The sequence below is a fragment of the Magnolia sinica genome, chromosome 6 (genome assembly GCF_029962835.1).
Source record: "Magnolia sinica isolate HGM2019 chromosome 6, MsV1, whole genome shotgun sequence".
Lineage (NCBI taxonomy): Eukaryota > Viridiplantae > Streptophyta > Magnoliopsida > Magnoliales > Magnoliaceae > Magnolia > Magnolia sinica.
This window is the reverse complement of record NC_080578.1, coordinates 27,257,581-27,396,877: the sequence shown is the minus strand read 5'-3', so window position 1 is coordinate 27,396,877 and position 139,297 is coordinate 27,257,581. Positions and strand designations below refer to the sequence as shown.

The 139,297-nt window shown below is 43.1% G+C and overlaps 2 protein-coding genes across 8 annotated transcripts; both read left to right on the top strand.

Annotated features, from left to right (window-relative positions):
* The first annotated feature begins 29,648 nt into the window (after positions 1 to 29,648).
* On the top strand, positions 29,649 to 32,044 carry LOC131248599 (EIN3-binding F-box protein 2-like). Its single transcript, XM_058248951.1, has 2 exons — positions 29,649 to 29,881; positions 29,973 to 32,044. The coding sequence occupies exons 1-2, from the start codon at positions 29,857 to 29,859 to the stop codon at positions 31,763 to 31,765; spliced, it is 1,818 nt and encodes a 605-aa protein (XP_058104934.1). The 5' UTR covers positions 29,649 to 29,856; the 3' UTR covers positions 31,766 to 32,044.
* A 3,408-nt stretch (positions 32,045 to 35,452) lies between these two features.
* On the top strand, positions 35,453 to 87,613 carry LOC131248598 (nucleolin 1-like). Of its 7 annotated transcripts, none has more exons than XM_058248946.1 (6): positions 35,453 to 35,615; positions 36,165 to 36,265; positions 50,862 to 50,910; positions 50,997 to 51,088; positions 51,213 to 51,330; positions 86,769 to 87,613. In XM_058248946.1, exons 2-6 carry the CDS (start codon positions 36,204 to 36,206, stop codon positions 86,841 to 86,843), a joined length of 396 nt encoding a protein of 131 aa, XP_058104929.1. In that variant the 5' UTR covers positions 35,453 to 35,615; positions 36,165 to 36,203; the 3' UTR covers positions 86,844 to 87,613. The 7 variants fall into 7 exon arrangements, with proteins under 7 accessions (XP_058104929.1, XP_058104927.1, XP_058104931.1 ...); XM_058248944.1 differs by lacking the exon at positions 36,165 to 36,265 and adding an exon at positions 49,754 to 49,845 and having other exon boundaries at positions 86,769 to 87,605; XM_058248948.1 differs by lacking the exons at positions 36,165 to 36,265; positions 86,769 to 87,613 and adding exons at positions 49,754 to 49,845; positions 51,522 to 51,630.
* Positions 87,614 to 139,297: the final 51,684 nt, after the last annotated feature.

The following is a 139,297-nucleotide window of genomic DNA, read 5'->3' as shown; positions in this document are numbered from 1 at the left end:
ATTATTATATTAATATTTCATTCATATCAACGTCCAGAGCTGGACGTCCGTTGACGGACGGTCTGGATTTCAACATATGCATGCAAGGTAGGCCCCACGGATGTGTGGCCACATGTGCCGTCAAGGTGGTCCCACGTTCCTCATCAAGCCGATATTTGTATTTTCCTTCATCCAGATCTGTCCCGGGCGGACAGACAGTGGCCTATCCACCGGACGCCAGCAAGGTGGGCCCCACGGATGGGACGACGTGGATCATACATCACGGTAGGGTCCACAACATATGGGGAAGAGAGAGAAGGAGGGAGAGAGATCGGTGAGAAGGGGAGGGACCCCGCCGCTATGGGCCCTCCCTATACAATGCATACATCAAGATGGGTCCTACCATATGTGGGCCCTTAAATCACCAAAAGGTAAAATAAAGATCACCCACCTTTGATCTTCTTCGACTTCTTCTCATCTTAGCCCCAATGAGACGTGATTCAACTGTTGAGATTGACTTTGGATGGTGGAGATGATAGGTAGGAAGGTGGGCCGCACAAGCTCTATCCATGGAGCTTGGAGGTTGGGCATGAGTTGCTTGAAAATGGAGAAATGAGAGAGAAAAGATGATAGGATGTAAAGAGAGAGAGAGAGGATGTAAAGAGAGAGAGAGGGATGGGTGATGAAGTGATGGGTGATGGAGTGAGTGATGTGTACTTGACATGTAAGGGTGTGTAAGAGAGAGAGTTGACTTTGGGGATGGTGTTGTGCTTGATATGATGTGGTAATTGATGAGACATGCTATAGAGATTCTCTTGAAATTGTAAATGCGCGGCGTTTTTCTCAAACTGAATGCGGGCCCACATATCCTGGCCTGGGTATCTCCTTGGCACGGGAAACGCGGCATCGGAACCGCGGCGACGGCGCGGTCGCTAGGGTATAAATTTCGAGTCGAGTCGACTCTGATATATGGGACATGATTCAGGATCGCGCACAAATGCCGATTACAGATTGCGAGTTGTCGGAATTTGACCGGAAGGACTGCGAAAGCCTACGGAATAGTACGGGCTAGGATATGGGCTTCACAGCATGCATGATACCTTTGGCTCCCACTAGCGAAAATGTAGAAACAACGGGACACAAGTCATAGTGATTGAAATTTCCTATTATTATCTATCCATGATTAAATCAATGATTTGGACTGGTTGGATTATCCAACAACCATGATATGTATACAGATTGATAAGTGCATGTGTGCATACCAATACACAAATTCACTTCCCTCATTATTTATTGTGGCTAAAAAACTTACATCATGGTGGGCCCCACAGAGCCCTGCTCGAATGGATTACCGTTCAGGCGGGGGTAGGACGCAATCCGCATCCGGTATAAGGCCCGTATCCAAGCCCATACCGTTCCATAGGCTTCCGCGGTCCTCCCGGTCGAAGTCCGGCGACCTGCATTCTGTTATCGGGGTTTGCACGCAACCCTGAGTCATATCCCGTTATTTAGAGTCAGCTTGACCGGAGACTTGTACCCGTGCGACCGCGCCATCGCCGTGGTTCCGATGCTACGTCTTGCACGCCGAGGCGATACCTAGACAAGGAGATGTGGGCCCACATTCAGTTTGAAAAAAATACTGCACGTTGCAATTACAAGAGAATCTATCAAATCCATCACATCAATCCATCAATCAATTAAAGTACAACCCATCACTCCATCCCATCCCCAAGTACAACTACCCTCTCCAAAAGTCAACAAGCACCTTAACTCTTATGTCACTCCACCGTCCCTCTCTCCCATCATCTCTCTCTCTCTCTCTCTCTCTCTCTCTCTCTCTCATTCTCCATGAAAAAAAAACGGTCCAAGCAAGAGAGCCTCCCATGGAGAGAAATCATGTGTGGCCCACCTTCCTACCTCCCATCTCCACCATCAAAGCCTCATCTCAACCATTGGATCACATTCTTTGGAGCTATAGAACGCGTTGATGGAAGACATGATGAAGAGATCTTGAGGTGGTTGTTTATCCGTCAATTTTTAAGTTTGATGGCCCACTTATGATGGGACCCATCTTGATGTATGCATTATAATGAGGGGCCCATAGTGGCGGGGTCCCTCCACCATCCGATCTCTCTCTCTCTTGATGTGTGGCCCACCAATGATGCATGTGTTTCACCCATGTTGTGGGGCCAACTGTGATGTTTCTGTTGATCCACACCATCCATTGGTAGGGACGGTGGGTCCCGCGCTAGCAGCACCTGGCTGTAAAGATGCCAGCAAGTTCTATGCCCACCACGATGTATGTGGAATTACATCCACACTGTCCGCCTAGTGGATAGGCCTCCTGGACGTAGGCCTGATGGGCCAGGTGCACTAGACCTGCTGTCCAGCAGCAGGCGCTGGTGGAAGGGAAGACACAGATACCAGCTTGCTCCTTAGCTGGCGGGCCACACTCACTTGGCATCTTGATTTTTGTGCTTTAAATCTGCACCATCCATCCAGTTTTTTTTTTTGGTCATTTTTGGGCTGGATAGCCCCAATGGCCAGCAACCCTCTATGCTGCATTGTTTTACCCACCCTGTCCAGCCGTTTTAGGTGGAAAGAAGGGATTGGCCCACCTCCTAGGTGGCCCATATCTATAGGACCCACCAAACCGTCCAGCGTCTGGATGTGGCACCCAACTGATGCATGTACTGCATTCATACCGTCCAGCCATTTTGGGATGGCAGGTGGGACCCACGTGATGTACGTGTGGAGCCCCTCCTGATGCAAGCGTGGCCTCCACCATCCAGAGGCAGGGACGGTGGGACCTTACATGTATATGGGTTTTATCCCCACCATCCAGCAGGTTGGGACGGTGAGACCCACTTACTGACGTCCTGCAGCCCAGCACATGGGAGCCACCATGATGCACGTGTCTCATCCCTGCCATCCACGTGGACATGGGGCCCATGTAATGTATATCCAAACCGTCTATCTGTGGGCCCCACCACCTACTTAGCTGTTGTCTAACGTCAGCAGTTCTGTGGTTCCACATGGGGTAGGTGTTATACATACACCATACATTGGTGCTGGACGCACCTGTTATATGCGTGCCATCCACCACCATCCAGTAAGGGATGGTGGGGCCCTGATTGGATGAATGTGCCTTGTCCACGCATCCAGCATCTGGACGGTGGACCACCTTGATATTTGTGTTATCATCCACATCGTCAATCCATCATAAAGGACCCCACCATGATGCACGTTGCTGTGCTCTTAAATGGGTATGCATATTATTATAATAATAATATAATATATGTGTATTATATATGTGGTGGGTCCCATGTGTGGGACCCACGTTGTTGTGTATATATATATATATACACACATGTATAGTGTAAATATGTGGTGGGCCCCATGTGGGACCCACGTTGATGTATTTTTATCTGCAACGTCCGTCTGGACGGTGCTTGTGAAACCCAACATGGTGTACGTAACATCCAAGCTGTTCGTCCATTCTCCTGGACTGGTGGGCCACACGTGTGGACCCACCTTTAATGTATGTGTATCATCTCTGCCATCCATCTGAACGGCAGGTCCCACGCAGTCGTCCAGCTACTGTATCAGCGGCAGTAAGTTCTGTAGGCCCTACCTTGATATATGTGTTTTGTAACCATACCGTCCAGATCTGGACGATGCGATGTGAGATGGCCGTAATGTTTGGCTCTAATCCACACGGTTCAGCACTTTGGACGGTAGGGCCCACCTCACGTATGTAACGTATATCCAATCCATTTATTTTAGCTAGACATGGGACTCCCACCACATGGCGTATGTGTTTCCTGCCATGCCATCCATCTGATTTCTGAATGGGTGGGGGCCCACCTAGATGTATTCACACTGTCCATTCACGTGGCCCCCACATGATGTACGTGTTTTATCTAAGTTGACCATTGATGGGCCCATTTGAAATGAGCAGGGCCCAGCCCATTAAGATGTATTTAGGGCCATTTGGAAGGGGCCGATGTGATGTATACGAGGCCCTTGCATAAGGCCCAATATGATGTGTTTGCGGCCCATTCGTTAAGACCCAATTTGATGTATTTTGTGGCCCATTAGTGCGGCCCATTGATGCAGCCCATATGATGTGTATGATGCTTAAGTGTAGGGCCCACCTATGATGTATATTAGGCCCATGTGTAGGGCCCACCTATTGAGTTTTTGAAGCCCATGGGTTGTGGCCCATTGTGATGTATTCGAGGCCCATGTGCAAGGCCATAGTAATGTGTTTATGGCCCATATGATAAGGCCCATCGAGATGTATTTCCAGCCCATATATTGTGGCCCAACTGACATATATGGGGCCCATGTATTGTGGCCTAATGTGGTGTATTTAAGGCCATGAGCCCATTATGTGTTTAAGCCTATGTGGGCTACTCCTTGGGAGCAATGTTGGTTGAATGTCCACATTGATGGGCGATGATTGTTAGATGTCCACATTGTGACCTTCCCTTAGGCATTTTTAGGCCCATTCTCATCGATTGTTGTGACCGATTTACCGATTCTGATTATCGATTGATTCCGATTGTCAATTTCGATTGACATGACCGATTTGCTGATTCTGATTATCAATTGATTCTAATTATCGTGACTGATTTTACCGATTCTGATTATCGATTGATTCCGATTGTCATGACCGATTGCCGATTCCGATCGATGTGACTGATTTACCGATTCTGATTATCGATTGATTCCAATTGTCGATTTCGATTGACGTGACTGATTTACCGATTCTGATTATCGATTGATTTTGATTGTCGTGACCGATTTTGCCGATTCTGATTATCGATTGATTCCGATTGTCATGACCGATTGCCGATTCCGATCGACGTGATCGATTTACCGATTCTGATTATCGATTGATTTTGATTGTCGATTTCGATTGACGTGACCGATTTGCTGATTCTGATTATTGATTGATTCTAATTGTTGTGACCAATTTTGCCGATGCTGATTATCGATTGATTCCGATTGTCGATTTCGATTGACGTGACCGATTTACCGATTTTGATTATCGATTGATTCTGATTGTCGTGACCGATTTGTCGATTCTGATTACGATTGATTCCGATTGTCATGACTGATTGCCGATTCCGATCGACGTGACCGATTTACCGATTCTGATTATCGATTGATTCCGATTATCGTGACCGATTGTCAATTTCAATTGACGTGACCGATTTGCCGATTCTAATTATCGATTGATTCTGATTGTCGTGACCGATTGACTATTCCGATCGACGTGACCGATTTATCGATTTTGATTATTGATTGATTCCGATTGTCGTGACCGATTGACGATTTCGATTGACGTGACCGATTTGTCGATTCTGATTTGTCGAGGCCGATTGTATACGCCGATTCTGATTTGTTGAGACCAATTGTATACGCTGATTCCGATTTGTCGAGGCTGAGTATCGAGGTCGATTCTGATTTGCCGAGGTCGATTATCGAGGCCTGCCATTGTGATGCATTTGTGGGCCAGGCGATGGAGCCCATTGTGATGTATGTTAGGCCCATTGTGATGTATATTAAGCTCTTGAGTGAGGCCCATGGTGTTGTATATCAGGCCCTTTGTGAGGCCATGGGTCTACTATATGTTAGGCTCTATGTGGGTCACTCTTGGGGGTAATGTTGGTTAAATGTCCACATTGTCGAGGCCGATTGTCAATGCCGATTGTCGGTACCAGTTATTGATACCGATTATGAGTGTGTGATAGCATAGCATCACAATACATGCCCATACGCATCATCTGCATGTTTGTTATGAGGTGTGGTTGACCATTGCATATGACATTAGACATGTTGTTATGAGACTCCCTGATAAGCAGAGATTGTCTCACATAAGTACATGGTATGCGTAGGATTGATGCATGACTGGATTATATGACTCATGCATCTGCATTGTGTGTTGTGATTACTGTACACCCTAGCGACATCAGGGTCGTAGCCTCCACAGGTATTTCGTGGATGGCCAAATGGGACACCGAAAATCTATTCTACATGGGGTGTTATAGATATCCCTGGGTGAAAGTCCCTAAACCCTCTTGGTTCCAGAGGTTGCTCCAACGTTTAGACCGAGTGGATGCATGAGCGCATGATGACCGTATACCGTTAGCCACGTCTCACACTGTGTCGTGGTCAGTTGGAAGGGGGTACGGCCTTACCCGCCCGAGAGGAGGGGGCAATGCTAGGCTGAGTCTGACCAGCTTGAGGAATGTGTCCGCTATCGACGAGTCGGGCCCGATATTGGCAGGCGGATAGCGAGGTCTCTTTCACTCACCTTATTGCGCGCGATGGGGCGGCAACCTGGTTTGGAGTGTAATAGACCCCAGTGATTTTTCAGAGAGTAACCGTACTGATATGTAGACTTATTGAGCAAGAATTGCATATTCATTCATTCACTATCCACTCGAGCTGGTGGTGCGTAACCATTTGTTATATGTACCTTCGCATGGCGAGGATTTCGGTTGGGCGCGCGACTAACTTGAGATCAGGAGTTTACCACATTGAGTTTGACTATCTAAATTTAGGTATGGGACTAGTTTGGATAGAAGTCCTTGGTGGTGGACTCCATAGCCTGCGATACTACGTACTATTATCCTGACTTCACACTCCAGCATGGTCATTTCATTTGCACCGCATACCACATTGCATACGCAGTACTTAGCATTTTAGGTTGCTATGTTTCTGCATTATACGGCCTAGATACGACTGACGGTATTCGTGGACTGATCAGGATTTGTATATTGCATTGCATCGGAGGCATCTGATATTTGACTTGTTGTCTCCGCATTGCATAGTTGATCTACATTGCTTCATCAGTATATGATATTGTTTCTATTATATTTCTGCGTCGCATAGCCTGGATAAGACTGATGGTATTTATGGGTCTATCAGTATGTTTTCATATTATTCTGATTTCGTATGATTTATGATCTTGCCAGTGTTTCTGATATTGTATGATTATGCGTTTATCAGTATTTCCGATTACTCTGATTACTCTGATATTGCTTACTTGGCACTTACCTCATGCACACACTTTCACCACCCACTAAGCTTTTTATAAGCTTATGCACGATAGATGTGTGCAGGTGATGTTAGGTTGCAGCAGCATTGAGCCTGGAGCGTGCAGCGGTCTTCTTGAGCTTTGATTTATTTTTTTTTTTTTTATATATATATATATATATATATATATATATATATATATATATATATATATATATATATTTCCCTTTTAGTATTGTACTCAAACGATTATATTAGTGGATATGTGATTATGATGTTGCCTTTGTGATTTGGGTAATCTTGTGGTTATGCTCATTACGAGATAAATGTACATTGGAAAATCCTCCTTGTAGGATCCCAGGATCGGAATCTGGCGTATATACGCTGGGAGCCGAGAATGGAGTACTACGGAGGCTGTCAGCATCGGATTTGGCGATCGAAAATTTTGTGAGCTCGATTTCCAAGTTTAGGGCGTGACATCCGGTGTTGGTAATTGCCTTATGGATTGTGTCCGGCTCTTGCCCGGAATGGGAAGATTTGCATGGGGCCTTCCGATAGTGGGTGTTATTATCCCCGCTATTTTCTTTTGGTGTGACCCAAATATGCTTCAATTTTGGCCTAATGCCTTAAAATGACCTAGTAAAACACATGTATGGCATGAATAAGCCACAACATCATGGACACTACCTATCTCATGTGTTTGCAGGCTGTGGCGTTATGAAATTAAACCATCTGGAATGGGGGAAGAAAGGGAGGGTAACACTATCATTTGGCAAAGGTAAAATCATGAAAAGGATCGGACGATAATTCATGCGGTCAACATGGGTGAGAGCACTTTTCTGTGGTTAACTGCTCCATCCATTGAGATTCTGCCAGTGGAGACAGGCCGTAGGACGTATTTCAAATAGGTAGGTGGTGATGGTAAACAGTTTAAAAGCTATAGATTTTCGGTCCATATCCAAAAAAAGCAGGCGGCCATACGGAGAAATCCCTTTAAAATATCATATCCGTGAGTTTGTTTACTATTCACCCATCCCAGGGGAGAACCATCGTACAAACGTTTTTATCATTAAAAAAGGTTCGAATCCAACGTCCACACTCCTCACATAATTTATTATAACTCATTAAACATTATGAAGGCAGCTTAGGGCGTGTTTGGCCGGACCGATCCCATGGGATTAGGTGGGATGGGAACAATTTTAAGGTAATGACGATGGTGTCAGTGGATTGCCTCATGATCCATGGCATTGCTTATATCCCTCGGAAGTTCACTGGGTCTGTTTGGCACGCCCTGCTTATCCTGTGATTTTACCTTCCAATCCATTCAACCAAGGGATAGGATCACTGTTAAGGTAATGATGGTGATGTCAGTGGATTGTTAAGATCCATGGGATTGCGCGTATCCCTGGTCAAGGGCACTGGATCTGTTTGGCTGGCCATGCCTATCCCAGGATATTGCCAATCCCATCCCTCTTAATCCCATCTAATACCACGTCCAGCACCGGCCAAACACACCCTTAATGTTAACCATGAAATTTAAAAAAAAAAATGATAATCTAAAATTCAGGTGGGCCACATCACTGGAATGTGTACGGTTACTTTTATGTAAGTTCGACCATAAATCATACCACTCTAAACAGATAATTTACGGATAACCTTCACGGGTAGAGCTCGTCCGAACGTCGAATCAAGACAAGCATGGAAGGAACCCAGGTGGCACGCAACACCGGCCCTGACAGCTTTTCTGGGGAGCCTGAGACAAGATAGATATGGTAAGTGTTTTGACTGTTGACATTCATGAAATTCGCTGGCAGAACCATCTAGTTGGCTGTGACTCTTAACAGCGCACATTCATTGAATCGAAAAGTCTGCGACAAGATAGATTATGTGCCATGGAAATCGTGCCTAGTCGGCCAGTGCCGTGACATGTGTCAGCACCATCAGATTATCTGACCGTCCATCTGCGGCGCCACCATTTTTGAGCCACATGCATGAAAAACTAGCGTCATGAAACGTTTGTACGGAACTTAGATTCGGTAGGGACAGCCCTAGTACCGACTTTCCGTACCAACGTCGGCGCGGGAAAAGCATTTCGGAGAAGCATGATGCATTTGCTTCGTCTGCCGCGTTCATTTAATTTTAGATATCATTTTGATGCATGATCCAAAAATGAGGTATATTCAAATAGCAGGTGGACCACACCACAGAAAACAATGAAGATTAAACGCCACGGTTACAAGCTTCCTGATGGCCATGGAAGTAGTGTATATATTTGTGTTTTCTGTTCATACAACTTGTGTGGCCTAATTAATTGGTTGGACGGCAATTAGAGTGGGTCCTGGGAAATTTTTAATGGTGAGAGAGTTCAATCACCTATGTTTTTTTATGGTGTGGTACACCTGAGATTTGGTTATTCTTAAGTTTTGAGCTCATGCCTGAAGTGAGCTAGTAAAATGGATGGAGGGTGTGGATAAAATACACACATCATGGTGGGGCCAACAGAGCACCAACTGGTACCGAGGCTGCTACTAGAGGGATGGTTTAGCTAGGATATCCACAGTGATCCAATAAGATAGGATTTCAATGTTATAGAGATGAAGTCATACAAAGTCATACTTTCAATTGGGGAGTTCCCAGCTGCTTCTCTTTAAAATTAAAAAAAAAAAAAAAAACAACCAATTAAATGTTACGGATCAGATGATTAAGATCATCCATGGGTCTGTCAATAGTATAGTTCTCAGCTCAGCCAACCTCATTTATCTTTGGCCTAGCTGTTAACGGGTCCACAAATTAAAGCCTAGGGTCGAGCCCTGACCTCAATAGTAATGCATAGCCCGAACCTGCCACCCACTTTAGTGCAACATATGGGTTGTTCATTAAGCCACTTTTGGATATACAGCTGAAAGTGCCGATAATTACTTTTGGATACAGCCATGTAGCCTTTAAAAAAAACAAAAGGAGAAAGAAAAAGAAAATTGCTTTTACACCTTTTCTTTCTCACGAATTTCTCTCTCATATGGGAGCTGCTAAACTAGTAATTATGTTATTTATGAAACGTGCTTATGTATTGAATAAGTAGAAGTCAATTTCAACTATTAGAGGTATAATTAGCTAAAGGTAGATACTTGTTGATGTAAATATCCGGTTCGTCCTCTTTGACCTTCATATACCTGCACAGAGAGAGAGGACAAAGGAGACCCTGGCTTGAGCAGGGGACCCTCCGATGCCAAAGTCAGGCCTGAATTCTGGGTCTAAGTATATTGATGAGTTTTTAGAGAGAATTCTTTTCGTACCTCTCAAGGTGACAGGGGTCCCTCTTTTATAGCTGCGGGGGCATTTAATCGTACGAGGATTCTCTTCCTGATATTGTGCGCGGGATCTTCTCCTGGGATCACGGAGATAGGATCGTGCCCCTCTCGGGCCTTCATCCGATCCCGTGAGCTTCGGGGTCGGAAACCTTATCCCAAGATATCCGGGACGAGGCTTGATCTTGCGATGGTCGATCTGGTAAGGAGGTCCGCCCGACGCATGCCCGGAATGCTGATGAGTCGTCCGAACCGACTTAACCTTTGTCTCGGTTCGACGCATGCCCGGAATGCTGATGAGTCGTCCGATCCGACTCAACCTTTGTCTCGGTTTAGCGAATCATGCCTCGGATTTGGCGCATCCTTTGATGATCCGAGGCATTAAGTCCGAGTCTACGGACTTGTACTTTTTATCCCCAACAGTAAGCCCCCCCTACTCCGTGTGTTTCATATGACACTTAGGAGTAATGAGTTTTGAGTCGGTCCATAACCCAGTCCGAGACAGTAGGTAGTCGTTTAATGCGTTCCGTGTCGCCTTTGACGGGAGGCGGTTCGGTTCCTGACATCGCACGCGCCGTCAGCCGTCAAATCGCACATCCCGCCAATGAGGGTTGGACACGTAGCAAGGGCATTATTGTTGTCAGTCGACGAGCGCCACGTGTCGAGCGGGGGAATCGATGCAGGCGTCGAATCATTTCCCCATTAATTACTTCCGCCGTATGGCCATCTTATAAATTAGTGGGGGTCCCGCATTTTGAACTTCTATTGCCATTCCTGCTTTTCATTCCCTTAGGAGCCTTCTCAGTCTTTCATCTTCTTCCTTTCCTTTCTCTTAACCGTCAGCGCTTCCTTCCGCCATTTCCGTTCTCCTTTCTCCCTCAGGTGAGTTTCTCCTTCCTCTTTATTAGATAATAATGGCGGATAGGGTTCTCGAAGTCCCCAGGGGAGCTTTCGGAGACGAAGGCGAAGCGCAACGTTTTGGGCTTTGCGGAATCGCCTTCCCTTCGAGCGGAGATAGCGGTGGATGCCAACGCCGCTTTCTATCTCGAGAGAGTCACCGAAGCTCGTGGAGCGCCCCTTCCGTAGCTCCTTCTCGTGGTGGGTCGTCTTTATTAACCCGCCGGAAGGCCTAACTTTCCAAGGGGCATGGAGGAAGATGAGGAGGAAGAAGATGAAATGTTGATTGCCGAGGGACCCGATCCAGTTCCTGTGGATGAATCGGCGCATGCCGAGTCTGAAGGAGAAGGATCGATGAACAGAAGGGGTCGGTTCCCTCGGTTTTAACCGAGGCGGACTTAGACAGAATCCGAATCGGGTATCACATCCCGAGTCGGTCATCACCTACCTCCCCGTCCGAATGACTTGCCGGATCACCTTCTTGGGCGGTCGCGATTTACCAAGTGTCAATGCAATGCGGCTTGCGTCGGCCCCTTCAGCCATCGTCCAGGGAGTTTTGTCTCGCATTCATGCCCCGGGGCAGATAGTCCCGAATGGGTGGAGGAACTTATTCGGGTGTGCGGTGTTGTGGGCCGAGATGGAACAGCCACCGCTTACAGTCGACGAATTTCTCCACCTGTACCAAGTGCGAGTGAATCCGAACTACCCTGGCTTCTACGTCTTCGCTGCTTGGCGAGGCGGAGGCGGTTCCCTGATAACTGACCCTCCCACTTCCAACAAACATTGGAGAGAGCGTTGGTTTTGGGCATGTGGTCGCTGGGAGACGGATGAGTCCGGGTCTTGCGAGGCTCGTGTTCCTCGGACATTTCAGAGAGCAGGTGACTTGGGTCTTCTCTCTCTCGCCCTTTTTCATTTTTTGTAATATTCTGAGTCTGACGGGCTTGTGTCTGGCAGACATTCCGAAGAAGCGGCCGAAGCTCGGCTCCAGTGCCTCGGCTCGGATCAAAGAGTTGAGGACGTTGGATCCGGCGGATAGGTCTTGGAAGGTGCTTTTACAGCCGGAACGCCTTCACCTTGCAGGTCTAGACTCGGAAGTCACAGGTAATTGAAAATGTATCTTCTGAATTTTTCGAATTTTCCCTGACTTACTTCGTTTTTTTTTTTTTTATAGATCTGCCCGAGGCCCGTCCCAATCTCAGGATTGTTCACGAACCGGCTCCCTCAGAAATGACTGGAGCTCGTCCTCCCCTTAGGGCAGTCACGAAGTTGAAGGCTCCGCCGCTGTCAGTTCTTCTGTCGGAGCCTCGGCCGCCGAAGAGGCAAAGGGTCGTGCGGAAGGAGAAAGAGCCAGCGAGTTCTTCTGCCCCTTCCGTCGTCGTAATTCTCGACCCGGAAGAAAGGGCGGAGGAGACGGCGGCCGCTGCCTCGGAACCTCAGGCGGCACCCGACTCGATACACATTGAGACGGATGTTCCGAGACAGGAGGAAGAGGCCAGGGCCGCGTCTTCCAGAGGGGAAGGTGAGACGAGGACCGCATCCTCCAGAGGGGAGGAGACGAACCAGGAAGGGCCGTCTGTCCTGCAGCAGGTGGTATCGGGGATGGTTCCCTGGGCCTTAGCCCACGGGGGCGAAAGAGAGTTCGTGAGGCTCTACAACGCTCCGTCATCGCAAACCGTCAGCCATGCAGCAAGGGTGCTTTTTGAACTCGCTCCCTGCTTGATTAAGGCCAGCAAGGAGCTATCCTCGACTCATCGGCTGTAGACTCTTCTGTCGAAAGCCGAAGGGCGACGCGAGGAGGCCGAAATCCAGGTTGGCGTCCTGACAGGCGAGGCGTCCCTTGCCCGGAAGGCTGCCGAAGATGGGAGAGCAGAGGCGGCTTCCTCCAGAAGAGCCTTGGATGAAGAGCAAGCAGAGGTTGCTCGGGTAGTGGCTCTTCTCTCCGAAGCTGAAGAAGAGAACCGGCGAGTTCTCGCAGTTCATGCTTCGTGCGCAGATGACTTAGCTTGGGCTAAGCTTGAGGCGGCGGAGTATATTCAGCAGGCCGACGAGAAGACTCGGGAGGCTGAGAAGGCCAGGGACCAAGCCGTCCAAGCTTTCCTTGAGTCGGCGGAGTTCGAGGACGAGAGGGACCGCTTGTTCCAAAGCGGATATCTGGAATGCGTCAAGGATATGAAGAAATCTTTTCCTGACCTTGACCTTTCAGAAATCGAGGGCGGAGCAGCCTCGGAATCCGAGAATCCGGACGCCGCTGCTGAAGACACTGCTGCTGGGGACGAGGCCGGTGCATGAGGACAGTTACTAGGGCCCTTCGATTTTTTTTTTTTTTGCTTTGATGTATTCACACGTTGTATTTGTATGTGTTTTGACAAATGAAAAAAAATGCTTAGCTTTATTCATTTGACTTGGCTTTAATCCTTCTTAGTTCAGAATCTTTAAACATTGAGTACCGAACTAAGGATAGTAGACCTTGAGGTGTTCAGCATTCCAAGGGTGAGGCAATGGTTGTCCGTTTAGGTCTTCTAGCCGATATGTTCCTGGTCGGATGGTGCCCGAGACGATATAGGGTCCTTCCCAATTGGGTCCCAGCGTACCCAACCCAAATTCCTTGGTGTTGGAAAATACTTTCCGGAGAACCATATCTCCCATTCGAAACCTTCTAATCTTAATTCGGGTATTGTAGAATCGAGCCACTTGTCGTTGCCGCGCCTCCGTGCGCAGCCGCGCCACTTCCCTTTGTTCGTCCAGAAGGTCGAGTCCGAGTGCAAGGAGTTCTTCATTCTCTTCTGCATTGAATGAGGTGATTCGAGTCGAAGGTAATCCGATTTCAACGGGAGTGACGGCTTCCGAGCCATAAGCTAATGAAAACGGAGTCTCTCCTGTGGCTGTTCGAGCTGTAGTTCGGTAAGCCCAAAGAATTTTCGGGAGCTCTTCGGCCCATGCTCCTTTGGCTCGGCCAAGCTTGGTCTGAAGATTTTGCTTGATAACCTTGTTAACCGCCTCAACTTGTCCGTTGGTTTGAGGATGATGAGGTGAAGAATAAACGTTTCTGATTCCGAGGTTGTCGCACATCTCGCGAAAGCTCCTATTATCAAATTGCCTTCCATTGTCTGTAACAATGGTACGGGGTACTCCAAATCGGCAGATAATGTTTTTCCATACAAACTCGGTGATCTTCTGCTTGGTTATTTTAGCTAATGGTTCTGCCTCGGCCCACTTCGTGAAATAGTCCACTGCTACCACAGCAAACTTGGTCTGACCTTTTCCCATAGGGAGCGGTCCTATAATGTCGACGCCCCACTGTGCAAAAGGCCAGGGACCAGTCATCGGTGTCAGTGCCTCGGGTGCTTGCCTCGGAATTGCCGCGAACCGTTGACATTTGTCGCATTTTTGAACGAGCTTGCGAGCGTCATGTTGGATAGTAGGCCAGTAGTATCCCTGTCGTAGGACCTTATGGGCGAGAGATCGCCCTCCAGAGTGGTTTTCACAGATTCCTTCATGGATTTCCCGTAATACATAGTTTGCCTCGCTGGGTTTGAGGCACCGCAGCAACGGGGCGTAGTAACCTTTCTTATAGAGGGTTCTGTCGTGTATGGTGTAACGGGAGGCTCGGATCTTAATTCGTCGAGCCTCGGCGCGATCCTCAGGCAACTTTCCTTCGTCAAGGTATTGGCGGATTGGATCGATCCAGGATGGTCCCGAGTCGATTGTGTTGACGGCCTCGCCAATTGGTTCATTTACACTCGGCTTGTCAACGTATTCGATAGGGACGGACCTGGGTATATCATCTTCATCGGCGGAGGCGAGCTTTGCTAATAAGTCGGCTTTGCTGTTTTCTGTACGAGGGATCCGAGTGACACGACAGAGCTGAAATCCATTGACAAGTTCTTTCGCTTTCTCCATGTATGCTCTTAATTGGTCTTTCCGTGTTTGGTATACACCGGTAACTTGATTAACAACCAACTGAGAGTCGCTGAAAACGCTTAGGTGGGTAACTCCCATACTAGCGGCGAGTCGGAGGCCGAGTAACAATGCTTCGTATTCTGCCGTATTGTTCGACGCCTGGAATCCGAGTCGTAAGGCATACTGTATATAGGTATTATCGGGAGTTTCCAGCACAACCCCCGCCCCACTGGCCTTCGCGTTGGAAGAACCGTCGACATACAGTTTCCATGGAATAGGGCAAGGGGGAGCGGTTGATGTCGGAACTGCACCGTCCTTCGGCGTATCATTTGCTGAGAGTTCGGTTGGAAGCGTCCCCTCGGCGATAAAATCAGCTACGGCTTGCCCTTTGATTGCTGCCTTTGGTCTGTATTGAATATCAAACTCACTCAGCTCGATAGCCCATTTAGTGAGTCGGCCGGAAGCCTCTGGCTTCTGCAATACCTGGCGAAGCGGAAGATCGGTCATCACGATGATGGTATGGGCATGGAAATACGGCCTGAGTCGGCGAGAGGAAGTTATTAAAGCCAAGGCGACTTTTTCCAAGCTTGGGTATCTCGTTTCTGCAGGCAGTAACGCTTTGCTGACGTAATAGACCGGCAGTTGCTTTCCTTCGGATTCTCGTATCAAAGCCGAGCTAACCGCTGCCTCGGATACTGCTAGGTAAAGGAGCAGGGACTCCCCTGATTCGGGTTTTGATAAGAGAGGCGGAGAACCGAGATATGACTTTAATTGTTGGAATGCCGCTTCACATTCTTCCGTCCAACCCGTCGTTTGCCTTCCTTTCAATTGTTTGAAGAAAGGGAGACATTTATCCGTAGCTCTGGACAGGAACCGATTAAGTGCTGCGACTCGCCCGGTCAACCTTTGGATGTCCTTAATAGTTTTGGGGGATTCCATATCAATCAAAGCTTTTATCTTCTCAGGGTTTGCCTCTATTCCTCGCTGACTGACCAAGAAACCGATGAATTTTTCGGAGCCTACTCCAAAAGCACATTTACTCGGATTTAGCTTCATCCGGAACTTCCGTAGGATTAGAAACATTTCTTCCAAATCATTCACATGATCTGCCGCGTGTATGCTTTTGACAAGCATGTCGTCGATGTATACTTCCATGGTTTGGCCTATAAGCCGGGCAAAGATTTTATTAACTAACCTTTGATAAGTTGCGCCGGCATTCTTCAAACCAAATGGCATCACTCGGTAACAATAAAGGCCTTTGTCGGTGACAAAGGTAGTTTTTGATTTATCTGTTTGATGCATTACAATTTGATTATACCCTGAATATGCATCCATGAAGCTAAGGAGCTCATGTCCGGCGGTACTGTCTACTAGCTGGTCTATCCTCGGAAGCGGAAAGCTATCCTTGGGGCAGGCTTTATTTAAGTCGGTATAGTCAATATAGACTCGCCACTTCCCGTTGGATTTCTTTACAAGCACAACATTCGCGACCCACTCTGGATAGTATATTTCTTCTATGAAATTGGCCTGGAGGAGTTTGTTGACTTCTTTTTCGATGATGGCGTATCGTTCAGGGCCCAGCGGTCGTCGCTTCTGTCGGATCGGTCGATACGACGGATCGACGTTGAGTCGGTGAGTCACCACAGAGGGGTCGATCCCGGGCATATCTTCATGACTCCAGGCAAATACGTCGGCATACCTACGGAGTAGGGCTATCAGCTTTTCTTTCAAAGGGGAACGTAGAGACGAGCCAATTCGTACCGTCTTGGATCCATCCGTCTCGACCAAGGGGACTGAGACAAGATCTTCGACCGGCTGTCCTCGCTCATAATTCTCGACCCGAGGGTCCAATGATTCGATCGTTAATATGTTGGTCGGACTTTTATCGGCGGCTCCCTTTACAGCTATCATGTAGCATCGCCTCGCATCTTGCTGGTCTCCTTTGACAATTCCGACTCCCGACTCTGTCGGGAATTTCATTGAAAGGTGGTATGTGGATACCACGGCCTGGAGGAGACTCAATGAAGGTCGGCCGAGTATTGCGTTGTATACTGAGGGTTGATCGACGACCAGGAAGTCAACCATCATCGTCGTCTGATGCGGGGCACTACCAGCAGTAAGTGGTAATGAGACAATCCCTTCGGGCAGCACTTGTCCTCCGGAAAAACCGATCAACGGGGTCCGAACTGGGCGTAGCATGGACCGTTCGATCCCCATTTTGTTGAACGCCTGAGTAAACAACACGTCTGCAGATGACCCCGTATCGACGAGTATCCGGAATACTTTTCGGTTAGCGATCGCCAGGGTGACGATCAACGCATCATCGTGGGGGTGATGGATACCTCGGGCGTCTTCCTCAGTGAACGATATGCAATATCTTTCCCTTTTCTTCTCTTTTGGTGGCCGATCTATAATTATGAGCTCGGACTGAGGCTGACTAAGTTTTCTTGCATGATTCCTTCGTGCATTGTTTGAGTCGCCCCCACCTTGTGGACCGCCGATAATCGTTCGGATTTCTTCCATAGGCTGATTCTCGGTCGGGCGTGCCTCAGCTGCCTCAGCTTTAACCATATGTTCTCTGAGTCGGCCGTCTTTAATGAGTCGTTCGATCTCTTCTTTTAGGTGACTGCAATTACTTGTGCTATGCCCGTGATCACGGTGATAATGGCAGTATTTATCCTTGTCCCGCCGATTAGGATTACTCCTGAGCTTACTGGGCCAGTTAACAAAGCCTTCATTTTTTATTTCCATCAATACCTCTTCCCGAGTCTTGTTCAGGGAAGTATATGTGGAAAATCTTCGATCCGGCTGTTTCCCTGACCTTCGCTCATCACGCGCTTGATCATCCTTGCGTTTCCTTCCTCCGGCCGAGTCGGCTTCCTTTTTGGCCGACTCTTTGGCCAAAGTTTTAGTTTCACGCAGGATTCGCGCTTCCTCAGCATTCGCATACTTGTCAGACCGTGCCATAAATTCTGCCAGAGTATCGGGGGGAGTTTTGTCTAGAGATGCCAAGAATGGTTTATCTCTAACTCCTTGCATGAGCGCATTGAGGGCCGTTTCTTCTGAATGTTTTCGAACCTGAAGGGATTCGAAATTAAAACACTTGATATAATCTTTCAGTAGCTCTCCCTGCTTTTGAACTACGTTGTTCAGATGTGCAGGGGGCTTCAATTTCTTCTTTCCGCCGATGAAGTTGGTGAGGAAGGCGTCGCTCAGCTCAGCGAATGAACTGATGGACTTTGGTTTCAACTGTTTGAACCACAGTCGAGCTACATCGGTCAATGTAAGAGAAAAGGCCCGACGCATTACTGCATCCAAGGCATCGTGGAGCTCCATATAGGTTCTAAAGCATTCAATATGCTCAGTCGGGTCGGTCTTGCCGGTGAAAGGAGTGATTTGAGGTAATCGAAACCTCTCGGACAACCGGGCCTTCAATACCGAGTCCACAAAGGGGGACGCCTTCGCTTCGGACCCGGTTGAATATCCATTCCGGTCGTGCTTCATGTCCGCCATCTCTTTCGCCATCTCTTCCCGCACTTCTCTTTTAAAATTTTGAATATCGGCTTCCAAGGTTCACTGCTCTCTGCCGTGCCTTCGATGGATGGGCGATTACGCCTTCTTCGCTCTATCTCGTGCCGAAGATCAGTCGGGGGTAGGGAAGCGTTGGCTGACTGCTCTGGAGATGGTTCTGATCCGCCTTGGGGTTGACTTGGCCGGAGAGACTGTGGCGCGGAAGGTTGAGGATCAACCGCCGTAGTTGGTACGTGCGCCTGGGGTTGTGTTGTCTCCCCTTAAGGATGCGGGAGCGGCTGCATTTGTTGCTGATACATTCGTTCCAGCATCTGCTTCATCACATTCATATCAGACCGGATTTCTTGAACCTCCTTATCCAACCGTCCGTCGTCGCGACCCTGCTGATTGTTGCTTGTCCTGGTCGCTCCTCGTTGGCGGTTGTTAGGTGGGTTCTGGGCTGCGGGGACCGCGACTGGACCCACCGGCCCTCCAATCTCATTCAAATCTTCCTCTGGGACCGTCCTTCTAGTCATTACCATTGAAATCAATATAGAGATATGAGATGGCTTTGTGTACGGTTCCCACAGACGGCGCCAAGCTGTTGATGTAAATATCCGGTTCGTCCTCTTTGACCTTCGTATACCTGCACAGAGAGAGAGGACAAAGGAGACCCTGGCTTGAGCAGGGGACCCTCCGATGCCAAAGTCAGGCCTGGATTCTGGGTCTAAGTATATTGATGAGTTTTTAGAGAGAATTCTTTTCGTACCTCTCAAGGTGACAGGGGTCCCTCTTTTATAGCTGCGGGGGCATTTAATCGTACGAGGATTCTCTTCCTGATATTGTGCGCGGGATCTTCTCCTGGGATCACGGAGATAGGATCGTGCCCCTCTCGGGCCTTCATCCGATCCCGTGAGCTTCGGGGTCGGAAACCTTATCCCAAGATATCCGGGACGAGGCTTGATCTTGCGATGGTCGATCTGGTAAGGAGGTCCGCCCGACGCATGCCCGGAATGCTGATGAGTCGTCCGATCCGACTCAACCTTTGTCTCGGTTTAGCGAATCATGCCTCGGATTTGGCGCATCCTTTGATGATCCGAGGCATTAAGTCCGAGTCTGCGGACTTGTACTTTTTGTCCCCAACAATACTTATATTATTTACTAAACATACTTAATTATATTTATGAGTAAGTAGAAATCAATATTAGCTACAAGGCATAATTAACTACTGAAGCAAAATGGGTTACAATCCAAATGCACTCTAAGTGTGCCCCATTGTCTGTGATATATGAAAAAAATTTTCTTGAAATGCTAAATGGGATGAAGGAACTTAATTGAATTCAGAGCTTGGTCCTGTTATTAAATAGGCTTAAATTTTACACATAGGCACCCTCAGGCCTAATAATCCTGCCCAAGCCCAACTCTAGTGGGCCAGCCCGACAAGCCAACCCAGTCCACTGACAACTCTAAAGAGCCCTGCCATCACCACCATTGGATTGCCAGACAAGGTGAGAATACCATACATGCATGCATAAGAAATCAATCCACATAAGGAGGGAAATATATCAGATAGCCTGCGTAACTCGATGAGCATGACCTGACTTTGGGCTGGGCTGGGCTTGTGATGTAAGATGACGATCAAGCATGTTCCTAACGCACATGAACCTAATGCACATAGATAGTAAGAAGCCAAAGGAGAAATCAATTAAAAAAAATAGCTTAGTTTGATCGATTAACTTTTGTGGTCAACATGTCAAAATTCCACCCAGAAATTTTAGATTACTTGCTGGATAATTTCTACCAGTTTAGATAGGTCAAAATACTATTTGACAGGTCGAAATACCATTCCAAATTGCTGACTGATTGATTTCTACTAATTTAAATAGGTGAACAAATATTATCGACAGGTCGAAATCCAGTTCGATGGGTCGACAGGTTGAAAATCACATAATTTTTGGTTTAAGTCTCTAGATACTTTTTGTACGTTTTTTGGAATTTGGTTCCTTATTTGGTTAGAATTCTTTGATTATATTTTTAGAGTTTGTTTAGGATTATTTAAAGGGTGTTAAACTTATTTTTATTATTAATTCAATCTATCAATTAAAACTTCTTAAAATTTTTATTTTTCTCATGGATTCGAGATTTTCTCTTATGGATTCAAGAGCACCTTGTGGATTTAAGGTATTTATCGATCGAGGACGACGGTGATCGACATCATCCCGTCTTCCCTTGCGTCAATTGGTATCAGAGTGACGCTTTTCCTTATATCGATGACTTATAATGACGGGTCGGGCATGATCCCGTGGACAGTGTTCCAAGGAGTTATTCTTTAACAATGATGACTTTCGAGGCGGCGTAGCGAGAGTATCAGCAAATCATGCAAGGGCTGCAGGTGTTGTCGATCACATGAAGAAGGCCCTAAGACAACTCCGTGTTCTTGAGGATGATCCACCCCTGATAGGCGTTGAAATTCGTAATCGTGATAATCATTGAGCGTATTGCAGAATTGTACTCGAGAAGGTGGAATCCAATGACATGATTCTCCTACATCTTGGACGAGGCATTGATTGGATAGATCGGACGGATCGAGAATTTAGGATGAAAGTCGATATTCATAGTTTCAATAGCTAACTCCACATCCAGGACTTCCTTGATTGGTTGTTGAAAGTTGAGAGCTTCTTCAACTATATAGAAATTCCTAACGAGAAGAAGGTTAAATTGGTGGCATACAAGTTGAACGATGGAGTGTCGGCTTGGTGGGCGCAACTTCAACTCAAGCGGACGAGGTAGATGAAAGCACCAATTCGTACATGGTGGTGGATGAAGCAATTGTTGTGCGCATGGTTCCTCCCTTGCGATTACGATCAGGTATTGCTCCAACAATTCTAAAAAAGTTGGAGGATAATCTATCAGTGAGAGATTATTTAGAAAAGTCCTATTGTTTGTTGGTGAGAGGTGAGTTAGTTAAGTAGTCATAACAAGCTGACATATTTGTCAATGACATACATGTGGCCCCTATGAAAAAAGAGAACCAATCTAATATTTCTAAAGTGGACAACATCTCGTAAACAAACGAGACTTTATTAAACACTCCAAGCAGATAGGAGTGATGGTGGCACTAGTAGAAAAGAAAGCGGATGTGGAGGCCATGATATTCATTCCAGAAGATGTAAAACCCATGTTACAGGAGTTTAAGGTGGTTGTGCTCAATGAACTTCCCAATGAACTATACCTTATGCAGAAGATGGGTCTTTCTCAGGTTGAGTTCGTCTTCAACAACATAAAGAATCAACCTACCAACCAGGCTCAATTTGAGATTATGTATGCCCGAATCCCTAAACTTGAACTCGACTTGTTTCCATTGCCTAAACTACTTAGAATGAGTGTTGCGGCGGAGAATATGACAGTTCGAGTAGCAATTGTTTATGTTAATATCTAGGAAAAATCATAGAAGCCTACCGAAATGTATAAGGAAGATGCTAAAAAATGTCAGCACCCGAAGTTGAATGCGTATCGTGAACTAAGTCTGTTGAAGAATTTGAGGAAATTGAACATGTATTGTGAACCAAACTTGAGGAAGAGTTTTTTTTTTTTTTTTCAAGTGGTGGGCTCTGATGTACGATGAGGATTAAGCACGTTCTTAATGCACATTGCCTAAGGCAAAAAAAAGGAAAAAAAAAGAAAAAAAAATAGCTATTTTTGTGAGTTTAAGCATGTTGAAATACTGTTCGATGGGTTAAAATACTATTCCAGATTGCTTGCTGGCTAATTTATACTAGTTTAGACAGGTCAACAGATATTGTCGACAAGTCAAAATCTAGTTCAACAGGTTGATATATTAGGTTGATAGGTCGAAAATCACAGAATTTCTTGTTTAAATATCTGGACACTTTTTTATTGTTTAGACCGGTCAACTCGACAGGTTGATAAACGGTAAAACTTTACATGTTTTTTAGAATTTGTTTCCTTATCTGATTAGGACTCTTTGATTACATTTTTAGTGTTTGTTTAGAGTTATTTAAAGAGTGTTAAACTTGTTTATATTATTCATTCAATCTATCAATTAAAACTTCTTAAAAATTCTATTTCTTCTTGTGAATTCAAGATTTTCTCTTGTGAATTCAAGGTATTTATTTATTAAAGAAGATCGACCTCATTACGTACTCCCTTGCGTCAGCTTCGGCTTAGTATGCATGGCTTGATTAAAGTTTAAGTTAGGCTTGCACTTATATAATTTTAGCGCAACTTAATTTTCTATGTAAATGTTATATCATATAAATATAATTCGAGTCCTTGGTTTCGCAACCATCGATCTTGAATGTCGAATGCTGATTTCATTCTTAAAAAATGTTTATTTTTTTGTGCACGTGTGACCTACTTAATAAATGGATATATTAAAAAATTCAACATGAAGATATGGATCTTATAAAATTTCGAACAGGGTGGATGTATTCGTTTAGTGCATCCTAGATAATTTTTTTAAGATCAAGCTTAGGCCTATTATGCAATGAACATTATGGTCTCACAACTTAGGTCTTAAGTGTTTGGTCGGGCCTGTCCCAATCCATTGCTACCCTTGACCTTGTTGGTTGCTCGGTATATTTTTAATTATGCGAGCGTGCCAAAATCGATACAACGATCCAAACTAATCAATTTTGACCCTAAGCGCCAAAATAAGCAGATATGTCTTATATAAATGTATATGACCAAAATTTGAGAAGATCTGTTGCTTACTTAGCTACTTATAGAATTTGATAATGATCATGCGATAATTAAAAGGTGGGGCTTTTTCCTCCGAAGAAGGGTTATTTTGTGCCTTCCACAAGAAAGGACTTTCAAATACCAGTGCAAATTAAATAAAAGGAAAAATTCACAATCGGTCACTAAGAGGAACTGTAAGAATACGTCTCTTGAAAGAACTGCTTCATATTAGAAAAAGAACAAATCCAGCATATGAGCATAGACTTGGATTACAAGTAAAGATTATAGCTAAGAATTACCGCTACTCGATTACTACTACTCTTAAGCTGAGATAAAGTAAATTGATAGATTTGTTTATTTGGTTTTGATTGGTGTGAGATTGTTGGGTAATCATTATCTATCACATTCCTCTGTTGTTTATAGATATTTATTGTTGCTTATTCTTCCAAATCCTTCTTTTATTATTACAATGATTACAATAGTCCAAAAGTCTTTCTAAATCTTTCTTTTATCTAGATCCTTTATTGTGACTATTCATCTTCCACTCGGTCAAGATCTGTTTCTCTTGGTCGTTACTCACCCTTCAACCACATCTCTTTTGTCGAGCACTCGCCGGCGCTTCACTCAGCCGCTCTCCGCATCTTCTTATTTTGACTGCTCGATCGAGCTTCTCGGTCATATTTTGTTTCTTGGCTTCTCTCGATCAGTTAGTCTACTATTGGACAACCCTCAGCTACTTCCTGGATGCCTCTCTACCACTTGGTTTGCTTTTGAATCCGTCTCAGCTGCTCCCTATCTTATCTTCCCATTAGTTGTGATTTCGTAAAAAGTACTTCAAGTATCTTTGAAGATCTTTAGCATGCTATATCTTTTTTTTTGCTACAATACGCACGTGTCCATTCTAGTTGAGTTTTCCAAAAATGATCAGAAATATAGTACAACTTGCCTTTGATGTCGCTTTACTTTTGGTCCATTCTAGTTGGGTTTTCCAAGAACGATTAGAAATAGAGTACAACTTGCCTCTTATGTTATTTAATGCAATAAATATTATTGCTCGGCCATGTGAAAGCATTAATTCCGGTCATCTTAGTTGAACTCAGCTATTTTGATTAAAAAACATCAAAGTCGACCGACTTGATCGAATTCAGCAATCTTGGGTGAAAAACATCAAATTCGATAATCTTAGTTATAAAAAAAAACTAGAAAATTCGGTAATCTTAGTCGAAAAAAGGTAATTTGGTTGTCTTGGTCGAATTCGACCTTCTTGATCGAGAAATAACAAATTCAACTGTCTTGGTCGAACTCGGCCATCTTAATCGGGAGATAGCAAATTCGACCGTCTTAGTCAAACTCGGCTATTTTAATCGAAAGACAGCAAATTCGGTCATCTTAGTCGAGCTCGGTTGTCTTGATCGAAAAACGGCAAAGTTAGTCGTGATAATAAAGACTGTCAGTCAATCCATTCCGAATAGGGCTTATGGTCGACTGAGGTAGTAATACGGCTGAAAACTTGGCTTGTTACTTCCTTAACCATTTGAATAATTTGGCCATGATTCAAACAACGAGATTTGACTATTGGAGGTGGTTTAGGGCTTACCTGGTTTTGTCTTCTACGATACAATGGATTTTTAAGGAAGGGTTGCCCCCCCAAGTATACTCTGGTTTCCTTCTTTAGGAATATCATTCTTTACTTCCCATTCCGATCACCTAAACTTAGTAAATGGTGGAAGATTTTGTACTTCCTATATTAGAATAGGCGTATTCCGCTGCGGAAGAGGTACTTGTAGTGTCGGATATGGTGGTGGCGCCACAGGTGTTCTTTCTATAAAGAGAGCCATTATCTTTTTCATATTTTCAGCGTGACAAGCCATCCATCTACCTAAGATTTTAGCTCAAACTTGTGATTGTTCAGTGATATGTTGAATTCCTCATTATATATCGAGCATTCTGGTTGAGATAATCTCAATAGGATCCATTTAGCACTTTAATTTCACCTGATTTTCATACTGGATCATGTTATACCAATAAATATTCATACTAGCTCATATTATAGTCCCATTGGACGTGCCAAAATATGTTGGTGCTCACTATAATTATTGCATGGTCGGTGCACAATGAATATTTATGACAACCAATTAGTATATAGTTTCATTGAGCGTGCCAAAAAATATTGGCTGCTCAATTTATTTTTAATTATACAGGCGTGCTAGAATCGATACATCGGCTTAATCCAAATCGATCAACTTTGACCTAAGCACCAAAATAATCAGATACTTTAAATATGTATGTATATGACTATATTTTGAGAATATCGGTCGCTTACTCGGCCACTTACAAAACTTAATAACGATTAGTTAATAATTAGAGGGTGGGGTTTTTTCTCCAAATATAGATAACTTTGTGCCTTATACAAGAAAGGACTTTCAAAATACCAATGTAAATCAAATAAAATGAAAAACTCACAATCAATCATTAGGAGCAGCTGCAAGAATGCGTCTCTTGAAAGAATTACGTGATATTGGATAAAGTACAAATCCAGTGTATGAGCACAGATTTAGATTTACAACTAAAGACTATAACTAAGAATTGCATCTATTGGATTATCGTTACTCCTATGATAGACTAAAATAAAAGATAAATTGATAGATAGTGTTGTTTTGGTTTTGAGATTTTTGAGATTGTTGTCTCTCTCTCTCTCTCTCTCTCTCATGTTCTTATGCTATTTATAGATTTTTGCTATATTGCTTATTCTTCTGAATCTTTCTTCTATTATTGCAAAGGTTATGGTAGTAGAGAAGCCTATGTAGATCATTGTTTTATTTAGATCATTCTTTTGTAAATGTTCGGCTTCCACTTGGCCAAGCTTTGTTTCTATTGATCATCACTCACCCTTCAACCGCACATCCATGCTCTACTCGACTACTCTATGCATTTTTTCATTTTGACTGCTTCACCAATGTTTTTTGGCCACATTTTGTTTCTTGACTTCTTTTATTGCTTGATCTACAGTTGGATACTAAAGTGCTGCTTCATAAACGTATATTAGTCATTTGATTTGCTTTTGAATACCTATCAGTTTCTACTATCTTATCATCCAGGTCATTGTATAAAAGCACTCCAAGTATTCTCCACATCTTTTCCAATTAAGTATCCCATCCAGCTGACAGCTTGGCAAAGCTTGGCAGCAAGCTGCAGTACAATAGCATCTTTGCTAGCATTTCCTCCTTGCCCCACGTAAGGAGAGGCCAGATTCTTCTAGATAAAGCGGGCCTAGGAGCCATCAGAGAACATGCGCCCAAGCCTCTATTTTAGTCCTTTCTTCCGGCTCCGGTTTTCTTTAGTCTTGTTGGGTTCCTGGTTGTTTTTGCTGGTGACAGGGCCTCTCGTTGTACAGCGTATGATAGGAGGGGCAGGAAATTTTTTTCCTCTTTCCCTCCTGAAGCTCGTATGCTGTAATTGTGCAAAGTTTATGTCATATCCTTTTTGAAAAAAAAGGTTTTTCTAAATTGATAATAAAAAGAAAAAAGTTTCCCAATAACAGGCCGAAATAGAGGACGATGGACCCAGCAATTTAGAATCTAGCCTCATTGTAGATAAGCACGTACAGATCACAGATCCAACGAACCTGGCCATCCAATTTGTAGCAATATAGTGGAAAAGATCACATACGTTGGATCATATGGTAATTCGCTCGAACTCCTTGTCACCTGTGATGTGAATGTCGAATCCCAAACATGCATTTGGTGCGGGTCCCCACGTTCACCCAACATCCCAAGAATATCCCCATGCAAAAACTCAGGTCTATCGGAGAAGTTACCATACGCTCAAACTGCGTGTTAGCCACACGTGATGTGCATGTGGAATCCCAAACGTGCATTTGGTGCTTGTCCACACGTTCACCCTATATCCTTAGAATATCCCCATGCAAAACTCAGGTCGGAGAAACCACAGGCAGCAATTTACAATCATTCCTAATGCATTCACTTGCCGTGTGTCCTAACTAAGTTTTCTAATTATTTGACTTTCAGCATCCCTTCATCCTTGTGGGGCCCACCTAATGACGGGTTGGATGACATAAGCACACTACAGTATACCTCAAATTCCATCCGGAAATTTCGATGGTGGGTGTGCCCCTCCCAGTGTCCTCCATTGTTCTCTCTTGTGTGGTTCACCTTATCCACTGATCGGGTTGGATTTTGAGATTAAGGCCTAACATGAGGCCCGCTTGTAATTGATGGGTTGGATGGCAGTCATGCATGACGGTGGGCCCACATAGCTCGAACGTGTACTGCTAGAATCGACTCCGTCCTAGCAGGGATCTGTGGGGCCCACCGTGATGTATGTGTTTTATCCACACAGTCCATCCTTTTTAAGAAATCATTTTAATGGAAGAACGAAAAAAAAAAGGCAGATCCAAAGCTCAAGGGGTCCACACCACAGGAAGCAGCAGTGATAATGATGTCACCGTTGAAACCTTCCTAGGTCCACCGTGATGTTTATTTAGCATCCAACTGTGTTCATAAGGTGACATAGACCTGGATGATGGAATATATATATATAAAAGCTTGATAAAAAACTTCTGTCTCCCAAGAAATTTTCAACGGCAGGCGTTCAATTCCCACTGTTTCTTGTGGTGTGGTCCACTTGAGCTTTATATCTCCCTTTTCGAGGTTCATTTCTTTAAATGATCCGTTAAAATAATGGACGGCGTAGATAAAACACAGACATCACATTGGGCCCCACAGAGCCCCAGCAAGGACCGAGTCAGGGAATTACCAAAATGCCGGAATGGCAAGAAGGATCCAACGGTTACCGTTTCCACGGACGTCCCATTTATATAAATTTTCAAAAGTGCACCATCCATATAAGGACCTAGGGCTTGGACGACCTGGATCATTCCACGTACGTAGAAATGGCAATGGGAAGGTGGTCGGTTGATGGGTAGCCAACGTTTATTAAGTTGTGATAAACACGTCCGAACTCAAGCGACAACGTAGCATGTGTGTAGAATCTGGGACGATCATCAAATGACCTATCCATGTATGCATCATATCGGATATCTATCCGAACCACTTGTCAAGCAAGCCACAAAGCAGGCACGTTGGATGCAGATTGCAGACAGTTGTTTATCATTGTTCAACCATTCATTTCTTCAAACACGTGGCCCACCTAGTAAATGGACCGGTCAGGTTCTTTGGGAATGAAAGACTCAACATAGGTGCCACCATCTAAACATCCGTTGCCCCATGCACGTATGCAACCACGTGCACTCGTGTGGTGTGTGCATCTGTATTTGGAGCTTGAAGATGTGGTGTCTGGAATGAGAATTCCCCCCACCGGCCCATGGTCAGCTCCAACCAAGGTCCACGTCCCTCTCGACATTGTATCAAACCCTAATTAATTACGGCCGTCCGTCCACGGGACCACGTTGCTGGTACGAAATGCAAGAAAACTGGGGAAGGGGGAAGAACCAGAAATGGCCCATAGACCTAGAAAGAGAAAAGGTGACGTACCACAGCAAGACAAATCCTTCTGACACAAAATATCAAAGACAGTAACTTTGGTACTCTGGCGGAGTATGGTGATCTCTGCACATGCACACGGAATCGTACATATCAAATATCTATCTCAATACAAACCGTCCAAATCATGGACCCAGTAGAGATATTCATAACCCAGAAATTTAAGAACATATTACTAAATTATCTGGCCGATTGGCTGATATTTATGGCCCTCTCTCCCTCTCTCTTTGTATGCTCTGTAGGACCCACACTGTGGTGCGTGTCAGATCTAATCCGTCCATCAGGTACACTCCATCATAGCCAATTTATAGCTTGTAAACAACCACTTTCTCTAGGGATTTAACACTCCAACATAGCTATAAAATCAGACCCATTTAATTCTCAAGTGAGAGCTGCCGTTGGGAACAATGTAAAATCACTGTGGTGTGGCCAGCTTGAGTTTTGGGTAAGGCTTATTTTTAAAAGTCCCTTCATGCCGGCGAGTAGAACATGATAAACGGGTCAGATGGAATATGGTGTGGGTCCCACAAAGAAACCTAAAGTTGGCATCCCCTCTCGTTTCTTCCATGTGATGCGACCCACATGAGTTTTGAATCGGGTGGTTTTTCTCGGGTCCAGACCTGGAGAGGCGCACTGGACAGATTAGATGTCCCGCAGAAAGCTCGGTGGGCCAGCTACGTGAGATATCTCTATCTCAGACAGATACGTTGAATAACGAAAGTCCTATTCTATAATAGAAATGGATTCGAGTAGGTGAATGAAATGGATTCGAGTAGGTGAATGAACGTGGGACTCTTTCATTTTCATACAATGTTCCCCGCCTCCAACCCTACTCTCTCTCTTCCTAAATAAAGCGGCTCTTTTACGTGTGATCTTCATATACCATACAACCATTGCAGCTTCTCAGATGATCTCCTTCCTTTCTATTTGAGAGAGCTCACACCATTCACTGCTTCTTTTGATCTCTCATAATCAACCTCTTCCTTGGATTCATGTTGTTATCAATGGCGCACCACGGTTAGTCTCTCTTTCTCTCTCTCTCTCTCCCCTTTTCATATTATGTGTACAATCGTTTTGATTAGATGATTTGTTTTCTGTATCCATGCAGGTGCTGATGATGATTTTCTTCAGCCCAGGAAAAGACCCAGATTGCAAAACAATCCCCTTACAGGAAAATCCAACGGCCTAGATCTCATCAGCCACCTTCCCGACGAATGCATCGTGGAGATCTTTTCCTTCCTCCCATCCCACCGAGACCGTTGCTCTTGTGCCGCCGTCTCAAGAAAATGGCTCATCTTGCAAGCCAACATGCGAAGCACAGAGTTCAAATCCGACAACTCCATTCAAAAGCCTGAGAAGAATAAAACATCGAGGTGTTTGGAAGGCATGAAAGCCAACGATACAAGGCTAGCTGCAATAGCTGTAGGAATATACCCTTCCCAAGGGCTAACCCACCTTTGCATTAGGGCAACCTACCCTTCATATGGGATAACTGATTTTGGCCTTAAAATCATAGCCCAAGCATTCCCAACCCTAAAATCTCTCTCCCTCTGGGACTGTCTCAAGGTGGGCAGTGAGGGGCTTGCCTCAATTGGCAAAGGTTGCAAATGGCTAGAAAAGCTCGACATAGTCAATTCTCCGTCCATCGATGATAATGGCCTTGCAACGGTCACGAAAAACTGCCCGAACCTATTAACCTTGAATCTAGATTCTTGCCCGTCAATTACCAACCGTTCCCTTCAAGCTGTAGCTAGGCACTCTTCGAATCTCGAATCGATTTCCCTGGTAAAATGCCTGCTCATCGGTGATGAAGGGATCGTTTCGATTCTTTCAAGCTTGCCCAAGTTGGCGAAGCTTAAGCTCATCTCTGTAAGAGCAACAGACGCTGTTCTTGAAGCAATAGGGCGGGATGGGAAATCTCTTAGAAGCTTGTGTCTAGAGAATGTTTGGGGTGTTAGCGAAATTGGGTTTCGCTCAATAGGAAGATTGGAGAAGGTGGAGTTCCTTTCATTGAGATCTTGCTCAGGTTTGAATGACATGGGCTTTAAGGCGATTGGAAAAGGGTTTGTCGGATTGAAGCGGATGGTAATCCGCAACTGCCAGGCATTGACTGATACTGGTCTGAAAGAGGTGGCTGAATCAGCTGCACAGCTCGAGTGTCTCAAGCTAGTGGCATGTAACAATGTTTCATCACTTGGGCTAATGGAAGTTTTCATGAACTGCAACAAGAGACTGAGGGTGCTGTCATTGGTGAAATGTGGAGGATTGAAAGAAGAAGAATACGCACTCTCTAGAAGAGCAGTTCTCCCAAAATGTCCTCTTCTAGAGTCTGTAACACTAGACAGTTGTGTTGGTGTTGGAGACTCTTTCCTGTCATGGCTAGGAAGCGCATGTGTGCAGGTTAAGCACCTTGAGCTTATTGGGTTGAGCTTTATCACTGATAAAGGAATCCTCAGCCTCTTAAAATCACTTGGGACTCTAAATAAGGCTTTGGTGAGTGTGGATTTAAGTGGGTGTTTGGGTGTTACAGATAGGACTGTTTTGGCCATCACAAGTGCATTTGGAGAGAGGCTAAGTTCATTGAGATTGGATGGTTGTGATGGATTGAGTGACAGGAGTTTGGAAATGATTGCTGAGTTTTGCCTTTGTTTGAGGGAATTGGACCTTTCTAGCTGTGGCATCAGTGATGATGGGGTATTTTGCCTTGCAAAATCAAAATATCAGTGCATCGAAGTGCTCTCTCTAGCTGGTTGTACTGGGATTACGGACAACAGCTTGGGTTTTCTTGAGATGATGTGTGGGAGTTTGGTGGACCTGAATCTAAAGCAATGTCCTCAGCTTAGCAAGAGGGCCATTGATTCGGTCAAGGAGACCCTTTGGTGGTGTGATGTGTTGTATTAGAAGTTAGAACATCTAAATTATGTAAATGTCTCTTTTTTCTTCTTCTTTCCTGAGGGATTTTGCACATTCTCATTTCCTTCAATTGGGTGTATGCAAATCAATCAGGTTGCTCCTTTTTCTTTTTCTTTTTTGGATGAGCTATGTAAGCACATTGGCGTCTGTATTGATGGCCTAAGCTGGTGTGTCAGTATGTTTTTGGTACCTTAGTGTTGCATATCTCGCTAGGAAGTTTAACTTCTATGTTGAGAGTTTTGTTGTAAACAATTCGGTCATTTTTTCCTTGGGGGAATGTAAATTTCAAATTATAGTTTGAATGACTGTCTGGAAACTGTTGGCTGTACAAACTAAATTTATTGGCCTTACAAAGCCTCCAGACAACTTAGAAAATCTGATTTTATAGTAGGAAGGAAGAAAGATAGCAAAACAAAGAGAAACTCTTTCTTTAGATTTTGAAACTATTTCACTGCTGCTTCACACTTGTTGTAATCGGATACACAACACATTTATATAGATATTTGCATCATCTGTGAAATGGCTACAATACCCCTACTAGGTGCTTCCATCATTTAATGTTCCTAAAAACCTACACAGGCTTTTCATCCTCCAAAACGTCTCCTTAGAACCAATGCTATGCATTGGGAGCTCAACGGTCACCAGCTGTTGCTGGAAAATGAGTTTTGGTTTGCAACTTCAATACTTTCCTTCAAATCAAAATCGGCTCTAATCCAAGCATCGATTTAAGTTTCTTGAATGTATTAGTCAGTAATACTTTGATAAAGATGTCCGCCACTTGTTCAATGGTATGATGATACTCTAGTTTTACTGATTTTTGCTTCACTTGATCTCTTAGGAAATAATACCTTATATTAATGTGTTTGCTCCTTTCATATTGTACTGGATTTTTGACAATCTCAATTACCAACTTGTTGTCCACGTAACATATTCTTCCTATGATCACTTAAGCTCCTTTAGCATATTTCTTAGCCATATCGCTTCACATCCCGTAGACAAAGCTATTATAAACTAATAATGACATATGACTACCAAAAATATGACTAACGCAGACGGCTGTATATATAGTGTTTTCCCTGACGGTAACAATAAGGGCGCGGCAAAGTAAATACCTTATAATAACTGCATTGGTAGAAAAAGTGGAGTATAACTCCCACTACAATATTTCTTTTCAATTTTAGCCATCGATTCGTTTTAAAAGCTCATTGTATGGCATGAGAAAAAAGAATAAAGTACGTAGATCGAAGGCCCATGTGAATCATACCAGAGGAAATAATAGATAGTGAGTGTCTACCATTGATACGTTGTGTCCCAGTCAGTGCTTCAATTTGCCTCTTTATCGGGATAGTGCCTAAAATAACGTTTAGGAAGGGATGAACGGAGTGGATAAATAACATATATCGTGGTGGGCTCCATGAAGCCATAACTGAACCGTCTTATCTTTGGCTCCGCCCAGTGTGAAGTACGGAAGCTAATAGGCTGATGTATCACGCACCAGCAACCTAGCTTTGTGAGTTGACCTTACTAAGTTCTGTGGGTCCCATCGTGAAGCATGAGTTATATCCAAACCGTCCGTCCACTTGGTAAGTTAGTCGTAAGTCTTGATTTAAAAAATAAGACAGATCCAAACATCACTGGACCACAATGTAAAAAAGCAGTGAGGGATTGAACGCCTGCCATTGAAACCCTTTTGGGGTCACCAAAATTTTGGATCAATATGATATATATTTTTTCTCTCTTCATCCAGGTCTGTGTGACCTTATGAACAGAATGGATGGTAAGTAAACATTACAGTAGGCTAATGTTTTAATGATGAGAATCATTGTCCCCACTGATATTTGGGGTGTGGTCCACTTGAATCTTAAATTACTCATTTTTCAAATCAAGATATAAAATGATCTCACCAAATGGATGAACGGTGTAGATATGATAAATACATCATTGTGGGCCATGTAACTTTTATTTCCTTTGAACCGTTTGTAAACTCTGGAACCGGAGGAGCGTTTGAGACGGAAATGGATTGGCTACTCCCTGCCACCGGCCAATGACTGATGGTTGGTGCTATGTGGGCCTCACCATGATGTATGTGTATCATCCATGCCATCTATCTATTTTTCCATATCATTTTATGGAATGAGATAAAAAATGAGGTATATCCCAATATCAAATGGACCACCTTCTAGGAAACAGTGTTGAATGAACGTCAACCATTAAAAACCTTTTGGGGGCTATAAAAGTGTTGGATCAAGCTGATCTTTGTTTTTTTATTTTTCCCCTTCATCTAAGCCTGTATGACCTAATCAAACAGTGGGCCTCAGGAGGATTTTAACGGTGGATATCCAATCACCATTGTTTTCCTATGGTGTAGTCCACCTGAGATTTTTATCCCTCTCATTTTTGGATCAAGATTTAAAATAATAAGGAAAAATGGATGAAACACATACATTATGGTGGGCCCACGGAACTCCCACCGCCAGCTACTAGGCTGGTGCCTCGTGGCAGAGGGAGTAGCCAATCCGTTCAGGGCTGATGTTTGTGAGAAATCCCTTGTGTCCATCCGTTTTGTGAGTTCATTTTAAGATAAGAGGTCAAAAATAAACTGTATCCAATGCTCAGGTGGTCCGAACAAGTAATAATCAAACATCCACAATTGAAATATACGTGGGGCCACATAAGTTTTGAATGATACTGATATTTGTGTTTTCAGTTCATCCCAGAAAGAATGATATTATTAATGGTATGAATGGCATGCAAACATCACTGACGAACCTAGAGAGGTTTAACTTAAGGAATTTCCTGACTACCTTTTCCTTTTGCAGGGCCCACTTGAGTCTCGGATCCCGCTCACTTTTGGCCTCTTAGACTGAAACGAGCTCACGGAATTCCTAAAAGACATCACGGTGGCCCCCTGAACTTCATGTGTAAGGCTTTCGCGGGAAAGCCGCGTCCGAAACAGATGGCTAGTCCCTGCCACTTGGCAATGGCAGGTGGTCGGTGCCATGTGGACCCAAACATTATGAATTTGTCTCATCCATGCCGTCCATCCATTTTTCAAGATAATTTTATGCTCTCTACCTAAAACCGAGATAGATCAAAATCTCAAACGGGCCACACAGTGTTTATTGAACTGTCACCATTAAAAACTTCCTGGGGCTATAAAAGTTTGGATCAAGGTGATATTTGTTTTTTACCTTCATACAGGTCCGTATGACGTAACCTGCACCTACATCCAGGTCTGTATGACCTAATCTATAAGTTGGATGTGAAATAAACATTACAGACGGCCCAAGGAGGTTTTTAATGGTAGACGTTGAATCACTACTGTTTTCCCATGGTGTGGTCCACCTGAGATTTTTTTCTGCCTCATTTTTATAATAAATTGATGTGTAAAAATAGATGGACGGTGTGGATAAAACATATAGATCATAATGGGCCCACATAGCACTGACCATAAATAATGGGAATAATGATTTCCTGTGGTGTGGTCCACTTGAGATTTGGATATGGTTCATTTTTCGTCTGAAGCCAAAAAATGATTCATTTTTAGTCTGAAGCCAAAAAATTATCTTTTAAAGTGGATTGACGGAGTGGATTTATCTAATGTAAATATGTGGGCCCCACAGGGTTTACTCAGAACGCTAGTACCATCCGCTTCCCTCTCGATCCCCTTCTCTCTCTCTCTCTCTCTCTCTCTCTCTCACCCAAATCCCTCTCATCTGTCTCTCTGTCGCCCTAATCCCCTCCCTCTCCTCTCTCTCTTCATCTCGATCTCTCACCCTCCTCTCTCTTTCGGCTACCTTGGGCTCTCTCCACCCGCAACAACTCGATAACCCATCAGGTATCTCGATCTCCACGCTTTGGGAGGTTTTTTTTTTACTGGTTATGGTATGGATTTACTAGATCTAGAGCTAGGGTTTGGATTTCAGAAGATTGAAGTGAGAAGATGCTTTTTTTCCTTTTCCATTTTTCTTTGCATTCATGTGATATAGTTTCTGCTTCTCAGAATATTTCAGTATTTGGTAGTTGCACTGTTTAGGGCTTGAGATATGTTGCTTTTGTCCTTCGATTCATTGCAGTTTTCTTGATTTTGTATTGTTTTAGGGCTTGAGATCTGTTTCAGTGGTTCCTAGGGCGTTTCAATTCGTTTCTATGGATAGCATTTTCCCTTTTTCATTGAGATTTGCTAGATCCAGAGGTAGGGTCTGCATTTCGGAAGATTAGAATGAGAAAATGGTTTTTCTTTGTGGAATGAAATGGATCATGTTTGTCATTTACATTGTGGGACCTATGAATAGCTTAGGATACATTTGATCCATTGATATAAATGGAAAATACTGATTGGTTATTGGTTTAGTGCTGTTGCCAATTTTCACCATTGATTTGCCAGGAGCTAATCCGAGATGAGGAATTATATGATTCTGGACACATGCATCTATTCTTGGGCTTTCAATTTTTGCATGTGGGACCCATCCGTACATTGATCTTATGGTATGTACCTTGGATGGATCATACCCAACAATATCTGATGGGACAATCCCAACAGTTTGTTTTGATAACTTGCTAATAAAAAGTTGAGAAAAAAAAAAAAACAGCAATGATCTAGATTCATAGAAAAAAACCCAATGATAATATAACTCGCCATTCCGTTTCTTTGCCATAATATATTGGTCTTGAATATCGCTTTGTTTAGTCAAGCATTTGGTAATTACATATGATAGGAACATTTACGAAGACAAATGAAAAGACATGACAAGTTAAAACTGTATAAATCGTTTTATAGAAAATAGAACAAACTAAAATAATTTTGTTCTTGTAGCTGTGTCGGTATTTCTCTTAAACAGGTGTTTAACATGGCTTAAGGATTCAGGATCCTTGGCAATTTTTTTAAAATTGAAGGATCCATGTTCCATAAGAATCTAGTTTGGTTTAGCTGGTGGCGTTCTGCTTATCTCACACAACTTGTGGCTACACAGTCCACCCTACATGCGTGTGGGGCACCCAAGCTGTGCATCAGCTGGGTCCACCATGTAGATGAGCTGCCCAAAAGTACGACAATTTGCTCACCAGGTAGGCACGTGTACATTGAATTTGGACCATTGACAATCCTTTTCTAAACTGCTCACTATTTTCATTCATTTGTTGCCTGCCTTATTTTTAGGCCCAGTCATCTACACACCAGGGGCCACCTGTACGAAATTGGATGTTCCACACAAGTCCAAGTTGGCTTCTCTGACTACATGTGCTTTAGACTTGGCAAAGTTCTTGTAGAGGTGTTGGAATGCAGTGATGCTGATCCTGCAAAAATGACTTAGATGTTTTGTTTCTGTGGCACCGTCGAGCGAGCTACCTTACGAGGAAAATTTCTTGTGGATCACAAGCCAAGAAAATCCTTAATTAATTTTGACGAGGGTACTATTTTAACCCTCCAGTATAATTAACAGAGACAACTTCCCCTCTACGCCTTGGGCAACTAAGAATAAATGCACTGATGATAAATAATAGGTCTCAAACACGGGCAGTTGGGTGAAATAGTGCATAATTTCCGACATGTCATTTGAGTATGACATCCAACCTACCTAGTAGGTTGGCCCTACCATGAAGATCACCTAGCCCATCCAACCACACACACAAAGACCAATCCACTCATCAGGTGGTCCACATGTACTTTCAACTAGATTGACATTTGTGCACGGATTGGATGGTAACTTATTGTACAACTAGCTGTGAGTGAGACCTCAATAACCAAATGCTTTTCTACTACAAACATCGGTTAGTCAAATTAGTTTGATTGGGCTGATAAAAAATTTCAAGCTTATGAAGCAAAACAACAACTTGTGTTTCATGCGATTGAAGGTGTGTAGACTTGAATCTGATGTTAGAATCGACAAAAACAATACCTTTTTTTGTATTAAAAATACATATCGTAGCTTACATTAAAGATACCTTTCTGCTATTATATATTCTGCTGAATGAATGGGTTTTCTAGGTCAGCTGCATCATGCATGTACAGGTTACCCAACATAAGCTGAATCATTTAACTAAGGAACCTTTTGTATATCCCTATTGTAAGGCCCGTATCTTAGACCGTACCGTTCCGTAGGCTTCCACGGTTCTTGTGGTCGAATTCCAGCAACCCGCTACCTGTATCCAACGTTTGCGCACGATCTTAAGCCGAGTCCTGTATATCGGACTCGGATCGACCCGAGACTTGTACCAGTGCGACCGTATCGTCGCTGCGGTTCCAACGCCGCATCTGGCAAGGTGAGGCGATACCCAAGCCAGAAGATTTGGGGTCGGGTTCAGTTTATGGAAAACGCCGTGTGTTGCGAATTCCGAAAGAATCTCTACGACATGTCCCAAAAACCACATCAATCTTAAGTCAAGTACATCCCATCATAAGCCATCACTCACCCTTACCTCTCCTTACCCAAAGTTAAAGCAACTCATGCTTAGCCTTCCCTTTCTTACCAACAAGTCAGAAGAGCCCATACCTTCCATCCCATCTCCCTTACATCTCCTCTCTCTCTCTCTCTCATTTCTCATTTTCATTCCAAGTAAATTCCATGAGAGCAACGTCCAAGCTCCTCAAAGAAACTAGGTGTGGCCCACCTTCGTACATCCCATCTCCACCATCTAAGTTTCATCTCGACTGTTGAAATGCATTCCATGGAGCTGTAGGATACATCGGTGGGAGAAGAAGTCCAAGAAGATCTTTAGGTGAGTGATTTTATTTATTTGATTTATGATTGGATGGCCCACATATGTGGGACCCATCTTGATGTATTTGTTGTATCAAAGAGGGACCCATAGTGGCGGGGTCCCTCCACCAACCGATTCTCTCTCTTTCTCTCTCTCTCTCTCTCTCACTTTTCCTATTGAGGCCCACCTTGAAGAATGGATTAGATCCACACCGTCCGACCACATTAACGGTGGGAATCCCACCGTGATGTATCATCTACACCGTCCAGTGGACGGGCTTGGATGCAGTGAAAGCATAAATATCAGCTTATTCAAAAGCTGTGGTCCACGCTGACGTGGACCCACCTGATGTGTGAATGATCTAGATATCTGGTGGGCCACATGTGTGGACCCACTAGATGGATGTATTTCAAACCGTCCATCCGTGCACACTTGACGGCCTGGTTGCTGGACTGTCCCAAAAAATTAAAATAATAATAATATAATATTTAAGATGTTCCTATGTGGGACCCACCTTTTGTTATTTGGTAGGGGGCGGGCTATGTACAACAGCTAATAGCTGTTGTACTAACGTTAGCAAGGGCCTGAGGGCGTGATCCGATGTATGTTTCATGCAGACCGTCCATCCACACTGTCCAGATGGTTGGATGGTGGGACAGACATGGTGTATGTGTTTCATCAATGCTGTCCATCTAATTGCAAACCGCACCGTCCGTCTGATGGACGGTGGGCCAGCAGCTGCTGATATATGTGCAGCAGGAAGCACGGGTCACCGTGATGTATGTGAAATCTTCTCCATCCGTCCATCCGTGTGGATCCACACCGTCCAGCCCTTAGACGGTGGGACCCACCATGAAGCGTGTATTGTATCCATACCATCCAACCATTTTGAGATATCATTTTATGGTATGGGAGAAAGAATGGGTAAGATCTAAAGTTCAAGTAGACCCCACCATTGAAATTTGTGGGGGACAGTGACATCTACCGTTCAAAATTCTAAGGGCCACAGTAGTTTCCCAGCAAGCTGATATTTGTTTTTACTTCATTTATCTCTATGTTAATTTATGAATTGGTTAGATCTCAAAATATATCACGGTGGGCCACACCGTGCAATCCAGCCGTTGATCAGGTGGACCACACCGTGAAAGCTGGTGGGGATTAAATGTCTACCATTGAAACCCTTTTGGGTCACAGAAGCTTTGGACCAATATTATATTTATTTTCCTCTTTATCCAGGTCTTTGTGACCTTGTGAGCAGATTGGATGGAAAATAAATGTTATGGTGGGGTCCACCTTGATGTATGTGCTGTACATTGATGTTGTTCATCTGGTGGGCCCATTTGGGAGGTACAGGCCCACCTACTGTGCAGCTCAGCGTTATGTATGTGAGGCCCAGATGGAGAGGCCTATTGTGATGTATTTGAGGCCCACGGGATAGGGCCCATTATGATGGAATTGTAGGCCCAGATGGAGAGGCCCGATGTGATGTATACAAGGTCCATATGATGAGGCTCACCTGCTTGAATCTGAAGCCCATGGGCAAGGCCCATTATGACGTATTTGTGGCCTATGGGCAAGGCCCATTGTGATATGTATTAGGCCCATTAGTGTGGCCGATTGATACAGCCCAATTGATGTATATGAAGCCCATTGGTGCGGCCCGTGGATGCGATCTGCTTGATGTATTTGATGACCCATGGGTTGAGGCCCAATGTGATGTATATAAGGGCCACAAGTGAGGCCCAATGAGACACATGTGGGGCCTTTGTATGGGGCTGAACTTGATGTATATGAGGCCCATTGGTGCGGCCTATGTGATATGGCCGACTCGATATATATGAGGTCCATTGCGATGTGTGATTACTCCACAGTGTATGTAATGATGATTATGACGGGCCATGCCTTGGGAGTAATGATGATTTAATTTTCACATTGATGGGCAATGATGGTTTAATGTTAACATTGATGGGCAATGATGGTTAAATGTTCGCATTGTGACCTTCCCTTAGGCCCTTTGTTATGTCGATTCTGATTTCGATTGTGAGGTCAAGGCCGATTTCGATTGTCGAGGCCGATTCTGATTATCGAGGTCGATTCCGATTGTCGAGGCCGATTCTAATTGTTGAGGTCGAGGCCGATTGTCAAGGCTGATTCCGATTATCAAGGTTGATTCCGATTGTCGAGGCCGATTCCGATTGTTAATACCGATTGTCGAGGCCGAATCCGATTGTTGAGGTCGAGGCTGATTTCGATTGTTGAGGTCGAGGCTGATTTCGATTGTTGAGGTCGAGGCCGATTCCGTTGTTAAGGCCGATTGTATACGCCGATTATCGAGGCCGATTTCGATTGTCGAGGCCCAATGTGATGTATATGCGGTCCATATTTGAGGCCCATTGTGATGTGTATTCAGCTCGTGTTTAAGGCCCAATGTGATGTATATGAGGCCTATATGGTGAGGCCCCATCATGGTGCATTTGAGGGCCAGGCGATGAAGCCCATTGTGATGTATATTAGGCCCATGTTAGAGGCCCATCGTGATGTGTATTAAGCTCTTGAGTAAGGCCCATGGTGTTGTATATTAGGCCCTTATGTGAGGCCATGAGTCCACTATATGTTAGGCTCTATGTGGGCAATTCCTTGGGGAATGTTGGTTAAATGTCCACATTATTGAGGCCGATTGATTGATGCCAGTTATTGATACCGATCATGAGTTTGAGATACATAGCATCATGATACATGCCTATACGCATCATCTGCATATTTATTATGAGACGTGATTGACCATTGCATATGCCATAGTACAACTGGTTTATGGGACTCCTTGATAGGTGAAGTTATCCCACATGAGCACACGGTATGCGCAGGATTGATGCATGATTGGACTGCATGAGTCATGCATCTTGCATTGTGTGATTGTGATTACTGTATGCCCTAGCGATGTCAAGGCTGTGACCTCTATAGGCATGACGTAGATGACTAGATGAGACACTGAAAATGTTTGGGTTTGAGCATCTAGGCACTTTGGATGTCCGTGGGTGAAAGTCTCTAAACCTTTGAGGCTAGGAGACGTCCCAACGTCGAGACTGAGTAGATACATGAGCGCCCGAGTGCCGAATACTAGGAGGCTGCGTCTCCCACTATGTCATGGTCGGTTGGGAGGGGGTGTGGCCTTACCCGCCCGAGAGAAGGGGGCATAGCTAGGCTGAGTTTAACTAGCTCGTGAATGATTCTACTATCAACGTGCCGGGTAGATATTGGCTGACTACTGGCTTAGCGGATAGTGAGGTCTCTTCCACTTGCATGGTCGCGCGTCAGTGGGTGGCGATTGCATGTATAGTGTACTAGACCCCGGTGATAATCCTAGAGATGTACAGTACTGATACGTGGACTTATTGAGCAGGAGTTGCGTATTCATTCATTCACTATCCACTCAGGCTGGTGGTGCGCAACTAAATTGCTATGTGTACCTTCGCAATGACCAGGATTTCGGTTGGGGCGCACGACTAACCTGAGGTCAGGTGTTTAACACATTGAATCTGACTATCCAAATTTAGGTATGAGATTGGTTTGGATAGAAGTCCCTTATGGTGGATCCTATTGCCTGTGATACTATGCACTACCATCCTGACTTCACACTACAACTTGGTCATTCCATTCGCACCATATATTGCATATTACATTACATCCTTGTCATATGGCATTTTGGGATGCTATGTTTCTGCATTTATATGACCTAGATGAGGCTGATGGTATTCATAGCTCTTTTGAATTGCATATTGTATTGCATCCTCGATATTTGATATCTGGTTCATTATGTTTCCGCATCACATAACCGATTTACATTATTTTCTCAGTATATGACATTGACATGCTATGTCTTTTCATCATATATCCTGGATGAAGTTGATGATATTTTATGGACTTATCAATATTTTCGCTTACTCTGATATCCTATGATTCACGACCTTGCTAGTATTTCTGCTTATTCCGATATTGTATAATTTATGGCACTGTATTGCATACTTGACACTTACATTGTGCACACACTTTCACCAATCTCTAAGCTTTCTATAAGCTTATGCATGATAGATGCGTGTAAGTGGTGTGAGGTCGCAGTAGCGTTGAGCTTGGAGCGTATACCGGACTTTTGGAGCATTAATTTTTGATATATGTATTCCCCTTTCAGCACTGTATTCAAAATTTTATATTAATGGATATGTGGTTGTGATGTTGTTCTTATGATTTGGGTATACTTGTGGTTATGCTTCTTATAAGATAAATGTACGTTGGCAAATCCTCCTTGTAGGATCCCAGGATCGAAAATCTGGTGCATGCTCGCTGGGAGCTGAGAATGGGGTACTACGGAGGCTGTTGGCACTAGATTCGGGGATTGAAAATTTTGTGAGCCCGGTTTCCGAGTTTGGGGCGTGACAGAAGTTGATATGAGAGCATTACTTGGGAATACCCGATGATAACATTACATATCTGCTGATAGCTACCTTACACTCAATGATTATTGAGAACTTAAAATGATTAGGTCCCTGAGTACGAATAACTTAGAGATTTTCTGATATAGCTCCCCATTGTGTGTGAATATTTGAGAGTGTTCGAGGATATTAGGCCCTTGTTTCTTCTTGTAGGAAATGACACCCAAGCGAGTGACCCGAGTGACTTTCGCTCCTCCGTCTGAGTCTATCGCAGCCCCGACATTGCCCGTGAGTGTAGATTAGCTTCAGCAGATGTTACAGACCATGACCGCCATCCTTCAAGGGCAGGGTAGGCCACCCGCTGTTTCACCAGCCCATGCTGAGTAGGAGCGCGTGAGCGCCCTTCTCCGAGAGTTCCAACAGCTCGATCCCCCTTGTTTTCAGGACGAGTTAAATCTGATTGTAGCCGAGAGATGACACTCTGATGTGGAGAAGATTTTTGTTATGATGGCATGTGCGACACAACATGGGGTTTGATTGGCAGTATTTCTTCTCCAAGGTGAGGCCGAACACTGGTGGACCTCCGTTGCTTGTGTTGCAGGGCCAGATTTCATCTGGACATGGGAAGATTTCGTACACCAATTCGAACAGCAGTACTTCCCTGATCACATTCGTCGGCAGTGACCGTTAGAGTTCGAGACCTTGGTACAGGGAGACGTGTCTGTGGCATAGTATATGGCTCGTTTTATAGCGCTATCGAGGTTCGCGCCGTATTTAGTTTATGATTAGGAGTGAAAGGTCCGCCGTTTTGAGAACGGCTTACGTTTTGACCCTAGGAGTCATGTCGTCAGACACATGCTCCCGACCTTTGAGCAAGTAGTTCAGAGGGCCCAGATTTACAAGGCAGAATGGAATGATTCGCAGAGGGCTCGTGACCACAGAGGAGACCGGAAGAGGAAGACCCCCTCTAGTAGTTCCCAGCAGCATCAGCGTCGACGACCGCAAAGGCACAGAGACTGTCTATCCTTTCGAGCGCCAGTAGCACCTTCAGCACCACCACAGAGACTGTTCACGGGCATTTGCTTCAGATGTGGTGAGACGGGGCATCGCAAGCGTGATTGCCCTCATTTCTTTTCCAGCAGTGACGACCTCTTTGGGGGAGGACATACGCCTCCCCAGCAGACCTAGGGCGGGTCTTATGCGGCTTAGCAGGACCCTCAGTCGCCAGGAGGAGTCGTCGATGATTTGCACGACCAGGCATTAGGACTATCTTGTTAGATTGGTCATTGATGAGATAATGAGGCTGCAAGCTACCTCAGTTTCGACCATTTCTGATCCAGGGTCTGAGGTTCAATAGGGGTCACTATAATATTGATGAGGCGTCTTGAGAGTGCGAGGTTGAGATTAGAGAGAATTATTCTCATCCTTTTGTAAATTGATTGTGCCTTGATGTGTATATATGATGATGCTCTCTCTTCCCTTGTCTGTTTTATAAATTTCGAGGATGAAATTTTTATTAGGAGGAGAGGCTATAAGGCCCGTATCTTAGACCATACCATTTCGTAGGCTTCCACGGTCCTCGTGGTCGAATTTCGGCAATCTGCGACCTGTATCCAACGTTTGCGCACGATCCTAAACCGAGCCCTGCATATCGGAGTCGGCTTAACCCGAGACTTGTACCAGTGTGACCGCACCATCGCCGCGTCTCGCGGTGTGAGGCGATACCTAGGCCAGGAGATGTGGGCCTGTGTTCAGTTTGAGGAAAATGCCGCGCGTTGTGAATTTCAAGAGAATTTCTATGACATGTCCCATCAATCACATCAATTATAAGTCAAGTACATTCCATCACAAGCCATCACTCACCCTTACCTCTCCTCACCCAAAGTTAAAGCAACTCATGCTTAGCTTTCCCTTTCTTAATAACAAGTCAAGAGAGCCCATACCTTCCATCCTATCTCCCTTACATCTCCTCTCTCTCTCTCTCTCTCTCTCTCTCTCTCTCTCTCATTTTTCATTTTCATTCCAAGCAAATTCCATGAGAGCAACGTCCAAGCTCCCCAAAGAAGTGGCCCACCTTCCTACATCCCATCTCCACTATCCAAGCTTCATCCCGACTATTGAGACGCATCGGTGGGAGAAGAAGTCCAAGAAGATCTTTAGGTGGGTGAATTTGTTTATTTGATTTGTGATTTGATGGCCCACATATGTGGGACCCATCTTGATGTATTTGTTGTATCAAAGAGGGACCCATAGTGGCGGGGTCCCTCCACCAATCTCTCTCTCTCTCTCACTTTTTCCTATTGATGCCCACCTTGAAGAATGGATTAGATCCACACCGTTCGACCACGTTAACGGTGGGAATCCCACCGTGATGTATCATCTACACCGTCCAGTGGACAGGCCTGGATGCAGTGAAAGCACAAATATCAGCTTATTCAAAAGCTGTGGGCCACGCTGACGTGGACCCACCTGACGTGTGAATGATCCAGATATCTGGTGGGCCACATGTGTGGACCCATCAGATGGATGTATTTCAAACCGTCCATCTGTGCACATTGGACGGCCTGGACACTGGACTGTCCCAAAAAAATAAAATAATAATAATAATATAATATTTAAGATGGTCCTACGTGGGACCCACCTTTTGTTATTTGGTAGGGAGCGGGCTCTGTACAGCTGCTAATAGCTGCTGTACTAACGTCAGTAAGGGCCTGAGGGCTTGATCCGATGTATGTTTCATCTAAACTGTCCATCCACACCGTCCAGATGGTTGGACGGTGGGACAGACATGGTGTATATGTTTCATCAATGCCGTCCATCTAATTGCAAACCACACTGTCCATCTGATGGATGGTGGGCCAGCAGCTACTGCAAGCTGCTGATATATGTGCAGTAGGAAGCACGGGTCACCGTGATGTATGTGAAATCTTCTCCATCCATCTGTGTGGATCGACACCATCCAGCCCTTGGACGGTGGGACCCACCATGAAGCATGTATTGTATCCATACCGTCCAACCATTTTGAGATATCATTTTATGGTATGGGAGAAAGAATGGGTAAGATCTAAAGTTCAAGTGGACCCCACCATTGAAATTTGTGGGGGATAGTGACATCTACCATTCAAAATTCTAAGGGCCACAGTAGTTTCCCAAAAAGCTGATATTTGTTTTCGCTTCATTTATCTCTATGTTAATTTATGAATTGATTGGATCTCAAAATATATCACGGTGGGCCACACCGTGCAATCCAGTCGTTGATCAGGTGGACCACACCGTGAAAGCTAGTGGGGATTGAACGTCTACCATTGAAACCTTTTTGGGTCACAGAAGCTTTAGACCAATATGATATTTGTTTTCCTCTTTATCCAGGTCTTTGTGACCTTGTGAGCAGATTAGATGGAAAATAAATGTTATGGTGGGGTCCACCTTGATGTATGTGCTGTACATCGATGTTGTTTATCTGGTGGGCCCATTTGGGAGGTGAAGGCCCACCTGTTGGTTGTGCAGGGCCCACCTGCTATGCAGCTCAGTATGATGTATGTGTGACCCAGATGGAGAGGCCCATTGTGATGTATTTGAGGCCCATGGGATAGGGCCTATTATGATGGAATTGCGGGCCCAGATGGAGAGGCCCGATGTGATGTATACAAGGTCCATATGATGGGGCCCACTTGCTTGAATTTGAAGCCCATGGGCAAGGCCCATTGTGACGTATTCGTGGCCTATGGGCAAGGCCCATTGTGACGTATTCGTGGCCTATGGGCAAGGCCTATTGTGATATGTATTAGGCCCATTAGTGCGGCCCATTGATACAACCCAATTGATCTATATGAAGCCCAATGGTGCGGCCCGTGGATGCGATCCGCTTGATGTATTTGCTGACCCATGGGTTGAGGCCCAATGTGATGTATATAAGGGCCACAAGTGAGGCCCAATGAGACACATGTGGGGCCTTTGTATGGGGCTGAACTTGATGTATATGAGGCTCACTGGTGCTGCCCATGTGATATGGCCGACTCGATATATATGAGGTTCATTGCAGTGTGTGATTACTCCATAATGTATGTAATGATGATTATGGCGGGCTATGCCTTGGGAGCAGTGATGGTTTAATGTCCACATTGATTGGCAATGATGGTTAAATGTCCGCATTGTGACCTTCCCTTAGGCCCTTTGTTATGTCGATTCCGATTCCGATTGTTGAGGTCGAGGCCAATTCCGATTGTCGAGGCCGATTCTGATTATCGCGGCCGATTCTGATTGTCGAGGTCGATTCCGATTGTTGAGGTCGAGCCTGATTGTCGAGGTCGATTCCGATTATCGAGGTCGATTCCGATTGTCGAGGCCAATTCCGATTGTTAAGGCTGATTGTTGAGGCCGAATCCGATTGTTGAGGTCGAGGCCGATTGTCGAGGCTGATTCTGATTGTTGAGGTCGAGACCGATTCTGACTATCGAGGCCGATTCCGATTGTTAAGGCTGATTGTATAGGCCGATTATAGAGGCTAATTCCGATTGTCGAGGCCCAATGTGATGTATATGCGGTCCGTATTTGAGGCCCATTGTGATGTGTATTCAGCCCGTGTTTAAGGCCCAATGTGATGTATATGCGGTCCGTATTTGAGGTCCATTGTGATGTGTATTCAGCCCATGTTTAAGGCCCAATGTGATGTATATGAGGCCTATGTGATGAGGCCCATCATGGTGCATTTGAGGGCCAGGCGATGGAGCCCATTGTGATGTGTATTAGGCCCATGTTAGAGGCCCATCGTGATGTGTATTAAACTCTTGAGTAAGGCCCATGGTGTTGTATATTAGGCCCTTGTGTGAGGCCATGGGTCCACTATATATTAAGATCTATGTGGGCCATTCATTGGGGGTAATGTTGGTTAAATGTCCTCATTATTAAGGCCGATTAATTGATGCTGGTTATTGATACCGATCATGAGTATGAGATAGCATAGCATCATGCTAGATGCCCATACACATCATCTGCATGTTTATTATGAGATGTGATTGACCATTGCATATGCAATAGTACAACTAGTTTATAGGATTCCCTGATAGGTAAAGTTATCCCACATGAGCACACAGTATGTGTATGATTGATGCATGATTGGACTACATGAGTCATGCATCTTGTATTGTGTGATTGTGATTACTGTACGCACTAGCGACATTAGGGCCGTGACCTCCACAGGCATGACGTGGATGACTAGATGGGACACCGAAAATATTTGGGTTCGAGCATCTGGGCACTTTGGATGTCTGTGGGTGAAAGTCCCTAAACCTCTGAGGCCAGGAGACGCCCCAACGTCAAGACCGAGTGGATACATGAGTGCCCGAGTGCCGAATAGTAGGAGGCCGCGTCTCCCACTGTCGTGGTCGGTTGGGAGGGGGTTTAGCCTTACCCGCCCGGGAAGGGGGCATAGCTAGGCTGAGTTTGACCAGCTCGTGAATAGATCTGCTATCGACGTGCCGGGTAGATATTGGCTGACTACTGGCTTGGCGGATAGTGAGGTCTCTTCTACTTGCATGGTAGCGCGTCAGTGGGCGGCGATCACATGTAGTGTATACTAGACCCCAGTGATGATCCTAGAGATGTACAGTACTGATACATGGACTTATTGAGCAGGAGTTGCATATTCATTCATTCATTCACTATCCACTCGGGCTGGTGATGAGCAACTAAATTGCTATGTGTACCTTCCCAATGGTCAGGATTTCGGTTGGGGCGCGCGACTAACCTGAGGTCAGGAGTTTAGCACATTGAGTCTGACTATCCAAATTTAGGTCTGTGACTGGTTTGGATAGAAGTCCCTTGTGGTGGATCCCGTAGCCTGTGATACTACGTACTACCATCTCGACTTCACACTGTAGCTTGGTCATTCCATTCGCACCATACATTGTATATTGCATTACATCCTCGGCATATGGCATTTAGGGATGCTATATTTCTGCATTTATATGACCTAGATGAGGCTGATGGTATTCATAGCTCTTCCGAATTGCATATTGTATTGCATCCTCGATATCTAATATTTGGTTCATTATGTTTCCGCATCACATTACCGATTTACTTTACTTTCTCAGTATATGACATTGACTTGTTATGTCTTTTCATTATATATCCTGGATGAGGTTGATGATATTTTATGGACTTATTAGTATTTCCGCTTACTCTGATATCGTATGATTCACGACCTTGTCAGTATTTCTACTTATTCCGATATTATATAATTTATGACATTGTATTGCATACTTGACACTTACCTTGTGTACACACTTTCACCACTCTCTAAGCTTTCTATAAGCTTATGCACGATAGATGCATGTAAGTGGCGTTAGGTCGCTGCAGTGTTGAGCTTGGAGCGTGCATCGGACTTTTGTAGCTTTGATTTTTTATATATGTATTCCCTTTTCAGCACTATATTCAAAATTTTTACTAGTGAATATGTGATGATGATGTTGTTATTATGATTTGGGTATACTTGTGGTTATGCTTCTTATGAGATAAATGTACGTTGAAAAATCCTCCTTGTAGGATCTCAGGATCGAAAATCTGGTGCATGCGTGCTGGGAGCCGAGAATGGGGTACTATGGAGGCTGTCGGCACCAGATTCGATGATCGAGAATTTTATGAGCCCTGTTTCCAAGTTTGGGGCATGACACCTATTATTTGGTTATTTTTCTCAAACATCCCAAGTCTAAGAGCATGATTAGGAATTGAATTGGTAAACTTGGTATTAGGTGTTATCTTCTTGTGCTCAATTCTTAATTTGTTATTTTGCACAAAAAAAAAAGGGGAACCCAAGGCTATTGTGCTTTTAGATAATGTATGTTGCATGCAGGTGTACCTGCTTTTAGAATTGCGCATGATCTCTAAAGAGAGGCTCCAAACATTAGTGAATGTGGAAGAATCAAAGGATGTACCTGCTATGAGGTAGGGGTTGTTTTTTTTTTTTTTTTTTTTCAAAAAAATAAATAAATTTACAAACGCACACTCACCCCCACACACTCACGCCGGTGGGATTTCACCACCTATGGGTATTCAAACCCTTGACCAAGTGTTGAAACTCCTAAGAGTCTACCACTGGAGCAAGAGTAAGGACCCAGTACTCGAACCCTTGACCAGGTGTTTTCGTTGATGATGTTTCATTTTTTTATTTACTTATTTTTTCTTATTGAAAGTAACCTATCATGCTTGGTAGCTCTGTTTGGTACTTCAGTATATGTTTATCCATACAGACATGGTCTGTGTTTGATGAAATTATTAGGTCTCTTGCAACATGGACTTGATGTGGGTGCTTTCAAGATAGCTGGAAAAAGGGTCTTCTTTTGTTTCTTTATTTTAAAAATCATCGTTACTTTGTGGTTAATCATAAGTAAATTGCTTGTGTAATCAATTTCTTGCAGACATACAATTGATATATTTAATTGTTTATATTGGTCAGTGTTGAAAGTTGGTTTTGTGATGCGTTCCTTGTAATGAAAGCCATACTGGAATTACGTTTGTCTATCATTTTCATTTCACTAGTTTAGCATACATATAAATCTGATAGAACTTGCATTGGATATCCGATAGTGTTTTTGGTTATGCAGTGTCATATTTGAATAGTTGAATCCACTTCGGAGAATAGAGGTGCACTTATCATACAGGTTGATTGACGAACAGTGTGTAGAATCGCAGCTGTCTGTTGTTAATCTTGAGACTAATTACACGGGCAAAATTGTCCAATACTGCCGGTGTTATATGTTTTAGATGTTTTCCCCCTTGCTTTTTGTGCTAGTATCTTTGATGGTATTTGCAAGTTTGCTGCAATACAAGGCTACATCATCTTCATTATACTAACTTCATAATGGTATCTAATGTATTTACAAAGATGGCATCATAATGATGAAGTGCTGCACATGCACTGTTTCTCTTTCCTCATGCAAACTGTTTATGTTGCCCTGCAGGATGGCGATGTCAAAATGGCAGATGCCACAACGGCAAAGACTGAAAAAGGTGGTAATTTTCTTGACTATGGGGCTATGATACTTTTTTTAGCTCTATATTACAGAACCTGATAGCCATGTACTAAATTGATACAGCCTAAAACACCTACAACTCCTAGTGCCCTGACTTCTGGATCAAAAACCCTATTTGTTGGCTACCCATCGTATTCTGTCAAAAGAGCTGATGTGTTAGTATCATTTAATACCAGAGAACTACTCTTGTGACGTGATTTTAATCTCTCAATGTGCATGGTAAATGAAATGGCCACATCTGATAAAATGAGGTAATCTGCTTCCTTTGTTCACCTACAGAGAGGAATTCTTCAAAGCTGCTGGTGAAGTTGTTGACGTCCGATTTGCATCAAATGAAGAGGGTGTCTTCGAGGGATTCGGCCATGTTGAGTTTGCCACTGGGGCAACAGCTCACAAGGTATTGTTTTTTTTTTTTTTTTTTCTACTTTCTGAATTACCTGTGTTATGTCAACATGAAACTGTTGGTAGCATCGGCTGGATTTACTGTTGTAGAGTTGTCTTGTTATTTAGTCATCTAAGTTTCAAGTGTCCGGTTGCCAACTAAATTGTTATTCAAATTGCTTTGGATTTCATGGTCATCCACAACAGCCTTGCTGCTTTTGCCACATCACTCACGTTAAGGGCCATGTGTGCTGCAATTGATATGGTTTTCTTGGTGCATGCATATGCAAACGCTTGGTTTTTTGTTGTTCCTTTACATGGGTTAGGTTCCTTATTTGTTTGATTTTTGATTTTTTCTTGTTTTGTCTTCACAGGGCCAATGTTACACGTTTGTTTGATTAGTACCCATTAAAAAGAGAGTATATGCAAACTTTTGGTGCATGATCCACCATGAAAGTATTAGCTGTTGAAAACGCCGACGGTTTAAATCTGTCGGCGAACAACGCTGACGCTCGCTTTCCCTACGGCCCGTCTGATGGCTAAAAGCCGCTGGAGAAGGTCATTGCTGATGGTTTTTAGCCGTCGGCGTTGCCCTATTTTTTGGTAGTGTATGTCCACCTCATCCTACACACACATCCAATACATATCTTGTTTTGTGCTACATCACTTTAAACAATCATTTTAACTACTTCAACCCATCATCTACCATACATCACTTATAACTCACAATCCTTATCCATCCACTAGCCAATGCATGCCTAGATTTCTTTCACCTTGACCAATGTATGCTTAGCACCATCCCCCTTATCTATCCACTATCTATAACATACACCACCTTCCACCTCACTTTTAGCACCAATAAGACCCCGTAAACGTGTCACATCATCTTATCACCTCAACCCCCAATTCTCTATATAAGAGTAAAAGCTCCCTTACACTCATACTTTTACTACACTTAGAAATTTCTGAGATTTTAAGAGAGAGAGGGGGGCCAAGGTGTGTCCCACCATCAAACCTAGAGGGAGTGGACCACACATCATCATCCAACCGTCCATCCTTTTGAGGTGTGTGTACTTCTCCCTCCAATTCTCCTCATCCTTCTCTTTTTTCCTTTTGTATTTTCTTGATGTGTGTGGGGCCCACTAGTGTGGAGCCCATGTGTGCATGTATGGTTGGCCATGGTAGTCAGTAAGGTGGTTCACATCAGTGTGACCCACTATGATGTACATTATATTATCACATTTCACATGTAATCCCGTTTTCATATCTAGACAACAACTCGTAAAAATTATATAAATCAACAATTTTAAGATCTTAACTAAAGCTTGGTAATAACAAGAATCGCACTATAACATAACTTTGGACCAAATTTTATGGCTATTTAACGGTCCAATCTTCCATAGCATCAAATTTACTTGGCTGTTCGTCCAGAAGTGCACCGATGGTCTTGATTTGTTAAAAATAGATCCCTTTTTTATTCCATTTATTGAACTCAATAGAAAGATATATTTCGTTGGCTTCGTAGAAATTCTTAGTAGCTTTCTAACAGTATATAATAAGCTTCGATCGGAGTTTGGATGACTATGATCTTGGTCCGATAGCAAAAAGTATTTGAGAGCTTGTTGTGGCTACATATTATGTGGGCCATATCCGGAATTTCAACGGTCAGATATATTTTATATATTTCCTTACCTTAAGTTAGTTGAAAATCATATGTACAATCCTTGTGATCAGATTCATTGTTTATAGAATTTGAAAAATTCTAGACTGAAAGATGCTTTTGTAAGGGTAAATATTGAATTGTTGTGTGTGGTCTAAATAGATCTAAGGCCCTGTATGGTTGGAAATGTGTGTGTGTCTATATATATATATATATATATATATATATATATATATATATATATATATGGGAAAAGGTTCTATGCGGTCGAGTTTATGGGAACTTCCCATGAGGTCAACCTGTGTGGGCCCCACCATGATATGTGTTGAACATCTACCTCATCAGTTAGATGCACCATTCCATGGTTGGCCTCGAGCTTAAAATTCAAGTCAATCCGTGACTTTCGTGGGCCACACCACATAAAAGTTGAGAGGGGTTACCCTTCCATTAAAATGTTGATAATCATTTGTTGGGGCCACCGAGATGTGGTTCACAAATCCAGCCCATCCATTATGTGTGTCCCACTTGGATGAGGGGTCAGACCAAGTTTCAGATGCATCCAAATTTCAGGTGGGCCCCCCCAAGTGCTTTTATATGTTTTAAGCACGTCTTCACATGATTTTAATGGTATGGCCCACCTAAGTTTTGTATACGACTGATTTTTGGGATATCCCATAATTTAAAGGGGACCCATCAAATGCATGGTGTTAATGTTCGACACGCATCACGATGGGGCCAACACAATTCGACCTCATGGGAAGTTCCCATGAGCTTGACTGCATAGAACCTTTTCCTTTTCCTTACACACACACACACACACACAAAATGATGTATTCCCAAACCATCCATTAGCTCGAATTTTCCAATAGAGAATCTAATTATTGAGATTCGATCAATACATTTCATGTGCTACTTAATGTGTATGTTGTCTATATGTTATCCATAACATTCATCCTCTTATTGAACTACTTGGGAGTGGGACCACTTGTGATTTACGTGTTTTATTAGTTTATCCAATTTGGACACCTATGTACACTTTTGTGTGTCTTATCTATAGTTTGTTAGCGTGTGAGCCCCACTTGCCATTAGATCTATTTCATTCCCTTTGCACCTTCTATTTGCTGGAGTTTTTCTAGGTACCCAACTGTGTTGCATGTAGGCCTCTTTGACACCTTGTGCTGGGCCTCACACTTTGTAGTTAAGGGTTTGACTATGAGGGATGTTTAATCCATATATCAATGGACTGGGATGCCCTACCTTTTTGTTAGAAATGATCTCCAAATGTTTGGAAAGTGAGCCTAAAGTTGTAACAGACCCCATTGTTGAGAACTATCTGATTATTTGTGTTTTGTACAAACTTTGGTCCTCTGTAGTGGATCCCTCGCACAAGATATGTATGGGCCACCACTTGGAACCTTTAACCTATACCAATGAATAGAGAATAATATTTTACTTGGGTTAAATCAGACCCCACATGATTGGGGAGTGGGTCCCAAAATGGGGCCAGACATAGTTGTGCAGAAAATTAAAATACCTATGTTTGCCCCTTTATATTATGTGTGCACAACTAGTTGGTCCCATCTTATATTTTTTGAAGTCCATATATAGGAATACCAAGGGCACCTAACTTCACGCTGAAAGGTGGTCCCTCGTGATCATGGGACGTACTCAAAATTGAGCCAAAACTAATTCTACACTGTTTCTTGCACATTGTCTCCAAGTACACATGGTTGGGCCATCACCGTAAATTGTATATACTCAACCAATGAGGCATGCCCTATAATTTTTAAATCCCGTACATAGATTTATCTGTTGGCTATTTTATTTAACCATATATGGGCTCCACGTGATCATGAATCTAACTCGAAAATGGCCCAGAACCAACCTTGAACCAAAAGTCTATTTGACATAGAGTTCATGTGGGCCACATCATTGGGGTCCACCACCTTCCCAAAGTATTTAATACATCATCTAAAATCTGAAAATGAACTCCCAGGTTCTGGTGGGCTCAAAACCTTAGGTGGGCCATCTAGTGTAGGCTATCTTGTATGGGCCTTGCCCTTCATGTAATGAGGCTCACCTAACATGTATTGTAAATGGGTATTATATAATTTATAAAATATGTAGTGGACAAATCTTACTGCCCAGTTGTTGTCTTAAGATATGGGTGGCCTTGGGCTTATCTAAATAAGGCAATCCTAAGGCCTAAGTGGGTCCAACACCAAGAGAAATCGTTGGGGAGAGAAGCCCACCATGGTAACCTTCCTTTAGCATGTTGAACAGGTCCTGTCACGCCCCAAACCCTGAAATCGGATTCACAGGAATCCGGTGCTGACAGCCTCCGTAGTACCCCATTCTCGGCTCCTAGCTTCATATGCCAGATTCCGATCCTGGGGTCCTACAAGGAGGTTTTTTTTTTTTGTATATACATTTAACTCGTAATAAGCATAACCACAAGATTACCCAATTCACAAAGGCAACATCATCATCACATATCCACTAATATAATCATTTGGGTACAATGCTGAAAGGAAACACATAATTAAAAACCAAGCTCCAGAAGACCGCCGCACACTCCAAGCTCAACACTGCTGCAACCTAACATCACCTGCACGCATCTATCGTGCATAAGCTTATAGAAAGCTTAGAGGGTGGTGTAAGTGTGTACAAGGTAAGTGCCAAGTATTCAACATAATGACATCATCATATAAGACCAGAAATACCGGTAATCCATAAATCATGCAATATCGGAATAAGCAGAAATATTGATAAGATCATACGATAACAAAGTAAGCGAAAATACGGACAAGTCCATGAGTCAATCAATGTCAGAATATGCAGTATAGAACTACTATGCAAATGAGGAATCATAGGTAGCTAAATATCAAATGCAGAGGATACAATACAATATACATTCCTGATGAGTAACACTAATAGCGTCAGCCGTACCTAAACTATATAAATGCAGAGACACAATAGCCTAAAGTGCCATATGCCGCGAATGTCCTGTAATATGTGGTGCAAATGGAATGACCATGCTGGAGTGTGAAGTCGGGATGATGGTACGTAGTATCGCAGGCTATGGGGTCCATCATAAGAGACTTCTATCCAAACCAGTCCCATACCTAAATTTGGATAGTTAGACTCAATGTGGTAAACTCCTGATCTCAGGTTAGTCGCGCGCCCCAACCGAAATCCTGGCCATTGCGAAAGCACTCGTAACAAATAGTTGCGCACCACCAACCTGAGTGGATAGTGAATGAATGAATACATGAATGAGTATGCAACTCCTACTCACTAAATTCACATATCAGTACAGTTCATCTCTAGGATCATCGCCGGGGTTTAGTACACTCCAAATGGCACGGCCGCTCACCCAGCCGCATAGTCCAAGTGAGCATAAGAAACCTCATTATCCGCCTTGCCAATAGTCCGCCAATACCTATCCGGCACGTCGATAGCGGACCCATTCACGAGCTGGTCAAACTCAGCCTAGTATTGCCCCCTACTCTCGGGCGAGTAAGGCCACACCCCCTCCCAATCGACCACGACACAGTGGGAGACGCGGCTTCCTGGTATTCGGCACTCGGGCGCTCATGTATCCACTCGGTCTCGACATTGGGGCGTCTCCTGGCCACGGAGGTTTAGGGATTTTCACCTAGGGACATCTATGGCGCCCGTATGCTAGAACCAAACATTTTCGGTGTCTTATTTGGCCATCCACGATATGCCTGTGGAGGCTACGACCCTGATGTCGCTAGGGCATACAGTAATCATAATGCGAGATGCATGAGTCATACAATCCAGTCATGCATCAGTCTTGCACATACCGTGTGCTCATGTGAGATAACCTCCACCCATCAGGGAGTCTCATAACAACATGCTCAATGACATATGCAATGATCAACCACCTCTCATAACAAACATGCAGATGATGCGTATGGGCATGTATCATGATGCTATGCTGTCACATACTCATAACCGGTATCCACAACCAACATCGATAATCGACCTCGACCATGTGGACATTTAACCAACATTGCCCCCAAGGAATGACCTACATAGAGTCAAACATATAATGGGCCCACGGCCTCACACAAGGGCCTAATATACAACACAATGGGTCTTACTCAAGGGCCACATATACACAACAGGTGGACCCTGCTCATGGGCCTAATACATATCACAATGGCCATTGCGCATGGGCCATGAATACATCACAATGGGCCTTGCCCATGGGCCTCAAATACAGGACATGTGGGCCCTACACATGGGTCTTGAATACATCAAATGGACCATGCATCATAGGCGTAATACATATCATAATGACCCTCAATTACGGGTCACATATACATCATGTAGGTCTCGACAATCGGCCTTGGCAATCGAATTCGCTACTCAGAATCGGCCTCGACAATCGGAACCGATAATCTACATCGATAATTAGCACCGACAATCAGCATCGATAATCAACACCGACGACCGGTCACATAGACAAGACTGGGTCCATAGATGAACATCTAATCAACCATAATATAAAGATCAGTCCTCGGCCGTGGTTATATCAAATCTGGTAGCATGGAGCCATCCATCCGTGGTAAATGGGGCCCACTTATTTGGATTAACCCATTAAGAGAATGATGAGAATGGGCCTGATAAGGTCTAAGGAAGGGTCATAATGTGGACATCTAACCATCACTGCCCAGCAATGTGGACATTTAACTAACATTGCTCTCAAGGAGTGGTCCACATAGAGTCAAATATAAGGTGGGCCCAAATATCCAACAAGTGGGCTTCAAACAGTCATCACAGGTGGGCCTACACATCACGGTGGGTCGATACATTGGGCCGCACCATTGGGCCTAATATACACATCACGGTGGGTCACATCATTGGGCCGCACCAATGGGCCTCATGCAATTCAAGTCGGGCCTCAATAAATGGGTCGGAAACATATCACAATAGGCCATGACATACGGGTCAGAAATACGTCGCAATGGGCCGCACTAGTACATCAAGGTGGGCCTCTTTATATGGGCCGCACCAAAAAAAATCATTTCAATAGTTGTAGGTATAACATGTGTATCACTACACCTATGGCCCACATATGATGATCAGCACTTGTACAAACATATCCATGTAAATCGGCGCCAACCAAACATTGTCCAGCACTATCCCAACATTATGGACGGGGTGGATACAAAATACGAACATCTAGGCGGGCCGCACAAGTGGACGATGTGGGTGAAGTATACATAGCATGGTGGGCCTGTACAGTGTAGGCGGGCCCAGCACATGCAGCAAGCGGGCCCTGCGCCATCAAGACGGGTAGATGGTGCGGATATACAATACATTTATCATGGTGGAATCACACATTGAAAGGGGCCTTATATACGTCATATTGGGCCTCGACCCATGAGCCCCAAATACATCTAATGGGCCGTATCACAGGGACCTCATATATAACAAGGTGGGCCTTAACAATGGGCCATAAATATGGTAAGTGGGCCACACCACATGGCCACATGTATATCAAATGAGCCACACTCAAATATAAGTGGTGATAATGATTTCCACTACTAAAATTTCCAAGGCCCGCCATAACATTTATTTCTCACCCAATCTAATCATAAGATCTCAAGGATTTCAAAGATAGCCGTTTAATCCTCACCGTGCATTATGGTCTACTTGATAAATAAATCTGTCTTATTTTCGTCCCAAACCAAAAAAAAAAGATCATTTTCCAAAAATGGTTGGACGATTGGATGAAACACATGCATCATGGTGGGTCCAATAAGGATGGAAGGTATAAATAAGTCACATGTTCCATGATGGAGGTCCACAATTGTGGACACAACACATACATAAATAGGTCTTAAGTAAGACCCACCAAAATGTTTATTTTCCACCCAACTTAGGGCCCAACATACTGTCCATCCAAAATGGGGCCAACATGATGTTTATCTTCCATCCAAACTAGTCATAGGGTCATATGGGCCTAGGGCCCACTGTATTATTTATTTGCAATCCAATCTATTCATAAGGTCACGTGGACCTTGGGCCCACCGTAATATTTATTTATCATCCAACCTAGGCCACTATAATATCTATTTGCATCCAACCTGTTGATAAGGTCTTATAGACTTGGGGCCCACTACATTATTTATTTTTCTTCCAACCTGTTGATGGGGTCACCCGATCATGAAACCCACTGCAATTTTTACTTGCATCCAATCTGTTGATAAAGTTAGATGGGTCAGGGGCCCACTACAATGTTTACTTGCCATGCAACCTGTTTATAAGGTTACGTGGACTGTCCACCAAACTTTTGGTACGGTTATGTGGTCCTGGGGTCCACCGTGATGTAGTTCACAAATCCAACCCATTCACCGTGTGTGTCCCACCAATTTAAGGGTCCAAACTGAGTTTCAGGTGGATCCAAGCTGCATGTGGACCCCAGCAGTTGATTCCATGTAGCTTGGCATACCACCGCATAAAAGGTGATGGTGTGGGCCATCTGAGAACTTTTTATGACTGATTTTTGGAACCAACGCATCATAAAAGGGAACCTAGTATATGAACGGCATGGATATAGAACATACATCATGGTAGGGTCCATAATTGGGGCCAAAGGGGGGCCCCTGTTTAACGTTAGACGTCCAGGGAGTCTGGACGTCAACGTATATACATGCATATTTTTTTTCTTTTTATCCTAGGTGGGACCCACATTAACCAGATCTACTCCGTCCATTATATGTATCGCATAAACTTAGAGGTCCAAACCAAGTTTCAATCACATTCAAAACTCAAGTAGGCCCCACCAAATGATTTTATATGTTTAGACATGTTTTCACATGATTTTAGATGGTGTGGCCCGCCTGAGTCCCGTATAAGGCTGATTTTTGGGATAGAAACCTGGTTTGTGGGGACCCATCAAATTCATGGTGTTGATGGTCGAAACGCATCACGGTGGGGCCCACAGCTGGGGCCGTGAACCCCAGTCCGTCCGCCCATCCGTCAGCCGTCTGCTGCGTCCTCTGACAGCAGCAGTTGCTGCTGCTTTACTGCCTGTTTTTTTTTTCTTTAAAAACTAAAATTCGGTGCTATTTTATAGATGGGGCCCACGTTGGACGAATCAAATCCATCCATTGGTCACCATGGCTTGATACAATCCCAACGAGTCTAAGATTGGGCTATTTTTGATATTCGGGAGCATCAGGAAGTAAATCAAAGGTAAGAGCACCGTTTCCTAAACCATGGCCCACCAGGAAACCAGATCAACCTCATTTTTCGGTTCAACGGCTGAAATGAGCTGGGGAACATAATGGACGGCTTGGATTAGAAAAATATATCAAGGTGGGGCCTGCATAAGTGGCCCACCCAAAATCTTTTTTTTTTTTTTTGCTCTCGGACGTCAATACATCCACCGTCAGCGAACACTTCACAGTTACAGCGTCCAGCCTCCTTAGACGCTGGACATTGCTCAAACATTCATTAAGGTGGGCCTCACCCACAGACATGCTATCCAGGTGGGCCACCCAAATGGTTAGATGATGTGGGTAATACACACATCAAAGTGAGGTCCATTTGATGAACGGTTTGAACATCACACAACCCATTAGATGGGCCACACAATCACATCTTCACACCAAACAAATGAAAAAGAGAGGGAGAGGGAGAGAGAAGCACCCACCTTACTTTTCTTCTTCCAATATACTCCAATGCCTCTAAGAAGCTCTATTAATGGTGAAGATGATGATCTAGAGGCTGGATTGGTGGGGATATAAGGTGGGAGATGGTTGGACGTCCATGGTTTTTGCCAAGGAGAATGAGGAAGAAAGAGTGAGGGAGAGGGATAGGAGAGATAGAGAGGGGAAGGTTCCTAGGCAATTAATGATTTTGACTTTTGGGGAAAAAGGGAAGGGTTGGTTGCTTGTAAGGAGTTATTGCTAGGGTAGGGTATGGTGGTTGCTTGTAAGGAGTTATTGCTAGGGTAGGGTATGGTGATGTCACCCTATGGGTGACATCATAGTAATTATTATTATTTTTCTTTTTTTTGGAAAGTACAACAACAAGGGTAGTGGGTCCCACGATCAAGAGATCAACGACCTAGATAATGCACGGGCCGGATCTCATAATTTGAGCGTCGCATTGACGCACAAGACGCATCGTCGGAACCCCGGCGATGGCGCAGTCGCAATGTCATAGGTCTCGTTTTGAGTCGGCTCGGGTTTACAGAATGTGACTCAAGAGCGTGCGCCAATGATATCTACGCGTCGCGGGTCGTCGAAATTCGACTGGGAGGACCGCGAAAGTTTATGGAATGGTACGGGTTAGGATACGGGTCTTACAGGTCCATTGCCTACTGAGCAACATGCCTTGCACACTACCTCTAGTTAAGTGGACCACATTTATCGACGCCTATTTTAGAATTCATAAATTGGATAATTAGTATTTTTCTTGGTTTACTTGTATATGTGACTAGTGGGCCCAATATGATGTATGACATGAAAGATGTTAGCATGTTGTCCTTATGTTTGAGATTGTGCATTGTTTCTAGTTGATGTTGGAATGTGTAGGTCCCACTTAGTTGTGGAATTAGATCCACACCATTGAAAGCCTTAAAAGCCCTGTGGTTGAAAGTTTATGCCTTTGAGTTGGCCTATTGGTTCACCAAGTGGGACTCACACTTGACCTATAAGACCGAATGCCTTGCACGTAGTTTAAGGTCCATATGGGATCTACACCTTGGTGGGACAAACTTATTAATGGTTGAGATGATATGTGTGTGGTAACATGATGATGATGGTTATGTGTAACGCCCTGAATTTCAGGGGTCAAGTAGGAACTCGGTTCCCAAATTCCTGGGTGCCACGTATGCCCTAATGGGCTTCAGCTTTTAATGCATTTGGATTTATTTCATAAGTAGTGGGGAGTTTAGCAAACCATGAAGCATAAGTAAATTATGTGGAATATCCAAAATACAATTTCAAGAAAATCCAGGATAGGGAACTAGTTCTGCCTACACAAGTGTCCCAAAATGACTAGGGCCCTGGTCTATACCCTGTGATCGTTCATACATAAGCTAGGAGTTGCCGAAGGTCTGGTAATATGCCCACTCCTCCTCATCATCCATGCTAGCATCCTCTAATGCATCCAGCTCCGTCGACCCTACATGTATGACAGGTTCTGGTTGGTGTTTTAAAACACTGTCCCAGAGTGAGAGTGAGTAGCTAACTCAGTGGTACCATTAACAATAAGTTACACATATTATCATATGTAGGAACAAATTTAGTGAAAGGCATACATTCACAGAATTCTAAATACTCTAGTTAATGCGAATGCATGATTCAATGATATGATGTATGCTCTTACCACAATACTCCCTCGAGTGACAACATCTAACGATCGCGAATGACCAACACTTCCTAAGTGAGACCACGACTGCTAAATCGTCAAAGTAACCAATGCAATGTAATGTGAATGTTAGTTAAGTTGATTAATTATGTTCATTCATCGAGCAGTTTGAGAAAATCGAGATACCCTGACAAATCAATGCCCTAATCCGATCGCGTGGCTTTGGTGGCTGTGGCTGTATGGCTTTCGCGATCCTTGGCCCCTTTGGGTTTGTCGCTCTTATAATTTGAGTCATAAGAAGGTGTTTAAGACAATTAAATCTTGATTGCAGTCATTACGAGGAGGCTTGTCACCCCAGCGTAGGCCGATAGCTCAGGCATAATGTCCCATTTCACCATCTCTCGCTCACGAGTTTAATTACTCCTTGATCAATACAGGGAGGCTCGTCACCCTAGCATAGGCCGACAACTCGGGCATAATGTCCCATTCCACCATCCCCAGCTCATGAATCTTGTGGGCCACAATTAATGGCTGCCAGTGGGTGCAAACGGTGCAGGGTGCCTGAGGTTCCAGGAGGCATGTATAAGCATGGTTAACGTACAATAATGACCAATCAGTGGGCCAATTTGTCCCCACGAGACGAACCATGGCTGTAGGACTCGAGAGCAATGTCTCGCGTAGTCCAACTGTAGCCGACAACTCACAGTTTGGCTAGTTAGGCCAAACTTGCCCATGAACTGACCTAACAAAAGGGTTGCCCAAGAAAGTTCCGATCAGCTGGCCGATTCAAAAAGGGTGCAATGTGTAAATACAATACCAACAAGTAGAAGTCGATCTACTCGTAGTTGTGAGGGGAATCAGGCAAGTGTAATTATAATCCACATTCAAATTCAGGGCACAAGCCATCGTTGTACATAATTCAGGGAATTCCTAACTAGGAGTTCCACAAATTTCAGCAATTCAATAATATAACCAGTTGTGCATTTAAACTACACATGTTAGTTACATTCAACAAAATTTAACCTATGAAATCAGTAAGATTGGGGATAATACACATGCAATTTCACAATTTGACAAGCAATTCAATCAATACATGCATCAAGGGTGTTAAGTCCCAAATTTCTCTTCCCGATTAGAGAAATTTCATGCATAAATTCAAATTCAGCCATGTCATTATAAAATCAGCAACATGCAAAGCAAAATCTCCACACATAATCACTAGAGTTCGCTCTAGGCATGATAACAAGTCACTTAAAGGTAATGATCTGCACCTATCGTCGACCGAAAGTTCTTGCGGTCGCTCTAGCAACGCTGGGTCCACAAATTCGATATGCCGGGGCCCTGTGCCAAGGAATCGCATGTCAGGACACATGCATGCGACCCTAGCTAAGAAAAATGGAGGAGAGATTGAATTTGTTACCTTAAATCAGCCACACCTCGTCTCTACGCCGGTAGGGCCGAGGTTTCCGGTGAATGTCCGTGGTAGGAGTACGGGAATTTCAATTCTCTAGCTCCCCAAGCACTCTCACTCCCCCCCCCTCTCTACTGCTGGAATTTGCTGTGGGAGTGAGGGAGAGAGGGCTTAAAGGGTTTTATACCTTGTATTTTAGTTCAGTTGGCCCTGAGTGTCACTTATTTCCTCAAATGGTCCTTTTAGCTCACTTATGGCTTTCGGGACTGCCCTGATGGCCTCCTGGCCCATCTAAATTATGGGATGGGTGCCCCATGGTCCGATGAGGGGCTATCCAAGGTTTGACGGCAAACGGATGCAGGGATTTAACGCAAGGGTCTGATTTGCGATTAGCAGTCACTGTTCCTCGATCAAAGGTTAGATTTTGTTGACGAGTGCAGGGAAATATCTTCACCCTTTGGTGCAAATTTGGATGAAATCCGACGGCTGAAATACCCCAATACTTTCCTAAGTGGCGAGGCTATTTGTTTTAAAATTTCAGATTTTGGGCCAAAGATAGGGCGAGTTGCACTTAAACGGCGCGAATTGTCTGTTTTTAGGAGTTGTCCGAGTATGTTGCTCACGATGGGCCACAAGCCCAATGAGGCCCATGGCCTCCCAAAGTTTCAGATTTTTTTGCCCCTCCTTGAGCGATGCATGACCTGTGTGGACAATCGTCAAGTACAAATGGGCAGACCAGCTCTACGGCCTGAACATAATCAGACTCGATCGCGTTAGTAGCTTAGTTTGGGTTAATTTATTGGTGGTAGGCCCGCACGTGTGATCGGATTGTGCGGTCCTGCAACAATTCACACGTGGATGCCTCAGGATACTGTTCTGATTGGGCCAGGTGTTACAATCTACCTCCCTTAAAAATAAATTTCATCCTCGAAATTTGTACCTGTTCGTACTGCTTGAGTAGACTTGGGTAGTGCTTGTGGATCTCGGCTTGTCTCCCAGGTGGCTTCTTCTTCCTCGTGATGTGTCCACAACACCTTTACTAGTGGGATCACCTTGTTTCGCAGCACGTGCTCCCTCTTGTCTAAAATCTGAGTGGGTTGGAGGATATACGTGGTGTTGTCCTTAAGCTCTACGTGCTCCCACCGGATGACATAAATGGGGTCGGGGATGTACTTCTTTAGCATAGAGACGTGGTATACATTGTGCTCCCCGGCAAGTGGAGTGGGTAAGGTTAAGTAATATGCGACAGGGCCTACGCGATCGAGGATTTAGAAAGGCCCAACATATTACGGGGCGAGTTTCCCTTTCTTCCCAAAGCATAGGACCCCTTTCATTGGTGAGATCCTTAGGAACACGTGGTCCCCTACTTCAAATTCTAGGTCCTTTTTTCTTGTATCCACGTAACTCTTCTGCCTAGTCTGGGCTGTTAAGAGACGGTGCCTAATGATTTCAATTTTCTCGGTGGTTGTCCGCACCAAATTAGGCCCTATTAGGCTCTCTCGCCAATCTCTGCCCAACAATGAGGAGCCCGACATGGGCACCCATATAAAGCCTCATAAGGCGCCATGCCAATGCTAGCTTGGTAGTTATTGTTGTAGGCAAACTCGTCATAGGGAATGTACTCATCCCAATTGTCTAGGAAATTCACTGCATAGGCTCGCAGCATATCTTCTAATATTTGATTCACCCGTTCTGTCTGCCCGTCCGTTTTTGGGTGGAAAGCAGTGCTAAACTTCAACTTTACCCCCATAGCCTCTTGTATTCGGGTCCAGAACATCGAAATGAACCAAGTATCTCAATCTGACACAATCTCCAAAGGAACACCATGGAGCCGTATTATTTCCTTAATATATAACCTGGACAAATCATTGGCCGAATTAGAAGCTCGGATCGAAGGGAAATGAGCCAATTTCGTCAATCGGTTTATGATCACTCAGATTGAATCATATCCTTTCCTCGTCCTGGGCAAACCAGAAATGAAGCCCATAGATATAAAGTCTCATTTCCATTCATCAAGTGGCATGGGTTGCAAGAGGCCTGGTGGTCGGCGATGCTCGGCTTTGACTTGTTGGCAAGTGAGGCATCGAGACAGATAGTCGGCTATCTCCCTCTTCATGTTGTCCCACTAACAATTTCGGTTGAGGGCCCGGTACATTTTGGTGCTTCCTAGATGTATTGCTAATTTGGAGTTGTGGGCGGCACTTAGCAACCTTTCTTTCAGTTCAGGACGCTTTGGGATGCAAAGGTGACCTTGGAATCGTAGGCCTCCATCGGAGCCGACTCTCCATTCGGATTCACTCCGGTCTCCTGCTAGTTTTCTCATTCTTCTTAACAATTTATCGCCCATTTGGGCTTCGATGATCTGGTTATCAACCAACGGCTGAGCGTGGACATGAGCGATGACCTCGCATGGTTCTTCCATTATTAGCTTCATTTCAAAATCTCGTACGAACTCCACTATGCCCCACTCTTCTATCATTAGTGGGGCTACAAATTCTAGCGCCCTCTTTCAGCTCAAGGCATCCGTTACCAAGTTGGCCTTACCTGGATGATAGGAAACCTCGAATTTGAAATCCTTTAACGTTTCCATCTAACGACGTTGCCTCATATTCAAATCCCTTTGGGTGAAGATGTATTTGAGACTCTTGTGATCGCAGAAGAGATCAAATTCCTCCCTGTAGAGATAATGCCTCTATAGCTTCAAGGCAAAAATAACTGCCGCTAACTCGAGGTTGTGAGTGGGGTAATTCTCTTCATGCTTCCTCAATTGTCTAGAGGCGTAAGCGATGACCTTGTCCCTTTGCTTAAGCACACATCCCAATCCTACTCGAGATGCGTCAGTATAGATGGTGTACTTGACTCCTTGCTCTGGTAAAATGAGCACTGTATCCTTGGTCAACTTATTCTTCAGTTTCCGGAAGGCCGCTTCTGCCCTTTCATTCTAGGCAAACTTGATATCCTTTCTGGTGAGCCGGGACAAAGGTTGGGCTATTTTTGAGAAATCCTTGATGAATCGACAGTAATATCCTACCAATCCCAGGAAACTTTTGACTTCAGTAACCGAGCCTAGTCGTTTCCAGTCTTGTACCACTGCCACCTTGGCTAGATCCACGGAGATGCCTTCCTTAAATACGACGTATCCCAAGAATTTGACTTCTTCTTTCCAGAAATCGCACTTCCGAAATTGAGCAAACAATTTATTTTGTTTGAGCATTTCTAGGACCGCTCGCATGTGTTCTTCATGCTCCATACGACTCTTTGAGTATATCTGGATGTCGTTTATGAATACAATAACGAATCAGTACAGGAAGGGTCTAAAGATTCTATTCATAAGGTCGATGAACACAGCTGGCGCGTTTGTGAGTTCGAAGGCATGACTAGAACTCATAGTGTCCAAAGCTGGTTTTGAACTCTGTTTTCGATATGTCCTCCTTTCTAACCCATAGCTGATGGTATTCGGATTGCAAGTCGATCTTCGAGAAATACCTGGCACCTTTCAATTGATCGAACATGTCATCAATTCTAGGCAACAAGTATTTATTCCTCACGGTGACTTAGTTCAATCTTCGGTAGTCAATGCACAACTATAAGGTGTCGTCTTTCTTCTTCACAAACACAACTGGGGCTCCCCAAGGCGACACACTTGGTCGGATGAAGCCTAAGTCTAGCAGGTCAACAATTTGGATTTTAAATTCTTCCATTTCGCACGGAGGCATACGATAGGTCGGAGGGGAGATGGGTGTGGTGCCGGCACCAAATCTATGGTGAAGTCAATCTCCCTTCGGGGAGGGAGTCCTGGTATGTGTTTGAATACGTTGACGTAGTCCCGAACAATGGGCGTGCGTGTTAGCAAGAGTTTGTTGCTGCCATTTTCTAATGAAGCATAACATAAGACTCGTTGCGGGTAGCTGACCTGGACCGGGAATGTAAAAGATGAGCCATCATCTTCATAGATCGTCACCGTCCGGTCTTCGCAATTAATCTCAGCTCTCATTGCGGAGAGCTAATTCATGCCTAAGATTACATCGTAGTGAAAGACCTTTGTGGCTAGGAGATCCACAAGTGCCCTCTTACCCCCCAAATTAATGGGGCAACCTCGGCACACTGATGTAGCTTCCAAAAAAGTTCTAGTTGCTACTATGATCCTCATTCCTGACATGGGAGTGGTGGGTAGCCCTAGATGCTTGACAGTTGTGTATGATATTAGCGACGTAGTGGACCCAGTGTCCACTAGAAGGAAAATAGGGGTGCCTCGTATATGGGCTGTCACTTTGAATGCTATGGGTGTGGGTGCAGCTGCATTCACACCTTCTGCTGCTAGTGCATGAACTTGAGCTTGCTGTAGCCTGTTGGGCTGTTGTGTAAGCCGTACCAGTGGCCTATATTGAGGTTTTCACGCCCCAAACTCGGAAACCGGGCTCAGAAAATTTTCAATCGCCGAATTCGGTGCCGACAACCTCCGTAGTACCCCATTCTCGGCTCCCAGCGTCCATACGCCAGATTCTGACTCTGAGATCCTACAAGGAGGATTTTTTTTCAATGTACATTTAACTCGTAATAAGCATAACCACAAGTTTACCTAAATCATAAAGGCAACATCATCATCACATATCCATTAATATAAACTTTAAATACAATGCTGAAAGAGAAATACATATGTTAAAATAAAATCAAAACTCCAGAAGATAGCTACACGCTCCAAGCTTAATGCCGCTGCAACTTAATATCACTTGCATGCATCTATTGTGCATAAGCTTATAGAAAGCTTAGAGGGTGGTGAAAGTGTGTGCACAAGGTAAGTGACAAGTATACAATACAAGGCCATAATCATACAATATCGAAAATACTAACAAGATCATGAATTATACGATATCAAAGTAAGCAGAAATACTGACAAGTCTATGAGTCAATTAATATCTTAATAAGCAATACAGATCAGCTATGCAAATGAGGAGTCATAAGGAGTCAAATGTCAGATGCTGAGGATGCAATGTAATATATAATTCCTAATGAGTTCACGAATACCGTCAGCCGTACATAGACCATATAAATACAGAAACACAGTAATCCAAAATGCCATATGCCGCGGATGTAATGCAATATGCGGTGCGAATGGAATGACCATGCTGGAGTGTGAAGTCAGGATGATAGTAAGTAGTATAGCAGGCTATGGGGTCCATCACAAGGGACTTCTATCCAAACCAGTCCCATACCTAATTTGGATAGTCAGACTCAATGTGGTAAACTCCTGATCTCAGGTTAGTCGCGCACCCCAACTGAAATTCTGGCCATTGCGAAGGTACACGTAACAAATAGTTGCGCACCACTAGCTCGAGTGGATAGTGACTGAATGAATGAATGAGTATGCAACTCCTCCACAAATCAGTATTGTACATCTCTAGGGTCTATTACACTTTACGCCAGCTTACCGCCCCTATCCGAGTGCACAACTTAGTAAGTGGAAGAGACCTCACTATCCACCTGCCAATATCGGGCCCGACTCATCGATAGCGGACCCATTCCTCAAGCTGGTCAAACTCAACCTAGATATTACCCCTCACTCAGGCGGGTAAGGTCACACCCCTTCCCAACCGATCACGACATAGTGGGAGACGTGACCTACTAGTATACGGCTCTCATGTGCTCATATATATTCACTCAGTCTCAACGTTGGGGCGTCCTTTGATACCAAGAGGGTTTATGATTTTCTCCCAGGGCCATCTATGACGGCCTGATGCTAGTAATAGATTTTCGGTGTCCCATCTGGCCACCATGATATGCCTGTGGAGGCCATGACCCTAATGTCGCTAAAGCGTACAGTAATCACAATACACAATGCGAGATACATGAGTCATACAATCCAGTCATGCATCAATTCTCCGCATGCCGTGCACTCATGTGAGACAATCTCCGCCTATCAGGGAGTCTCATAACAACCTGCCCAATGACATTTGCAATGGTCAACCATATCTCATAATAAACATGCAGATGATGCGTATGGGCATGTACTTGATGCTATGCTGTTACATACTTATAATCAGTATTGACAATTGGCACCGATAATCTGCATCGATAATCGGCCTATACAATTGGCCATGACAATCAGAATTAACCTCGATAATCGGAATCAGCCTCAACAATCAGAATCGGTCTCGACAATCGGAATCGGCTGAACAAAGGGCCCAAGGGAAGGTCATAATGTGGATATTTAATCATCATCGCCCATCAATGTGGACATTTAACCAACATCGCTCTCAAGCAGTGGCTCACATAAACATCATTACATACATTATAGTGAAATCACACATTACATCGGTCCACACATTCATTGCATTGGGCCTCACTCGAGGGCCACACATACGTCACAATGGGCCTTGGCACATGGGCCAAAAATATGTCACAATGGGCCTCAACATATGGGCCAAAAGTACATCTCACTGGGCCTTACCAAATGGGCCGAAAATACATCACAATGGGCCTCATCATATGGGCCGAAAATATATCACAATGGGCCACGACATATGAGACATAAATACATCACAATAGGCTATGACATATGGGCCAGAAATACATCACAATGGGCCACGACATATGGGCCAGAAATACATCATAATGGGCCACGACATATGGGACGGAAATACATCACAATGGGCCACGACCCATGGGCTTCAAATAAGCAATAGGTGGGCCTCATCACATGGGCCATAAATATATTAAATCAAGCGTTGCCCATGGGCCTCAAATACATCACATTGGTCCCCAACCCATGGGCTTTAAAAACACACTAGGTGGGCCCTACACATGGGCCTCAATACATCGCAAGTGGGCCTCAAATATACTTCACAGGTGGGATTTCCATGTGAACGGTATGGATATACACATATCTCAAGGTGGGCCTCACCCGTCCGGCATATGGACGGAGTGAATATAGAATAGATACATCAAGGTGGCTAGTCAAAGCTCCTGCCCGTTCCTGTTAAATGGATGGACGGTGTAAATAAGATCATACATCACAGTGGGTATCCACTGTCCAGATAGCTGGACAGTGTGGATGAATCATGTATGTCTGGTGGGTCCTATGGATGGACTGTATAGATGAAACACATATATCATGTGGGACCCACGTCCCTGTACAGGACAGCATGAACGAAGCACCTACATCATAGGTGGGTTCCATATAGATGGACGATGTGGCTGAAATGCATACATTATTGTGGGGGCCACGGGTGTCAGTGTGGATGGACCACAATATCAAGGTGGTCCCCCATGGACAACATGGATGATACAATACATGTATCAGGGTGGGTCCCACACATGTGGCCCACTAGAGGGATGGACAGACGGTCTGAATCAAACCCACATAACTTGCTATGTCAGTACAACAGCTATATAGCTAGTGTAAGGTACACTAGCCAGTCCGTTTCCACAGAGGTGGGTCCCACGTGGGCCCACCATAACGTTATTTTCCATCCAATCTGACCATAACGTCCTGAAATAAGAGGAAAAACAAATTTCATAAAGATCCAAAACTTTTGTGACCCAAAAGGGTTTCAATAGTAGACGTTCAATCCCGTGGTGTGGACCACTTGAGTGCTGTGAACGGCTGATTTTTGGGGGCACCCCAATATATAAAGGGGACCCATCAAATGTATGGTGTTGATGTTCAACACGCATCATGGTGGGGCTTGAGGTGGGGCCCACTGACCTTGCCCGCTAGGACGCTGGACGCCGATAACAACAGTGTCAGCCTCCTGTTGTTTATTTATTTATTTATTTTTTTATTCTAAGGATTTTTATAGGTGGGGCCCACATTAGGATGATCCAGTCCGTCGGTTGGATTCTATGGCTCATAACGGGTCTAAGAAGCCTAATATTCAATATTTTTTTGACGTCCAGAAACATCATAGCGGCCCCTAACAATTTATCACTATTAAAATAATATTTTTAATGGTGTGGCCTACCAGAGAATTGGATTGACTCCATTTTTTGGCTCAACGCCTAAAATGAGCTGGGAAATGGGATGGATGGTGTGGATCAGATACATATATCAAGCTGGGGTCCACGTGAGTGGCTTAGCAGAATTTTTTTTTGAATCAAGTTGGTATCTAGTTTTTCCTTTAACGTCCAGGCCAACGGCCTCTCTGATCTGGACAGACGGTGTGGATACATCCATCCATCTAGGTGGGGTCCACGTTAGTATGGCCCATCAGTCTCTAGAATCAAGGCTAACAATTGTGTTTGCGTCTGTCTAGACCCAGAGTCTGGACAGCTTGGATGCAATCACGTACATCAGGTGGGTCCACATGGTGGCCCACCAATCAAACTGACATTTGTGTTTTTCCCATCAGACAGCCCTGCATGACCGGCTGGTCATGCAGGCTCTGTGACGGCAGCAAGGTGGGCCCACAAGGTGGACAGCGTGGATCTAATACATCCATCAAGGCGGACCACAAACATGGAAGAGAGAGACGAGCGATGGAGGGGCCCCAACACTATGGGCCCCTCTAACACATGTATCAATACATACACCAATATGGGTCCCAAATCATGTGGGCCCTAAATCGAAAATCAAGTTCTAGTGCTATGATCATCCACCTTTGATCTCCCCTTCCTTCTCCCGCCTATAGCCTCTAGAGCTTCAAGGGAACGATTTCAATGGTTGAGATGATCTTTGGATGGTGGAGATGGGAGGTAGGAGTAGCTTCTTTGGGGAGCTTGGATGTTACTTCACATGGAGTTGCTTGAAAAATGGAGAGAGAGAATGAGAGAGAGAGAGATGATGGAAGAGAAGTGATGGGAGAGAGGGATGGTGAGTGATGGATGTACCTTGTTGTAAGAGAAAGTTGACTTTAGGGAGGGTGGTTGTACTTAGGGATGGGTGTGAGTGATGGGTACTTGATTGATGTGATGTTCTCTTGGGTTTGCAACGCGCGACGTTTTTCATCGAATTGAACGCGGGACCACATCCCCTTGCCCAGGTATCACCTGGGCACGCGAGACGCGATGTCGGAACCGCAGCGATGGTGCAGTCGCAAGGGTACAAGTTTCGAGTCGAGCTAATTCTGAGATATGAGACATGACTCATGATCGTGCGCAAGCGCCGATAACAGATCGTGGGTCGCTGGAATTCGACCAAGAGGTTCACAGAGGTCTACGAAATGGTACAGGCTAGGATACGGGTCTTACAGAGGTGTTGGCGACCTACACAATTGTTGGGATGGACTCACGACTCATTGAGGGGGAGCCGACAATGCCAGTTGGGACGGTCGTTTGATGCTCTGAGGGGGCGTGTAGCCATGGTCCCTCTTCCAAGAAAAGCAGAAAGCCTCTGAATGGCCCACTTTCTTATAGTACCCGCAGGTGCGATCAAGTCGAGGATAGACGGGTGGAGGAGTTGCATGTTGGGGAGGCGAGCTCGGGTGCAGTTTCCTCCCCGCGGAAGAAGAAGACTGTCCTCCCATTCTACCTCGAGAGTCAAGTTGGAGGTGAGCTCGAGAGAGCCGCTCTCTGTCCTGCTCAGACCGCAAGGACATTTCCACCAATTTGGCATAGGTACGGAAATTTACACAACACATCTTAGTGCGAATACCGACCCTCAGGCCTTCGTTGAAGCACCTCATCCGGGTTTCTTTGTCGGCAACTATCGGGGGGCATAGCGGGACAACTCGGTAAATCGGTTCTCGTACTCGGCTACCAACATCCCTCCTTGTTGGAGGCGCAAGAACTCATTCTCCTTCTCATTTCTGTAGGTTTGTGGGAAGTACTTTTGGAAGAAGCGGGCTTCAAAATCTTCCCATGTCTAGACAAAGTTGTAGGGACAATCCTCAACAGGCCTTCCCACCATATGTCGGCCTCCTTCTCAAAAAGGTAGGAGATCAACTCTACTTGTTCCGCCTTGGTGCAGTGGAGGGGCCGAATCGCCTTGGTAACACGATTTAGCCAAAACTCGGCCTCCTCAGGACGATGTGTGCCAGCGAAGGTGGGCGGTCTGAGCCTTTGAAAATGCTCAAAGAGACTGCATGGAGCAGTAGACGACCCGGGTTACTCTGATGATGGCATGTTTATGTGGTGGGTCATGGTTCCCACAGAGTATTTAGGGTCTATTGTTGCTGTTGCATAACAAGTAGCATCTGGTCCAAAGTGCCCGTGGTTGGGGCTGTCCGGTATGTGGAGGTTGCGCCTTGAGTTGATGGCGCTTCGAGAAGGTAGTCCGGAACGACATTCCCCACATTGGGCTGGTTAGCTGCCCCTTGGCAGCCTTGTTGCTCATTAGGGGCAGTGCGATCTCATTCATCCATTCCGCCGAGAGATAGGCGAACCAGGCGATCGTCACCCTGAGGCCTCATTTCCTGAAAGGCATTCTTATAAGGTTTAGTATTAGTAAATCTATGGATATAATATCCAGTACAGGCGCATTCCGATAGAGATATTGTATAAGTGCTAACAACCACTACTAAAATTTCAAACATTACTCAAATTTAGGTAACTTCAAGCATTTCATTAGAGCAAAATTTGTCAATGATACATAGGCTGACGCATTACGTGCACAAAGACAGAATGCGAAAGTCATTGATAGATAGAAAAGCTTATGAAAACTATGACCTAAATAAGCAAAGCAACCATTGCTAGAATTAACAACCTAAGAAGGCAACTCTTCATCACATTACTAATCCTCTGAGTCTGGCGAAGGAAGGGGTGCTCCCTTTTTCTGTACGTAACACAGAATTGCTTTCAGGTGCGAGACGACTTCTTGAGCCTCCTCTCTAGGTTCTCCTGGTTCTCTTCTATCCTGACCATGAAGACGGCGTCACTCGCATCCAAGCTCTTGCGCTCACTACATGTGACGGGCGGCTCCCTATCAGTGTCATGGGCCTCTTCTTCTTCTTCTTCTTCCTCGCTCTCTTTTTCTTCCTCATCCTCTTCTTAATCTCCACTTTCCTCTTCCGCTTCGTCCTCGAGCTCTTCAATGCGGGCCCTACGCTGCTTAGGGCCCATCTTCATGTGGTTGAGAGTTCCCTCATCGTTCATCTTGATCGAGATGGAGAGTTCTTCGGGCTGCCTATACCCATAGTTATGAGCAATCTTACATATCAACCGGATAAATGGAAGTGCCTGTTTCTCTCGAGTGGATAGTGCGACCTTCACAATTTGAGTCAACACAATGTGGGCAGACAAACCTTCTCTCCCTGTCCCACTAGGTAGAGAAAGTCTAACATGAACCAGGAGCACTCTGTGTGTTTGTTGGCCCTCGGATATACGTTTTAAGTGCAAATGTGGTGGAATGGGTGATAGTCAAGGGTCAAATCTAATGGGTTAATGCTGCTTCCTCTCCTCCACTCGACAAGCCTGCCACACAAATGGCGCATATGGTGGTCTCTCTGCTGTTTTTCCACCAAACTATCCTCGTGAGCATGCACATTTCCACGCTCCACTCTAAGGATTCGTGCGATAACATCCATGCCGATGTGGGCCTCTTGTCGACCGAGGCTAATGCTAAACTCGAGTGGCTCGAGAGTGGGCTTCCGCATGCGTGCATAGAAGGTCCATACCAGACCCTCATTGACTCGATACTTCCCCTCAAGCATTGGACCCAAACCATTCTCGAGGAGGTGGTCGAGCAACTGATGCTTGCTGAATTACTTCTCGTCTGCATGTGCCTCAAAAACAATCTTTCAGTTTCTAAACCTAACGAACTCGATGCCTAGCGGTGCCACTCGTGCGAGCAAAGCTAGAGGGTCTAAGTCTCACTTTGACCTCTGCTGAACACTTGGCCCCGCACCACTATCCTGCTTCTTCTATGACCTCCTCTCATGGCTTGGCCCTACTTGGTCGGGGCTGCCTGCTTGTTTCCCATGAAAGACAAAATCATGGAAATAGAGAGAAGTAAAGAAATTACCTCAAGAAAGGCCATAGAGATGGATTTCCTCTTCCTTGTGCAAGGATGGAGCAAGGAGTGGAAGATTTTTTGAGGAAAGAGCCCTAGTTGATGGGTTTTGGGGGAAATGAGGTGTGTGGGCCCTTAATGAGAGAGAGGTTTGACTTAAACAAGGTAAGATTGGTGGTCTTTGGTTGTTGTTGGAGTAGATTAGTGGGTTTTAAAGATTGAAGATGGGTTGGAAGGAGGGTTTGAGAGCCTGGGAGAGAGTGGGGTAAGGATTTGGGGGAGAATAGGGGAGGAAAGGGTTGGAAATGGCCCTAGGGAGAAGCCCCTAGGGCTTTTAAAAGGTTTAAGGGAGCAAGGAGGGGGGTCCCATGTGTGGGAGGGCCCATCTGAGTTTGGGGTCGGCGGCGGCCCGCCGATCTGGTGGTGGCCCCGCCACACGCTGGTGGGTCTGGCGGTGGCCTGCCACCCCTTAACTGTTTTCTTGGCTTGTGGGGTCATGACGACCCCTTTGGCGCGCTGGTTAAGCCCGCCGATCGTTGGGCATGTATATCGTGCTTAAAGGATCGATTTTTTTATTTTTTTTATTTAAACGTTGGTGGTGATCTTTCGAGTTGAAAAGCCATCCGTTTGATGGCCCTGGTAGGCCCAGAGTCTCTCAGACTCAAGGCAGAGACGCCTTGGTCTACCAAAGTCGAAACCGAAGCACATCCTACATCGAATCGGTCTATCGGGCGTGCAATGCACGCGTTTGGGACAACGCAAGTTACTCTAGCAACTTGGCTCCTCTACATTAGGCCGTATTGTCTCAAATATTCAAATTCCCAACTATAAGTGATTTAGATCACTTCTTATAGCCTAAGTCCTTCCTATACATGAATCCTAGGTTGATTTTTCAATGCTCAGATTTGCCAAATGGCTTGGTCCTAGGGTCCTTTAATGTCGCTAAGTTCTACCGCTCCCTCTTAAGGCGTTATGATAGACCCACTGCCCAAGGCCCAGCTTAACCCCGAACCGTGCTTTGATACCAAGTTGTAATGCCCCGAATTTCAGGGGCCATGTAGGAACTCGGCTTCCAAATTCTCGGGTGCCACGTATGCCCTGATGGGCTTTAGATTTTAATGCATTTGGATTTATTTCATAAGTAGTGGGGAGTTTAGCAAACCATGAAGCATAAGTAAATCATAAAATGGAAATAAGAGCCGCTAAATATGTGGAATATCCAAAATACAATTCTAAGAAAATCCAGGACAGGGAACTAGTCCCACCCATACAAGTGTCCCAAAACGACTAGGGCCTTGGCCCATACCTTGTGACCATCCATACATAAGCTAGAAGGAGTTGCCAAAGGTCTGGTAATACGCCCGCTCCTCCTTAGCATCCATGCTGGCATCCTCCAACACATCTAGCTCTGTCGACCCTGCATGTATGATATGTTCTGGTTGGTGTTTTAAAACACCATCTCAGAGTGGGAGTGAGTAATTAACTCATTGGTACCATTAACAATAAGTTACAAAGGTTATCATACGTAGGAATAAATTTAGTGAAAGATACATTCACAGAATCCTAAACACTCTGGTTAATGCAAATGCATGATTCAATGAGATGAGACATGCTCTCACCACAACACTCTTTCAAGCGATAACATCTAATGATCGCGAATGACTAACACTTTCTCAGTGTGACCACGATTGCTAAATCGCCAAAGTAACCAATGCAATGTAATGTGAATGTTAGCCAAGTTGATTAATTATGTCCATTCATCCAGCAGTTTGGGGAAACCGAGATGCCCTGACAGATTAATGCGCTAATATGATTGCACGGCTCTGGCGGCTGTGGCTGTATGGATCTCACAATCCTTGGCCCCTTTGGGTTCGTCACTCCCATAATTTGAATCATATGAAGGCGTTTAAGACAAGTCTTGCTCGCGGTCACTATGGGGAGGCTCGTCACCCCAGCGTAGGCCGATAGCTTGAGCATAGTGTCCCATTCCACCATCCTCGGCTCATGAGCCTTGTGGGCCATAATTAATGGTTGTCAGTGGGTGCAAATGGGTGTAGGGTGTTTCAGGTTCCAAGAGGCATGTACAAACATAGTTAACTTACACGGATGACCAACCGGTGGGCTAATTTGTCCCCACAAGACGAATCACGACTGTACGACCTGAGAGCAACATCTCGCATAGTCCAAATACAGCTGACAATTCGCCGTTTGGCTAGTTGGGCCAAACTTGCCCATGAACTGACCCAACAAAAGGGTTGCCCAAGAAAGTTCCGATTGGTTGGCCAATCCAAAAAGGGCGCAATGTGTAAATACAATACCAATAAGTAGAAGTCGATCTACTCGTAGTTGTAAGGAGAATCAGACAAGTGTAATTATAGTCCGCATTCGAATTCAGGGCCCAAGCCATCATTGTACATAATTAAGGGAATTCCTAACTAGGAGTTCCACAAATTTCAACAATTCAACAATATAACCAGCTGTGCACTTAAACTGCACATGTTAGTTACATGCAACAGAATTTAACCTATAAAATCAGTAAGAATGGGGATAATACACATGTAACTTCACAATTTGACAAGCAATTCAATTAATACATGCATCAAGGGTGTTAAGTCCCAAATTTCTCTCCCCGATTAGAGAAATTTCATGCATAAATTCAAATTTAGCCATATCATTATAAAATCAGCAACGTGCAAAGTAAAATCTCCACACATAATCACTAGAGTTCGCTCTAGGTATGATAACAGGCTACTTAGAGGTAATGATCCACACCTATCATCGACTGGAAGTTCTTACGGTTGCTCTAGCGGCGCTGGGTCTGCAAATTTGATATGCCTGGGCCCTGTGCCAAGGAATCGCATGTCAGGATGCATGCATATGACCCTAGATAAGAAAAATGGAGGAGAGCTTGAATTTGTTACCTTAAATCGGCTACACCTTGTCTCTATAGCGGTAGGGCCAAGGTTTCCGGCGAATGTCCGTGGTAGGAGAGCGAGAATTTCAAATCCCTAACTCCCCAAACACTCTCACTCTGCCTCTCTCTCTCTCTCTCTGCTGCTGGAATTTTCTGTGGGAGTGAGGGAGAGAGGGCTTAAAGGGTTTTATACCCTGTATTTTAGTTCAATTGGCCCTGAGTGTCACTTATTTCCTCAAATGGTCTTTTGGGCCCACTTATGGCTTTCGGGGCTGCCCTGATGGCCCCCTGTGCCATCTAAATTATGGGATGGGTACCCCATGGTCCTATGAGGGATTGTCCAAGGTTTGACGGCAAACGGATGCGGGGATTTAACGCAAGGGTCCGATTTGTGATTAACGGTCACCGTTCCTCGATCAAGGGTCAGATTTTGCGGACGAGTGCAGGGAAATATCTTCATCCTTTGGTGCAAATTTGGATGAAAACTGACGACTGAAATGCCCTAATACTGCCCTAAGTGGCGGGGCCATTTGTTTTAAAATTTCAGATTTTTGGCCAAAGTTAGGGCGAGTTGCACTTTACAAGTGCCGACTAGACAGCGCGAATTGTCTGTTTCCAGGCGTCGTCCGAGTCTATTGCCTGCGATGGGTCACAAGCCCAATGAGGCCATGACCTCCCAAAGTTTCAAAAATTTCTGCCCCTCCTTAAGCGATGCATGACCTGTGCGGATAGTTGTCAAGTACAAATAGGCAGACCGGCTCTACGACTCGAACATAATCAGACTTAATCACGTTAGTAGCTTAGTCTGGGTTAATTTATCGGTGGTAGGTCCACACGTGTGATCGGATCGTGCGGTCCTGCAACAAATCACACGTGGACGCCTCAGGACACTTCTGATTAGGCCGGGTGTTACATTATGATTTTAAATGATGGTGATTGTAGTAGTATTAACTTGATGGTGGCCAAGTGGTATTGAAGATGAGCATGATGTTGTTTATGTTTAGCATAATTTGATTGTTTTAGGATATCGTCAGTGGGCCATGTGCTCAAATAGATTGGTAGCCTAGAGGCACAGATGTTGTACATGTGGGTGTCCATCTGGGTCACTTCCAGTGGACCCCGCCTTGGTATATGCCTTTTATCTATGCCTTACAGGCTATATGTGGAGCTGATGTTAGTCTAATGTGGGCTACACCACATAGACTTCTATATTTCTAGAGGGGTCTGTCATTTGGTTCTCACTCTTTGTATATGATGTGCCAATTAGGGTTGATTATCTCATGATATGTCTGATAACATGTTAGTAGGGGTGTATATCGAGTTGAACCGAGTCGAGCTGGCCTTAACTTGACTCGGCTCGACCATTAGCTGACCTCAACTCGAACTCGGCTTAACTCGGCTCGACCATTAGCTAACCTCAGCTCGAACTCGACTCGATCCTCAAGCCTAACTGGCCAGCTCGGTTCGGGTCAGTCAGCAGCTCGGGCCAGTTCAAGCCAAGATCGAGCTGAGTTCGCCTGTGCAGCATTTTCGCAAACACCTAGACTGCACCTTCAAAATATCACTGTATTTAAGATAGCAGCAATGGTTTTACGGGTATTTTATTAAAACCTTCTAAGAAACATAAAAATCAAGTAAAAAAGGGTATTGGTTTCATATACATACCTTCCTTGGTACTAGCCACACTTCGTTGAGTCATTTCATCAAACACTTGGTGAGCAACATCAATATCAAAGTAACAGAGTCACTAAATTGGTTCGATTTGAGTTCGATTCGAGTTGGGTTTGATCCAAGTCGAGTCGAGCTGGGGTCAACTCGAACTCGGCTTGAACTCATTTTCGAATTTAAAAAATTAGCTCAATTCGGCTCGAACTCAGATTCAAACAAAGTCGAATTGAGCTTTTTCGAGTCGAGTCGAGCGAGCTAACCGAGTTAGCTTGGTTCGTGTACACCTCTACATGTTAGTGTGCTTGGCCTGATAAGACACACTAATAACGTGCTTAGTATAATGGATATCATACACATGCCTGTTATGGATAACAATTAATCATAGCATATGCCTTTCAGCTTGAGACACTTAGGGGACTCTATATGGGACAGGGTCGCCCCACATAATCGTGTGGTATGCACAGTTGGGTGCATGACTTAGATGGTATGACTCATGCATTTCGCATCTTGTATGTCACGATCACTTTACACCCTAGCAACATCAAGGTTGTGGCCTTCACAGGCATATCATGGATGACCAGATTAGATACCGAAAATATATGTTCTAGCACTAGGGCGCTACGGATATCCTTGGGTGAAAGTCCCTAAACCCTTGTGGTACCAATAAGATGCTTTCACGTCAAGACTGAGTGGATTACATGAGCGCCCGAGAAACTGGAACAACAGGCTGAGGAGGGGGAATAGGTGGGGGAACCGGAGCAATTGGAGGTACGGGCGCTACGGGCTCAACTGGAGGAACAGGTCGGATCGGGACCTCAGGAACCTGATCCTCAACAACGGGAGCGGGATGTGCTCGAGTAGGATGGGTAACTCAGGTGCCTCGTCCACGGGCACCACGACCACGGGCGCCACGACCAATAGTGCTACGACCACGGGTGCCACGTCCACGCGACATCGTTTACAAAATAATGACGATGCAAGGAATCAGGACAATTACAGGCTCAATACGAAGCGAAAGGAAGGATCTCGGGACATTGCTTGTCCCGTGTTCTTGGCGGACATGCGATGTTATTCTGAATCATCCCATAATTACTTGCTATACTCTGATACCAACTCCTGTCACGCCCCAGACTCGGTAACCGGACTCACAAGGAACCCGATGGCTGGTTCTGGCCGCAACAGCCTCCGTAGTACCCCATTCTCGGCTCCTAAGGTAGGTTCCGATCCTGGGATCTTACAAGGAGGATTTTCATAACAATATAATCATTTCCAATACGAGCATACCCAAGATCACAGCAAGTACATCTGAGAATAACAAAAGCACACATCACAAAATCCACTATAAATTTGAACTTCTACATCATCCATAAGGTCCAAAAGGACATATATGAGAATAAAAGGAAAAGAGAGAGAAATCAGCAACACTGGAGTCCTTACTGCTCAACTCTACTCCAGGCTTTGCTACTACGACGCCTGCTTAGAATTTCCTGCACGCATCAATCGTGCATAAGCTTATAGAAGCTTAGAGGGTGGTGTAAGTGTGTGACAATGGTGCACAGAAGAATAGTAGGATGTATAAGGAGAGAAGCATGATCAATGAGCATATCACTAGCCTTACCAAGGCTTACCATGAACGTGATGCAATGAGTAATGGGTGCCATACCAAGGCAATGCATGAGGGGGGCTTGTACAACCAATGCTAATGCGATGCAAGTAATGTCAGTACTCATATCCAAACCATAAGTCAAGTACATTTCCAATCATAAGAAAATCACCGGGTTCTATTACACTGCTGAATGACTGCCTCTCTGCAGACCCCGCACAGTCAAAAGAGCGTAAGAGACCTCACTACCCCCTGTGGACAACCAATCACTAACAAGATCTGAAGGTAGCGGACCCATTTACGAGCTGGTCAGACTCAGCCTAGCAATGTCTCCTCACACCAGGCAGGTAAGGCCACACTCCTATCCAACCGACTACACGACAGTGAGAGTCGCACCCTAATGGTATAAGGCTCTCGTGCACTCATGTATGCCACCCGGTCATGGCGTTGGAGCAGATCCTTGGTACCATGGAAGTTTTGAGAATTTCACCCATGGGCATCCTATGCACCCGGTATGCTCAACTAATATTTTCGGTGTCCAGACATACGACCATCCACGAATACCCTTGTGGAGGTAAGGCCCTGATGAAGTAAGGGCGGATATCCACAAGCTATGCAATGCCAAATTCATGAATCGCACAATCACCCAGGCATCAATCCCAAGCATCCATCTCTCGAAGAGATACCAACATGTCCTACACAATGACACAACCATGGCCAATCATACCTTAACCAAGCATGCATATGATGCGTATGGGAGTGGGCCATGAAGATGAATAGGGGTGCCAATGAGGTGAAGATGAACTCTCTACCTAACCATGAAGGGTCCAGGTACTAAACCAATTCCTCATAAGGAATACAACCTCTAGTGGGGGCTCATATACTTGGGGTAGCCCACGAGACTAAGGAGGACAATGGTATGGGCCTAAATAGATGAAACGGGCCTAGCAAGGGTTTATAGTGGACCTTTAACCACTCATAGAAGCCCATGAGCCTACCTTAGGGCCACCAATGTGGACATCCAACCACAATTGGTCCCTAAGAGGTAGCCCATCTCTAAATGATCATGGATCAAGGCCCAAGGCCCACGCAATATCAGAAATAAGAAACGGGCAGCCATAATCATACCACAAACACTCATGTTAGGCTTCAAAAAGGCGGCCCAAGGCCTATTCAAAACATGGGTCCAAGGGAAACACACATAGCCCAACCCATATATACCACTATGGGCCCATACGGGAAAGGTTAGGGCCCAACATAAAGGCCACTAATCTCATATATTATGGTGGCCTAGTGGGCAGCCCATTGCTCAAACCACATGGGCAAATGTCATACTCTTAATTAAGTAAGTTGGGCCTACAACCCGGCCCAAGTATTAAAGTTGATTTGGTGGGCAACCAAGGGCCCATCTACTTGTGTAATCCGGCCCACTAACTCAACACAATACTATGGTAAAAATGGCCCAAGAGTTCAATGGGCCTATCTGGAAAGTTCCAGCCCAATTGGGCCTAAAGAGTTCAACAACTAGCTACATTCATGGACCTGATTAAATTCAACTGTGGTGGGCCTCAAAAGTGCATTTATTAAGCCCAACATTTAAGGAACCAAAGGTATAAATTATTTCCTCTAAGATCTTCACAATGTGGTGGGCCCCACTCCTCAAAATTTCAGCCCAAAGGCCAAGCATAATTATAACAAGTTGCTGAATTTTTAACCCAACAGGTTTATGGGCCTATTGGAGTCTAGTAATTGTTTCATTCGATTAGGACATCAGCTCAAGTGGTCCAGCTATCTAGTCAGAGGGCCCCACCACATAGGATTATATCATACGATACAAGAGAGTAGGTGGGCCACACTGCTAGACCAAAGTCCAGCAGGTAGCCCACATGGGGCGTCCCATATGGGCCTGGGTATTTGGCCGAAACTGACCCAAATTTGCAGGTCGAACTACAGTCAGCTCGAATGCCCGTTGGGCCTGAAATTTTGCAGAGTGACACATACATAGGTGGGTCACACCCCCACAAAATTTTAGAACTTTTGGACACTTAAAAATATTTTAATTTATTTAAATGAAACAGACTGTCTAGAAAATCGGACTGATCTGGACACCATATTGTAATGGGCCGGTCTAGCCACCACCATGGTGTGTACAGGTGTCCATTGACCCTAAAATTTTGTGAGTGGGTCGCAACATGGGTAGACCACCTCTCTATAAATTTTCATGATTTTAGGATGCCCAAAAGTATTTAATTAATTTGAAGGATACAATCTGTACAGGGTGGAGTACTGATGGAATATGACTGTGTTGAATTTGGGCCATTCCAATGGGTGGGTCATGGGCCTCCAAAATTCTGAAAATTGAGGACCAAGGTCTCTCATCATGTATACAATAAGAGGGAATCCAAAAATGTGGCCACCATCATCAAAATAATTTATGAATTTCAGTTTACAACAGTCTACATTACTGGGCTGCATAACAGAAAATCAGGCTGACCACCCCTCTTGGCCCACCCTTTTGGATAATCAAATGGAGTCATTTGGGGCTGAAATTTGGCATACTTATAGGTGGGGTCTACACCTTCAAGAAACATATATTACATGGGACCAAACACCCCTCTAAATGCCCAAAAATTTGGCCTCAAGATGACCCAAAAATCTGTCCAGACAGATTTGGACAGCAACATGTTGCTGTTCAAACCACTCCAAAAGATAATTAAAAGGGAGATAAATCACCATTTCCTCTGGGTGGGGTCCACCTAGATGGGTCACACAACTCGCAGGCCCAAGCCCCTTCCAAGATCACCCATAATATCAAGCCCAAAGGCTGTCCAAAACATGACAAGAATATGGGGCAACAAGGTGGGCCTTGACATTTAACCACTTGGGCCTAGTTGCATGGCACATCAAGTGGGCCACACATACATCAGATTTACCATAAAATAGGAAAGAAAATATGGAGAAGAAACACAATCCGGCCATGGGGTAGGGCCCCGCCACTGATGGGCCCTCCCAAGAATGAATTATACCCATACAACTACATTGATTGTACATGCAACATAAAATCTCTACATGCATGATCTATAATTGCTATGGATGGTTGGGATGCCATCCCAACATGATCCTTAGGGTCTAGATGACCTTAAGATGGAGTGGATCATTAAATACATCATGATGGGGTCCATGGAGAATGACCCCATCATGGATCATGACATGCATGTAGGATGGGCCAAAGGACCACATCCATGGGATCAAATGAGATCCCCGCCATGGATTGGTGGGTCCCACATGATCCATTTAGGAAGAAAAATAAGATCAAAGGGTAGAAAATAAGATCAAAAATTATAATCACCCACCTTAATGGATCCCACTCCAAAGTTACATCAATTTTTTCTTCATGCTCCAAGGGACATGTTTCAATGGGTGAGATGGATTGTTGAAGGTTAGATGGGAGAGGAATTGAGGGAGAAGGGGCTGGAGAAGAGGGAAAATGGGGCTGAATTTTTTGTAAGAGAGAAAGAAAGAGAGAAGAGAGTAGAGAGAAATGAGAGGGAGAGTATGGAAATTTGCTAGAAAAGAAAGAGGGAAAGTAATCATCACTCTCTCTCCTAGATAAGAGAAAAATTATCATAGCCTATGGTGATATAAACTATGTTGTTAGGCTAGAGTAGGGATGGTTAGTGTGTGGGTGGTGGGTGGTGTAAGATATGGGGGGTTTAGGTAGTGTATGGGTAGTGTGTGTTGGAATTTGCACAAAAGAGGGTGGCCACCTTGAAAAATGTGCCCTCTACACCAGGTGGGCCACATGATCATGCTCAAAGGCTACAAATGAGATGCACACAACTTATAATCCATACATCGGATGGACGCACAAGACGCGTCGTTAGAACCGCGGCGATGATACGGTCGCAATGGCATAGGTCTTAACTCGATCCGAGTCGGGTTTACATGACCGAACTTAAGGGTAATTGTAAACACTATCCGAAGGTCGTGGGTCACCGGAATTTGACCAGTAGGACCGCAGGACCAAAATGAACGAAATGTATACTCACACACACACATGCACACATGAGAAATCGGGTCGGGTCTCACAATATTGTGGATGAACGGATTGGATACCGAAAATATCTGTTCTAGCATTAGTGCGTTATGAATTCCTTAGGTGAAAGTCCTTAAACTCTTGTAGCACCAGTAGGATACTTCAACATTGAGACCGAGTGTATAACATGAGCGCCTGAGTGCTAAATACCAGTAGGCTGCATCTCCCACTTTGTCGTGGTCAGTTGAAAGAGTGTGTATCTGCCCGAGGGGCTATAAGCTAGGTTCTGTTTGACCAGCTCGTAAATGAGTCCGCTATCAACAAGTCGGGTGGGCATTGGCATACCACTGGCAAGGCAAATATTGAAGTCTTTTCCACTCACTTGGTCATACGCACGATGGGGCGGCAACCAATGTTGGAGTGTGCGAGACCTCGGTGTGTTTCCATATACGAACTGTACTGATATGTGGACTGGTTGATGATTGGCATGTTTGCATTGTATCCCTAGCATATGATATTCGGCCACATAGGCGTTGTATTGCATAGCCTTAATATGGTTGAAACATTCATGAATTTGGCAGTTTAGCCCTCCATCATCTTCAGCATACTCTGATATCTGTATTATTGTTATATGCATTGTGCACGCACACACGCACTTTACTGAGCTTTGTAGGAAGCTTATGTGTGTTTGTTTACGCGGCAGGGAGTGCTAGGGCGTATCAGTAGCATTGAGCCTAGAGCATGAGCCTGTTCTTTTGAGTTTTGATTACATCATGTATTTTCCTTTTAGCATTGTACTCAAATATTATATTAGTGGATATGTGTTGATGATATTATTTTGTGACTTGGGTACACTTGTGATTATACTCCTTTACAAAAAGAAAAAAACTTACCCTGTATATCCTCTTTGTAGAATTCTAGGATCGGAACCTGGTGTGTGGGAACTTGGATCCAAGAATGGGGTACTACGGAGGCTGTCGTTACTGGATTCAGTGACTGAGAATTTTGTGAGCCTAGTTCCCGAATTTGGGGTGTGACACATTGAAGTGTGTTCGATGTCATCGAACGATTCCGCCCAGATTTTTGCAGATTTGCGAATTTGCGGGATTTGTTTCCGATTTTGATTAGGATTCTCTTAGATGCTATATATTTAGGTGTAATCAGGATTGAGAGGTATCTAAGTCTTTCTAATTTGTTCCTAAGGTTTCAATGGCTTGTAAAGGGAGATTTGAGGCTTGTTCAAATCGGGTACTCTCTCTATCTCTTGTAATTTTTTTGCTTTCATAGTGCTTTATGTTGCTTTGTGCCTTGGTTTTTTCCCATAACGGTTTTTTCAAGTTAAATTTGGAGTGTTTGCATTATGCTTACTTGGTGTGATTGGATTACTTTACTTGATCCATCTCTCTATGCTTCCACGGTCCCCTAACAATACCTACATCCATGCTAAAAACTAGTTTTTTTTTTTTTTTTTTTTTCAATGTATCTTTTATAATGCCCAGTTTAGAATTTTATAACTTCTCTATTATAACCAATTTCCTACACTTTTTTATTTTTTATTTTTTATTTATAGACAAACACTTGTACATGTTGAATTGCCTTAAATTCTTTGAAGTTAACTTTCATAAACATTGAATTGCCATTGACCTGAAAATAATATATAATATTTAAGTTCAAAGATTAAACTAAAAGAGAATCTCTATACACAAAATAAAACTATGGGTTTCTCAATCATTTACAATATACGGCACGGTGTATGTCTAGATTTGTGATAATCCTTACTTTTCAAACGGCCTAAAAGACAGGCATTTATACCAAAAAATCCAAACAAAAAGTTCAACCAAAAGTACTTGTCAACGTTCTCCAAGTCATCCACATATTTCAAATATCGTGGCCCACTTACTGGACTGGCCAAATTTCAGGACAGAACATCTCCATTGTCAGATCCACCTGATGGCAGCTTAGGTATTGATCCTGTCTGCCACATTGGTACATGTTGCGTAGAAAGGTATGCCTTGCACAAGCGTGTGGGATTTGCGTAACTCACCAAAAGGAAAATGAAAATAGCTAACCAAGTACCTCAATGATCAAAAGGATTGAAAAGCAATAATACTTGAATATCTGAGACAACTACTAACAAACAACTATGCTTTAAAAAAAATTAAAAAAAAATAAAAATGCAAACACCACTCAGCACCACATCTTAACAAACGGATCAAAACTACACTAAAAAAATAATAAAAATTGCAAACACCACTCAGCCCCACATCTTTTCCATCAAAAGGTTAAGGGCTTGCCTGGTTGCCACTTAAAAAGTGACTTCATATCAATTCAGTTTATTGTGATTATGTATTAGAGATAGAGATTTAAATAATAATAATAATAAATAAATAAATAAATAAATAAAAACAATCTTCATAACCAACAATCATAAACTAATCAGAAATAAATAATTATGATTAAGTAAAACGGGATGAACTCACTTTCAGGCGTTTTGCAAAATGCCATACCTTTCACAACATCCTTCAAATTCTTGGTAAAACTGAAATCCGTTTACAGCTTGCAAAAAAATTGCTCCGAGCCGAGTTATCCTAACACAAAATCTGAATAAACTAAAAATTTAAATTCCATGAAACACCAACGAAAACAACTGAGATTTCTGAAAACTTACCTAAAGAAAACATTAATGAAATTGCATTATTCCTTCAGAAAATCTCTGGACTGGACTGTGGACACGACATTAGAAAAATCACTTCATGGAGAAATTTAAGAAAACTAATACGCAGCTTCAAATTCTTGAAAATCTCAATGAAATTACTTCAAACGGGTCATTGAAAAGCTCATTTTCAAATCCTCACCCTTTGAGGAGAATCTCTCGATCTTAGGGCAAAGGAACGTGTTTTTTCACATGGGAACATCTTGAAGTCGGTACATATCATGCCATTCCTTTCGTTAGTTAGGCAACACATGCATCCATCTTGGATGTAGACCGTCGGTTTTGTTTTTCTAAATGTCTATTTCTTTATGTATGTGTGGCCACCTGATGAACGGATGGATTAGAAACATTCACACGGGAAATAGGAATTTTTATTAGTTTTTCTGTGGCCATCCAGGGCTAACCCAGTTTTCTGGGCTCAGGCTTTGGTCTGCTGTAATAGGCCCATGTTGGGCTCCTGATGGCTCAGGCATTGTTGGCCTTGTAGTGTTGGGCGGGTATGGGTTTAGCCTGGCCGGCCTAAAATCCGGCCCATTACTACCCTACAGTAGTTCAAACCGTAAACGGTCTAAGGACCGGTAGCTAGGTCTTGCAGTTTTGATTGGCTTTTGGACCACCGTCCATCCAGGGACTAGGGTGGGCCCCACCATGATGTTCATATGAAATCCACCACGACCAGAAGGTGCTCCACCATATGTTAGGCGTAAGGACAAAAAATCAGCCATATTCGTGATTATAGTGGGCCACACGGTTGGAAAAAATGTACAGGGAAACTCTCACCCTCTAAACTGTTTCCTTTGGTGAGGCCCATCTGAATCAGTGATGGGCCTGATGTTTTGTACCCAAGCCTAACTTTTGGTGTGGCATCTAAAGGTTGGAGTGGATGTCATGTAATCATTTCAGTGGACTTGCCAGGATTACAATTTACAAGTCAATGATACGAGTGGATCTCACAAACATGTCATGGTTGGCCTAGACAAAATTCAAAGGGTGGGCATACTATAAAATTACATAATTTTTTAAGGGCCTGATTTGATGTGCATATGAAATCCACCCCAACCATCAAATATTTAATCCCACTTTAGGCCCATGGTCAAAAAATTAGGCTGATACGTGATTCAGGTAGGCCACACCAAAGGAAACAGTAGAGAGGGATGTCCACTCTTGATTTTTTATAGGCCTATAATAATGATTATCTAAAATCCATTCCAACCATTAAATGCCACACCAAATTTAAGCCTGTGGGCCAAAAATAGTCCCATCCATGATTCAGGTGGGCACACCAAGGAAAATAGTTCAGAATGAGAGCTTCACCCACTGTTTCTAATCATGTGGCCCACTTGAATCACAAATGGTGCTTATTTGTGGTCCACCCACCTTACATCGGGTGGATCAAGAGTGGATTTCACATAATCATCAGGCAGATCCTTTGCTTGCACTGCGGCCTAACTTTTGTAAAGAAATATAATGGAAGGCACCCCAATGATAATTACTTGATTTAATGGGAGCTCGTTGAAACCCTTCTTGAAAAGTGTGTCCGAGCATAACTTCTGAGTAGGTACTTTTTTTGGCAAAATTCCCTTAAAAATATAGATTCTAGAAAATGAGTGGCAACTTACACCGGGACACCCGACTTTTATAATGGCTGGATTTTGGGGTTTTCCATTCATCCATTCATCCATGTGGGGAACATTTTCTGAATGGATTGGATGGAAAATACAAAACATGGCATCCTGTAATCAATTTGGAAGGCTTTTAATGGTGGGTGTCCCCACTCCAACTGTTCCCTGTGGTGTGGCTCACTTGACTTTTTTGGATTAAGCTAATTTTTAGGCACTAAGGAGAAACTGAGGGGTCACATGATAGATGGATTGGATGTCATGCATACATCCCAAATGGTACTTTGTTCTTCCTTGAGAGCATCCAGGGCCCACTTGGTTACCTTTAGAATCGAAATGTGTGCCCTTAAGTCATCTTAGACATAATGGTCCATCTGAAACATGTTTAGATAGGCTATTCTTCTTTTCTATCTACTATTAGTAGAAAACTTTAGAACAGAGATGGAAGAATAGATACGTGTGATACTTATTTGCATTCCTGACTGGGGATGTAGACGTGGACAGGGCTGTGGATTGATACAGCTGTCACTTGTGAGGCAATTGAAGATTTACAAATATTGCATGTGGCAAATATGGCATATGTGAGGCATTTGAAGAGGATGGTGGTACATGTGCAACATGATGTATTATGTTTCTTATAATAAAATAAATTAAAAAATAAAGATTTTTTTAAAAATAAATATTTTATTATATATATAAATTTTTATTTTTTAATTACTCATTAGAACGAGCAAGAGGAGAGATTTTTGGCTTTCTAAAAAGATTAGCTAGTTTTGAAATTAGTTTAAGATTAGGTTTTATATTTTAATTTTAGGATTAGGTTTCTCGGTTTGATTTTAGAAACTAACTTAACTTTCCTGTTTTGTAGGATCCTAATATTGACTTTCTAAATTGGTAATCTCTTTCTAATTTTTCTGTTTTCTGTTAGGGTTTGTTTTTTATTTTTAAAAACTTTATAATTCTAGGATTTCTTTTATTCTTAGAAACTAACCAACTTTCTAATTCTAATTGTCAGTTAGAACTTTCCTAATCAGTTTTTAGAAACTAGGTTGTTGATTTTTGAAACTAACTTCTTTGTAGTTTTAGAAACTAACCCATCTGTCTATTTCTTTTATTTTTAGAAACTTTTTAATTTTAGAATTTCGATTTTAGAAACTGACATGTTAGAAACTATCACAAAGGACTTCTATCCAAACTAAACCCATACTTAAATTTGGATAGATAGACTCAATGTGGTAAGCTCCTGATATCAGGTTAGTAGCGCGCCCCAACCGAAATCCTAGCCATTGCGAAGGTACACGTAATAAATAGTTGCGCACCACCAGCTCGAGTGGATAGTGAATGAATGAGTGAATGAATATAATGCTGAGTATGCCACTCATGCTCTACAAATTAGTACTATACATCTCTGGGATCATTACCAGGGTCTAGTACACTCTACATGCAATCGTCGCCCACTGACGTATAACTATGTAAGTGGAAGAAACCTCACTATCCGCCTAGCTAGTAGTTAGCCAATATCTACCTGGCACGTCCCCGCAATGGCGCCAAAAACTTGATGTTTTATTTAAACCAATCTGATTTAAATGATTTTAAACTCGCAAGTATACGAATCAGATGTAGATATGGTACGTATTACGAGATCATTCCCACGAGGACTGGTTGTCACAATTCGAATTTTATGATTCTTCTTAACTAATCCAATAAATAGTTTGGCTAACTATTAAGTAAAATAACAAAAATCTATGAAAAATAACTGAGAGTAAGAAGGAAAATTCACTCAAGGAGGATACTAGGACTTTTGAATCCACCCCTAATTATCCTAACCCTTGTTTTACCTGTTGATTCACCCTAATTCAGATTGATATAAATTTAATAAATAAAGCACACTCTATGTCTTTGGTCGGGCACATATAATGTATAATTCCCTTAAAACATAAGGATCACATCTTTTCATCCATGGTCAGGCATGAAGAGATGTAAATTCCTATTTCTTTCTCTATAGGAAAACCTATTCATGGTCAGACATAAGCACCTAGAATAAGATTCCAAACAACATCCACATCTAGACTTTGGTTAAGCTCATAGAATGGAGAAGTACGAAGTTTTTAGTTAAGCACACTAGAGAAAGAAATAATCAATCTACTCAAATGAAATCAACAATAAACAAGAGTCATTCAAATTAGGGACTTCATCTCAGCCCTAGCTAAGTAATTAGCAACTCATAAAATCAACTAGAAAGAGAGAAAAACATAATTCTCTCTCTTCTTTCTTCTCTTCTTTCTTCCTCCCTCTCTCTCTTCTCTTTCTTCTCTTTCTTCTTTCTCTTCTCTTTGGCTCTGGATCTTCTCTCATTTTCTGCCCTCCAAAAACTCCTTTTATAGTTGTCAGGGGCGGTGGAGAGCTGTCGCAGCAGCTGCACATGCGCAGCGAAAGCCTTTTCGCAACAAACTTCAGTGCCTTCAAACTTGCCACTTTCCTCGCTCAATTTCTAAAGAAACACCGTCTCTTAGGAAGTTTTTGAGTGCTCTACATGATGGACGGTTCAGATCTTCCATAAGGTCAAAGATGGTGGGCCACAATCGCCTGGAAGTCCGGATTTCGCGGACGTGTGTAAGCTTTCGCACGTCCAGTGCTGTCGTGATCAATGGGCCCCATAGAGGTGTTTTTGGAGAAATCCACCCCGTCCATTAAATTCGGGATGAAATTTCGGTCTAGCATGATTGGTTTTGAATGTCCATTGACGCGTCCCAGAGAAGAAATAACACTAAAATCAATTTGGAACGTTGCAGGGCAGCCTGTTTGTGGCCTCTATACCGCACACGTGTATATGCATAGGTGAAAAGTATCAGCATAGTTTTGAATTTTGCAAGCCCCTCTATAAGATGGACGGATTGGATCATCCGTACGGGACATGATAGTGGCCCACTAGCATCCGCAAAACGGACGCAGTCCGTCCATTACGAAGGAAGAAGGAAATTTCCTTCTTTCCTTTTTTTTTTTCGATAAGAGACGGTCAAACCGTTTCTGCATTTTCCGTGCACGGCTAGTGCACTTGTGCACTATGCACACTCTGTTCGTTTGGGGTCCACTGCGATGTTCTTGAGAAATCTAATCCATTCATTTAATTGGTATCCCCATTTAAGGCGTTGAATCCAAAGTTGAGGCATATCTAGATAGCAGGTGGGCCCCACTTAATGAATTAAGGGGATGATCTGGCCGTTGGGCCACTTCTCGAGATATCTGATGGCTGAAATGTTACATGTACAGTTAATTTATGGCCCCCAAGCTATGTATGAAGTTTTGAGCCAATCGGATGGCGGGAACCATGTGATCTTTCATTCTGCACCAATTTCGGGCCTCTTTAACGTGAACAACTTGATTTTCTTGGATCCCTGACATATAAATTCGTCAATCTTGGTCCTCTGGAATTCATCCCCTGCTCTGATGACTTTAGAGTGTTAAATCCACGCTTTTAGTACTCTTTTTCAGTCAACGCTCCTGATTATACCCTGTAACAAAAACACGATTAAAATATTCCATTAAGCATTATCATGTACGTAAAATCAGGTAATAATCGGCGTCTAATATGTAATATTTGAATCTCATCACGGATCCATTCACGAGCTGGTCAAACTCAGCCTAGTTATGTCCCTACCCTCGGGCAGGTAAGGCCACACCCCCTCCCAACCGATCACGACACAGTGGGAAATGCGGCCTCCTGGTATTTTTCACTTGGGCGCTCATGTATCCACTCGGTCTCGACGTTGGGACATCCTCTGGTACCAAGAGGGTTTAGGAATTTTCACCCAGAGCCATCTATGGCGGCCCGATGCTAGTAACAGATTTTCAGTGTCATATCTAACCATCCATGACATGACTGTGGAGGCTACGGCCCTGATGTCGCTAGGGCGTACAGTAATCACAACACACAATGCAAGATGCATGAATCATATAATCCAGTCATGCATCAATCCTGTGTATACCGTCCGCCCATGTGAGACGATCTCCGCCTATCAGGGAGTCTCATAAACCACCGGCACTATGGCATATGCAATGGTCAATCATATCTCATAACAAACATGCAGATGATGCGTATGGGCGTGTATCATGATGCTATGCTATCACATACTCATAATCAGTGTCAATAATCGGCATCGACAATCAACCTCAATAATGTGGACATTTAACCAACATTGCCCCCAAGGAATGACCCACATAAAGCCTAATATATAGTGGACTCATGACCTCACACAAGGGCCTAATATACAACACCATGGGCCTCACTCAAGAGATTAATACGCATTATGATGGGCCTCTCTCATGGGTCTAATATACATCACAACGGGCTCCATCGCCTGACCCTTAAATGCACCACAATGGGCCTCATCACATAGGCCTCATATGCATCAAGCCAAGGCCGAATACTCATCACAATGGGCCTCAAATACGGGCCACATATACATCACATTGAGCCTCGACAATCGGCCTCGATATCCAGCCTCGACCATCGGAATCGGCCATAATAATTGGAATCGGCCTCAATAATCAAAATTGGCCTCAACAATCGAAATCGGCCTTAATAATCAGAATCAGCCTCGACAATTAGAATCGGCCTTGACATTCGAAATCGGCCTCGACAATTGGAATCAGCCTCAGTAATCGGAATTAGCCTCGACAATCGGAATTAGCCTCGACAATCGGAATCGGCCTCGATAATTAGAATCGACCTCGACAATCGGAATCGGCCTCGATAATCGGAATCAGCCTCAATAATCAGAATCGGCCTCGACAATCAAAATCGGCCTCGATAATCGGAATCAGCCTTAATTATCAGAATCGGCTTCGACAATCAAAATCGGCCTCGATAATCGGAATCGGCCTCAATAATTGAAATCGACCTTGACAATCAGAATCGACCTCGACAATTGGAATCAACCTTAATAATCGGAATCGACATCGATAATCAGAATCGGCCTCGACAATCAGAATCGACCTCAATACTTAGAATCGGCCTTGACAATCAGAATCGGCCTCAACAATCGGAATCGACCTCAATAATCGAAATCGGCCTCAATAAACGGAATCAGCATCGACAATCGGAATTGGCCTCAATAATCAGAATCGGCCTTGACGATCAGAATTGACATTGACAATTGAAATCGACCTCGATAATCGGAATCGGCCTCAATAATCAGAATCGGCCTCAATAATCAAAATCGGCCTCAATAATTAGAATCGGCCTCAATAATCAGAATCGGCCTAACAAAGGCCCTAAGGGAATGTGTAACGCCCCGAAATCTGAGGGTCGAGGAGATGCCCAACTCTCGAGTTCCAATACATCACTGATGTAACATAGATAATGATGATTAAATGCTGTCTGTATTAGCACATTAAACATGAATGAAATTACGCTAAATCAGCATATCATACTCTAAAGACAGTTAAATTACGCAAGCAGAAGACTATGATGAGTATATAGAATATATAAGTGGTAAGTCCCCAGAGTTTCAACATGTCGCCATGTTAAGTAAATTACATGTATAATTCTCAAAATTACAAAATGATAAAGTGTAATGTCTATTAATCCATAACCCTGTAGCCCTGGTGACGCAACTCCAGGTCTACATAGACCTGTCAGAGACTTGCAGGTAGGAGAACTCCTCCTCATCGTCGTTGAAGGCCGGCTCCAGATTGTAAGTTGCATCATCATCTGCAACTACAACAGAGTCTGGTTGGTGTTTTAAAACACCGTCCTAGAGTGGGAGTGAGTGATCAACTCAGTAGAGCTATAAGGCAAAGGTTAACATATTATCAATTTAGTCAAGCAGTAATGATAAAGCAATACAACAAGCATTCCTAGGTACTCTGTTTAATGTAAGGATGATATGTATTAATGATACATGCCCTCCCCTACACTCCCTCTGCGACATCATCTCACGATCGCGGCATGCACCCCTTCCTCTGTGCTCAACTCCAATACTATAGGCACATGCAGTGCGGTGCATGTACGTGATTAGCTAAGTTCTTACTTAGTCTTATTTATACAGCGGGTTGGGAAGCTAAGGCACCTCCCTTTATAACATTTATCCAAACAATGATCCATCTAGGGTCCTCAATCCTAGTTAATCTCATACGATAGCAGTTCTAGGTCACTACGGAGAGGCTCGTCACCTCAGCGCATACTTAGTTTATACTCGAAGTTACTACGGAAAGGCTCGTCACATTAGCGTAGTCCTAGGGTATACTCGAGATCACTACGTGAGGTTCGTCACCTAATCGTAGGCCGATAGCTCAAATACAGTGTCTCATACCACCGTATTCGTCTCACGAGTTTGGTTTGCTCACTGGACACTACGGGGAGGCTCGTCACCCTAGCGTATAGGCCGATAGCTTGACTACGGTGTCCCATACCACTATGCCTGGCTCATGAGTCTTAACAGATTGTAGTACTAAGGTTAAACGGGCTTTTCATTGATAAGTTGGTACCTTAGATTCAAGCAGTAACGTCCATACATAGTGAAGATACATTAGGCCAATCGGGTTGCTTAACAAGCTCGACTGGTACGAGCATACGTTGAGTTAATCGACATGGAGCGCATATGCACTCCTCGTGACCTAACCACTGCCGACAATCACCGTACTACTCGGATTCCTCGAACGTATCTGTCGTGGCTAAAACAGTTCGGCCATCGATAGTAAACCATTACCGATTGCCTAGAATACATCGTAGCCCTAATCACACTCCAAACAATAGCATTCACATGTGATAATCCAAGACGGCATGTGATAACCAATCTAAATATAAATCTCATTTGAGCATTTCAACAAACACATCATGCACATGTTATTATACATAAGCATTTCATCCATAAGGCACATAGTAGTAAGATGGGTTATATGAAGGAAATTGTAACTATAGATAAGGGGATTGAGAATCCTATATCAAAACCCTCATTAAATCCATCTCAACAAGCATCTTCTCATTTAGGCATCTTATCAAACACTTAGGCTACACATTTTAACATACATGTAATAAATTAGTTAAAACACATATTATAGCAAATCCTTCCACATAGGAGTTGCCACACGTACAGCAATCATGTATGCCCAAACAACAATCATGGCAAACACAAATCATAATTCCATACTCATACAAACATTTCAACAAACACATGGAATGCATCAAAATTAACATAGTTCATATATGTATGTAATATACGTAAAACATCGCATCTTGCATATGTGATAGCAATCAAGTCAGTCATAAATCATTTCTGACATTGAAAGCCTTGAAAACCATAACCTAAACGTTTATAGTCCGCACCTTTCGCCGGTAAACTCCTATCAAACTCAGTTTGTACATTAAGTCGTTGTTTACGGCACAATGGCAACCTGAATCACGAAATACGTTAGTTATTTCGCCGATTCTACTATTTGGATTCCTAAATCAGATTAGGGTTAGGGTTTCTTACCCAAAAATGAATTCGGATTCGCCGATGTAGTGACACGGGATATGCAATTTAGCAAGTAGAGCGGTGGGAATGAATCCCAGCAACTCTCCCTCACTTTCTCTCACTTCTCCTCACTCTTTCCTTCTCTTTTCTCTCTTCTCTCTCCTAAGGTTTATGGAATTCGTATGGAATGAGAGAGAGGTGGGTAAAGGTCCTTATATAGGCCCAGAACTGATGAAAATGGCCCCAGGGCCATGATATACTTAGGATATAGCCAAAGGGTTGCTGTTTCGGTCCAACGGAGCTCATCTGGAAGTCCATTTTTTGCATACGGTCTGGGGAAAGTTCCCTGACAATGAATCTATGTCAGGTTAAGACTTCGGTCCGATCAGGTCAGTGGATTGACCGTGGAGGACCTATCTCGGTTCAACGGTCACCGGCACTTGATTAGGGCTACAAGTACACTGACATGTGTTGCAAATTTTTCCTGATCCGAGGATGTAATTGGGTCAGAATCTGACAGTGGGGAACCTTAAATTTTACCTGTAGGCGAACGGCTCAATTCACTTAAGTTTGGGTTCATTTTCTAAAGATATTCGTGTTTCTCACATACTTCGCTCCGGGCTCAAGTTGTACGTTTTTGGATACTATTTGGACTTGATTTTTGAGATGGTTGTCAAGCATAGTAAGGTGGCCATAATCGTATAGCTTCGCGTTAATCGGACATTCGACGCGCGGTCTAGGTTCGATACGGAGTTTCGTGATGCTCCCGAGAGCGACTGGGTTTTGAGATTGATCCTAGGTTTCTAAGTAATGTAGTGTTAGTGATTCTACTGGTTTTGGGTCTTACAGATCATATAGGAAGTGGTTCAAGATAATCTACCAATTAATTCAGTTTAGTACTTAATTAATTTTCGTCTGATTCCTCAAGGATTTGGTCCTTAGTGATTTTTGCCTGAGGTGGTACTCGGGTCTTTGTATGGATTTTTCCGACTCATTACAGAATGTCATAATGTGGACATTTAACCATCATTGTCCATCAATGTGGACATTCAACTAACATTGCTCCCACGTAGTGACCCACATAGAGACAAACATAAAGTGGGCCCATGGCCTCACACAAAGGCCTAATATACATCGCAATGGGCTTCAGATAAGGGCTACATACACATCATTATAGGCCACACCACATGGTCCTAATAAACGTCACAGTGGGCCGCATCACATGGGCCTAATACGCATCATGATGGGCCGCATCACATGGGCCTCGACTACATCATAATGGGCCTCACTCAAGGGCCTGATATACACAACAGGTGTGCCCTGTACATGGGCCTTAGATACATCACACGGGCCATAACCCATGGGCCTAATGCACATCGTAATGGGGCTCATTAAATGGGCTACAAAACATCACAATGGCCACACTAATGGGCCAAAAATACATCACAATGAGCCTCATCATGTGGGCCAGAAATATATCACAATGGGCCACGTCATATGGGCCGAAAATACATCACAATGCGCCACTCACACGAGCCTAATATATATCACAATGGGCCTCATCATACGAGCCTAATACACATCACAATGGGCCGCATCACATGGGCTAATACATACATCAAGGTGGGCCTCATGGATGGGCCACAAATACATTACAACAGGCCATATCACATGGGCCTTAAATACATTACATGGGCCTCATTACATGGGCCTCAATACACAACAGGTGGGCCTCATCGCATGGCTGGGCGGTGTGGATGAATCACATCCATCAGGGTAGGACCGGCAGAAGGACGGCGTGGACATAAAATACATACATCATGGTGGAGTCTACATCACCATCCAAACACGTCCCGCATAGATGGATGGAGTAAATATAATACATACATCAAGCTAAGGCCTCATTGTCCCTTGCTGGACGGTGGTGGATGGAACACGTACATCACGTGCGTCTCACCTGCCATCTCAAATGGCTGAACGGTGTGGTGAAACACCTATATCATGGTAGGAACCCACCGTTCAAGGACTGGACGGTGTCGATATAAAATAAAAACATCAAGGTGGACCATGTCCTACACTGCTGGATGGTCTAAATACCGCACATACGTCATGGTGGACTTCACATGTATGGACGATTTGAGTACACTACATACATCAAGTTGGATGGATTTTCAATAAAGTATATACAACTGGAGGGTCCCACCGTCCTATTCATCTAGACAGTGTAGACCCCACACACATCACATGCAGGCCCCCGGGTCCCACAGAACTTGCAGACATCAACTACAGCAGCTATGTTGCTGCATGTAGTGCTCTAGCCAATCCACTTTCAGGTGGGTCCACATGGATGGATGGCGTGGATACAATATATATCAAGGTGGCCCCCACCCCACACATGCAACACGTGTGGGTGGGTCTCACAGATTAGATGGCAAATACATCACGGTTGGCCCTTTACAGCAAGTGATTTTATATGTTAAGCATGTCTTCACATGATTTAAGATGGTGTGGGCCACCTGAGTTCTATGTACGCCTGATTTTTTTAGGACGACCCATTATCTAGATGGGACCCATCAAATGCATGGTGTGGATGCTCCACATGCATCATGGTGGGGCCTGAGGTGGGGTCCATTCTCCTTGGCGATTCTAAGCAGTGGGACGCTGCTTGCTGCAACGTCCTCTAGACGTCAACAACAACAGTGTCCAAGCCCCCCCTTATTATATATTATATATACATATATATATATATATATTTGTTTTTGTGAGGATTTTTCATAGGTGGGGCCCACAGCAGGAGGATCCACCCCGCCAGTTGGGTTCTTGGGCTCGTGACAGACCTAACAAGCCCAATATCAATATATTTCAGTACGTAAAAATATCACGGCGGGCCTTGATAGTTTACATCTCCCAAACCACCATTCTCTACAATATGGCTCGCCAGATATTCGGTTCAGCTTCATTTTTCGGCTCAACGCCTAAATTGAGCTAGAAAATTGGATGGTTGGTGTGGATCAGATACATTCATCAAAGTGGGGTCCACGTCCGGTGGACTGGACCTGCTATGATAAAACACACATCACGGTAGTCCCACAAGCAGGATAGAGCACGGTGTGCTCCACCTGAGGTTTGCATCTGCCTTATTCCCAGGCCATGCTTGGATGGACGGTGTGGATAGTACATCAAGGTGGTCCACGTGTATGTGGCCCACCTAATTGAATCAAGTTGAAATTCGTGTTTGCCTTCATCTAGGGCCTGTCCAACGGATGGGCAGGAAGGTGGGCCCCCGGATGGACAGCGGTGTGGATAAAATACATACATCATAGGTGGGGTCCACAGCGCCGTCCATCAAGGTGGACCATCATACAAGGAAAATATGAATAAAAAAAGAGTTAGAGAGACATGAGAAGGGGAGGGACCCCGCCATTATGGGCCCTCCTTATACCATGCATACATCAATATGGGTCCCACCATATGTGGGCCCTCAAATCATCAAGATCGAGATGATGAACACCCACCTTTGATCTTCTCTTTCTTCTTCAGCTATTGTGATCTAGAGCTCCAAGGGGTGTGATTCAATGGTCAAGATGGACTTTGGATGGTGGGGATGGGAGGTAGGAAGGTGGGCCACACCAAGCTCTCTCATGGAGGTTGGGCGTTGGATGCTCTCTTGGGAGATTGGGAGATTGTTAGAGAATGAGAGAGAGAGAAGTGATGGGATGATAAGGGATGAGTGGAATGGGTGTTGTAAGGAAGGGAATGGAAAGGTATGGGTTTAGTTGAATTTTGGGTAAAAGAGGGATGGTTGAGGAGAGAGAGTTGACTTATGAGGGGTGAGGTGGCATGGGGTATAGGTGGTGTACTTGACTTGTGAAATAATATGTACTTGATTGATTGATGTGATGGGTCGTAGAGATTCTCTCAGAATTCGCAACGCGCGGCGTTTCTTCGATGTATTCGTAGGCTCACATCTCATGTCCTGGGTATCGCATCGGTGCGCAAGACACGGCGACGGTGCGGTCGCAAGGATATAAGTTTTGAGTCGAGCCGACTTTGATATACGGCACACGACTCAGGATCGCGCGTAAACGCCGACAACAGATCACGGGTCGCCGAAATTCGACCGGGAGGACCGCGGAAGCCTATGGAATGGTACAATCTCGGATACTGGCCTTACAGTTAACCCTGACTGTAAGGATTGGTTAATCTGATTGACCAATGCCTTATGGGCTTACCATACTGCATTTAAAACCCCTATTGGTATGTCGCCCTTTAGACTTGTCTATGGGAAGGCATGCCACTTGCTTGTAGAGTTGGAACATAGGGCCTACTGGGTGATTAAAATTTTGAATTTCAATCTGAACAATACTGGCTCATTATGTAAACTTCAGTTAAATGAACTTAAAGAAATCCAGAACGATGCATACGAGAACTCGAGAATTTACAAGAACGAGATGAAGGCGTTTCATGACCAACACATTCTTCAAAAATCATTCACATCTGGTCAGAAAGTCCTCTTGTATAATTATCAGTTACATCTCTTTCCGGGTAAGCTCCGATCTCGCTAGACCGACCCTTTCATTATTACCAATGTTTATCCTCATGGGGCTGTCGAGATTCGAAATCCAAACAATGGCAATAAATTCAAAGTAAATGGACATTGATTAAAGCCATTTGTTGAGAAATTTGATTCAGAGGACATGTCCATACCTCTGACTGATCCTATATACTAGGATTGACCTCCTAGTCTGACAGAGGTGTAGTTAGGTTTTCTGTTTTCCGTTTTAGGATAGTCGGCTTTATACTGTTTAGGATAGGTTGCTTTCCATTTGTTTTAGGATAGTTTGCTTTCTGTTAGTTTAACTCTTGTGCTGACCTACCTTCACACTGAGATCCTTTGGAAAAAGCTTCAAAAATTCCTCCATCAGGTACTACCTTTCCATCACTTCTCCTTTACCTTCGTTGTCTCATGTGCATTGCATGCTTATATCTTTTACATTGAGGACAATGTAGATTTTAGGTTGGGGATGGGAGATTAGGTTACCTAATCAGCGTTTTCTCAGTCTTGAGCAAAAATTGTGAATTTTTTTTTTTTTTGGTAAATTCGAGTGATTTTCAGGGATATTCTTGATTGAGAAGTATAAGATATTTAATGTTGGTGATTTGTGACTCTTGGATTCAGTTACTTGTTAAATTTCACAATTAAGTTCAAATTATTAATCTATCATTAGAAGTTTTAAATATTGATTGAGTCATGATTTCACATGTCACACCTAGCTTACACATTAAAGTGTTAGTTCAATATTGAATCGTTCACTTGGTAATCACTAAGCATGGAAGGAACCAATCTGGGGAATTTGTCCATCATGTTAAAAAAAAAAAAAGAATACCCAGCTAAAGAACAGTTAACATCGAAAACGGCTACTTATTAAAGATCTTTAAAAATGTTGACATAGCGTGAAGCCATCAATGGAAAAATCAAAAGCTAGAAGAATAAAAAGGTTGAAATGTAAAGCAAGTTTCGGTTTAGGTTTGGTTATCTGGAATGCTCTTTTTTATTATCAATGTTATTATGAAAATTGACAATTGAACCTTTAATTGTGATAAGTCAAGGTTACACTCTACACACATGGAACTCAATGTTTAGAATTTTTCTAATTGATGGATTAATACTTTGAACTTGACCATGAAGTTTACCGAGCGCTCGAGTTTAGGAGAAAGTAAGACTCAACATTAATATATTTTAGAATTCTATTATCTAGATTCACTTGAGCTTATAGAAGTTGTCCTATAATTTTCAAAATATTTTTCGCATACTTTACTTAGGACTAGCAAAATGTTGGCTGGGGATTCTGTTGAGGGTCAAATATTGCATATTAGACCCTATTTATTACTTGGTTTTATGCACATGATAATGCTTAATGTTTTATTTTAATCATGTTTGCATTGCAAGGTGAATTAAAGAGCTTGGATTGAAAAGGTACTAAAGGCATGAATTTGATGCTCAAGAAACACCCAGTGATGAAGGAAAAGAATTGAAGATAAGGAAGCCTGACAATCGTCCTGAATGCAATATCACAGGATTCCCATCATCCGTTTGGCACGAAACCTTATCTCCGGCCTGAGTATCATAAAGTAACTGTATATGTAAAATTGCAGCCCTTGGATCCTTAAGGAAGTGGTTCAACAGAAAGATCAGTCATAAATTACTGATTTGGGGCCCACCTGATCTTTGGATGTGCCTCAATTTTGGAATCAACTCCTTAAACCATATGAAAAATCGAATGGACAGTGTAGATTTCTCAGAAACACCACTATGGACCCCACCTTAAGTGGTATGCAATGAACACATGCACTCTGGCAGTGCACCATATCTGTGAAGGAGTCAAAGTTGGTTTGACCAGACTTTCCTTTGTAAACGGACTCCAACTGTTTTCTCGCTGCGTAACGGATGGACAACGTTCTCTTGAGAGATGCTATGGGCCACCATCATGGCCCACGTGGATAATCCAAGCCGTCCATCATGTAGAGGGGCTCAAACCTGTAAAACTCATGGTAACCTTGTGCACTCATGCACGCGCACATGCAGCTACAACGGTCATAAGAAGACCATTCTGCTGTATTCAAGGCAGTTGTAGCAAATTTGATTCCTTGGGCCGCACCAAACCCAATAAAAAACATGATTTCTTGGGCTAAGATTCCAAGGGGAGTCTAATGGACGAAGTGGATTTCTCTGTCGGCACTGATCATGGGCCCACCAAATGTCACGGCACAAGAAGGTGCATAGAGACGTGCAAACAGAAGTTGCTGACGCCACCCGGCCCGCTGTGGGCTATTTTGTGATCATGGTCAGGATCAGATCAATGATCCAGACCGTCCAAACTTCAAGAAAGGGGGTTTTGACCATCCCTATGCGGTCAGATCAAGCGAACTGGACAGTTCTTCGTCCCAAAAATGAATCAAACGCAATCTATTCTTGCGTTTTCGTTGCGCATGAGTAGAGGTACGAAAGCAAGGTCGGTTTTCCAACTCCAGCCGACCTACAACACTCCTATAAATGAAAGAGAGAGATAGAAGGGACGTGGGCAAGAGGAGAGAGAGAAAGGATCGGCCGACTATCTCCATCAAGAGTTTTCCCTTTTTCTTAATTATTTTTGTTATGTTTTTAGATATTCTAGTTCAGTCATGTCTATGATTGGCTAAACCTCTTAGCTAGGGCTAAGAGGTGAAGCTTGATGTTTTCTATGGCTTTGATTCATGTTGGTTGAATTCTCTTTGATTTTAGTTTGATTATAAGAAATAATTTTAGTTTTTAATGGTTTGTTGTGACTTAAATTACAATGGATCTACGATAGCTTTGGGTATATTCTTTTTATTGAGATTTATGAATTTAGGAAATTCTGTTGTTCACCATCGTCTCCTGGGCATGGTTGGATGATGGAATCCTCCCTAATTTCACAAATTCTCTCATATTGGTTGTGGATTGGTAAATTTTGTTGTTTGCTTTGTCTCATGGGCATGGTTTTGTGATGGAATCAATCTAGTTCTCATACCTCTCATCTATTGAGAACTAGATCAAAAGAAGTTCAAATTTGATTTTTAATGAGATATCTTCCAATTGGATGAAGATGGGACTCTGATTCCAGTTGTGTTCGTGAATCAAGCATAAACATCCTTGATCTTTACAAGTGGATCCAAGTAAACCCTAGTTTCCCAGCTTTGAATTTCTTAAGTTTTTCATCAAATCTCTCACAATTACTCTCTATACTTCTAGACTTAGGTTTTCATCTTCTTCTAGTTCTAGTTCTAGTTGCTTTCAGAAAACACATGAGATTAGTCCCTGTAGATTTGACCTCGGTCTCACCGAGATTATTACTACATCGCAGCCCTACACTTGGGGTTGTGAACACTCCCTTTCATTGTTGGCCATGCTTCAAGCATGGGCTCGACATGCCAGATTCGAGTCTCTACCCCAGATGGTCCACTAAATATGGTGTATTTTTCACCAATCACTTCATTGTTGTTTTACTCGTCGTGTCGCTTTGATTGCTTGATCAGTGGTTTCTATTTCTTTGTTGAAGAACTCTCGTAGATGACCCTTCCGAATAAGGGATTCGATCTCTTCCGTTAGGTCAAAACACTCAATTATGTTATGGTCATGATCTCGATGAAAATGACAGGACTTCCTCTTATCACTCTTCTCGGCGTCGGACTTCATCTTTCTTGGTCATATCAAGATTCTTTTGTCTCATACTTTCATAAGTATCTGCTCTAGCATTGTGTTCAAGGAACTATACCTATGAAAGTGACTTTCCAGTCGTTGGTTGGGTCGTTGGCCACTACTCTAGTCGCTTTCTGAAATTGCGGTATAGACTGCTATAATAGAAGTATGGAATATGTTAAGGTGTCCTAAAGGGGGGTGAATAGGACTTTATAAAATTTATGCTAATTTAAAATCCTACTTTCCTAATATTGATCTATCATGCAATTAATCAAGATACAATCTTCTTAACTCTAAAGGCTTCCAGGCCAAGTAGAGGATCCAAATAATAGACTATTCAAGATTGAACAAGTTAAACAACTAGTCTATGACGGATCGTGTATATGAGTGTGTGTGGGATGTGATTCCTATCAGTTCTAATCATTCAAATAATCATGCATCATCGTAAGAATTTAAGATAAACATAATTAAAAGAATGTGCAAATAGTAATCCCAAACACAATCATATATATTGGTTCGGCTATATGCCTACTCCACTCTCGGTGGACACACTCAACCCTTGAGTGTACCAAATTTCACTAACGGAGGTTTCAAATCAGGTTCACTTCAAACCGTTACAACCTACACAAGGTTGACACTAGGACCTACACAAGGTTCCTAAGGATGCCTACATAAGGGAAATCGTCCTACACAAGGACTCAACAGTTTATGCCCTACACAAGAGCAAAGGTCCTACACAAAGCACCTCGGTTTAGGCCACACAGGCCAAGGTCCTACACAAGGGCCTAGGTTTAGGCCACATAGGCCAAGGTCCTACACAAGGGCCTAGGTTTAGGCCACACAGGCCAAGGTTCTACACAAAGAACCTAGGTTTAGGGTACATAGGCTAAGGTCCTACATAAAGAACCTAAACATACTATCCTGTTGGAGGTCTCCACTGAGGGCTTAGTAAGTTTGAGATACAACCTGTGACCCAATCCTACACAAGGAATGATCAAGAGGATATCTGGACTCTAATGACTTACTTGTAAGTAGATGAGCCCCATTCTACACTTTATGAGAATGATCTCGCTTGATGGTGGAGATTCTTCAGCTCCCTTGAACCGCAACACTTAATGATGCTCCAATGTAAGTCGCCGGGGTTGGGTCAAGGTTTATGTTGGAATCTACTCTAATGAATGTTAATCATTTAAGAGACAGAGAGATTCCAAGGTTTATGTATTCAAGGGATTCCAACTTAATGATATGCCATTAAGAAGGTAGCTAGAGGATCCTTGAATGGGGAAGTTCATTCACCAATCCACTCTATTGAATATCAATGATTAAGAGATGATTAAAGGATGAACTCCCATGAGAAAAATGCAAAGGATGTTAGGTAAGCAATAACTCTCTCATAGCTCTCTCTTTTTCTCAATGCAGCAACTAGAACCAAGCTCCTCATTATAAAGGAAAAAAAAAATCCAACGGTAACATAATAGTCAAAATCTAACTACATTCGATGTCATCGAAACTGGTTCGATGTCATCGAGTGTAGACATCGATGACATCGAGTGTCAGTTCGATGACACGGACTTTACTGATAAAGTTTGCTGGACACCTTTTGACTTATGATAGATGACATCGAACTTGATTCATTGTCATTGAAGTTTGAATTACAATGTCATCGAATCTAGTTTGATCCCTCGAATTTATGCGTGATTTTTCACCGGAGCTTGTTGGACGATTTGAGTCCTTCTTTGATTCGATGTCATCGAGGTTTGAATCTCGAATCCATTTTGATTCCTCGAACTTTTTAGAAAATTTTCCTCGAAAGCTCACTAGACATATTCTTGTCCTTTTTCAATGTCATCGAACCCGGTTCGATGTCATCGAAGTTTGAATTCCGATGGCATCGAGTATAGTTTGATTCCTCGAGCATTTCCAGAATATTTTTCCAAGAAGCTTTTTGGACAAAACTCTAAGTTCTTCGATGTCATCGAATCACCATCGATGTTATCGAATACACATGTTCGATGTCATCGAAGGTATGTTCGATGAATCGAATTTTCTGTCCAAATATATATGTGGTTGCTAGACATATGAGGATCGCTTTTCAATGTCATCAAACAAGAGTGTTTGATGTCATCAACCCAAGCTTGATGACTCAAAGTGACATGCAGAAACCTTAGAAAATTTACCTATTTGCACCAAGTTTTCAAACATTGAATTCCTTTATTGTTCTACGATTTTTAAAGGGAATTATATACCTGGGTGTTTTGGACATAGGATGTGAGGTTTAATTTACCTTTGACGTTCCTAAATCACCCATCCGATTGAGGCAGCGGCTTGTATGTTCTTCATAAGGGGCTCATTTTACTTACTAACTCAACCGTTACGTTAATTGACAAACAAAGGCACTTTCACTTTCCTTTTTCCTCTTGGCGTTAGCAAAGGAAGGCTCCTCTATGGCCCTTCATGCACTGAAGAGCTCCTTCGCATTCAAATATTTTTTAGCTCGGTTGAGCAGGTCAACAAGAGTGATCAGGGGATTCTTACCGATCGAGAATAGAAATTTTCCATGTTTGAGGCAGGCGACCATGGAAGTAAGAGCTATTTAGTTGAAGCAACCATCAACCTGAACTGTTTCAGCATTAAAGTGGACAATTTAGTCCCTTAGAATCTCTTGCTCTCTCTGTGTTATTGTGAGGATGTGAGTTGTAGGCTTTTTCCTATCTTTTCCATATATGAATTGAGTAATGAAGGCCTTACTAAGCTGGACGAACGAGCTGATGGACCTAGGCTTCAAGTGTCTGTACCATTTTCGTGCAGCTCCTGACAAAGTCAGGGAGAACGCTCTGCACATTACAAGTCCTGAAGCACCATGAAGCTTTTTTTTTTGTTAGCTTGCTAGTACACCCCACTATTAGTTCACACTTCACTGTTAGCCACCCCCACTAGGGGAAGCTCTATCCACACTCGGAAGGATTCTAAGTTCTCGGCCGGATCCCCTGATCCTGTGTAGTGAGTTATCTAAGGTATTCAGAACCCATATGGTAGTAGGGATTTCATGATGTCGTCCGTGAACGGGGGCTTAATTTCTCTGAGCAGGGCATCCACGGAGGTACGGGCATTAACCCAACATGCCTGTTGGATGTCCCCGAACTGATCTCAGATTTCCTTCAATTCTGCCTCATACGAGACCTCATTCTCTACTGTAAGTTCAGGAGTTTTTCCTTAAACTCGCCTTCTCTTTTCCAGGGTATGTCGCAGATTAGACTCGGCGAGCTCGGTTGTTCCTAAGGTTTGCATTCATGTTAAGCGATCTTTTGCTACATATCATTCAAGAGGTACAAGAGGAGGGCGAGATTGCTTGGTCGCTGCCCCCAATTATATGTTTTTGGTCATCGAGGAGAGGGTGTTGCATGTATAAGATTCTCATGATGCGGCCGATGATGTCGGTCTGAGCTTCAACTTGATTTTCCAAATAGACAAGCCGACTTCCCCTGTTACAGGATCTTTATACGATCACCAGGGAAGGGGGTCAGGCTAGGGGCCTAATTGCAAAGCCTGAGGGTTTTCAGACTGACCTTCTAGTGTTGGCTCCACAATAATAGCCAATGTCCTTCTTTTCCCTTAGCCATCCAGATAGGGGAAGTAGAAGATCAGTCAGACAACTATTTAATGGTTTTGCTGTCGTTTCCCACAAACGGCAAGAAATTGTTTATCGCTCAAATCTGGTCGATCCTGTGAGCTTATGGGTACCTGTACTTTAATAGAAAAAAGAATGACATTGGGGGTACCAGTTACGGCCAGAGAACCTTCCGATGCCTATGTCAGTTAGATGAACCCAAAGTAGGTGTGACTAGAGTTGGGATATTTGTGCCTACCATTTTTTTAGGCAAGGTTATGTATATATAAGTTTTCTAGGCAGCTTGCGTATCTATGTAGATTTGCGAGATACACTAGAAGGGCTCATATTAGAGTTAGAATTTACCCTAGAGTATATCTCAAATTGTGCCTCAATTGGTGTGATCTTCGGCTAGGATCTCGCTGGGTAATCCTACACGTATACGACGCAAGATTCTCTCCAGATATTTTCATCACGAGCTTGATCATGTCGGTATCTGAGATTAGTATCCGAGGTCGAGGTCAAGGTCGACATCCGTAGACGAGATCGATATCCGTGGTCGAGGTCAATATCCATGGTCAATGTATGTCGATGAACCTTACTAGCAAGCTTGGTTGACCGATTTAGTTCAGTCATTGGGCTTCCTTGCTCAGCTTAGCTTCCTTATCACTTCAATAGTTCAGGGAGTCTACTTTGATGTTTCTTTGCCGTGTGTCTCATATATCAGGTCTGCTCGATTTTCCCCATAACATCTAGAATACAAACGTTCAGATAATTAAAACACATTTGAGTGAGTGTTTGATTTTTTTCATTTCCTATGTAAATATAATTACATTTTTACTTTTTAACTCTGATAGAAATTCGATGAGCAGTTCACTCTCAAAAATTAGTTCAAAAAAGTCTGACTTAAATTTGTGAGCCCCACCATGATGTATGTGACATATCCATGCCATCCATTTTACCAAAACATTTTAGGGCATAAGCCAAAAAAAAGAAAAGAAATAGATCCAAAGCTCAAGTGATCCAAACCACGCGAAATTGTGGTCATAAAACATTCAATGTTGAAATTATTTTTTTTTCCCAAGGCTCACAACATTGTTTATTTGTCATATAACATATTCATAATTTCACATACACATGGATAAGGGGATTATACAATAATCAGTTTGATCCAAAACTTAGGTGCCCAAGAAGTTTTTAACGGTAGGCGTTCAATTTCCACTATTTCCTGTAGTGTGGTCCAATTGAGCTTTGGATATGCCTTAATTTTGGGCTAATGATCTAAAATCAGCTAGAAGAATGGATGGACGGCGTGGATAAGCCACACACACTCAATGGGTTCCACATGAAATTCCCACTCATTGATTTTAGCTTAGTAGAGCAAGCTGTCAACCTGCATTGAAAATGGAGTGAGAATCACATTGGTAATTAATTATTAACCATTTACAAGAATTTACAGAGGTAAATTTATTATTATTATATTTAAAAAATAATAATAATAAAACCCTGAATTTCAGCCCTAGTGGGATGACATGAAGATGATGATGGTGAAGAAGAAAGCTGCTGAAATCATGAGGTAGAAGACTTCAGTGGGTGGCTGTTTGGCTTAGATCGTGCTGTCTAGTCCAGCATTATCACATGTGTTTGTTGTGTTTAAGGCATGTTTGGATGATTCCTAAAATGAAAATGTGGAGGAATGAGGCCCACCAATATACCACATTTTGCCTGACTGAAGGATGCCCTAAGAAATGCCACCAAAAACATGAATGAGACAGTGCTTGGTGTCGCCTACCGTGCATGTGCTGTGGCCTAAAAATCTGGTCCCTGCAATAATAGTTTGTGTCACATGTTTATAAAGGATTGTATATGTGTGTATCATATATTTTCAAATTTCCCTTGAAAACCCTAAACCAGCCAGGCCATACCAGGCTGATGGGCTCTTAAACAGCTTGAACCAAGCCCAATTAATAAACAGGCTAAAATTGTAGGATCGTATATGTCGAGCCCTGGAGCCTGATGGACCCAAAATCCTTACAAACCTGCCTGGCTCATTGACGGCCCCAACCATACCGCTCAAGTTCTCATATTTGGAAGATTAAAGCAACAACGTGCCTTTTTATCTAGTCGAACGTTGATCTTTGCTGTAATTTCTCTTCGTAACCGTTGTCACAAATTGACATGCTAGGATTCTCCCATAGAGGTGAATTTTTGGGGTCCACCCTATGTTGTGCCCTAAAAGCTAACTTCTATATTACTGAACTCTAACCTCAGTGGGACAGAACAGATCAGTGGTCTCTACATTACACTAGCATGGGCCCCACTTAGCAGAATTGAAAAGACATGAATTCTTTGCGAAGCCTCGTGTGATTATCCCAAGCATCCATAGGGTGGACCATAGCCGAAGAGTAACGCTGATCTAATGAGCCCAAACAATACACCAACGCTAGCTTTTATCTACTCTTTGGATGGTGACCCTTCTACTCACGGGCTAATATGTGTACAGTTTGGATCATCCTTTTTACACTTGTCTTGGTGCAAGTCATATGGATTAATGAAATGCTTCCATCTGTCGGTAGTAAGTACGAATGAATGAAATCTCACTCGTGATTCGAAGATATCTTCCGATCCCATTTCCTTTGGTGACACATCACCTATGAAAATCATAACAACTCAAAGTTGTACTCACGTCTAAGATTAGGAAAAATAAGACACGGCAAGAAAGACATGTGACTGTCACATGAGTGGTACATGTGGTCAAGCAGCATTCTCAACAAGCTTATAATGCTGTGCGGATGCATATCTTTACAATGCAGATGCACGGGTCATCTCACACAATTATGTCAAAAAGGAAATTTTCTAAGAGATAATCAGTGCTTTCATAAATACTACAAAAGTTTGGGAAGTAGATTCTTAATAGATTAGAAGGAAATTAAGGAACGTGATGAGAAATCCGAATCCAACTAGATTATGGCCCCGTAACCTTCGGAGATAAAAATATGAGCCAATGAGGAAACCTTGATATAGCCACTACCATTCCTAGTTTATATAAAAAGCACTTGATAGAGAACTCAAGACAACTAACCAAGCCAACACTCACAATCCCTCTCACAATGCAATGTTTTCTATCTTGGTTTTAGCCTTAGGTCCACCATTTATGTTGGGCCCTTGCCACAGTGAGTTCGGAGTTTAGCATAATTTAGATTTACTAATATCCAGTGACATCATTGCGATATACCATAAGAGTAATATAAATATTCATAATTTAGATTTACTAATATCCAGTGACATCACTGTGGTATACCATAAGAGTAATATAAATATTCATAATTTAGATTTACTAATATCCGGTGACATCATTGCAGTACACCATAAGAGTTATATAAATATTCATAACCTTCGTCGTCTAATCCCCAATCAACTGAGTTCGAACCTGAAAGATTACATAGGTCATATCTTATTGCTCGTGCACCTCAATTGTTTGTTTGCACAACGATTGTAAATAATTATCTTTTATTTTTTCTGCTTATTTTAGTTTACCGTCCCATTCCAAATTAATAAAATCAATAATCTAGTCTGTCTTTAATTCTATTAATCTATTATTACATTACTGAGAAACCTTGTAGCCGCGATTACTGTTGAAAGAAAAATCCTTAGCTCAAGGCAAAAATAAAAACTAAAAAATCATTAAAGGACTAACCCTCCCTTTCCAATTCATGCGATTTTTGCACGTTAAGGGTATGTACAAGGCCCAACCATAGTTCTAAAACTCGGGTACTTGACCAAGTCATCTCAACTGGCCAAAAATCTAGTCGAGTCACTATGGAACTTACTGGTGAGCTTGACTCAGTTTTGACTCAACATGACTTGTCGAGTCAGTTCACATACTTGGTGGACTTGACATGACTCAGTTCGACTTGAACTGAGTCACTTGCCATGTGTTTTCTTCATGATTTAGCTTGCTAATTTCTATACTTATTCGTTTTAAGTATCTATTATTAGTGATATATTATTTCTAGTTTAATTACTAAATATCTAGTGCAGTCGAATTAAGCCTTCATATCAATCCCACTAAGTAATAAATAAATAAATAATAATAAGATGTTTGAGTTTTTAAAACTATGGGCCCAGCTAGTGACTGTAACCATAAAGAAACCATCTAGACTTTTCTCCTTTATTTGGGGCTTTGTCAGGTCATCTGGCCCAATCCATTGAAAACCTATGTGGGAGATATAGGGTCGGTTAGGGTTCAATCCAAGCCCGGTCCATTTACTTAAATGGAACACATTCCTAGCCCGAGCTCGACTTATAACCCATTTAGCTTGGCTCAAACACACCTCAAAAGTGAGCCGGGCTGGTTGAGCATCGGGCTGGCCTGACCCACTGCCACCTCTAGCTTGGCATTACCATCTATGGGCGTAAGTATATAAGCCTAAAGATTTTAAACATGGGTAGGATTATAACAGATCCAGTGGGCTATTAAAGAGAGAGACTCCATCCAATATAAAGTGCATTATCTATGCGGCAGTCAAAAACCATAGGCATGGAACACATGTACAATAGCCAGACTGTTTATAAGATGGGCCCATCAGTGACTGGTCCTTAGTTTAAACATCATGTGGACCAGACATCCCTACTTTAGTTGTAGAAGCCTCTTGATTGCTTGGTTTTACTCGTCCTTCTAGTTCTCAATTGGTAAGATGACCGATCTGAGTGCTGAGATTTCCCTGTCCTTGTGGTTTTGGTCTTTGGCAGACTTCAGAAGTCCAAAGCTTTCATTTTTTGTTGGGCTCTGGTTCAATGAGGCCCCCTCAAGAGGCGGAGCATTTAGCAGGAAGTTCCCATGCTGGGAAGTTAGATGGGGCCCTCCATGATGTTTGTGAGAAATCCACCCGGTTCATCCATTTTGCCAGTTTATTTTAGGATAAGAGACAAAAAAATGACGAAGATTCAAAACTCAAGTGGGACATGAACGACCACCATTGAAACATTTGTTTGGTTGTAGAAGTTTTATGCCAGGCTATGTTTTTATTTTATTTTTTTCAGTTCATCCCGATGGGAATGACCTTATACAGGGTTTGCATAGCATATAAACATCAACTTGTACCTTAAGAAGGTTTTAATGATAGGCATTTCCTTTCCCACTTTTTCCTCTCAAATGGTCCTTGAGTTTTTGATCTACCGCATTTTTAGTCTAGTGTCTCTGAATGAGCTGCCAGCCCATTGGGACTCTCTAGCTTCTCAGCACAGTAACTTTTCAATCCACGTCCGCCCCCTCATACTAGGCAGAGATCTGTCAGGTATTGGGGCCATCTTTTCAAATAAAAGTTCGATAACCACGTCCATCCTTTATTTCTTGTACGGTTGGAGTGCAACTTAGCAGGTTGGGTATAGGATCGAGGATAAACCCAAGCCATCCCATGAGCGCATAACCTACAACTCAACTTGAACCCTTTTCCATCTTGTCATCTTAGAAATATGTATGTACAAGTTTTTAACCTCCACGCATGAAGTTTGCTACATTTCTGGGGCAATCAGAATCATGTATATAGTGGACCACCATGTGAAGTAGCTGTAAGTAAGAATTCACACCAATTGGACCACCTTAGATATCATATTAGCATCCTGAAAATGGATGGTTAAGAAATAATTGGACAAAAAGATGTGCAGGGGTCCACATTTAAAAGTGCAATAAATTGGAACAGTTTGGAACGTCATGAATCTAAAGTCACCGCTATTTTTGGGCTATAGCATGTCAATATAGTGACCTACCCGGATCACGATTCCTATTACTCTGGACATGTGTCCCCATTTAAGTAGATGCTCACCATCCATAATGAAGCCCACAATTTAGACAATTTGGATTAGTGTAAATTTCTGCCAGGGTGGATCCTCACCATTTAAACCCTACAGTTTCATGCATATGTCATTAGCCATCTTCTCTTCTAGCGCCACATGTCACCATCAATCCGTTGTCACCCACATGTGACAATATGCTAGTGTACAAATGTCTAACATGTGCAGAATGTACCACTGTCATCTTTAAGTGCCCCTACATATGCTTAAATCCTCAAATGCCCTGCAGCCCTTTCTACATGTCCCATCATCTAACTTCTCCACAAGTCCCCACATGTTATCAATTGCTTGTTATCCCATGGATGATAATGTGTCAAGTGTGCATATGTTCAAGGCAAAAAGAAGAAAAGTAAATGAGGAAGGAAAGGAAAAGTTGAGATAAATAAAATTAGATTTATGCATTCAAATCTATATTTGAATAGTCAAATAGAAAATGAATCACTTAAATATAGGCTTAAGGCATGTTATAATGTCGCTATCTTTAAGGCGATATTCACACCCTATTGGTGATTAAACCAATTAGCAAGAGGGTTACAACAAATCCGCCTCTAGGATACAATAAGCCTCTTCTCCAAGACTGGAGAAATGTGAGTTTTGGCATGCAAAATCGAAAAATCGTACCCCAAACACACTTTTACAGCATACAACCCTGACTTCTGTGTTGTTACAATTTACCTCCTGAAAACTATTTGCGGTTTACTTCCTGAAAACTATTTATAGTTTAGCGCCTGAAAATTGTATCTTTCCAAATACCTTTTAAAAACAAAAATGATGAAGAAGAAGAAGAAGATAGAGAGGAGATTGTTGGAATTATGATTTCGGATTACCCCAAAGATGGGTTTATATAGTATCACAAGAGATACTTAAGACTATTTTCATGAAAAGACATCTTCTTCTATGATGTCTTTTCAACAATGGTGGTGTCTTTTTAACAATGACATCCCTCCATTTCAAATTCAAATGATGCTCCCTTTACCAACAGGCACCCCCATTCACAAATGAATGGTCACCAACAATCACCAAAAGCCACAACCATTTTCCTAATTTCTTTTATAAATTAAAATTTTTTTTATTTTTGTTTTGAAAAAACCCAACAATCCCCCACTATTTTTCAAAATATAGAGGTCAGAGTATGTAAGGAAAATATGTGCATAGGAGAAGGTACCTTATGGACTTGAACCTTCACTTAGTGAAACAAATCAAAGTTGAATTAGAATTCTTAGTGACTATGGTCTTGAACTAAGTATTCTATATGACACAACCGGACAAATTGCATACATATATATTTCAATTGTCATGTGTTCTAAAATTATAGCATGTTAACGGCCTTATGTTCTGTCTTAGATTCATAAGTTCACGAGAGTAGCCCAAACTCTCGAACATCAGGAAGCGGCCCCACTTCCAATACTTATATAGGTGAGTCCTTATGAATGCCCCTATAACTATAACACCCTTGAAAGGACTCATTAAGAGCAACAGTTCATCTTCCATTTTATCATTACAGGTACCCAGTACTATACATACATCCAGGAATAAGACAGATAAAAAATGTACAGTGCTGTTTCAGATACTTCCTGTGAGGTACTTTACTCATTGAATCTATTAACTTTGGTTGGGTTCCCCTTATCTGGTGTCTGTAAAATTGGCTTAAGTCTCATTCCTCTTAATGTTCTACTGACAACATCCCTTGCCAGTCTCTTGGTGAACGGGTCCACTAGATTCTGGATAGATTGTACATACTGCATTGTTATAACACTGTCACCAAGTAGTTGCCGTACAAAACTGTGGCTTAGATTAATATGTTTTGGATTTTCCATTATAAGTCTTGTTATATGTCTTTGATAGTGTCACTTCACTATCACAGTAAATAAAGACTAGTGGTAAAGACCTTACCAATAATGGTATTTCTAATAACAAGTTTATTAACCATTCTGGTTCTTTGCTACTAGCTGCCAAAACTATGAATTCAGATTCCATAGTAGAGTGAGATATGCAAGTTTATTTCTTGGATCCTCAAGAAATGGCAGCTCCTCCAAGTGTAAAAATTCATTCACTGATAGACTTGGATTCATTAGAATCAGTGACCCAACTTACATCACTAAACCCTTCAAGTATACTAGGGTAACCAGAAAAATGTAAACCATAGTTAATTATTTTTCTCAAGTATCTGAGTACTCTAAAGACAGCATTCCAATTATCTAAACTTAGATTATTTGTAAACCAACTCAATTTACCTACTAGAAAAACAATATCAGGTCAAGTAGAAATTATAGCATACATAAGACTGCCGATCACCTTAGAATAATTTAACTGAGATACATTATGACCTTCATTTTTAATTAACTTGATATTAGAATCAAAATGAGTAAAAACTAGGTTGTTATCATAGTGATCAAACTTTTTAAGTATCTTTTCAATATAATGTAATTGAGATAAGGTTATATCATCATTGTTTCTTAATAACTTGGTACCTAAAATCACATTAGTTTCACCCATATCCTTCATGTCAAAACTAGATGATAAGAATATTTTAACGTTATTTATAACTTTTAAACATGTACCAAAGATTAACATATCATTTACGTAAAGACATATAATTATTCATTCATTATCAGAGAATTTTGAATATACATATTGTACGCCTCAAACCCAGTGATCGGACTCACAGGAATCCCGATCGCTGAATCCGGTGCCGACAGCAGTGATCGGACTCACAGGAATCCCGATCGCTGAATCCGGTGCCGACAGCCTCCGTAGTACCCCATTCTCGGCTCCCAGCGTCTATATGCCAGATTCCGATCCTATGATCCTACAAGGAGGATTTTTCAATGTACATTTTTCTCGTAAGAAGCATAACCACAAGTTTACCCAAATCACAAAGGCAACATCATTATCACATATCCACTAATATAATCATTTGAATACAATGCTGAAAGGGAAATACATATATCGAAAATCAAAGCTCCAGAGGTCCGCTGCATGCTCCAAGCTCTATTCTGCTGAAACCTAATGCCGCTTGCACGCATCTATCATGCATAAGCTTATAGAAAGCTTAGTAGGTGGTGAAAGTGTGTGAGCAGAATATGCGTGCTCAGAATGTAATATCAGAGTAAACGGAGATACCGATAAGTCCACAAGCCATACAAAATTAGAGTTAGCAGAAATACTAACAAGTCCATGAGTCATCTAGTATCAGAGTAAGCAATATAAATCAGTATGCAAATGAGGAGTCAAAGAGAGTCAAATATCAGATGGCGAGGGTACAATGCAATATGTAAATCCTGTTAAGTCCGTCTAGGTCATATAAGTGTAGAAACATAGCAACCCAAAATGACATATGTCACGGATGTAATGCAATATGCGATGCGAATGACCATGCAGGAGTGTGAAGTCGAGATGATGGTATGTAGTATCGCAAGTTATGGGATCTACCACATGATACTTCTATCCAAACTGGTCTCATACCTAAATTTGGATAGTCAGACTCAATGTGGTGAACTCCTGATCTCAGGTTAATCGCACACCCCAACCGAAATCGTGACCATTGTGAAGGTACACGTAACAGCACCACCAGCTTGAGTGGATAGTGAATGAATGAATGAATGAGTATGCAACTCTTGCTCAATAAGTCCACATATTAGTACTGCTCATCTCTGGGATCATCACTGGGGTCTATTACACTCTATGCCAGCTGGCCGCCCCTATCCGAGCGCACTACTGGGTAAGTGGAAGAGACGTCACTATCCGCTTGCCAAAATCGGGCCCGGCTCGTTGATAGCAGACTCATTCCTCAAGCTGGTCAAACTCAACCTAGACATTGCCCCCTCACTTAGGCGAGTAAGGTCACACCCCCTCCCAACCGACCACGACACAGTAGGAGACGCGTATAAGGCCCTCATGCACTCTTATATATCTACTCAGTCTCGACGTTGGGACATAAGCTGGTACTAAGAGGGTTTAGAAATTTTCACCTAGGGCCATCTATGGCAGCTTGATGCTAGTAACAAATTTTTGGTGTCTCATTTAGCCATCCACGATATGCCTGTGGAGGCTACAGCCCTGATGTCGCTAAGGTGTACAGTAATCACAACACATAATGTAAGATGGATGAGTCATACAATTCAGTCATGCATCAATCCTGCGCATACCGTGCACTCATGTGAGATAAACCTCCGCCTATCAGGGAGTCTCATAACAACCTGCCCAATGACATATGTAATGGTCAACCACATCTCATAACAAACATGCAGATGATGCGTATGGGCATGTATCATGATGCTATGGTATCACATACTCATAATCGGTATCAATAACTGGCATCGACAATCAACTGCGACAATGGGGACATTTAACCAACATTGCCTCCAAGGAATAGTCCACATAGAGCTTAACATACAGTGGACCCATGGCCTCACACAAGGGCCAAATGTACAACACCATGGGCCTCACTCAAGAGCTTAATACACATCATGATGAGCCTCACACATGGGCCTCATGTACATCACAGTGGACTCCATCGCCTGACCCTCAAATGCATCACAATGGGCCTCATCACATATACCTCATATTCATCACATTAGACCTTAAACACGGCTGCATATACATCATACAAGCCGCATGCACATCACAATAAGCCTCAACTACGGATCGCATATACATCATATAGGTCTCGACAATCGGCCTTGGCAATCGAAATCAGCCTCGACAACCAAAATCGGCCTCAACAATTGGAATCGACACTCGAAATCGGCCTCGATACTCAGTCTCGACAATCAGAATCGGCCTCGACAATCAAAATCGGCCTCGATACTCGGCCTCAACAATCTGAATCGACCTTGACAATTAGAATCAGCCTCGATACTTGGCCTCGACAATCAGAATCGGCCTATACAATCGGCCTCGACAATCGGAATCGGTCTCGATACTCGGCCTCGACAATCGGAATCGCCCTATACAATCGGCCTCGACAAATCGGAATCGGCCTCGATACTCAGCCTCGACAATCAGAATCGGCCTATACATTCGACCTCGACAAATCGAAATTGGCCTATATAATCGGCCTCAACAAATCAGAATCGCCCTCGATACTCATCCTTGACAATCGGAATCTGCCTCAATACTCGTCTTCGACAATCGAAATCGGCCTAGACAAGCAGAATCGACAATCAGAATCGGAATCGGCCTCAACAATTGAAATCGATCAATAATCGGCCTCAACAATCAGAATCGAAATCGGCCTCGACAATCGGCTTCAACAATCAGAATCAGAATCGGCCTCAATAATCGGAATCGACAATTAGAATCAGAATCAGCCTCAACAATTGAAATCGATCAATAATCGGCCTCGATGATCGGAATCGGCCTCAACAATCGGAATCGATCAATAATCGGCCTCGACAATCGGAATCGTTCTCGACAATCAGCCTCGATAATCAGAATCAGCATAACAAAGGGCCTAAGGGAAGGTCACAATGAGGACATTAAACCATCATTGCCCATTAAGTGGACATTTAACCAGCATTGCTCCTAAGGAGTGGCCCACATAAACATCATTACATACATTATAGTGAAATCACATATTACATCGATTCGCACATTCATCACCATGGGCCTTACTCATGGACCTCATGTACATCACAATGGGCTGAAAAATACATCTCATTGGGCCTTACTAAATGGGTCGAAAATACATCAAAATGGGCCACGACTTATAGGCCTAAAATACATCTCCATGGGCCACGACCCATGGGCCTCAGTACATCATGATGGGTCGCAACCCATGGGCCTCAAATACATCAAGTGGGCCGCATCGATGGACCACACCAATGGGCCTCATATACACAAAGGTGGGCCCTGCACATGGGCCTTAAATATATAACATGTGGGCCTTACACATGGGTCTCATATGCATCAAATGGGCTACGTATCTGGGCCTCGAATACATTAAAAGGGTCACATATCATGGGCCCAATGCATATCACAATGGGCCTTGCCCATAGGTCTCAGATTCAAGCAGGTGGGCCCCATCATATGGGCCTAGAATATAAGGTAGGTGAGCCCTATCATATGGGCCTTAAATATAAATCATGATGAGCCTCATAGATGGGCCGCACCAATGGGCCCCAATAACGGGTCTCATACATTCCCAAAAAAAAAAAGAATCATATTGAAGGATCATCTAGACCATACAACTAGTAGTGGAGATAATGATTTCCACCATTAAAATCCTACAGGGGCCACCACAGATAACCGTGGGAGCAACCACACCCATAGGACCCACCGTTATGTATTTTTGGGATCTGACCTATTCATAAGTTAATACAGAGATAGATGAAGTGAAAACACAAACATCGGCTTGATTGGAACTACCGTGGCCCTTAAGAAGTTTTGGACGATGGATGTCACTGTCCCCGCTATTTTCAATGGTGGGGTCCACTTGAATTACAGATCTGTCTCATTTTAGTTTCAAGCCTTAAGACAAGCTCACCAATTAGATGGACGGTGTTGATGAAACACATATATCATGGTGAGGTCCACATCATATGGTTAGACGGTATAGATGAAACACATACATCGGTGGCATTCCACTATCCAGACGGCTGGAAGGTGTGGATATAATATACACATCAAGGTGGGCCCACTCGTCCGGCACATGGACACTGTGGATAACACATATATCATGTGTGGGACCCACAGGTCTAGATGATGTCACTTCAATAGTTGATCAGCTGGTGTCGACGCACCAGCCAATTCGTTTCCAATCTAGGTGGGTCCCAAGTGGGGCCCACCATAACGTTTATTCTCCATCCAATCTGTTAATAAGGTCACAAAGACCTGGATTAAGATGAAAAACAAATTTCATATAAATCCAAAACTCTCCTGACCAAAAAAAAAAAGGTTTCAATGGTAAACAATTAATCTCCTGCTGCTAGTGGTGTGGACCACTTGAGTGCCATAAATGGTAGATTTTTGGGGTAATCCCATTCCTAAAGGGGACCCATCAAATGCACAGTGTGGATGCGCCACATGCATCATGGTGGGGGCCTGAGGTGGGGCCACTCTCCTGCACGTCAAAGGCAGCAAGGACACTGCTTGCTGCACGTCCAGAGGACGCTGGTAGCAACAGCGTCCCAACACTTCTTTTTTTTATTTTGTAGTGGATTTTTATAGGTGGGGCCCACATCAGGAGAATCTACCCCGTCGGTTGGATTCTATGGCTCGTAACAGACCCAATGAGCCCAATATTTAACATGTTTCGACGTGAAGAAACATTACAATAGGCCTTAACGGATTTTTAACCATAATTTTTGTCTTAGATGGTGTGGCCTACTAGAGTTTCGGATTAGTTTCGTTTTTTTGGCTAACACCTAAAACGAGTTGGGAAATAGGGTGGACAGTGAAGATTAAACATATGCATCATGTGTAGGGCCCATAGAACTTACGTTAATACAACAGCTTTATTGCTGCTGTACTCGTACGCCAGCCAATTTGCTGCAGGCTATGGGCCTACGTGACCATGCCTCACGGTGGAGTCCACACATGTGTGGGGCCATGCTGATGTGCAGCACGAATAAAATACATATATCATGGGTGGGCCCCACAGAATTTGCTGACGTCAATACCACAGCTATATAGCTGTGGTCCCCATTGTCAACGAACACATACTAGGTGGGCTACGATCAAACACTAAAAGAGAGAGAGGGAGAGAAATCGAGTGGATGAGAGGCCCCGCCACTATGGGCCCCTCAATACAGAGCATACATCAAGATGGGTCCCACATATATGGGCCCTCAAATTACAAAATCAACAAATAAAAGCACCCACTATTCGATCTTCTTGGTCTGATAGAATCCCTGGCTCCTCGACTTCAACTTTGATGGAGGATGATGAAGTTTGGAGGGTTATGATGAAAGTTGTGGGGGTAGGAAGATGGGCCACACCAAGCTCCTCTCATGGAGAGCTTGGACTGTTGGGTTGCTTAGAGAATGAGAGAGAGATGAGAGAGAGACGTATAAGAGAGAGAGAGGGATGGGTGAGTGATGGGGTGTGATAGGTGAGTGAGTGATGGATGTGTACTTGTGTAAGAGAAAGTGTTGACTTTTGGAGAGGGTGGTTGTACTTGGGGATGGGATGGAGTGATGGGTTGTACTTCGATTGATTGATGTGACGTGTCGTAGAGATTCTCTCGAAATTGCAACGCACGACGTTTTCCTCGAACTGAACGTGGGCCCACATCTCCTGGTATGAGACACGGCACGGGAATCGAGGCGACGGCGCGGTCGCACTAGTATAAGTCTCGGGTCGAGCCGACTCTTATATGCAGGACTTAGCTTAAGATCGAGCGCAAACGTCGGATATAGGTCGATGGTCGCCGAAATTTGACAGAAGGACCGCAGAGGCATACGGAACGGTACAAGCTAGGATACCGGTCTCACAACTGTTGAAAGTCAAATATTGCATATTAGAACCCCATTTATTGCCTGGATTTACGAACATGGTACCGTTTAATGTCCTAATTTAATCGTGTTTTTGCTGCAAGGTGAATTTAGGAGCTTGGATTGCAAAAGGATGCTAAAAGTATGAATTTTACGCTCAGAAATCATCAAGGCAAGAGACGAACTCCAGGGGACCAAGATCGAAGAAATTACATGCTAGAGATCCGAGAAAATCAAGAAATTAAAGCTCAAATGGCCTGAAAGTCAGCTAAAATGCAAGATCACAGGGTTCCCACCATCCGTTCAGCTCGAAACTCCATACGGGGCTTGAGGACCATAAATGAACCGTACAAGTCAAATTTCAACTGTTGTATCCTTATGGAAGTGGCCCAACGGACATATCAGCCACACATCAACAATTTGAGGCCCACCTGATGTTTAGATCTGCTTCAAGTTTGGGTTCAACGCTTAAAATGAGATGGATAAGCAGATGGTCGGTGTGGATTTTATAAAAACATCAGGGGACTCACTTTATGTGATTGGCGTGCACACAGTGCACGTTCACTCGCATTGCACCAGACCAATAATGCAGTCAAACTGTGTATTGACCGAGCCTATTTCAAAAATGGCAACTGCCGTGTTTTTCGCCTGCGAACAGAGGTTGCGCGTGATTCTTATGGCCCACCACCGTGCTGTAATGATCTGATCCGGACCGTCCATCAGAATTATACGGCCCATATCACCAAGACCTAGGTGACGGAATTACAAAATACAAGCAAGGATTGGTTCCTAACCGTTCGAATGCAAGATGGACGACTGACTGGAAGAACTTGTGGGCCACATCGAAATCACTCTAATTTCACCATTCCCCACTGATTTTCCATGAGAAATCTAATGAACAGACTGGATTTGTCTAGAAACACTAGGAAATGAGCCCCACCAACGTCCAGCGTCAGTCCGAGGGCCCTGTTTTCGCACGTCCGTGAGTTCCGGATGTTTCGAAATTCTGTGCGCCACTGTCTTCAATCAGATGGATAATCCAAACCATCCATTGTGTATCTCATCCAAAAACGCCCTAAGGGACGTTGATTTTTCGAAAAGAAGAGAGGAAAGTGGGCGGTGTTCTGCTCATCTGCTGGGCTGCGAAACAAGATTTACGCCTAGGAATCTTTCGCTGTTAAAACGTACGCATGACTCCTTCACTGACTTCACCTCTCCACCGACCTATACTTCAGTTTCTACAAAAGAGAGAGGAGCCGTGGGATTCAGGCATCCAAGTTTTGGAACATCTTTTGACGTGTGAAGAGAGAGAAAGCTTGAAACTGCCGGCATGAGAGGAGTCTTCCTTCTCCTTTTCTTCTTTAGTTTCTTCTTTCTTTTTTTTGTTTTTTTTTTTTTATAATTATGGAGAGATCTAGTCCATTCATGACAGGCTAAGAGGTGAAGCTTGTAGTGTGATGGAAGGTTCTACGCTCTGATTCATGCCTGAACTGATTTGATCCTAGTTTGATTTTAAGGAATTCTTCTAGTTGTTAATGGTTTGTTGTGACAGAAATTACAGTAGCTCTGTGATAGCTTGAGTATTTCCTTTTCCTTTATTTTGATATTAGGAAGCCCTGTTGTTCACCATTGCCCCTTGGACATGGTTGGATGACAGAACTTTTCCTACATTCATTATTGAGTGGTTGTGGATTGGTTTAGTTCCGTTGTTTACTTTGTCTCATGGGCATGGTTTAGTGATGGAATCCATTTTAATTCATATACCTTTCATCTCTTAAAAACTATATCAAAGTAAGTTCAGTCTTGATTTTCATGAAGATGGGACTCTAAGTCCAGTTGAGTTCTTAAAACAGGCATAAGATCTCCCTGATCTCTACAAGTGGATCCTCTGAATCCCTAGTTCATTTCCCTGAATTGTTTAAGTTTTAGATAATTATTTCATCATTATTCCTATTTTACCCCCGATTTAGATTTCATCTTATTCTAGTTCTAGTTCTCGTTAGTTTCATACTATGTACAAGTTTCAGTCCTTGGGATTCGACCTCGGTCTCACCGAGTTTATTACTACATCACAACCCCATACTTGGGGAGTGAACAACAACTCTCCCCTCCTAATAAAAATTTCGTCCTTGAAATTTACAGAGCAGACAAGGGAAGAGGAAACATCATCAACTATATAAGTCAAGGCACAATCAATTTACCAAAGGATGAAGATAGCGCTCTTTAATCTCAACCTCGCTCTCCCAAGACGCATCATCAACACTATGATGACCCTACTATTCTTCGGATCCCAGACCAAAAATGATCGAAACGGGAATACTATGCAGCCTCATAATCTCAACGGTAGGGAGCTATATCAGAAAATCTCTAAGTTATTCGAACTCGAAGACCTAATCATTCTAAGTTCTCAACAATCGTAGAGTGAAGGGTAATTACCAGCAGATATGTGATGTTATCCTCAGGTATTCCCAAGTTATGCTCCAATACAAACTTCTATCACACCCCAAACCCGGAGATCGGACTCATAGGAATCTCGATCGCCGAATCCGGTGCTGACAGCCTCCGTAGTACCCCATTCTCGGCTCCCAGCATCTATACGCCAGATTCCGATCTTATGATCCTACAAGGAGGATTTTCCAACGAACATTTTTCTTGTAAGAAGCATAACCACAAGTTTACCCAAATCACAAAGGCAACATCATCATCACATATCAACTAATATAATCATTTGAATACAATGCTGAAAGGAAAATACATATATCGAAAATCAAAGCTCCAGAGGTCCGCTACATGCTCCAAGCTCAACACTGCTGAAACCTAACGCCGCCTGCAAGCATCTATCATGCATAAGCTTATAGAAAGCTTAGTGGGTAGTGAAAGTGTGTGAGCAGAATATGCGTACTCAGAATGTAATATCAGAGTAAACAGAGATACCGATAAGTCCACAAGCCATACAATATCAGAGTAAGCAGAAATACTAACAAGTCCATGAGTCATCTAGTATCAGAGTAAGCAATATAAATCAGTTATACAAATGAGGAGTCAAAGAGAGCCAAATATCATATGGCGAGGGTACAATGCAATACGTAAATCCTGCTTAGTCCGTCTAGGTCATATAAGTGTAGAAACATAGCAACCCAAAATGTCATATACCGCGGATGTAATGCAATATGCGGTGCGAATGACCATGCAGGAGTGTGAAGTTGGGATGATGGTACGTAGTATCGCAGGCTACGGGATCTACTACAAGATACTTCTATCAAAACCAGTCTCATACCTAAATTTGGATAGTTAGACTCAATGTGGTAAACTCCTGATCTTAAGTTAGTCGTGCACCCCAACTGAAATCATGGCCATTGCAAAGGTACATGTAACAAATAGTTGCGCACCACCAGCCCGAGTGGATAAAGAATGAATGAATGAATGAGTATGCAACTCCTACTCAATAAGTTCACATATCAGTACTGTTCATCTCTGAGATCATCACCGGGGTCTATTACACTCTACGCCAACTTACCGCCCCTATCCGAGTGCACAACTGGGTAAGTGGAAGAGACCTCACTATCCGCCTGCCAAAATCGGCCCGGCTCGTCGATAGCAGACCCATTCCTCAAGCTAGTCCAACTCAATCTAGACATTGCCCCCTCACTCAGGCGGGTAAGGTTACACCCCCTCATAACCGACCACAACACAATAGGAGATGTGGCCTACTGGTATACGGTCCTCATGCGCTCATATATATCTACTCGGTCTTAACGTTGGGGTGTCCTTCTATCCAAGAGGGTTTAAGAATTTTCACTCAGGGCCATCTATGGTAGCCTGATACTAGTAACAGATTTTTGGTGTCTCATTTGGCCATCCACGATATACTTGTGGAGGCTACGACCTTGATGTCGCTAGGGCGTACAGTAATCACGACACACAATGCAAGATGCATGAGTCATACAATCTAGTCATGCATCAACCCTGCGCATACCGTGTGCTCATGTGAGATAAACCTCCGCCTATCAGGGAGTCTCATAACAACCTGCCCAATGACATATGTAATGGTCAACCACATCTCATAACAAACATGCAGATGATGCGTATGGGCATGTATCATGATGCTATGGTATCACATACTCATAATCGGTATCAATAACTAGCATCGACAATCGACTGCGACAATGTTGACATTTAACCAACATTGCCCCCAAGGAATAGCCCACATAGAGTCTAACATACAGTGGACCCATGGCCTCACACAAGGGCCAAATAAACAATACCATGGGCCTCACTCAAGAGCTTAATACACATCACGATGGGCCTCACATATGGGCCTCATGTACATCACAGTGGACTCCATCGCCTAACCCTCAAATGCATCACAATGGGCCTCATCACATATACCTCATATTCATCACATTAGGCCTTAAACACAGCTGCATATACATCACACAGGCCGAATATGCATCACAATAGGCCTCAACTACGGGTCGCATATACATCATATAGGTCTCGACAATCGGCCTTGGCAATCGAAATCGGCCTCGACAATCGAAATCGTCCTCAACAATCGGAATTGACACTCGGAATCGGCCTTGATAGTTAGTCTCGACAATCGGAATCGGCCTCGACAATCAGAATCGGCCTATACAATCAGCTTCGATAATTGGCCTCGACAATCGGAATCGTCCTATACAATCGGCCTTGACAATCGAAATTCGCCTTGATATTCGACCTCGACAATCAGAATCGGCCTCAATACTCAGCCTCAACAATCAGAATTGGCCTCGTTACTCGGCCTCGACAATTGAAATTGGCCTCAATATTCGGCCTCAACAATCGGAATTAGCCTCGATAAATCGAAATTAGCCTATAAAATCGTCCTCCACAAATCAAAATCGGCCTCGATACTCGACCTTGACAATCAGCATCGGCCTCGATACTCAGCTTCAACAATCGGAATCAGCCTCAACAATCGTCCTCAATAATTGAAATCGACAATCGAAATCGGAATTGGCCTCAACAATTGAAATCGATCAATAATTGACCTCGATGATCGGAATCGGCCTCAACAATTGGAATCGATCAATAATCGGTCTCGACAATCGGAATCGTTCTCGACAATCAGCCTCGATAATCGGAATTGGCCTAACAAAGGGCCTCAGGGAAGGTCACAATGAAGACATAAAACCATTATTGTCCATTAATGTGGACATTTAACCAACATTGCTCCCAAGGAGTGGCCCACATAAACATCATTACGTACATTATAGTGAAATCACATATTACATCAATCCGCACATTCATCACCTTGGACCTCTCTCATGGACCTCATGTAAATCACAATGGGTTGAAAAATACATCTCATTAGGCCTTACTAAATGGGTCGAAAATACATCAAAATGGGCCACGACTTATAGGCCTAAAATACGTCTCCATGGGCCACGACCCATGGGCCTCAGTACATCATGATGGGTCGCAACCCATGGGCCTCAAATACATCAAGTGGGCCACATCGATGGACCACACCAATGGGCCTCATATACACAAAGGTGGGCCCTGCACATGGGCCTTAAATATATAACATGTGGGCCCTACACATGTGTCTCATATGCATCAAATGGGCTACGTATCTGGGCCTCGAATACATTAAAAGGGCCACACGTCATGGGCCTAATACATATCACAATGGGCCTTGCCCATAGGCCTCAGATTCAAGCAGGTGGGCCCCATCATATGGGCCTTAAATACAAGGTAGGTGAGCCCCATCATATGGGCCTTAAATATACATCATGATGGGCCTCATGGATGGGTCGCACCAATGGGCCCCAACAACGCGCCTCATACATTCCCCCCAAAAAAATGAATCATATTGAAGGATCATCTAGACCATACAACAACTAGTAGTGGAGATAATGATTTTCACCGTTAAAATCCTACAGGGGCCACCACAGATAACTATGAGAGCAGCCACACCCATAGGACCCACCGTTATGTATTTTTGGGATCCGACCTATTCATAAGTTAACATAGAGATAGATGAAGTGAAAACACAAACATCAACTTAATTGGAACTACTGTGGCCCTTAAGAAGTTTTGGACGATGGATGTCACTGTCCCCGCTATTTTCAATGGTGGGGTCCACTTGAATTATAGATCTGTCTCATTTTAGTCTCAAGCCTTAAGACAAGCTCACTAATTGGATGGACGATGTTGATGAAACACATATATCACGGTGGGGTCCACAACAAATGGTTGGACGATATAGATGAAACACATACATCGGTGGCATTCCACCGTCCAGACGGCTGGACGGTGTGGATATAATATCCACATCAAGGTGGGCCCACCTGTCTGATACATGGATGCTGTGGATAACACATATATCATGTGTGAGACCCACAGGTCTGGATAATGTCACTTCAGCAGCTGATCAGCTGGTGTGGACACACCAGCCAATTCGTTTCCAATCTAGGTGGGTCCCAAGTGGGGCCCACCATAACGTTTATTCTCCATCCAATCTGCTAATAAGGTCACTAAGACCTAGATTAAGATGAAAAACAAATTTCATATAAATCCAAAACTCCCCTGACTTTAAAAAAAATTCAATGGTAAACGTTCAATCTCCTGTTGCTAGTGGTGTGGCCATAAACAGCAGATTTTTGGGGTAATCCCATGCCTAAAGGGGACCCATCAAATGCACGGTTTGAATGCTCCACATGCATCACGGTGGGGGCCTGAGGTGGGGCCACTCTCCTGCACGTCAAAGGCAGTAAGGACGCTAGCAGCAACAGTGTCCCAACACTTCTTTTTTTATTTTGTAGTGGATTTTTATAGGTGGGGCCCACATCAGGAGAATCTACCCCGTTGGTTGGATTCTATGGCTCGTAACAGACCCAACGAGCCCAATATTCAACATGTTTCGACGTAAAGAAACATTACAATGGGCCTTAACAGATTTTTAACCATAAAATTTTTATCTTAGATGGTGTGGCCTATTAGAGTTTCGGATTAGTTTCGTTTTTTAGCTCAACGCCTAAAACGAGTTGGGAAATAGGGTGGACAGTGAGAATTAAACACATGCATCATGTGTAGGGCCCACAGAACTTACGTTAATACAACAACTTTATTGCTGTTGTACTCGTATGCCAGCCAATTTGCTACAGGCTGTGGGCCTACGTGACCATGCCTCACGGTGGAGTCCACACATGTGTGGGGCCATGCTGATGTGCAGCACGGATAAAATACATATATCATGGGTAGGCCCCATAGAATTTGCTGATGTCAATACCACAGCTATATAGCTATGGTCCCCATTGTCAACGAACACATACTAGGTGGGCCACGATCAAACACAAAAAGAGAGAGGGAGAGAAATCAAGTGGAGGAGAGGCCCCGCCATTATGGGCCCCTCAATACAAAGCATACATCAAGATGGGTCCCACATATATGGGCCCTCAAATCACAAAATCAATAAATAAAAGCACTCACCATTCGATCTTCTTGGTTCGATGGAATCCCTAGTTCCTCGGCTTCGACTTTGATGGAGGATGATGAAGTTTGGAGGGTTATGATAAAAGATGTGGGAGTAGGAAGATGAGCCACACCAAGCTCTTCTCATGGAGAGCTTGGACAGTTGGGTTGGGTTGCTTGGAGAATGAGAGAGAGATGAGAGAGATAGGTGTGAGAGAGAGAGAGAGGGATGGGTGAGTGATGGGGTGTGATGGGTGAGTGAGTGATGGATGTGTACTTGTGTAAGAGAAAGTGTTAACTTTTGGGGAGGGCGGTTGTACTTGTGGATGGGATGGAGTGATGGGTTGTACTTTGATTGATTGATGTGATATCTCGTAGAGATTCTTTTGAAATTACAACATGCAGCGTTTTTCTTGAACTGAACGTGGGCTCACATCTCCTGGCCTGGGTATCACATCGGCATGCGAGACGCGACATCGGAACCTCGGCGACGGCACGGTCGCACTAGTATAAGTCTAGGATCAAGTTGACTCTGATATGGAAGACTCGGCTTAGGATCGCGCGTAAACATCGGATACAGGTTGAGGGTCGCCGAAATTCGACCGGGAGGACCACGGAGGCATACGGAATGGTACGGGATAGGATACGGGTCTCACACACATTTATTAGATTTATTAATTTTAAAGCCATATGAGGTGATTACTTTATCAAATTTTTCATGTCATTGCTTAGGTGCCCATTTAAGTCCATATATTGACTTAATCAATTTATAGACTTTATTTTCATATCTTATCCTATCTTGAAACTATAAATCCTTCTGGTTGGTCCATATAAACCTCTTCATCGAGGTCACAATTTAAAAAAGTTGTCTTTACATCCATCTAATGGATTTCTAACTTATGAATGGATGTTAGAACAACTAAAATTCGGATAGTTGATATCCTTGCTACTGGAGTATAAGTATTGAAAAAATTAATACCTTCTTTTTGTGTAAATCCTTTAACCATTAATCTGACCTTAAACCTTTCTGTAGTTCCATTTGATCTTAATTTTCTTTTGAAAATCCGTTTACAGCTTATTGGTTTTGATCCTAGGAGCAAATTCACAAGTTTCCATGTTTCATTTTGTAATATAGACTCAATCTCATCGTTTATAGATTCCTTCCAAAAAGAAGCATCCTGATATCTAAGGGCATCATCTATTATTACAATATCATTTTCTATGTTATATATCAACATGGTTTCCTCTATTATGTTTCTTTATCTCCTTTTATTAGCAGAAGATAGAAGTCGGGTTCAAAGGATGTACTTGTTCTGATCCTCTTAATCCTTCTAGGTTCTATGTCCTCTTTATTAAAACTGCTGATATCTTGATCAATTATTTGAGAACTATTGCTTGTACTAGGATTTTAAGGTCTTGTCTTTTTTCTAGTTATAAAAGAGAATAAGTTTTCATAAAACTCGGGATCTCTAGATTCTATTATGGTGTTTATCGGGATCACATGATTAGATTTTACAACTAGAAACCTGTGAGCCTTGCTATTTTGTACATATCCTATGAAAATACACTCAAGAGATCTCAACACTATTTTGGGCCTTTTAGGATCAATAAGCCTAAGTAAGGCTCTACAACCCCATACCTTGAAGTATGAGATGTTAAGAATCCTATTCTTTCATAGTTCATATAAAGTCTTACAAGTCTTAAAGTGAGGTATCCTATTATAGATATGACAGGCAGTCAATAGGGCCTCTCCCCAAAATCCTAAACTAAAACCTGTATTATTTAACATAGAGTTTACCATGTCAATGAGAGATCTGTTTTTTTGTTCAGCTAACCCATTTTGCTAGGGTGAATAGGGAGCTGTACTTTGATGAATTACAAAGTGAGTTTTGCAAAAACTCTAAAAATTCTAAGGATAGATATTCTTCTCCCATATCCGACCTTAGGATTTAAATCTTTCAGTCCAACTGGTTCTCGACTTCTGTCTTATATATCTTGAATTTTTGTATTACCTCATCTTTATTCTTCAATAGGTATACTAGGGTATAACGGAAAAAATTATCTATAAAGGTTATAAAGTATCTTTTTCCCTCTGTTGTTATTAAACTGCTCATTTCACATATGTCACTATGAACTAGGTCTATGAGTTGTGAACTCTTTCCACTCTTGGAAATGGTTTTTTAGTTATTTCGGATTGTACAAAAATACTACATATATCATTAGGTTTTGTATACTTAGGGATTAGATTAAGATTAGACATATTATCCACACTAGGATAACTAATATGTCCTAATCTAGCATGTTAAACATCATGTGAATCGAGCATATAAATGGAAGAAGAATTTTCATTTATAAAGTTCAATTTGAACATTTCATTGGATACATACCCATTTCCTACATATACACCATTTTTTAGACACAATTAATTTATCAGATTCAAATAGGAGTCTGAATCCAAACTTAGTCAGTAGACTAGTTGATATAAGATTCCTCCTAATATTCGATACATGTAGCACATTGTTCAGAGTAAAGACTTTTTCAGAAGTTAGATTAAGACATACCTTCCCTTTTCCTACAACCTTAGATGTGGAGGCATTTCCCATATATAGTTCTTGATTATCTCTCATTATTTCGTAAGAATTGAATATGTTGTAATTTCTACAAACTTGTCTAGTAGCACTATAATCTAACCATCATTCAACATCCTCATTTACCATATAAACTTCAGAGACGACGACTGCTATATTCATGTATTCCATCATATTGACTTGTCGTTTCTTTTCTTACATTTTTTTTTTGTATTTTCGGTAGTCTTTCTTGAAATGATCAGGGCTTTTGCAAAAAAGCATGGACCCTTCTTGGATGTGTTTTTTTTGAACCCTTGGTTATTAGGTTTAAGCCGATCTTCTTTCTTAAAATGTGGCTTCTCTGATTCCTGATTCACACTATTCTCGACTACATTAGCACTACTCAGGGCCTTTTGTTGTTCTTCCTTTTTGTCGTGGAGCCTAGATTCTTATTCTATTAAAAAAAAAACATTAGGAAGTATTCTAAGGACATTTTTTTTTCTGTTTCAATAATTTTCTAGTATCTTTCCATTTAAGTGAAAGTTTAACAATAATGGTGGATACTTGGAAGGATTCATCGAGATTAGTGTCATTGGCAATATCTGTTGGATAATGACATGTAACCTATGTACTTAATCAAGGACAAGTTTTTCATCCAACATTTTGAATTTTAAAAACTAACTTAAAAGGAATTTTTTGTTGCCTTCATCCTCTAATGTGTATTTGGTGAGCAGTGTCTGCCACAAATCTTTAGCAGTCTTCTTTTAACGGTAAACGGCATATAACGAGTTAGAAAGAGCGTTGAAGATGTGACCTTTGCATAGGTAGTCATTACACTCCCAATTTTGTCTCTTTTGAATTTGTTCTAAAGTATCATTATTAGATGGTGGTGAATTAGGATCTTGAGTGAGCATGTGATCCAACTTGACTGATATGAGGAAGAGATGTACCTTCGATTGTCATCTAAGAAAATTTGAGCCGTCGAACAGTGTAATTCGAACAAAGTTAGGATGATATATAGAAAAGGCCATAATATCACCTTAAAATTGTTATGATTGAGGCGAAAAAATAGAAAATGAATTATTTAAAGATATGTTTAAGACATATTACGATGTCGCTATCTTTAAGGCGATATTTGCATCCTACTGGTGATTAAACCAATTTGCAAGAGGGTTATATCAAATCTGCCTCCATGATACAATAAGCATCCTCTCCAAGACAGGAGAAATGTGGATTTTGGCCTATAAAATCGAAAAATCGTACCCCGAACACACTTTTACAGCATACAACCTTTACTTTTGTGTTATTACAAATTGTTTGCAATTTACTGCCTGAAAACTATTTATAGTTTAGCGCCTGAAAACTGTATCATTCCAAAAACCTTTCAAAAACGAAAATGGTGAAGAAGAAGAAGATGAAGAGGAGATTGTTGGAATTATGATTTTGGATTGTCTAAAAGATGGGTTTATATAGTATCATAAGAGATGCTTAAGACCATTTTCATGAAAAGACATCTTCTTCCATGATGTCTTTTCAACAATGGAGGTGTCTTTTCAACAATGTCATCCCTCCATTTCAATTTCAAATGATGTTCCCTTTACCAAGAGGCACCACCATTCACAAATGAATGGTCACCAACAATCACCAAAAGCCACAACCCTTTTCCCAATTTCTTTTATAAATTAAAATTTATTTTCTTCTTGTTTTGAAAAAAACCCAACACTCATGTCTCTAAATGAGCTGTGAGCCCATTGGGACTCTCTAGCTTCTCAGCACAGTGAACTTTTCAATCCAAGTCCGCCCCTTTATATGTGGCAGAGATCTGTCAGGTATTTTGGCCATCTTTTCAAATAAAAGTTGGATAACCATGTCTACCCTTTATTCCCTGTACAGTTGGAGTGCAACTCAGTGGGTTGGGTAGAGGGTCGAGAATAAACCTAAGCCACCTCATGAGCACATAACCTACAACCTAACTTGAACCCTTTTCCATCATGTCATCTTAGAAGTGTGTACATACAAGTTTTTAACTTCCACGCATGAAGTTTGCTACATTTTATTTATTATTATTATTTTTTTTGGGTTAGCTTGTTAGTACACATGCATGTCAGTACACACACTCCATGTTAGCCACCCCCACTAGGGATCGATACCAAGACCTCAAGTGTTGAAACGAGGTATCTCCACACAGTCTGCTAGTTGAGCTATGAATCTAGGTGTAAGTTTGCTACATTCATGGGGCAATCAAAATCATGTACATAGTGGACCACCATGTGAAGTAGCTGTAAGTAAGAATTCACGCCAATTGGACCACCTTAGATATCAGATTAGCATCTTGAAAATGGATGGTTAAGAAACAGTTGGCCAAAAAGATAAGCGGTGGTCCACATTTAAAAGTGCAATAAATTGGAACAGTTTGGATGGTCATCAATCTAAGGTCACCACTATTTTTGGGTTATAGCATGTCAATATAGTGACTTACCTGGATCAACTGTTCCTATTACTCTGGACATGTGTCCCCATTTAAGGAGATGCTCACCATCCATAATGAAGCCCACAATTTGGACAATTTGGATTAGTGTACATTTCTGCTAGGGTGGATCCTCACCATTTATACCCTACAGTTTCATGCACATGTGTCATCAGCCATCTTCTCTTTTAGCCCCACGCGTCACCATCAATCGGTTGTCACCCACATGTGACAATATGCTAGTGTACAAATGTCTAACATGTGCAAAATGTACCACTTTCGTCTTCAAGTGCTCCCACATATTCTTAAATCCTCAATTGCCCCACAGCCCTTTCTGCATGTCCCATCATCTAACTTCTCCACAAGTCCCCACATGTTATCAATTGCTAGTTATATATCCCACGTATGATAATGTGTCAAGTGTCCATATGTCCAATGCAAAAAGGAGAAAAGTAAATAAGGAATGAAAGGAAAAGCTGAGATAAATAAAATCAGTTTTATGCGTTCAAATCCATATTTGAATAGTCAATATCTCAAAATAGAATAGTTTTCCTTTTATGTAGATTTCAATAAGTATAAAAAAGAAAAAAAAAATGAGAAATTATCTTCACCATATACAATAAATTTACAAATCTAAATTTCAACACAAAAATGTACACTTTTAAGCATTCAATAGATCTCTAGTTTCTAACATTGATATGCATGCCTCTTAAAACATTAATTAAAAATAGAAGTAAATTGGTAGATTTGAGAGTGCTAAACAATGAATGACTCTATGTATATTCCGAACTATAATATCCAACGTATATAAAATTTGAAGGGACATTGAGTCTTATCTGGAGAGATAGTTATCTGCCTCTTCAAAACATTAACACCCATTTACAATAACATAGACTCTTCCATGAAAGGACATGACCAATTATTTCTGTCTTCTTTTAAACAGAAACAATTATCCAATATTATAAAATTGCTACCCCCTATAACCTAAGTCCTAATCATCAAACTTGTCACCACCTGTATGACATGTGTACAATTTTGTCACAGTTATTCTCAATCAACACTATAGTTAAAACTTTAGACACCAATGTGCCAAATATCAGACCACCCTGATTCACTTTGAATTGCACCATGGCTCAGGTGGGTTTGAACTGCATGTCCTTTGGCTAAATTCTGTTTCACTCCTAATTTCACTTTGGGTCCAAACCACATACCAAAAACCTGCCTCCATGCAATGATGCGCCCGTGCAAAGTGCGTCTAAGAAAGAGCCAAAAAGCACCCAACCAGCCCACAACTTATATCACAGGTGAATGGTGCAAACATGATTCTTGTGAAGATTTGATCCCTAGTTTTTATTTATTTATTTATTTATCATGTCAAAAGGGGGAACTTTTCATATCAATATATCATCAAAATTTACATTCAGGCAGCCCCATGACACAAAAAGCTGGGGGAGCCTATCACTATATCATCAAAAGGGGGAACTTTTCATATCACTAATCATGCCCGGCCCAACCTTATCAAGGAAGAGAAACCCTCTGACCTACTAGGTGAGCTCAGAAAAAACGATCAAACCAGGAGAAAGATTGGGAGGCACTGCCTAAACGGGCTATGGAATCAGTGGGGGAATTGCCTTCCCTAAAGATATGCACAAAGATAAACTGACCTCTGAGCTTCAACCGGTTGATCCAACTAAGCCAGGAACTCCATTTCCAGCCTGGTTAAGAGACCCCATTAAAAATATCAACAACCAGCTGCGAATCAGATTCTATAATGACTTGGAAGAAACCTTTTTGGAGGCCATGGGATAGACCGTCGTGGGTGGCACGCAGCTTGGCATAGGTGTTCGATCCCTCTTTATAACCTGCAAAAAAGGCAAAAAGAAATTCGCCCTTGTCTCCCCTGCATATACCTCCGCCACCAGAGCTTCCCGGATTCCTTGGCAGATCCGTCCACATTAACTTTTACCCATCTAGGAGAGGGCATCTCCCATTTAACTAGCAAGGCCCGGCCACTGGGGCTCCCACTCGTTGACAGAGCACCAGTCCCATGATGGAAAGGGCAATTGGAGGCAGGGGCAAGCAGATTCCGGGCAGGAGAATCTATTTACAATATCCACCATCTGACTCTTGATAAAATAGTAGAGAAGGACACTGGTCTACCCTCAAATACTGCGGCATTTTGGGATTTCCAGATTTCCCATATGATTAGGCACGGAGACAAGCATCTGAACAACTGATTTCCTCGGCTTAGATGAAGCCACACTCCACCACTGCAATAACCCGGCTTCAATGGATAATGCCGCCAGTCCTCGGCAACGGCACCAAAAACTTGTTCACAACCCCAAGTGTAGGGCTGCGATGTAGTAATACTCTCTGTGAGACCGAGGTCGAATCCACGAGGACTAATCTTGTGTGTTTTCTGAAAGCAACTAGAAGTAGAACTAGAAGAAGATGAAAATCTAAGTCTGGAAGTATAGAGAGTAATTGTGAGAGATTTAATGAAAAACTTAAGAAATTCAAAGGTGAGAAATTAGGATTTCCAAGGATCCACTTGTAGTGATCAGGGATGTCTATGCTTAATTCACGAACACAACTGGAATCAGAGTCTCATCTTCATCCAATTAGAAGATATCTCATTAAAAATCAAATTTGAAACTTCCTTTGATCTAGTTCTCAATGGATGAAATGTATGAGAACTAGAATTGATTCCATCACAAAATCATACCCATGAGACAAAGCAAACAACAAAATTTACCAATCCACAACCAATATGAGAGAATTTGTAAAAGTTAGGGAGGATTCCATCATCCAACCATGCCCAGGAGAAGATGGTGAACAACAAGATTTCCTAAATTCACAAATCTCGATAAAAAGAATATACTCAAAGCTATCACAAATCCATTGTAATTTAAGTCACAACAAACTATTAAAAACTAAAAGTATTTCTTATAATCAAAGAGAATTCAACCAACATGAATCAAAGCCACAGAAAACATCCCATCACGCTACAAGCTGGGCTAAGAGGTTTAGTCAATCATAGACATGATTGAACTAGA

Excerpts from the sequence above, each read along its gene's own strand:
- LOC131248599 (XM_058248951.1), top strand. The coding sequence starts at position 29,857 with ATGTTGTTATCAATGGCGCACCACG. Across the intron at positions 29,882-29,972 it reads GTTATCAATGGCGCACCACG|GTGCTGATGATGATTTTCTT; the intron begins GTTAGTCTCTCT and ends GTATCCATGCAG.
- LOC131248598 (XM_058248944.1), top strand. The coding sequence starts at position 49,778 with ATGATCTCTAAAGAGAGGCTCCAAACATTAGTGAATGTGGAAGAATCA. Across the intron at positions 49,846-50,861 it reads AAGGATGTACCTGCTATGAG|GATGGCGATGTCAAAATGGC; the intron begins GTAGGGGTTGTT and ends GTTGCCCTGCAG. Across the intron at positions 50,911-50,996 it reads AACGGCAAAGACTGAAAAAG|CCTAAAACACCTACAACTCC; the intron begins GTGGTAATTTTC and ends AAATTGATACAG.